This window comes from Ascidiella aspersa, chromosome 2, assembly GCF_963924565.1.
Source record: "Ascidiella aspersa chromosome 2, kaAscAspe10.2, whole genome shotgun sequence".
NCBI lineage: Eukaryota > Metazoa > Chordata > Ascidiacea > Phlebobranchia > Ascidiidae > Ascidiella > Ascidiella aspersa.
Window position 1 is genome coordinate 2,850,541 of NC_139448.1, and position 116,817 is coordinate 2,967,357.

A 116,817-nucleotide genomic window follows, 5' to 3' on the forward strand; every position below is an offset into this window, starting at 1 on the left:
ATTGAAATGAAATATAAAGTATCTGATTTTCCTGAATTAAAGTGGTCCTAGTACTAGAATTCGTCCAACCTGGAGGCCTTGAGAAGGTTATTTGGGTCATTATGACATATTTTAGAATTTAGAAACAATAAAAGGTCAATTAAAAGATACGAAGTGCTTCTTTACGATCAAGTTCAAAGAGAACCACAAAGTTTTAAAGAAGAACCATTTAAATCATGTTTCAGCAAAACTGATGGTGCCGTTTTCGGCGTAACTGCAGTATTCTGTATTTTAATAAAGTTGAAATCTTTTTAATCTTTTTAGTTCTTTTCGGATCTTACGATAGGGATAAAAGATCAATAACAGGCCGTGTTGGAAAGGCTTAGATCCCAATATAAGCAATAAAAATAACAGCATCATTATTTTTTTCAACTTACAATCAAGTTGTGGTAATTAAAAGAGTATAGAAAATGTTTTGAAAAGCACTGGTTTAGTGTTTAATATTGCAATGTGCTTATTTAAATTTCCCTTGTTTGAACAAAGTGATGTCTTCCATAATTTTAAGAATGCAGAAGCAATCCGCCAAGCGAAAAATAAGATTTTTTGAGAACTACTGCCTTAAACAGTGTATCGACCTATACAAATTTGCTACAGGAAAAGTAAAAAAAATCTTCTATTTTTTCGAAAATGGCTCAACAAACGCTTTGGCAATATTGATGGGTTTTCTGTTTGTATTGGCGATTGTAATTGTCTGCCTTCAATTTGCTTTAGTGATCTTTTTGAGAAAGTAAGTTGAATGGTATATGAAACTTGTTTGATCAGATAACGTTTTGTAATTAATTTTTGAGTAAAAAATATTTTTTTAATTACTTTTTTATATTTTTTAGAAAGTATCTAGAAGCAGTAAACACCACTCAAGCTATAATAAAATGGAATGACGGTATAAGCTTTTTTATTTACGTTTTGCTGTTCATTGTTTTCCTACAGCAATTGACATTTAACAGTTTAAATGCCGTGTAATATAACTGACTTTTTATAGGTTATTATAATGTTTTTTCATATCATAAACTACCAAAAAATAACTGGAATAGGTGACATAGACTTTATAGCATTGGCTTTCAACATTTTTAGCTTGCCGACCGGTAAAATTCCAAAACAAATATTGCGGACCGGCGGACCTTCATAAATCAAATCGATCCAAAACGCATTTACGACACAAGTATGCAACTTAAAAGCAAAGAACGAAAACAATTTGGCGAAGTTTTAAATTGGATCTTCAACATCTTGCATTTTACAATTGAGATATAAAATTATAATATATTTGACGGAAAAAAAAAAAAAAAAAAAAAACGTTGACGCGGACCGGACGGGCGGTTGAGAACCACTGCTTTATAGATTACGTTTTTTTTTATTTTAAAAACTACATGATTCCCCAAAATAACTGGAAGAGCGAGGATATATCTATTTTGAAATATATTTGCGAACGTTTTAGACTAAAAAGTCAATCATTTTCCGTTGACAGTTTAAAGTTGCTACGCGTTTTAAGTAGGAAATTCACAAAGTGCTCTTAATTGTGATTTTTGTGCCTCTGGTAAAAGAAGTTACAAATATATAGATCCGTCGTGACAAGATGGTTGCTTAGATTTTGTTTGTTGTCAACTTGAGCATTGCGTTTCAACTTTATTGCCAAACGACAACTTTAGATTTAAACAGTAAAACGTCATCACCTTGAGGGATTCCCGATACTTGGCCTATCGTTCCGATACTGATACTCGATATCTTGGACTAAAATTAGCGCGATCCGATAACGTATGACGTCATTATTTGGTTAAACTGAGCATAAAAGATAATATTAAAACATTTTAAGGTGTTTTACTCCTGGTAATTAGGCCCAAATTTGCTTTGGCGTCTGCAGATGTTAACCTACCATTATGCGATAAGTTTGATTCTAAAGTAGCTGAGTTTGATCGCAAATCTTGGTTAAAATTTTTGCAATAATTCGGTATCGGATCGGCACCGATACCGCCCTAGTATCGGACGAGTGCCGATACTAACACTTGGTATCAAGAATCGACTCCTTTCCGATATTATTGGACATCCCTGATCATTCATAAATGCTTTTTAAAATGCCAACTCTTTTTCAAGTAAACTTTTTGTTATATCAGCGGGTAAACAGAAAAAGGCAGACGACGTCAAAACATATTTGAAAAGTGATAAAAAAGCCCCAGTGAAAGTAACAGGTGAGGATTTTATAATTGCAGTTTTTCAAATATTTTCCATTTTTTACCTAAAATACCTTCATCTTCAGGTCAAGAAATAAAGGCAAAAGACGTAAAGATAAATTTGAAAATTGAAAAGAAAACTCTAGTTAAAGAAACTTGTAAAGTTACATCGTCGGCAGGTGGCGCTGTTAAGAATATAGAAGAAAATAAGGGTGTTTAAAATTTTTTTTGAAAACTAGATTTTGTAAAATGTATTTTGGTATCATAAGTTTAATGGTGAAAATAACGGCCCAAATAGACGTTAAAAGCGACACGCTATATTGTTCAAACGTTTCGGCAAATGCTCATGCCATCATCAGTGATATGAAGGCCACATCGGTTGCACCCGTTTATACACACTTTGTCGCACCAAGAAATTATAAGAATGATAAAAAAGTGCGAAACAAGCGTCGCCAAAAGATCGAAACGTTTAAACAATGAAGCATGTCGCTTTTAACGTCTATTTGGGCCGTTGATTTCACCATTAAACTTATGAACAGATCCATATATAGTGTTCCAAAATAATTTGGTATCGTGTTACAAATTAGGTGCTAGCATGCATGATATTTTTGTTTGCTTAATTTTATGTCAACAACAATGTTCGCATATCAGTGTTAAATCTTTTTTAAGTTTTTGATCGCAGACTTGTTTTTTATTAACATTAATCAATACATTTGCATTTTTTCCGAATATACCTTTAGAGCTGTTAAAATGCATTTATTTACAAAAACAGTTTTAATATACTAACGTGTTAGTTTCTTGGAGTAAGTTTTATAATTTTAACCAATCATTTATTTTGACAATTTTTATCATTGCTTTCAAAAATACGGTTTTAACATACCACTGATATTATAGTTTAGTTTTTTGTTATTGCCATATTACCAGGTAAAAAGGCAAAAGACGTCAAGACAGATTTGGAAAAGGAAACGAAAATTCAAGTCAAAGAAAATGATAAAATAAAAGGTGGCGCTGTTATGAGTATAAAATAAATTAGGTGTTTCTGTAATAATTATTGAAAAAAATGATTTTAAAATGTCTTTCATTTTCTATTAACTTTCGCATTTTGCCTTAAATGCATTTAGAACTGTTATATATTTGTTTTGCTTTAAAAAGGTTTTAACATACCAACTATTAAATAATAGTTGATTTTCTTGCCATTTCTATCTTAGAAGGTGAACAAGAGAAGGCAACAGACGCTAAGACAAAATTGGAAAGTGGAAAGAAAACTCAAGTAAAAGAAAATGAAAATGCAAAAGGTGGTGGTGTTAAGGGAATAATAGAAATAATTCTGCTTTTCTAAAATAAATATTTATTGAACTTTTATTTAAAAATGATTTGGCATCGTGTTACAGATTTTTTAAGTGTTACCATATGCCTGATTTTGTATATTTGTGATCATAATTAAAAATTAAACGATTCGAAAATAACTGTTAAACTGGTTTATCCGCCGCTGTTAACAACTGGATTCATTGAAATCTAAGACAAACTTTTGGCTTGCATATTTTTTTATTTTAACTAATACTATATTTTCCAATTATTTTTTCCTAAACAAAGACCTTTGGAGCTTACAAAATGCTTTTGTGATGGCTAACAATAATATGGTTTCAAAAGTAGTTAAGTTAATTGTTATTTATTTATCAGTGAATGAACAAGAAACGTCAAAAGACGCCAAGACAGATTTGGAAAAGGAAAAGAAAATTCAAGTTAAAGAAACTGGTAAAGCTACTTCGTCGGCAGGTGGCGCTGTCGAGAGTACACAAGAAAAAAAGTGAACTGGGAGATTCAAAGCTGCTATGTTTTTGTCATGTATTTTATAATGTTTTTCTGGAATTTTCTGAATTCTTTTTGGAAAATCTGTCAATCAGCGTGTTACAATTTACTATAGTGCAATAATAGTGTGTGTTTTTGTGTAAAACTTTTGAAGTTTTATAGTTTTAAACAATATACATAAATAGAGTTTGTATACACAAACTTGCTTACTTTATATGCCCTTTTGTATTTAAAATGTATTTAAAAACGAAAAAGAGTATTACAACTATATAATATTGCATTTATCATTTTTCGAGGTTTTCGTTTAAAATTTTCACCGTTTAGTTTCATAGATTTATATAATATGTATCATATAAATCTTTAAAACTGCTAATAAACTACTTTATATAATATAAATATATATAATATAAAAGGAGTTTGTGTACACAGACGTCCTTACTTTATATAGCCTTTTCTGGGTTAAAAAAGTTATCACTTGTTTCCTGGTACAAAAGTACAGAACTTAGTAAACCAAAAATTAGTTTGTTTTGCTGTTATATGATAAATATCCAATTCCAAACATACTGATTTTCGGTTTACTAAGTTCTGTACGTCCTTACTTTATATAGCCTTTTCTGGGTTAAAAAACTTATCACTTGTTTCCTGGTACAAAATTATTTCCTTACTGTGGGTTAGTGGTAAATTGCAAAACCAACAAAACTACAAGCTTCTAATTCTTGTTGTTTTGGTTTGCAGCTGAGCTACATGCTCAGTATAAACTTGTATTGATTGAGCACAAATTAATTTCGTATTCATTTTCTTGTGTACTCAATAAAGGCTCTGGTTTCATGTCAGAAACATATATTTACTTGTCGAAAAACATAGCCGTTAATACTGTACTTATTGTGCGTTTTCAGTCACATATAATGAACAATAAACGGCTTGAAGTTGTAAAGTGTTTCAGAATGCACAAAAAAACATTAGAAAAATGTATTTTGCCAAATTAAGTTTTTCGCATAGAAGGCAATAACTAATCAGGGATAGTTTTACGTAGATTTTAGGAAAACAATTTATTTGCCACTATTTTTTAATTTAAAATACTTTTATTATCTTATGGTACCTTCTACGTGAGCTGTAATTCTATTCTATATACATCGTTGACAATATACAACGTTCAAAACAATTTGCAACAGTTTTACATTAAATCTATAAGGTCGCTTGGCTAATTAAGGTACAGGCGCAGGATTAAAAATCACGGTATGGCAATTACCTATACAGCTATAGCCAGCTACGGCTATTTGCATTTAAGATAATATTCGAGGTCTAGATAAAAAAGAGATAAGAAATCATGAATTACATTATTTTGTCGGATTTTTAACAAATAATAATTCAAAACGCAATATATTCACCCTATACTTAAATTTCAAGGGACTGGTCGCTGTCAAAATCATATTTTTTTATGTTCTTTTAAGTCCTTATTTTGGGCGGTAGAGCAATAGCGCCGGAGTTTACATTCCAATATATTAAAATATTATGTAACATAACAAATAGCTGAACATTCGACGATGTTGAAAATAATTCAATTTTTGTTCACCATTTTTTGAAAAATATTAAACTAGGCTTTATCACTTCACCAAAATCTTAATCAATTAAACTCGTTACAGACCATATTTGCATTTTACGACATTCTCACATGTGCGTGGTTCGTAATTGTGTTTAGGGAAAGTGCAAAAACGTTTTGTATCAGCGCCAAATAAACGATTTGTAAGATCACTGGCAACACTAACAAAGAGGTTATAATACCGCCGACCAAAGTGCTTAATTACAAGCCAAGAAAGGTTAGCGTTTCACATAAAGGAGAAAGTCACAGTTAATTCAACGCCAGCGTAACTAATAGTTGTACACACACATTTGTGCGTAAAGTAACGTATTTCGACCTTACACACGTCAGGCCGTAATTGAGCAAGCCATTTGGCCACCTGCCTGATTAGAAATGCTGCTGTAAATTAGTAATTTTAAATTTACACAAAAAAATTCACTTGCTTGCCAAATAATTTTTTTTTTATGTATTGAAGTCATTATGAAAATTTCTTCGGCACCTATTTGTTATCCCATGTTTCGGCTAGGTCGCTCTTATCGCCTTTTATTCTGAACGTTTGTTTATTTTATTCGTCGCATTTTTATCTAGTTTTTTGTGTCTTTTTACTTTGCGTGGTGTTGTTACATTCACTGATGACGGCATCCTGCACAGGTAGGCGAAAGGGCAGATACTTTTTTTTTTTTGGAACATGGTATCGGTAAAAAATGTTCTTTTTAAAGGGCAACGTCACCGTCTCCTTGAATGTAATTGAAACTAGGCCTGCATTTGCATATTTGTGCACGTTCTGTGTAAGAACATTGTTCCACTTTCACCACTGGCTCAAAGTAAGATTCAAAGTTTCGCAGTTTTGACCAAAATTACCCAGAATTTTGTGAAGGTTGATTTTTCGTCTTTTGCTATATAATCAGTTCTAATTTTACACATTATGTTAAGCGCATCACGGTGCTCACATATGTGCGTTATGTAACGTATTTATGGCCTATCGACGTCAGGTGTAGTCGTAGGCTGCTTGGCCACCTGCCTAATTGTAAATGCCGATAAATAAGTAATTTGGGAATGACTTCAGTCCAAGTTAAGTCGCTAATAAAAAAAAAGACATTACCACCAACTTGGCCAGCAGGAAGAATAACCACTTTATTCAAATCGGTGCCACTTTGAAAATGACCAAACGGTTTTCAAACCATAAGAAATCCTGCTTAAAAAGTTGTCTGTTGTAAAAGGCTATAACACCACACAACTTAATCTTCTACACACGTAATTGCCTTATTTCCTATCCATTACCAAAACTGACTTTGAATCCCTAAGAAATTAAAGCTTGTTGCGGTTAAGAGTCGATTGCTATAAAATTCCACCTTATTTTGATTTCGCACTTATACAAAGGCCGTTGGTCGAATTTACAAACCGCAAAACGTTTTAATTGAACGGGGTTTTAAATCTGCGAATTAATCTGAAATATAGCGATTATGTGTTTAGCTTTAATCCGTGATTCGATTTTTGGGTAAAATGGGTAACTTTGTCGAGAAAAAGATTATTTTTGAGTCACGTTTTAAATATAATTAACCCTCTGACCATTTTTAAATGATTTGATATAAAAAGGCTCCAAAAGCGGTTAACTTTGGCTATAGCAAATTTTAGGTTAGTGCTCAAGAATTTCATCACTCATATATTTCCGTTAAAATTTGTTTTTTCGCTTCGCTTAAACCGTAATAATTCAATTTTAAACGGGCCCAACATGTCTTCTCAAAGCCCGGCATTCTGCCAGGGTTAATTTCGTGAAATTCCGAAAAAATTTAAACGTATTGTGGTAAAACACCGTATTATATTGTACGTGTTGTGTAGGCTCTTTTAATCGATCTTAATTACAATCATAGAGATGCGTACAACTGGGTGGTTTCGATAAACACTAACGATTGGCAATACCGGTGTCGCATTTCGTTAAAAACGCATAACCCACAACTCAACCATGGCTCTATTGAGGCCTTTAAATAAGGTATTTCTAGACCAAATTAGAGATGCCAATGACATAAAGCGTGGTTGAAACAGAACATTTATTATATTTTCTGAAAATTTGTCGCTTAAGGTTAACATCACACCACTTAACTTGTTGTAAACGTAATCACTTATTGCCGATCCATTACAAAAGCTGCATGACTTGAATTTCTCAAGTAAGTAAAACGTGTTGCGTTAAAAACGCCGCCAATAATAAAATTCCACCTAATCCTGACGCAAATTTCGTTCCGGAAAGAAAATCATTCTTCTTTCACCACTGGGCCAATTGAAACGTGTTGCGGTAAAAACTCGTCCTCCATAAAATTCCACCTTATTTCGATGTAAATTTCAGCTCCTTACTAAAACAAAGGCAAAGCAAGGACCTGAGTTTCCCGAACAACCACAGGAATTCATCCTAAACGTGCGCAAAGTGTCTTTTCCTTAATGGTCGCATCCAGGCGGCGTTTTGTGGCAAAATCGAGTGATTAGTGGCTCAATTACCTTGATGAAGGCTATGAGTCGCCCACCTTTCAGATCCCTTTGTGACGTAACGAAACGTGACAAGGGCCGCGCGATTATCCACGTTTGTCGGCGCGGCGATTATGCAACTTGGCGTCAACAAACGCGAGCGTAATTGTTGTCGTAACAATGCAAGGCGACGCGAGCGAGAAGCTTGGATGCTCGATTAAAATCGCAATCTCACGCCCCCTGGCTAATATACTTATATATAAAGGAGATTCGAAACGCAACCTTCACAGACGAAAGGCTTGGTACGGTTGATCGAAATCTTCGCTTGTTCAAAGGCAGTCAGTGAGGTTTTATTTAATTTATTATCATTGTCAATGGTCGTAATTGTCTAATTCTAAATAGTGTAATCTTATATAAAGACAAATACTATTGAATCCTCGACAAGCTACAAACGTGCTCCATCAAGATTTTCTACTTTGTGCGAAAGCTTGTCGAGAATTCAATACTATTTGTCTTTATAGTTCCACCTGATTCCCCCATTTAATTCATTATGTAGATGCGTATGACCAATTCCAATTTTATCGCATTTTAGGTTTCGTTTATGTTTGGTCAGTATTGATTTTGTTTATTGAAAACTGTAAAAATACAGGTTTCGTTAAATCAGGTTAGTGGCCGTATTAACATGATTTAAAAGCAGTCAATCAGATGTAACTATATTCTTGCAGTGTCATTTGATTTTGTTTCGCTAAGTCTTGTGTGTATCCGTATTTGTCAATTTAAAAAGCTATGAAAAGCAATGTACCATTTGTTTAAAATTTAGAGTATAGACAAATCAGGAAATTGTGTCAGAGGTTTAAACAAAACTTTAGAGCAATTAAAACGCTTACCTCCTGTTTAAAAGAAATAAAGCTTGATATTTCCGGCAATTAAAAAATAATAATTTTAATACCATCTTAGTCCTGCAACAGTTTGATTTCTCTTTACAAGTGGCCAACAAAAAATTATGAACTAATCAAATTAAAAAAAATAAAATAGAGAGTTGTAAACTGATCGCTGACTTTTTTGGTTAAGGTTGTGAGGTCATTTATAGAAAAAATAAATAAAAATGAATTCTGCGTCAAGGACAAGCCTGTTTATCGTTATTGTGACGTACCTACAAATTATGACGTCATCAGCTATGTCGTCGAGGGATTACGCGAAAGAGGTTGCAGAGGAAATGGACAGAGAGGTAAGATAGTCGTTACAGTTTTAGTACATTATCTTAAAATAAATTAAAACAACTATTTTTTTAAAATAATTCTTGCATATTGCTATTGGGTGATAGATTTCCTTAACAGGGAAATTTTTTTAAATATTTTTTATAGAATTTATTACAATAGTATTTACATATACACAAAAGCACTTTAATTTATGCTTGTGTTTTATTTTTGCTTTGTCACTTGTTAAGCTTACAAAATTCCAGTTAGGAGAATTGGGTTTCCAAGGCATTTCTATGTTACTTACCCCAACAATTTTGGTCGTCGCGAAAAAAGTTTAAGAACCACTACATAACTTTTTCATGTTTTTTTTTCTTTAGTATTTCGCGGTTGCAAAAATTCAGTGAATTGTTATTCATTGGCTTAGTATTTGGGTCGCAGCAAAAAGGTTGAGAAGTACTATCTCGACAGTTTTTAGTAACAAATCGTGATCAAAGTTAAATACTCCCTGAAAGCCGCATGTTCTAGTTTTCCTAACGATTTTTTTAGTAACGAACAGTGCCTAAACATTTCATCTTTTTCCATAGTACTCTCCAATCACAGCCGAAAAGTGTCGCAGCTCTTTCCGCTTTCGGAAGCTTAAGTCCTGCTCCTTGCTCCTCAAGGACCAAGCCAGGCTCCTAGCTGAGTCAAAACGATTCCTAAACCCTGAATTTAACCGTTGGGAGGGAAAGGAAGCTGCTTCCATCGACCAACCAAGAAAAAGTAAGAGACGCTAATGTTTTCATTCGGTCCGATTTTTAAGGAGTGTTAAACTCTTTCTAGTTTACCAAAATCTTAGTCAGCCAAATCAGGACTTTTCTGCAAGCAAGGCTAGGCTGGAAAAACAGCAAGTTTGAGGTTTGGACTCACGACCTCGGCCATACCGGGACCGTCGCTCTACCAACTGAGCTATAAGGCTCGCGGGGGGGCAGACTCACCGACTCTGCATCACCGTTCAAATAATTTCCACTTACGGAGAGCGCATTTTTAACATTTACAGCTAACACGGAACAGCTGGTAACGTACTACAGAAGATACCGACAATCATCATCATACAGGAGATCAAAAAGAAACACTTACTGGAACAGTAATCCCTGCGCTGAGAAGAAGGCACACAAAACGATCCTTATACATGGAATTGATGCAATAACCGACGAAGTAGTCGAAGTGTTACAAGATCCTGGTAAGCTAATACATATTTTTAAATTAATGAAAATCAATTTGCAGTCTTGCGACTGAATAGTACCTTTTGTCGTGACACCATTTACAGCTCGTAACAAAACAGTTTGAGGAAACAATATGTTAACAATATCGAGTGAGAAATTAAGAGAAATTTAAATTAGCCGTTGCTTCACAAAAGGTAATAAACTTAAAAATTACGCCCTTTGAGGGTTAGACATCATGGATTAGGTTAAAGGTATTATTTATTCAGCGCCCAATTTTGAATTTTTTCAGTAATTAAAACACAGACTGTATTAACAAGATACAAAATATGCTAATTTAGGAAATTATTGTAACTTAAAAATAAATGTTAAATTCAAGGAGGTTGGGTAAATTGACATATTCTTAAAAAGGGCGTTTCGAAACGAACTTGTATCATCATCAGGTAATGGGGCTAAAATATATTCAAGATGGTGCCAATTTGACCTATTTGGCTTTGACATTGCTTTTCAAGCTTAATTTCAGATCCGTGCACAATGTACCTTGTAAAATCGTTAATTTAGAAAGGTATTTAAAAAAAACGTTTGGTCTGACGACCAATTCGCTTTACATTTTTTAAGAGTTTTAAGTAGTTGCTTTTTAAACTTGTAGGCGTGTCTTTTTAGTGGGTAATGGTTCTAAACAAGGTTTAACAAAGAGACCATGAAGCATTAGGTGTGTCTAAAAGTGTGGCTAATTTCATTTAAAGGAGGATCGATTGTGCGATATAAAAATACTTTTAATTAGATTCAAAATGAGCCCAGAACAAAGTACATGATGTAAAATAAAATATCATGCTTTTTGGCTTGAACTAATAGCGGTTTTAGTTTATTTAAAGGAACCAAAATAACACAAATCAATAAAAAGCGCACAGAAAGGGGACTTATTTGAGTTTTTTACAACGTTATTTATAGTTGTATCGTTTAAACCCTTAATCATTATGACGTTGAAAACGTGCATTGTTATCTTTGTAATGCAATTTAGTTTTGTATTTTTGTTTTTGTTTTATCAATCTCCTACAACTCTTTAAAATGTTATTTGCCGTGTTTAATAACGAACAAATAGGGGATGAATCATTTCTAAAAATTAACAGACACATGTATTTCGCCGAACAGGGGCTAGTTTGTTTTTACTTGGCAATAGCATGTTTCTGCTACCCTAAAGTTAAAAAATCTTAATTAATTTACTCTTTTCGTCGCTTTACGTTTTTTTATTCATTTTAGGGCGAAATCTCTACCAAACTTTCTTCACGCACAAATGCAAGAAATCCAAGTTCTACAACATGAAGTGCGCAGTCCAGTACCTTGAATACCTCACAGCCGTGTTCGTGCCAGGAACCTACAAAGTCACAATAAGACCCGTCAAATTTCCTTTCAGCTGCGCCCTAGAGTATAAGCTCACTTAACTGGGAAGAAACTGATAATTTTTGCAGCAGAAACGTCTGTGAGCTTTTTTGGAAAACTCAGACGAGTTTAAGGGGAACGTCGGTTAAATTTATCCCCGGATTGTAAAATGGGGCCAGTACGCCCACAACTCCGCGATAAAAATGCAGTCTACAAAGAAAGAACTGGAAAAATAACACAAGAATTAGTGATCATCTTATTTTCCTGAATTACCATCGAAAATATCGTACATTTTTTCAGTCGCTTTGTGAAATCGTATCATCCTTTTTAAAGTATGACCGTAAAACACTAAAAACAAAAGTAAAGGCAAGAACCTACTGAAAAATTCTTCACCCCTAACTTAAAAATTGTTCACCCCTAAGTTTTTCACACGTTCAAAAGTTTTGTCCAACGCTGTAAATACAAAGCGAAACTTCAATTATTGCGTTTTGACATGAAACGAAACATATTTATAACGTCAGGCGTTTTTTACATTGTAACAGAAAAAGCGGCCACGTAAAAAAGGGTAAATATATATTTTTCAGAATTTGCAGTTTTATACCCAATTACAATTTTACTTGTGTTCAAATGAAGTAAATACCACAAGTATTAGAGACGAGCTAGGACAAAATATACCAAGCATAACAGAAAAAATAGAATAAATAACCCGTAAAGCTGGAATAACTGTGCCGACGATAAATGCTCAGCGGTAAATCACCAGGCATTATATGTTGGGTTGAACGAATAGTTGTAAGAAGCGAACTTGCATTTGAAGGTTGAACCTTTACCTAGGGATCTCCACGGCCCAAGTATCTTATCCTGGTTTAAACATTTCAACATGATGCGTTTTGCGTTAAAAAAACGCTTTCGGTTGCGGAATTGTATCTTTTCGGCTTGTATCTTCTTCCCTTAATCCTGGTTCACGCTAGACGCGTTTTGCGTTAGTAGAAAACGTCGACGCCTGATGCATAAAAAGCGTTGTCGGTTGCGGAAAGTTAAAATGTTTCAACTTCGACGCTTTCGGTTAGAAGCGAGGAAATTCGCCGTTAACGCTGGCAACGTTTTGTGTGTGAACTGACGCAAAAACGTGCTTATAGTGTAAATAAGCGTCACAAGCGTCAAATCGTTTATACGTTTTTTACTAAAACCTCTCTAAACAAATTAGCAAACAACGATAGGTGTACCACGAGTAATCTTTGGTAAACGACGCGGGGCGTTTCAAATTTCAAAACCCTTACGTGTATTGTTAATTGACCGCGTGGGCGGCTCGAATTTCTGCGGTTTGCAAGTTTTAGTTAATTCCTCAAAACATGACGTTGTAATTTATATTGGCCTATGATTGGCCGGCGGCTGAACCGCCCGTTACAAATTCAACCAATCAGCTGCAATTACGTGTCAATTAAGCGAATCGCCTCCGGATTTGCGACGACGGCAAAAAAACGTGAAAAACTTGAGCTAAATGCGATGCTAATTCATCCGACCGATATCGCCCACATGAATTAGCCACAAAAATGCAAGTGGTAAAAAAATGCCCACATATTTGGCGTTTTATAACGATAATACTATATAGATATGCTGTTGCTACCAGTCATATTAAGCTAAAAAAAAGCTCTTCCGTCAATTTTTATTTATTTTATTCAATGTTTCGGCTATCTATGCAGGATTTTCTTATAAGGGAATGCAACAAAACCACTTCTTATACGTCTAATAAAGTAACAAAAAGTAATTGAAACCTAAATAAAATCTCACGTAATCGAGAAATTATAACTTGTTCAATCATCCATTTCAATAACTTTCAAACTCTTATATTCCAAACATAAACTTTACCTGCACTTATTTGTTTTATCGAACGTTTCGGCTACCTACGCAGGATACCTTCATGCATAGCTTGCTTGTATGACAATAATGGTATATCTGGGATAAAAAAGTATAACTAAATATCTTTTTTGGGGGCTTTACTAAAATCGTATTAGGAAAATAAATGTTTGCTCTTATTTTTGACTATTTTTAGTTGTAAAAAAAATTGGGTCTTGAGAATGTATTTTCGAGAGTTATATATTGGGACTCTGAAATATCCCTTCTGTTGAACGTTTTTTAAATGCAGATGACCGACATATTTTATTGCAATTACCAGAATCGTCAATTTGTATTTTACGCTATGCTTTAACAAATTAGACGAGTTTATTAACACTTTATTTTTTATTGATTTCGCAATTTACTGCGATTTTTTTTACGGCACTTTATCGTTGTATTTCTGAGTTATCGTTTTAATATTTGCTTTTCCTTGTTATAAAATGTTTCACTTATTTACACTGTTGTAGTTATCGCAGTTGTCGTATTACATATTTACAAACAAAACGAGATGCATGTGTCAAATGTTACAAATTCATGGGATCTTTTGTCAGCAAGAAATTCTTTCAAGGTTGCGCCGATTTAAACCCTTTAATGTTGACGCTCTACCGACTTTTCGACATAAGTTACAATTTATTTTGGAGAAAAAATAGCGCAATCTAATCCGAAACCGAATGACGATCATAAAATAAGCAATAGACATGAATTTAAAAAGCGACAGTTTAATGGTTTTCAGGTTATCAGGCCGAGATATGATTTTTCGTCAGACGCCTGGTTTAATTAAACTTTTATTGTAATATTTTTCAAAAAAAACTTTCTTTGAAGGTACAAAAACTATACGTTGTTAACCTCTTAAGTACACTGTTCGCACTCCTGTTTGAATAGTTATTGCCAGGTTTGTTTGAGCATCTGCCACTAAATTATCAAGGGGTGGAAAATTATTTTTTTGCTATGTTCGGTCATTTCCGTGCAATTTATTAACAGCAAGAAATTGTTTACAGGTTTGCCCCGATTAAAACCCTTTAATGTTGACGCTCTCCAGACTTTTCGACAAAAGTCACAATTTACTTTGTAACTTTTTCTAAGGCAATGATTATTAACCTTAAAAAAAAATTGCATATCTGACTCCTTGTGATTATTTGAGTGATTTATCGTTTCATTTTATTAGAATAATTAACTAATAAAAGTCACCACCAAAATACTTAAAAAAAAATATATTGGAATAAAAATATCTAGCAAAGTTTAATAATGTACTTGCCTATAGTTTCAAAATTAAATTAACTTTGGATTAGTTTTTAGAACAAAGAATTTGTTAAAGGGCTCTCATGACATTACTTGACGGGTCCTAGATAAAAAATTGCAGAAATCCAAAATAATTGGGAAAAATACACACATGGCTTTCCGAAACTGTTTTTTTGACGCTGTTGTCAAAAAACGCAAAAAATGTTTTGCGGGGCAAACGAACCAAACACAGATACAAAAAATAGTAGCGTTCATTCTAATCACGAGGTTGTTCCGTTTAACATCAAAGTACTTCCACACTTAATTATTTTTAAATAATAATTTTCTGTTTCAGGATAATTTATAACGCTAATTGTACAATGAATACAGCTTTCCTCCATGCAAAATAAAAATATTTTTAATAGTTGGGCTGAATATTGCCTTTATGGGCTAAAAGTTATATAGTTTTGAACTAAAACAAAGTTACCAATATACTTGGGTTTGTGTACACTATGCACGGATCTGTAATGTAGCTTGACAATAAATTGCAAAGCCAAAATGGTCGAGTAGATCGACATCATCTTGATTAAGACGTTTCGATACGAGCTTGTACCATCTCCAGTTAATATCGAAACGCCTTAATAAAGATGCTTTTTGGTTTTGCAATTTATTATAAAATAAATTTGTTTGAAAAAAATGCAGGGGATAACAAGGCACTTTATTACCGCAATAGAGTTTAGATACGAAACCAAATCATTGTGCGACGATCAAACGTATGATGACGCGACGCACAGTTTGGACCTCTGAGCAAGACAAACATATAGTAGTTTAACTTTTGTTGAGTTCATCCCTTATTACGTAACGCGTATTGTATTCAAACTGTGTTGAGGTAATGTGGGCTTAAGTTACGTTAAACTGAGCGCTTAAACTTTATTCAGTGCAGTTCCCACAGAAACTTTAATCACTTTCCCGAAACGTAATTACAGCTTAAGGCCACCATTACTGCCAAAGTTTGCCAATTCGACCTGGTTAAGCCGGTAATTGGCCGTTTTAAATACTTTCAAAAGCCAAAGCGGTGATTACTGAAAAAAATACGTAAAGCGACGAATTAGCAAGGTTGGTTAAACGACGGGGGAATCCCCGTTTGACGCGTAATAGAAACATCCTGTCGTAATTACGTCAGGATTCTGGGATTTAGCGCAGACAAAATGTAGCAAATTATAGCTACCCAGAATGCTTGCCCAAGTCGTATATAAAGCGCGTTGCGTGTATTACTTCAGCAATACGAGGTTAGAATGGCACGGGAGCAGTGTAAGTTAATAATCTATACGTTTTCAATAATATATCGAAGAACAAAATATAGTTGAAACAACATTCATTGAGTCCATAATTTGTAGGCTAGCTATAGAATAGGGCGGAAAGCTATGTATATCGTTAAGAACTATATTCAGAGCATTATTTCGAATACAAGTTTGACCTTACAAGTTCGAAGCTCTATAGTGTGAGATTTAAATTTAACGTATTAGAAGAAATATTAGAACCCGTACGAAAGAAGTTTTAAAAACGACTATGGCGACCAGCTGTAATTTCTGCCATTTACCTTATTCTTGTTTTTCAGATTGGTATTAAGGCATATTACACGTTACAGGACTATATGTGATAACTGATAACGTAATAAAACGATACCAAAAATGACAACATTAAAGGTAAGCGTTTCCTTTAATGTAGCACACACGTGTTTTGCTAAGCTGTATCTTGGAATAATGCATACTACAACTTAAATTACTCTGGATATGTTGATTTATTTCAGTGGTAGATTCGTCATAAATGAAAATACATCTAGATCTGGGGTTCTTAAACTGGGGTCCGTGAACCCCTTGGGGGTCCGTAAATTAGTTTTAGGGGGTCCATGAAGGCCTAATTTAAATATTAGTGTATGGTTATAAAGAATTATTATTTCAGTTTAGTTAAAAACAAAACGGTTTTGCATTAACTGTATTTAGACTCCATTTTACTTTCACATATTTTAGACAGATATCAACAGACTTATGAAGTTTTTTTGTATTGTGACGTCAATTTTTAACGTCATTTTTTGAAAATTTTAGCCTTTTGTGGTCCACGCAACGTTCGAAAAAATTTTCAGGGTCCGCGGTAAAAAAAGTTCAAGAACCCCTGATCTAGATTCTAGAAGCTAGTTTAATCAAATACGTCGCCATATTATATGTGTGCATAGCCTTATTTTAAAGTTAATATTATGTGTTCGACCAAAGAAAAGTTGAAACAATCAGAGTAACTTCAGTTACAGTTTACAAAAATGTATTTTTTTCAGGTTTTGAGTGCACCCATTCTGCTGGTAATTTGTATTCTCCCAGCCATACAAGCATACACACCCCAACAATACGCAAATGACATATGGAATGGCCATGATCGACAAGTAAGCAGATACATGTAACTTCAAGCTATTAAAATACATAAAATTACGATACATTTTCGGTTTCAGGCGAAGTTTCGGTTTTTCGTATAAATATTTCCAAAATTGAAAAGATTTCTGACGAGTGTTTCTATAAACTTAAAGATTTATGTCAGTTTGTTTAAGACGTCCTATTGTGACGCAACTTTGTGACGTCATTCCTTAAGTTTTTATGCGTAAATAGTTCAAATTTTAAACCTGATGTAAACCTACACCGGGAGCCATTTTTTAAAAGTAGTATTCTGGACGTTTCGAAAAAATCTTTATTCATAAATATCAAAAGATTAAAAATACCTTGCATCTGTTTGGGCTTTGATATTCATTCTATGTCTAGCAACAACATCCAACCATTATATTAACATTTATTTGAAACGTTTAAAATGCTACCTACTTGTATGTGCTTTGATATTCTTTCTACGTTAAACTACTTCCAGCAATCATTTTAAGATTTATTCGAAACGTTGCAACCTACTTCTGTATGGGCTTTGGAATTCATTCATGTCTAACTACAAAAACAACCTCCAGCCATTATATAAAGATTTGTCCAAAATAATACTTACATGTACTTCTGCATGGGATTCAATATTCTTACTACACCTGAACCCAATGACTTTTTACTCTCAGTACTCGCCAGTGACCAAAGACATGTGTGAGAACAACGCCAGACTCCGCCAACTGAAGATGTGTCGCTTCCTGGCCCAAGATAAAGACAAGGTTGAGGATGAATCAGACGAGGTCTTCACTTACGACATGAACTACTGGAAGCGAGTGGAACCGGCCGAAGATACGGTCTACAACACTTGTGAGTCGATAACTGGCGTTTTGGGGGCTTACCTGAAACGTTCCTGACTATTGTTTGACAAGATTTAGCCGTAAAAATATAAGGTTTGAACAGAAAAGTACCTAAAAGGAAAAAAAGACGGGCTATACATCACTACTAATCGATAACTAGCTATTTGGTGATAGGAATATTTGGCTTAGCATTAGAATTACTTCCAATGAAAAGCCGATCAAGGAAAGTACAACCATAAGAAAATACTAGGATAACCAGGTGGCTCTATATAAAGACAAGTTGTACTGATTCTCGACAATCTTTCGCACAGCCGTGCTTCATCAGGTCCAAAGTGGAAATGAAAACTTATCAATAAATTCCACTTGATCATTCGCCTATTTATGAACATCTTAGTGAGCCACAAACTATAACGAATCTAATCAATAGGCTACTAATAACACCATCAGTAAAAACACGAAGAACCTCGACAAATGCCATCAAAATATAACTCAGGTTGTGAAAACACTGCCATAAAATTAATTCGTCAGATGTAAAAAGTCGACCTTGAGGTTAAAAAATATAAAGCCCACCGAACGATAAAAAATATAAAGACGACCGAACGAGAGCTAAAATTTTGGGGTTAAAAAAAACGAATGCCCATCCGAAAAAATAATATTACAGCACTAAAAGACCACCTTGATTTATACAAAAAAATCCGTTGAAAATATCACTAAATCTGGAAAATAACAACCTTGCACACAAAAAACGTAACAGCTGCACCAAATTACCACTCAATGAATAAGTATCTATTTTAAACTAAATTTACAAAAAAAGTGTGTTCAGACCATTATAACAATGATGGTCTCAACGCATTCTTTTTGTAAATTTAGTTTAAAATAGATACTTATAAGGTTATACTTTATTATAGTTTTTTGTAAAACAATAATAAAGTATAACCTTGGACACAAAAACTATTGATTTTCCTCTAGAAATACTGCGCACAAACTGTTAAAGCTTGATAATATATCACACTTTTGTTAATCAAACATCCTATTTTGGATTATTCCAGTGAGTGTAATGGCGACCATCGAACAGCAACTTGATTCGAACCTTTTGAGAAGCGTCGCATTCGGCCGAAAACGTCGCGCAGCCTCCAACGAAAGCCAAGAAGCTGAGGCTTTCGTGGACACCCCTAGGCACCGCAGTAAGAGGGGGATTGACCCCTGCGCCTCGTCCACGGCCAGCCGCGCGGTGGCGCTTCATGCAATCGACGCACGACGCGGAACCATTGTTGAAATATTCCACAACCCAGGTGGGTTAATACAGTAAGAGTTAAACGTAATAAGAATATCGTAGCACACAACGATGTATATGTAACATTTTGAACGTTTCGAATAAGTCTTAAATTAATGGCTGGAGTTGGTAGATATACTTATAATAAATATCAAAGCCCATACAGAAGAGCTAAATATATTTTCAAACGCAGCCGGCCGACATTATACTCCCGTGTGTTTTTCAGACAGGAAGCTCTATCAGATGTTCTTCATGCAAACCTGCACGGGGTTGTACTCTTACTGGCCCTCGCTCAGATGCGAGCAGAGGTACGTGGACGCGATTATGCCGGTGTTCAAACCTGACACAGACTCACTGGAGATTACTGTGATGCCAGTCAAGATACCGTTTGGGTGTGCTGCTGTCTTCAGATAACTCGAAGATGTCTTACTTCATCATAGCAGGAAAAAGCTTGTCAAAACAGGCTGCGGTTTTGTGGCAAAAAAATCCGTTTTTACACTCTGTACCGCTCCTCAAACCATTTTCTAAAGTGTCGCTTGGGTTTTAAAACTATGCGTTATGGGCTACTTGGTATTACACGTAACATCGTAGGCGGTGATATAAGCAGGAATCTAAAAGTTCGACATTGTATCAAGGTACACCATACATTGTTGTTACAGTGTTGGATAAAACTATGCTTTGAAAATTTGAGTTTTTCACTCTTTTCTATCATTGAATATACGCTATGTTATGTTATTTTTACTGTGTAATGTAGATAGAACACTTCTAATGTTGGAAAGTGGTAGTTCCCCTTATGAAGCTTCTTTATTGTACTTATTCGCGTTGAGCACGAATAATGACTAACCACCGCAGGACGGAAGGTTTAACGTTGTTGTTCCAGAAAGCTGTTTAAACGCCCATGCTCATAATGGTCTGGTTCGGCCAACTCGTAAATGAAAACAGTGCGACAAAAATAATAACGTATTTTGGGTGAGAGGCGAAAGGTGCGACAAACCGGCTTAATTTAAGTTGAGTTTTCTGTAAAATCACGTTTCATAAATTAAAATGCAAAACTAATGCTTGTTTTTCCTTTAAACTGCTTTGTTCTTTCCATTCGCATATTAAGTTCATTCTCCACCTGTTAAACCACGTTTCATAACTTAAAATGCAAAACCAATAATGCTTGCTTTTCTTTCAAACTGCTTTTTTTCTACGTTGTTTTTCCCATTCGCATACTTAGGTTCAACCCGTGGCTAAATGCCATACATTTTGGCAATGTCCTTCCAAACTTCGTTGCCATTAAGACAACTGCTTCTGAACAATTTCGACGTTAAATTTGGGAGACAAGTTTGATGCGCGTGTGTTTTATTTTGTGTTGCGCGCGTGTTTTATTTTGTGCGTAAGATGATAATAAAAATACTGATATGTTCAAACTGTTTTCTGCACTGTTTTTATCAATCAGGTTCAAATACCATTTGTTGCAAGTTTTAGTCAAAGTATAACGTTTTCTCCAACAATGTTGAGTTTTTTGAGTAAAGTAGCTTTTACAAAGTATTCCAGTTTTTACAAAATAAGTGTTTTTTAAGAAATCGGTGTTTTAGGGAGTATACAATTTTGTAAAAAAATATGAGCTTTTCAAACCAGTTTAGGCATAAGAAACAATTTTAAATTGAAATTAAGCTTTTGTAAACCTCTGCAAAAGCTAACATATAATACTTAGCATCAAATAAAATGCCTTTGGGTGTGAGTTTATTCACATTTTTGGCAAAAGGCTTGGGATTGCTGCAAAAATTGTGCAAGAGTTAACACAAAAACATATTTACCGAAAAATTACTTATGTTGGTGTTACAAAAGAGTGATTGTAAAACAGAAAAAAAAACGATTGAAGAAATAAAACAGACCCGTTTTTCCTAACGAGAGTTTCACGCCTTAATGGTAAAAAACATTAAAAAAAAGTTTAATGTTTGTAAATCTTTTTTTAAACCACTAAAACCGCAGTTAAAAAAAATTAATATCAGTTCGACAAATTGATAAAAAAAACCTTTGTAACAACTAAGAAAAAAGAGACAAACTATTTTATTTAAGTATGTAAAAAAAAAACGTAGCTTCTGTTACAGATTTGCTACATTTAGGAGGCCGTTGGAAAATTAAGAGAGGTGATTGAGAGACCTTAAAAAACACTAATAATGACGTCATTTTGTATCGAATTTGAATCGCGATACTTTTTGTCCAGAATATCTGGTATCGGCATCGGAACAAAACGTCAAGTATAAGACATCCCTGATACCCACCTATGTCATACACATCGTTCATACGTCATCGTTCATACGTCATGGTTGACACGTCATCGTTTATACGTCATCACGCAGGGTGAACGGCGAACTTTGAATGTGGCAGAAGTGACTTTGACTTCCCACACTCAAACACCCACTCAGGTCGAACGAACACCACAGAACTATTCTCGCTCAACGCGTCATCGAAGTTCGCGTCCCACCTTTGTTGCGTCACAACGTGCGTGACGTCATCGCCCATGTAGTCTTTGAGTCGCCTGGCGAAAGCACAATAATTGTTGTTTGTTAAAAAAATCTTAAAATTTTGATAAAAATGGTTGTAAAAAACAATTGGTAAAAATAAAGTTGTTGAAATGAGTTTGGGTAAAAAAAGATTTAAACTTTTGTAATTGTGCATTTTTAGTTTTATCCGTAAAATCTGGGTTGTTTGCTATGTGAAATATAAGGTTAATAGCTACGATTTCTAAACAAGCGTTTAAAGAATTATGGTTTCATTGAGGTTTTGAGGTTGAATCCCATACGAGCGGTGAAAGGTTCGAGAAATGAGCCCCACCTTAACAAAACATAAAACTGCTGTTAAAATGTTATAAGCTTTTAAGCAAGACAAGTTACCCGTGGCAAGTTATGATGTGTCGCCTCAGTAACCTCTCCACATCTGGAAGAAAGCTGCCGTAGAGAAGGAAAGTTTTACCCTTGAAATGTTCCGGGAGTTGGGGGATCGAATCCCGGCCTGGGGGAAAAAATGGAAAAAATATGTAAATCAAGCTGTGAAGAGACGGGATCTGAAATACAAAACGTGTTGGCTTCTAATTCAAAGAGCTCGTTCGTTGCTCAAATGCTGTTTTTGCGCACAGATCGGCCTCAAGCACTGACGCTATATTTACATGCCTGGTTGTTTCTTGGCAGTAAATGTGCATTGTGCGTACTTAAAACCTGATTGTTAGTTTATCTGTGGAGCCCTGGCCCCAAGTTTATGCAACACGAGACTCGGAATCATGGCATTTCTGTTTATTTCGGTTTCTTTGGCTGAAACCGCAAAGCAAAGTTTGAAAGTTGTCAATATGAAACCAGTGTAGTTAACTTTTGGTCACTTTACTCAAATCTACATTTCTTTCGGATAGTTTTACATAATGAGTGGTGGTAATTTCAAGAAAGTGCCATGCACCAAGGTTTTGTGAGGCTGAACGAATATCGAAAAAATGTCCGATACTTGACATTTCATACCGATACTCGATACTCGATACCCGATATTTTGGACAAAGGGTATCGCGGCCCGATCCAATACCAAATGACGTCATGACTAGGAGTAAGCAAGCAAATCAAAATAATTTATCGTAGATCCCCAATAAACATTATAAGGCTTTCATTACTTCTGCGTTTGTTATTAATTCCAACATCGTTAATTTTGCACATTTCGTAATACAGTCCAACATGTATAATTGTATAGTGTCAATTAAATCAAGACAATATTAAAAGTAGTTGGCGCTAAATCTGCATGCTTCAACGTATTTTTAACCAGAGCTATGTAGTTTATAATAGGGACGAAGAATCGGGACTTAATGAGATCGGTTTATTTGAAATCGGTGGGTCTATTTCCTGTCCGGACTCCTTCGACTCCACAGCCCTGGTTAAAAATATGCCTGAACTAACCTTGGCCCGAGGTTTGGGGTTTTTCTTCCTCTTCGTCAGTACTGACGTCATACGGGTCGATTACGTCATCAGCTGCAGTCGGTTTGACGTCATCTTTAGTTTTAAGGTTCAACCTGAACAAACGAATAAAATATGGCTGAGGATGCCATTTTAATAAAACACAAATATGAATTCCTGTCTAAAAATATTCTCTAAGTCTAAAATGATTGACTTTTAGTAAATTTGAAATAACAACAAGCCCCTCTTTTATCGAGTTAATTTTAGATTTAAAGTTGATACCAAGTGTTGTGCTGTTCAAAAAAAACAGATGCCCGATACTTAATTTATTCATTTCAGAAATGCTTTGCGATCAAGGAGTATTCATCACCTTATAAACGCTAATATCAGAATAAAGTAAGTATTATGGCCTAACACCTTGATCGACCATACCTTTGTCATTGGGGAGTTCCGTATTTATCGATTTGGTTTACTTGACCAAAGTAATTACGTCAATTGCTTTGGGTTAAATAAGCTTACGTTTGGCCTAAAATACCGGGTATCGGTGTCAAAAGTAATATTACAATCCTGGTCGCAATTAGTAACATTTCACCAGTGAAATCAGGTGGTCGTAGATTTTGTTAGTGCAGAAATTATGGAATGAGGAATTCAGCAGTTTGATTACCAACATCGCAATCTAGACTAACCTGTCCAACTCGTCGTCTGTGTCAATGACGTCATTATCTTCGTCGGTACTGACGTCATAGGGGTCGTCACGTGACGAAGGCGAGTCATCGACTGTAGGGAAAGACAGTTTGGTTAAAACGATTTACCCGACGAATTTGCATGCGCCTTTAAAAAGGTTAGTTTTCAGCTTCGTGTTGCATTTTAAAGATATTTAGTGTGATCGATTACAAATCAAAGTAAATTATGGCGCAAATAAACAATTGTGTAAAATTTTATAAAATAAGCAAAACTGTTTTATAAGTAAAATAAAGCAATGACGTCATGGTTGTTTTTCGACTTGCTACCCTCTGAGCCTGTGTAGCTCAGTTAGTAGAGGTCCCGGTATGACCGAGGTCGTGAGTTCAAACCTCACCAAAGGCTAGTTGTGTTTAGCCTGGCCTTGCACTATAATCATGATCAGACTGACTGATCGGTTAGTTCCGATCGACTTGTTATTCGTTGAAAATGACATGACTTTGAATAACAGTGTCGGCAAACTTTTGTCGTAATTAATCAGAGCGGTAAGCAAAATTTGCTTTGAAATTTTACGCCAAAAAGGTTGAGAACCACTGCTTCAGACATTTTACCTTTACCATCATCTTCATTTTCTTCTTCTGTGTCGCTTCCATCGTTCGAAATGTTCGGGTCCATGTTGTAGCGTCTCCACGGCAACCGAGTCTTCTGCGCAGCACTTTCGAGCAGCCAATCAGATCGCACGATTCGACCACGTGGGTCGCCCATCACCTGGCGGAACTTGGGCGTGTTCGCGAAGGCGCACCTGGACACGAGAGAGCGGTAGAGAGTGGTAATAAAACGCGCAGCTTACTGTTTTAAAATGGAAACTTTAAATAGGTGTTCTGTGTTTAGGTGTTTAGAGATTTTTAGTTTTGTGATCCCTGATTAGGTTATTTCAAACAAAATACCAAAGCCATAATATTTTATAAAATCGACATATTTTGCTGTTTACAAATGTTTCAGGGAGAGATCATGATATTCTTGGGTAAGCATTTAAGTATGGTATGAGCTGCACATTATGCCTTGGGAGAACTGACCGAAATCAGTCAGCCTTATCAGAACTAATGATGCAAACAAAGCCAAAATAGAAAAACAACTTGCCTACGGTGAGGTTCGAACTCACGACCTCGGCCATACCGGGACCGTCCTTGTAACCTGGCCTTGCTTGCACTACAATACGGATAAGACTGACTGATTTCGATAAGCCTTTCCGAAGGCATCTCATGACTATATATGGGTGCAGTTATCGTTGGCCAGTACGACTTCAGAAGAGCTTGATCACAGCATATATACACAATGTACGTTTTAGTTGATAATATAAGCTATTTTCTAAAAGTGCATAAGCGTAATCGAGTATTAGACAAATATATTACAGTAAACTCTTTACTGGGTAGCCGATATCTAGATTCTATAGAAATCCTTCAACTCACACGAGATGTGTGCATCCTGTGCCCCAGTCCTTCCTATATTGAGCTCCCATCGATAATCCAGCATCTCTTATTTCGGATCTCTTGGGATTCTGGAATCCACTGATCGTAAAAACAACGTCGTCCATCAGACGGTTGAATGGTCGAACTGCTGGAAATGTAGTTGGAGAACATACCGTAGTATATTGCTGCTATAAAGCGTAGTGATATTCGTATGGAATAGAAAACTTTATATTATTTAAAATGTGACATTATTGGTAAATGAAGAAAAAGCAAAAAGGTTTGTTGAAATCTAAATCTACAATAACAACCACCATTGGTTTGCTTTAATTATTTATTGAAACTGGAAAAACAATTTACAAAGGGACTTTTAAGAATATCAAAGCCCATACAGAAGTAGGTATCATTTTGGACGTTTCGACTCTTTATTCATTTTCAACAGGATGTTAAAAATGAATAAAGAGTCGAAACGTTCAAAATGATAACTTCTTCTGTATGGGCTTTGATATTCTTATTACGTCTTACTACAACCTCCGACCATTATGCTCCAAAGGGACTTTTGATACCAATTAGTCAATATTTCATTTTTTTTAAGTGACAAAAAAAGAAGCATTTACTAATAAACTATATGTTAAATCACAAACACTTTACCAAAACAGTTAATTCAATCAATCTTATTTGTCTAATTCGAAATCTGGGAAGTCAGGTGACACTGTTTATTAACAAACTGTCTTAAAATAACAAAAAAAGGGTTTAACGTTGACCTGATAAAGCACGTTTTTTAAAAGCGTGTAAAGATTTAATACAATTTGTCATTAAAAAGTGCCATCTGAATTCCATAAATACCTTTCTTAGGAGTTTTCTTGACAGGTTTTGGTTTTGGTGGACTTTTCTTTGGAGGTTTTGCTTTTGCAGCTGCGAATAAAATATATAGAGTTAAAATTATTAAAAAAAAATATTAAAAACTTGCTTTGTTAACTGTTCTTACCAGATTTCGGTTCAACTTTAGCAACTTTAGCCTTCACTGGAGTACAAGTCGCTTGCTTTCGCTTCTGTAAACACATTTAAACAGTAGTTCAGTGTTTTTTAAATTATTTCACATAAAACGTTTTGCACACTATAGGCCAATAAAACCTGGGGGCTTACTTATAATAAAAGTCTTAAAGGAGTATTCAGTCATATAAAAACGTGTTCAAACAAAAACATGTTAGGTAATTAAATCTACGATCTGAACGCATTTTAATCTTTCAGAAACAAACTGAAAAAAAAAACTATTTATGCAATAATCTTTTAAAAAAACAATATGGGTCATTAGACAAATAATACAAGGATACATCCTAACATTTGATATTCCTTTTAAAATAATTATTTTAACAATCATTTAAAGTCCAAAAATTTCTAAAAAATGAAATAGCTTGTCAATAACACTGACCAGATTCTCCAGCTTTTTCTCAATATTCTCTCGATTTGAAGTTTGACTTGCATCAATCTTTTTAGAATTTGTAGCTTCTGTTCAAAAATAGGATTTAAAAGCACAAAGTATGTTAGACATACAAAAAAATAATCAGGCTTACAAGTAAATTTATGGCTAATCCTTCTAAAACTATAATTTCTGAGGCTTAAGTACATTTTTACGGAATAAGTAAACCCACAACATAAAGTTTTTACTTGTATTTTGGGCATTAATTTATTTATACCAAAATTAATAAATGTTATGCGCATGGGCTTTGGAAAACCACGACTAATTTATAAAACTGATTTAAATACAATGAATTATTATAAAAGAATTTAATTAAAAGCAAGATAGTTTCTGCCAAATTAGTATATGATAAAATATAAAATTGTATATGACAACAATTTGTACCTGTTTTAATGTTGGCCAACTTTCCTGGTTTTAGCATTCTTGCAGTTGGAGGACTGATTTCTGAAGAAGCTGGTTTAAGTTTGAACTTTCCAAATGAAGTCCTTTCCTCTTGTGAAGCCTCCTATCATGAAAATATTATTTTTGTTTTTTTAAATAAGGCCCTGTAAAAAAATTATTTAATGCTAATATTTTTATAAATTTAACACAGCTTCTTGATATTTTTAATTTAATTTAGGTGTTTGAGTACCAAAAAGAAAAAAAAGAAAAATTTTTTGCTTATTAAATTTACATTTTTTTGCTTATTAAATTTAAATGATAATAGCAGCATTCTATTGTAATACAAATATAGAAAATAATTATTTATTTTGATAAATAAATTACATACTAAAATAGTGAATGAATATGTATACTAAATGGCAGCTCTTCAGAAACATAGGAGAAAATAAATCAGTGCAGAAAGAGATTCTTTTTAATAAAGGTAATTAAGTAAAGTTGACACATTTTTATTTAAAACATCGCATTGATTTTTACCAAACCTGTTTAATAACTGGTTTAGTATCAGATGAGGTCTTTTCCTTCTCTTTTGTGTACAAGTTGACAAAAGTCAAACCGTAAGTGGAGTGCTGAAAAAAAAACAGGTTTAAATAAAAGATGTTGAGCGATTGGCAACTAGTTAGCCGTCATTGCGACAAAAATCCGTATAAAACATTTTCTTGACAAGTAAATATAATGGTAAAACAACACAGATGTAAAAAGCCACAAATTTTTACGTAATTTTGTATAATATATAATTTTTTAACAGAACAAAAGATGTGAATGGAACATTGGCCGGTGTGTAACACATGTGATTTAGATGACCAAGTTACAAGACCACTGTTATTGTCACAACTCGTTATGTACTAGTTTAACATTGATAGAAGAAAATTAGATCGTAAAACTTTTACAGCCGTACCTTATATTTGGGGGTAAAATAGTTCTCTGTAGTGGGCCATAAAAAGCAGTTTGAGCTGATGTAAATGACTGAATTTTAGAAATAAGTAGCTCAAACAGCTTGTTAAATAGACATATACACATCTACCTTGTTAAATGGCTGGGTGCAAACTATTTTCACTCGATCCCAGAGCTGCTTTGATATTTCCTGTGACAATTGTTCTTGGTTAAACATGCGAACCTTGTTGGCGCCGTTTCCACTTCGACTTTCGTGGGGCGTCATAAAAGACGAGGCCACAAGCAACACCTATCCATACAAAAGCTATATTGTTTTGTTATGGTACATTAAACTGTGTGTTATTTGTTTGTGCCAGTCATAGGCAGTAATGTTAATGATTTTGTTAGTTGCCTGTTTTAGTTATTGGACAACACCTAGGAATTAAACTTTTTATAATTTTTTTTTTTAAAAAAACTTATAAATAATTTTACTTAGAGTGTATACTTGTCTAGAGGGCTGAAAATGTTATACCTTACCCTTATTACCTAAACAGTCATTATTAAAATCCTTTAATATTTATGTATACACAACAAGTGTTTTTAAGTGTTCTTTCTGTGTACTTGCTCGCACAAAAGTAAAATAAAAAACCTTCATATATTAAAAAACTAACCTGGTAGTCTTCTTTTTCACTTGACCTTGACACGAGAACCTCAATGAAAGCAGATCCTTCATTACCAATATCAAGACTGCTAATTCTTGTTGCTTTTTCGAGTTGAAAGACGACAGAGGCCTGTGGTTCTCCCGGTTTGCAACATTTCCATTTTCCGTGTGTATTCTCCTTTAGCAGGTTTTCTGCTTTGTGTATCTGAGAATTTAGTAACAGAAAGTGTTTTTTTTAGGTAAAGGGCGATTTAAACGCTTGTCTTGTATAATGAAGATTTGCTAGCAAAATAAATTTAGTTTCATTCTAGCGAATGTAGGTCTGTAGGTACGAGTGAGAAGGCGCTGATTTTTTATGCAAGAGCCGACAACTGCCTAAGTCACTTACACGTCCTTGTGTCTGACTCCAAAGGAGCAGGCCGATAAACTACCTGTCTTTAAACTCTAGACAAATCACTTCACTCGAATAGATCAACATCATCTTAATAAAGACGTTGCGATAAGAACTTGTATCATCATCAGTTAATGTGACTGAGAAGTAATTCAAGCGTTACTTATAAAAAAATGGAACATAATTGTTCAACCCGTATCAAAATGTCTTCAAAATGGTGTCCATTTAGTCAACCTTTTTAGGTTCGCAATTAATTATCGTGCTACATTACAGTTTCGTGCATAATGTACTGTTTAATAATCTTATATTATAGGGAATTCAAGAGATGCTATGGATAAAACGGAAAACATTTATTACAACTTCTAGGTAAAAAAACTATGTTTTAGCTACATTTTTGATTATTATGCAAAATTATTTTAAGCCAATACTATGCTTTAAAATTCTTAAATCAGTAACTGTTAAACAAATAACACAGTTTTTTAGATCCAGCAAAGTAAATTTTAGGAGCACGTGCAAGAATATAAAACAGGTAGGATTCTAGACCAGCGCCCAGCCTTTATAAAAATATCTTACATTGTCTTCGCTGCTGAATGAAACAATATGCTTGATTGGAACAGCAGGCATAATCTCAATTCACTTTAAGCGTAGAGTTCTCACAAAACTTAATGCAAAGTTACGATTTCACATTCGAAGCAAATTTTGGAATTTTGTTTTTGCAGCGCACTTAAAATTACTCGACCGTAAAGAAATTACTCAACCAAGTCTTGAACAAATAGAATACTTAAATATCGAAAAATAAGTTTTTCTTATAAACGCAAGAGCACGCTGGGTCAAGCCCACCAAAAGTCCAAACGCAAACGCTAATCTGCATCCTAACCCAAATAATGTGCGTTGCGATATGCGGTATTTCTAGGTCGTTTTTTGCGTTACTTTCTACGTACAAAATAGAAAGAGCACCCAGATTAAGACATATGTTTTAGATTGTTTGCAATAGTCTAGTGGTGATTATTCATTTCTTCCTAGAGGTCGCTATATCTACCAAACCAAATTCATATATAACTTGTCCTTATTCCCTCCGGGAAGAGACCGCCATGGTATTCCCGCCATACCAGAACTGTCATTTAAGGTATCTTCCTTCACCGCTACTCTGCGGCCTTTTGTTATGTGAAAAGCAAACAAGCAACAGCACAAACGGTAGCCGACAACCAACAAATTGTCCGGCAGTTCTATTAAATTTAACCATATTTAAATTTTCACATGCTGACACAATTTAGTTTGTACTTTTTAAGTGATTTTAAGTTGTCTTTACGGATAATACCGGTCTATATTGAAATGTCAACACAACAGGTAGGCAAGAGAGTTCCAAACAAAACCCTTTGTGTAGGCATATGACGATGTACACAACACGTGGCAATTATTTCTTTGAACCAAAGAGAAATATCAATAATTGCAAACAACAGACCATAAGCGAACGTTTAAAAATGACGAAAGCAAATGAACTGTCCCCAGTTGTTATCCCTAGGATCTTATATTCAAACAAATGGCCTGCTTCTAAGTTTGGGTCACGCGCTGTTTATTTGCCTATTCGACCACAGTGGCTTTTCATTTATTTAAAGTTCCCTTTTTCCTTTTTATGACTCAAATAGAAAAAAGTAACTTTAATTTGTCTCAAAGTTATGCGCCAAAGCACCCAGAAATACGGTTAACAGTGAGAAAAACAAACAGTACACTGAGCACGTTCTACTGAATCCTTCATAGGGACTAACCGAAAACAGTCAATCAATCCAGAATTAAAGCTCTGAAAGCTAGTGGTGTACTATGATATGTGTGTTGTTACGTTGGTTAGTACGATTTCTGAAGGGCTAGATCGCAGTGTGAGTGTCGTTATTTAGGTTCTCAACAGTTACATTGGATTAACAGTATGTTGACTTATCTTTGTAGCGTAGCGAAATCTAGTCAATGGCTATATGAGTATCTCCGACAATATGTACTTTCATCAAGGTGATATTATAGATACAGGGGTACGTAGCCTACACTTCTAAAAACATGTTTCAAAAATATTTATTCTTCGCTGGGCTACACCTACATTAGTGGTGTGGCCAACAGGGGTGAATAAAGGATTTTTGTTTCGGGAAGCGAATGAAAAATAAACCAGGAATGACGTCACAAAATTGCGCAAAACATGACGTCACAAGTTGCGTCATAAAGTTACGGCAAAACGTGATGTGTTTTCGACGGAAAACTTGCGAGCAGCGTGAAAAATGCCAACTGTAGACATTCCCCGTTACGGTGTTCTTTTAATACAGCGGTTGTAGCACGTTCAAAATCCCGGGATACTTCACTCAAATGTGGCTCACCCGCGATTGAGTTTAACAACAACAACGTGAAAGCGACTGTGTTTATTTATAGGGCGCCTGATAGAAAGGAAACTGGTCACTCAATCACTTTAACAGAGCCACGAGCGGGTCTAGTTACAGCTGACGAGCAACGGGGTTTCTGTAGCGTTAAATTGCTACAACAGTGGTTTACAAGCTGTGTACCGAGGCATACGAGCGTTCCTTGAAAGATTTCTATTCGCGTTTTTTTTTTGCAGAATAGCTTGTTCATTTTACAAACAGGCATAAAGGCAAACATGCGAGATTCCAATGAATAGAGAAGTATATGTGGCGTTTTATGAACATTTTCCATAAATCTTGAGAAAATGGATGGAGGTTGTGGTTAAACGTAGTAAGAATATCAAAGCACATACGGCACAGAAGTAGGTGGCAGTTTGTAAACGTTTATTATAGTTTATAAGTTTATAATCGTGTAAAAGGTAATGAACGTAACATAGTAAGGCGTGGAATGAATCACTAAAACACTTAAGTTAAAAATATATGAGGAACTAAGCCTAGTATGTTACCCATTTCCTTGTCGTATCGGTAAGGTTAACATTGAAATAAAATTTGCAGGAAAAAATATTTACAGCAACTTTATTTTGTAGAACAAATGGCGCTAATTTGCTTGTATAAGTACGCCACAAGACAATAAGTTTGAGGTCCACTACTACAATACTACAACCCTGGCTTAAACCTGGAGCAAGAAAGTACAGGTCAAATACCTTCGCTCAATCAGATACGAGTTGTATGGGCACTGGGCAGCCATGTCGGTGTAAGTGCCAGCCTAGCAAGTGGGTCGGCCGTTTGAAGAGATATAATTACGCCGAGAACTAATGGATGGTTCGTGGAAGGCAGGAAGGATTTGTGTATTTATTCCTAGTTATGCGGTGCCGACAATTACAATCGTATCAGCTCGTTATTCGAAGTGCTACGTGACTTTTTCGTACGTTACGAACATCTTAGCTTGGAAGTTACACATTGGAATTCTTTTGTTTTGACACCGAGGCTATTATTATGATTGCGTCTTATTTAAGCGACTTATGCGAGATCAGTTATATAATCATTTTCCAGGCATATTTTGAAGTTAAGAACCAACAATTTATTCGTTTTTTCGACAGTTTATAGAAAGTGCTTCAACAACCCATGGCTTTTAAGCGTACTTTTTAAACCATGAAATTGATATACCGCAAAACACTTTGCTGGAATTTTAGAGATTCGGTTTTTAGATGTCTTGATTTTAATTATTTCTAGTAATACAGTTTTTGTGAATATAATTCCGCCAATTACTATCGAATCGGGTTTATTCAATTATGTTTTGAAGTTAAGGACCAAAAACATATTCGTTTTTAGACAGTTTATGAAAAGTGCTTGTTTTTATCGGTCTTGAACTTAATTATTTTCGTTAAATACAGTTTTTGTTAAATAATTCACAGTTTTGGAAAATTTTCATTACTTTATAAACGTAATATTTGCCGTGTGAAAAGTTTGCTTTGCAAAATATTGCTGCAAGCTGAATTGGGCTTTAGGCAGATTTTTATAAGTTAAATGGTTTGACTTGGGTTTTAGCTGGTATGATAATGACGTTATGATTTTGGGGTGTTGTAAAGCACAAGGTGTATAACAAGAACCCCAAAACAATAAATTTGCTTTTAGACCCAAACCCTACTTTGGGTTTTAGTAGGGCAAACCCTAAAGGGTTTTACCATAAGAGGAACCGTTTGTGTTATTCAGCACGTAGATGCATTGAAACTGGATGTTGTAATAGGAGAACAATTGACACGTGGTATGAGCAGCGTGGACAATACTTCACGAGGTGGATTAATTGTTCTCAGCTGCCCTTAGTTAAAACGAAAGTGCGTAACACTACATCTGACTTTACACTTTTTTCTGTTATTCAGTTGAAAGGGTCGCTCAGCCCTAAGATTAAAGAGTAAATTACAAGAAAGTATTTAAAAAAGTTAACCAACCTAAATTAAATAAGTGCGACGTATGCAATACAGCAACCTTTGTTGAATTTGTGTGTGTTGTTTGACCAACATCCGCTTAATCTTTGATCTTTGTTTTGGTATTGGCAGTTAGTTGTACTCGTCAAATGCAAGGAGTTATATCTAGTTTTTTAGGTGACATCGTCTATATTAGTGTTTTTCTACCCATTGGTCGCGACCCAAAATAGTGTAGCAGTTTAATTTGGTTGGGTCGCCGATCGCAGTAGTTTTATATGGTTAGAGTAGTTTTATATGGTTGTAAGGCTAAAAGGGCTACAAAAAATTTGCCATGATTAAGGCTACAAAAAGTTTTGTGAAAAGAATTGAGTCGCCAAAGCTTCGTTTTATTATTACGCTTAGTATTTGAGTCGCCAAAGCTTCGTTTCATTATTACGCTTAGTATTTGGGTCGCCGTGAGGTTGAGAAAACACTGGTTCTTACAGACGAATTGCAAAAGGACCAAGAAACTCAATTTACGATTTATTTCAATATTAAAGTACAACTTGTATGCCAACAGGATCTGATATAAACTTTATTTTATTACTTCGTCGAAAAAAATTTAACAAGTTTTTCTGCTTTTTGTGAATAGTGCATTATATAGCATTTAAATAATGAACTCTTATTGCTTTACAGGCCAATTCCGGCTTAGAATGATTTACAAGTTATAACCTTAACTTTACCAGGCTTAAAAATCAAGGGTATATAAAGTGTAGTGGATGAGATTAGCCTTATGTTTCACAGCAATAATGTCAAAGGGTCAGGAATTTCGCATTGTAAGCGATTTCTTACCAGGCAAGAAAAAGTGATGATTAACGGAAAGTATATTTACATAGAACCGACGTCTATCTATAGCAGTGGTCCAGTGTGTTGAAAGTGTAAGGTCTGCTGGAGTGAGCCGTTTCATAACATAGGAGTTCTACTACGATTAAAATGTGATTTTGAGAATAAAATACTTCAGATATGCTTACCCAAGGCCGTCATTACTATTCTTAAATACAAAAAAATTGATGGAATTGGAATGTTCAAAGTAATTTTTTGCGGTTATAAAACTGCTTTAGCGTTACGAAGTTTAGTTAGCCCCAGCTGCCAACTTAATATTTTTTGATAAATTTACCTTATAAGTTATATATAAGTTACAGCGCTATTAACCTAGGTTTAGATTTCACGATTTTTTCCTAATCTTACATCTAAACAGTTTACTTAGGCAATCATTTGATGTTTGCATGTAAAAAAAAGCCAATCGTGTTTTGGTTGGTTGGTTCCACTAAAAAATTGGCGCTAAATTTATGATTTATTTAGTAAAGAGTTCGAAAACCATAATCTGAATTGAGCAAAGTTGAAGAAACTAGTCCTGCTGTTTAAGAATCTAGTGAGAAACTGTACTTTGCACCGCAGCGTAATGCCTAAATGCCATGTAAGACAAATGTCAGAGTCATGTATCACTCATTGACACCCAACTGTTGTAGCTTCGTGGTAAGTAGATTCGTTTTTAAGTTTTGTTGTAGAAGAAACGCCCCTCTGTGTGCAATGGACCGTGACCGCCACGAAACCGCATTGTGATTTATGATTTCTATGCGGGAGAAAAGTGCTTGACAAAGCGGCCGACTTTTTTTTAAGTTTGCAGCGCCTGTATGATCCCAAAGTTAGTGGTGTGTTTGTAGGATTGGTTTACCCCCGCTAAGTTGGATAAATTTGAATGCTTTGCTGTTCAAAAACAAAAAAATATTGTCAAATATTGTATTTGCAAACTTGTTTGCAGCTGCTTAGCTAGTTTCGAAATCACTTTTTACAAGCAAACTGCTTCTAAAAATAGTAAAATGTAAGTAGGCATATTTTAACGTAAATCGGTTGCCTACTGAGAAAGTTAAGCTTTGACATTTATTGCAAAATCTATTAAAAGCATGGTTTCTTGTTTAAAAATCCTTTGTGATTATCTATGCAGGAGAACGAGCTTAAAGGCATCGGCTGACTGGCCTTTTTTGTTTTTTGCCACTTTAAAGCCCTTATTCGGCCATATAAGTTATTTTGTAACCTTTCCACTATTAGATAGCAATTGTATGAACTTTACTGATTCCTAGTTAAGTGTGTGATGGTCATCATTCATTCTCAAAAATGTATTTATATAATTTGTTTTGAGTTTGCTGTGAGATTGTTGGAAAGATCTTAATTCAATTTTATGAGCGAGATATTCCTACGATTTATTGCAGTTTCAGCGTTTTTAAAGGACAGCGTTTTTAAATTTATCAAAGATCGTGTGAAATAGTTGAACAATCAAGCATACCCTTATTCATTCGAATTAAGTTTTTAGCATAACTGATAATGCCGTTTTTGGCGTAACGGTTTAGATCAGTGCTTTTCAACCCGTGGGATGGTACGCACTTGTGCGGATGACAAAAAATCGTGGTGCGGATGAATGTGCGGATGAAAATGGTGCATAATTATTTATCATTATGTGTTATACAGTAATCAAATAAGCTGGTGCGCCCACTTATGCGTTAAAGCTGCAGTAATATAGTCTCTCAGTGGTTAATTGCAGCTTAACTATCTTTTTTATATCGGTCAAACCTTAGGCACACGGTTTTAATACACGAACCCTTTCATTGTTATTTCACAAATAAAACTAAAGGTTGCAAACTTACTGAGCTTGTTTCGTGCGGATGGAAATTTTCCGAAATAAAAAAGTGCGGATGGAAATCGTAAAGGTTGAAAATCACTGGTTTAGATATTTTTTTACTTCTGTGGTTCTTATCGGATATTTGCAATAAGCATACAATGTCTGGAGGCTACAATGGCATGAATTTGTTGTTATAATATATAAAGTACCAAACTCAGGCCTAAATTAGGGGTAATGTGGCGTTGCTAGCACAATTTACGAGCAAACATTCAACAAAAATGGCCTTTAACAATTCCAAATCCAACTAAAGAGGTGGATGTTGTTTAACCTTGATGGACCCTGAAATTGTAAATAATTAATTAATTTACATATTGACGTATTGTTCCTTTTGCGAACATGGATGGTTGGCGGAAACCCTACTCAATTTTGGCAAGCACATAGTGTTTAACGTGGACCTGCTTAAACTTGTGTCTAAAGTGTATTTGTTTTGACTGCCACCAACTCAAATTCAACAGGGTTCATTTGTAATGCAAATAATGGAATGACAATGCAACTACTCTTCATTAGACGTAGAGTAATATCAAAGCCCATACAGAAGAAGGTAGCACTTTGTAAACGTTTCAAATAAATCTTAAGATAATGGCATGAGGTTGTAGTTAGACGTAGAATGAATATCAAGCCCAAATAGAATAAAGTAACATTTTGAACGTTCCGAATATATCACCACGTTGAAAATAAATAAAAAGATTATTAAAGATATATTCGAAACGTTAAAATTGTTACCTACTTCTAAACGGGCTTTGATATTCTTATTACGACTAAATTAAAACTCCAGCCTATTACGCTAAAAAACTACTCTTTTAACGACACCATTTGAAATGTTTAGCTAAACGTTATAAACTGGTGACTTGTAGAATGTTGAGTTTAAGAATCTAAGTTAACCTGGTTTATAATAAACGATATTCACCCTAAAGAAGGCGGCTTGAACAGGTCGCCTAAACGTGAGAAGAATATAAATAACAGAGGAGCTGTTTTTGATCAATATTATGCCTGGTATAGCAACAGTTTATATGATAAACCTGCTAAGGCTGGTTAAAAAGCATAGGTTAAAAAATGTTTTGACCATTGGTTTTTAAACTGTGTGCCTCGAGATATAGTCAAGTATGTCGCCAAACTTTTCATTATTTTGTATTAACAGAGCTGCGGAGTCGGTTAAAAACAACCCGAGCCCGACTCCTGCCAAATGTAAGATTTGTCGAGTCCCAAGTCTAGCTCTGACTCTACAGCCTGTATTTTACCCATTTACGCAACTAAATTAAGGCCCACTTATATTGGTGTCAAAATTGATCCACCCGCTTTACATGGTTTAAAAATATTTCAACATTTGCTATTTAACTTTTACAACATTTTACCGCCTTAACAGTTTAAAAATTTGATACTGCGCAGGCGCACGTCGGACTCGAGACTCGGGTAGTTTTACGCGGTCTCACTCGAGTCCCGAGTCCCGAGTCAGACTCCGACTCCGACTCCGCAGCCCTGTTTTGTAATACAACGAAAGCGTATTATACACCGGAATGCATGCGAAACTTGAATACAAATTATCTGTCAGATAACTGGTATTGATGTAGTATTTATCTACTACCCTGTATAGTGTATGTAAGGTTTCTTGATAAACTGTAGTTGTATGATTAAGCATAGAAAGTCTATCGCGAATTGGTTTTACTTTTTTATGAATAAAAACGTTGAAAACAAGCAAAGTAAAGGCAAACAGTTCCACAGGCGCACGTTCGCTGGTACGAGGTACGACGCAAGAGCATGCATAACAACGCGTAACTGTCCATTGGATTACGTGTTTTGAATCACAGTTTGTTATTTAATTATAAATACAAGGCTAAAAAGGTCGAGTAGATCGACATCATCTTGATTAAGACGTTTCGATACGAACTTGTATCATCTTCAGTTAATGTGACTGAGAAGTAAATCAAAGTATCACTTGTAAAAGGTGAGGCGCAATTGTAATTTCGTATCGCAACATCTGAATCAAAATGATGTCGATCTACTCGACCTTTTTGGCTTAGCAATTGATTCATTACCAAGCTACATCACAGATCTGTGCATATAGCCTGCAAAACTTGTTACAATGTGTCAAAAGTTATCATATGACGATATCTCTAAAAACGTTAGGCGATCCTGGTCCTCGCCAAATAATTATTTTTAGTGGTTTTATTCAATATAATAAGCCTTGCTATAATTACATTTTTGAGGTATACATTCGTTGGGTCAATAGGTTGCTTGTTGTAAGGTTTGTATCAGGAAGCATTAAAATGACAGTAGGCTACATCCATAGGTAGAAACCAGGCTCTTACTGTCGTAAGGTCTATTTTAATCGCCGCACGTGATTTCCTGAATATGTCGAGAGAAGCTTAAAGCAGAACCTTGAATTAACATTTAAGGGCGGATAGGTGAAATTAGAGCTATTGTATAGAGCGCTATCTCTGGGCTTCGCAGCTAAACTGGTCTTTTTGAAATAATTTAAATTCAAGTCAAGTGGTTTGCGAAAATATTTAAGTCAATTCAAGCATTTTGTCAAAAATAGTAATTCCAATACCAAGTCAAGTCATTTCTATTAAAATAATATTTTAATACTTTAAATCCGGTATTTTATAGTAAGAAAACAATTAAAACGCAGTACACAGCTTGAAAACTGTTTTAAGTGCAAAGATTGGGTAAAACTAACTAAATTGTTATTTAATGAAAACTAGTTCAAATCGGATGATTTCGCTTACAAGACTTAAGTCAGGCCAAGTAAATTAAAAACAGTGACTTAAGTGTACAAGTCATTACAACACAGATAACAATTTGAAGTGACCTAGAACTTCTGCATGAAGTTACAGTTCAATGTGATATTCCTTGAGGAATTGTTTTGAGGTTTTTATGAACTAACAACAGCAACATGAAGTATTCAAAGGGTACATTCGGCAGTATTTAAATTAATTGTTTAGTAAGTTACAACAGCAACAGTGCCTAACTCTAATGTCGCAACTTACACGTGTGTGTAAAACTGTTGCTACCCGGCATATTAATAATTCAATAAGCGTTCGTTATCATTCGCGCTGAAAAAGACGATTTGAATAAGTTGACGAAATGTTGGTTAACAATTAGAATAACCAGAGGAGCTGTTTTTGAATATTATTACTACTCTATCTCTTTATCTTTTGCAATAACTTACCAAATTGGTAAACAAATTTGATTTTTGAGCATAATGGTTTGAGGTTGAGTAAGACGCAGTAAGAATATTAAAGCCTATACAAAAGTAGGTAGCATTTTGAACGTTTCGAATAACTTCAACATAGAGAGAAGACACTGATTTTATTTTCATTTTTAAATTTCATTTTCAGGCTCAAACTCGCTAAAAACCGATAAAAAAACTGTTCTGATCGACGGCGCAAACGGCGACATCTGGCGGCTCCTTCAGCAGCCGCGCGAGCGCCACCATGCGACAGAAGCGCTTCGTCTTCAACGCCAACTTTTCGTGCGGCCATATCGCCTTTTGCACTCCAGCAATCCACTTATGGGATTATCCAGAGCACAACATATCCCTATCTGCTAACCCAGAGTGCAGTGCCTCTGCGGCGGTGGCTGTTATTGTCTTTGAAGTACTCATGGCCATTTGTATTGTGACTGGCAATTTGCTGATTCTGTATATTATGAGCACCTCGACTCATTTCGAAGGAGCTCAGGGGTTAATCAAGACCTCGCTGGCAGCTTCTGATTTTCTGGTGGGAGCTGTTATTCTTCCAACTGCTGCGGTCAATAAAATGATGATCGTGTTCAAACCACTTGGGGAAAGTTATCTAAGGTAAGGTCAAAGGTGTTGCAAAAACTGGCGTTTCATGCGCTCAAGTGTCTTTAATTTCAAAAATTGATTTGTTTTTCTAAGTGCCCTTTAGAAAGGAAAACAATTCGAGACACATTCATGACAGTTTGTATAACCATCTGTAGAGCAACAATGTACCGTACAACGACTTAAAAAACTCCTAATTTTGTCATTATACTACTTTATTTTGCAATAAGTTTAATTTTTGTAGTTTTAAATTTATTCTCCTACAAACAAAGTGGCTGTCTAAAACACAACTCTAGATCCGATGTGTTGTCGTACTTCATTCAAAATGGCTACGAGCGTATAAACACAAATCTGTTTCGATGCAGTTGAAGATGAAAATACAGAAGTAGATAGCATTTTGAACGTTTGCAATTTCTCATTATTTATTTTTAACAAGTTTGAAATATATTTTTTTTATTTTATTTTGAAAAACAACATGGTGTTGAAAAATAGTTATTTGAAGCGTCCAAAATGCTACTTTTGTCTGTGAGATTACTTTGACGTATTTAGGTGTTGTGTGGTTTAAAAGCTTATCACATCTCTGGTGGTGTGAAGCAATTAAGACTGCGACATTTACGAAAACCAAGGCGTGATTTTGCTGAGTGCGCTGAGGGGTATAATTACTGCAAAATGATAAGTAGCAGCAAGTTTAATATCAGTTTTATGGAAGTGGAATGTCATAAGAAAAAGACTCACACCCGGCAGTAATAAGACACACAAAACCCTAGATTCACTGCTGCAGACTAAATAAAAATCTATCTAATAAGATTATTTGTGCTTTTGTTTTACCTTTACCGATAACGGATGTTAAACAAACCTATGGAGGGTGCGTTTAAGAATACCTTTTACACTGCTTTCTTACGCCCAATACTAAACTTAACCAGACTCTATAATAACATATTGAACCAGTTGAAAATATGAGGTCTAATCATCTTTTATATATTCTTATCATTTTTATATATTGGTTCCACTGCTGCTAAAAAAAATCGGTTAAAAATAGCCCAAGTCCGAGTCCCGAGTTCGACTACGGCCAAATGTGCGATTTCGTCGAGTCCCGAGTCCGGCCCTGACTCTACAGCCTGTATTTCACGCATAAAATATGGATATGGAGAAATCCCTAATAGGAGTGCCATATAATTTATCCACCCACAATACATGGTTGGAAAATATTCCACCATATGCTATTTCGCCCTTACAATTTCCAGAATTTAGTACTGCGCCTGCGCATGTCGGACTCGGGACTCGGGTAGTTTTACAAGGTTACCCGGGTTCCGAGTCCCGAGTCCGACTCCACCCGGGTTCCGAGTCCCGAGTCCGACTCCAGCAAAATAAACCAACTCCTCGAGTCCGAGTCCGACTGCGCAGCCTTGGCTTCTGCCCCTGCCTGCTATCTTTTAAAACCCAAGCCATTTGCAATAGTAATTTATCATGTACTTTGTTCCCAGGTACTTAAACGGAACGAGGGACACATTTGTGAGTAGTGTCCTTGGAACCCTCTTCAGCGTTTGTATGTCCGCATCACTGTTCTCTCTTCTACTACTGGCGGTGGATAGACTACTGGCAGTCCACTGGCCGCTAAGGTATTCACAGGTGAGAGAAAAACATATATCGGCTAATGACACGCATTTTAAGGTTATTAATAATGCTAAACGTATTAAAGTGGATCTTCTTATTATTGTCCGGCGATGTCAATAAAGTATATAACTTGCCGATTTTCGTTTAACTTTTTCAATAAAAATTACTAAAAAATTTGTTTAGTTCTTTAATAAAACTAATCAACAGCTCTTTTTTCTAGAGTGCATACAATTAAGAAATAAAATTAAGAGCAATCTTCCTATCCATCTGGAATTTGCTTAGGTTTTTAGAGCTTTGTAGAGTCTGTAGGTAAAATTTTGTTCGCAAAAAGTTTTTTGGCTGAGGTATTGACTGTTAATCTCCCCCCATTTATAAGGTTTTGCTCAAACCTTCTTTTTATTTCATTTTTTTGTAATATTTTATTGTCTTTGTTAAATATTAATGTTATTTGCCACAAAATTGGGCGCAGTGAGTAACAATATCTAAAAAGTTAACAAAAAAATTTAGTTTTAAATTGATACTAACTTTTTAAATTTCGAACAAGGAAAGTTATTCGAAATGATTTTATTTTATTGATTGTGTAATATTTTATTTTTCGAATATCAACGAGAATAAGAACATTTAGCGTAACAAGTAAAGTTAAATAATGTTCTTATTTATTTTTAGGGCGACCTTATGACGCGCAAACTTGCGAAGCGGCTCGTGATCGCCACCTGGTGCCTGTCGTTAGTGCTAGGGATCCTACCACTAGGTGACAGGAAGCGCTTCTCATATAACATCGACTACATGACGATGAGTACAATGCTCGAAGTGAAACCAAACCCAAAGCACGACCCACGTAAGTAGCAGGGAAATATTTTACAGGTTTCATTAAAATAATTAAAAATACCCTCCTTTATCTATATTTCATCAAAACGAAATTATACTATGGAACGTAAATAAGACGACGATTATCAATTTGCGAAACTTTAACACGCACATGAACCGGGTAATAGATTTTTACCACTCTGTTTAGAAAGGGCCGATAACTGTATTTTGTTTCAAAAGCCGCACCTGAAAAAACAAATAACAACGCTTAGAACAAAAATATAATGAAAATACAATAGCGTTTTCTTTTCAGGACTGTCTCAGGTTGTAAGTGAAACTTAAAGCAAAAAAGTCGAATCAAAAGAGAGTAATGGATATTTATCGTTACCTAGGTTCTTTAGCAATAACCACAGACGAGGCGGTTGAATTGCCGTTCCTGGACAGCATGTTTGTGACTTAACTAAGGGGAGGATTATTATCCGGTGGACATATTACATTTTGTGGCAAACATAGACTTTAACTAAATCAGTTTGCCAAAGTCAACACAATTACATGTTCTGGGCCAATTTGGGTTTAATGTTAGTTGTGGTGAAATTGTTGTTTTCTATAGCAACAGCTGTATATCCTTGTTTCCATAGCAACAGCCTTATATTCTTGTTTCCATAGGAACAGTCTACTGTTTACTCCATGGCATGTCGTTCCCAGTTACAAGCTTATTGTTGTTTCCACAGCAACATACTATTTATGTTTGATTAGCAACAATAGTTTATTGTTGCTCCATAGCAACGTACTATTTATATTTGCATAGAAACAAGCGTTTATTGTTATTTCCATAGCGACGGTGACGCACGGAATCTTCTTCCTGGTGCTTGTTTTTCTTCTCCCGTACGCATGCGTGGTTGTCGTGACAACGGTCACGTGGGTTCAGTTCCTGATCGCTTGTAAGAGGAGTTGTTGCAAGGAGAAGCCGGTCGCAAGTGAGAGACAATATACGCATAACTTGCTTAACTGTGTGTATTCTCTAGCTCCCTTTGAACTGCTATTTTGTGAAAATTAATTTTGGGGACTTTACTTGCCAGTTGATGAAATCGACTTGTATCTGATTTACAGCATGGTTTTTGTAACAAGTAACTTGACTGGGTCTTGTTTTATTTGTTAAAACTGCTTGGAACTTATCCGATAATAGAAATTGGCTTATTAGCAATGTGGCCTTTATAAAGTGAGACCGGACCGTTGCCCTACCAACTGAGCAACAAAGACTCAGAGGGGAGCAATTGGAGAAAGAACCGTAGCACCGTTGCCTTCTGCACCCTGTTACTTGCCTGTGGTGAGATTTGAACTCCCGACCTCGGTCATACCAGGACCGTCGCTCACCAACTGAGCTACACAGGCAGAAATGGCAATACAATCGCTCATTTTTTTCGCTACTTTAAAATTTTTACTAATTTTCAGGCGCAAAGCTGAGTGCGAACGGTCGGGTGGTTCCCCCGAACAGCGACCTTGAGCGTGTGACGCGAACCATCTTCATCATGGTTGTTGTGTTTTCCATCTGCGTTGTTCCTTTCCTAGCTGTTCAGATCGAGAACCTTTGTGAATTCTCCAAGGAGGAAAACAAAGGAGTGTCCCGGAGGTTAGTTGACAAACATCAGGTTTCAATGCAAGATGCATTACACATAAGTGCACAACAACTGTATCTAGCCCTTCTGAATTTGTTGTGTAATCAACGACGGCTTACGTATCATAGTTCACCGTAAGTCTTTTTTATCATTCTACGTCTAACTACAACATCCAGCTATTATCTTAAGATTTATTCGAATTTAAAAAATGCAACCTACTTCTGTATCGGCTTTGGTATTCATTCTACGCTTAACTATACACAACCTCCAGCCATTATGCTCTAAAGATTTATGCGCATTTTGGTAGATAATACTTACAGAGCGATGTGCATGAAAGTTTCAATGTGAATATATAGTTAACATTTTCTAAAGACAAAATTGCAATTAATGTTTAAGAAAGAAATTTTACCAAATTCTACGCCCATACAGAAGTAGGTGTAATTTTGAACGTTCGAAAGGTATCTACTACGTCTAACTGCAACATCCAGCCGTTTCCTTGAGATTTATATGTGACGTTCACAAAATGCTACTTACTTCTGTATGGGCTTTGATATTCTTACTACGTATTACTGCAGCCTCCAACAATTATTCTCCTATTATCTAAACCAATTTTTTTTTAATTTTTTACCCAGGGCCGACCCCCAGAAAGGTTGCAACCCAGTGTTTTATCTCGTCGCCGTTGAACTGTTGTTCGCGAACAGCTTAAGCAACTTCATCATCTACAATCTTCGCAACGAACTTTTCCGCGAAGAACTTATGCGAATTGTGACGCGAAGGGCTCCTAAACAGGCGACGTCGGTTTGAAACAAAAAAAAAAAAAATAAATAAAATTTTAACAAAAAACTTTACCCACTAAGAAAATCCTAAAATAACCCACAACGGTTCAAAAGATCTGAAACAACTTCAGTATTGGAACGCAATGCTAGATATGCAATGAGAGGGTAACGGCCTATCATATATAAAACGTTACACAAATCAGCTGAACTAAATCACTAAAAACAATATTTACTGTTGTTGAGAGGTTAAACAAATTATCTGACTTTGGCAATTCAGTTGTTGAGAATACAATAGGAGTGTTCGAACCAACCAGACAATTTTAACGAAATTTGTTGATTAACCGCCATTTGCATTTTGTTAGCCAGCCAATCCCGCAAAAAACCTCCTATTTATTTTGTCCAACGTTTTGGATCAGGGAATGCTACAGCACCGCGCTCAACACCGTTTTCCTTCTGTGGTGTTGTTGCATTCCCCGATGAAGGCATCCTGGATAGGTTGTCAATAATTGTCGAAGGAGTTTTTTTAGTATATTATGCCTGGTAGCAACAACATATCTCCCGCCAATATTAAAGCTTTTAAGTTTTAAAAACACACAAATCGACGACGCCATTTTGGCTAAAGTTTTTTGACAAATGACTTATGTCTTAATCCAGTGGAAAACTATCGCAGACTCACCTAATCTGTTGATCAATGATGCAAGCAAGGCAGGCTAGGAAAACAACTAGCCTGTGGTGAGGTTCGAACTCACGACCTCCGGTCATAATATCGTTGTTATAAAAACAGCAGAAGAGCTAGAAAGGGGTGCGACCATGATTTTGGATTTATTACTGCCCTTATTTCTAAAACCACAACGCGGGTTTTAATAGTTATTAGGCAAGCCTAAAAAAATATCTCAGGGTGCAAGAAAATATCAATCTTAACCGACTTTACGAACTGCCTATGTAGCAAAACGGCCTGTCGGATTTTTGCGATTTATTGCTTATTTTATCGCGTTTTCTTCTCGATTTTTGCTTTTATGGCGCTTTTATCTTTCTCGTTTTCTTTTCACTGTGCAATCTCCCCGTGAGAATAAATCATCCTCCATCAAAAGACGAAGAAATGTACAAAAGTTGTATTGGGTTTTTACACAGCCTGGAAATAAGCGGGCACAATGTAACACCAGTGCGAATCACAAGCAAATACAATTCGGTGTCGGCCGTGAGGAATGAGCGACACTTTGTCCGAAACACGATACATCGGCAATCCTAGTACGTCTTAACGTTTTAAAAACAGGTATTTCGATGTCGAGCGAAACAAATAAGTTAAAGTACGTTAAATACGACAGATGCCATAATTTGTTTAGGGTTAATACAATTAACTCATGTTAAAATGAATAAAGATTAATTTGAAACTGCATGGGCTTTGATTTAATGCTACTATAACCTCAAACCATTATGCTCCAAAGTTAGCTCAGTTTCAGTTAAAAATAAAACATTTTTAACTTACAATGTACAAAGTTTTTGATTGAATCACTAAACATGGTTCAAAGGGCGCATCGATTATTACATAATATAGGACGAGGTTCGATACTTGGTATATCGGTTCCGATCCGATATTATCGGAAAAGGCTAAAAAAGTGTCATAAATTCACAGCAGAACGCTGAATTGAGGAAAACGAGCGAATACAGGCGCTATAGTAAAGTGAGGATTAAATACAAAGGCTGGACTTGGGATTTAAGGCTGCAAGCGTTGTGTAGCAAGGATTAGCGTTTAGTTTAAGCACTTAAGCTAAGCAATAGCATTATACAAAATATTCAGGATTGTACACAGATTTATTTCCATGAATTTTAAAATGGCGTGAATTTCATATTTCCGCCATTTTTTTAATCACTGTTTTTTCAAACGCTTTGCAATATAGTGGTGCATTTTTAATAAAAACTAACTGTGTTCTTTATGTCGAGCTTTCCTTGAATTAATACGGGTAAAAAAAGTATACAAAGCAATGAAATGTACAGGTAGGTGTCACACGTCAGTGCTTATGAACTTCAAAGCGACAAAATACACCAGATTTCATAAAAAAACGAACACAAACGCAATGAATAAAACTAAGGTGTTGTTTCGACTTGAGGGTAGCAAGGTTTAAACAGAAAAAAAGTGAAACTAATGGGAAAATATCAAGAAGTATAAGCTGTTGTTACCAGACAATAATATTAATTCAAAAACAAGTGCTTTTCTGTTAATTTCTTCTCCAACGTTTCTTGCATTACGAGCGTTCGGTGCCATTCACCCTTAAGAAGGTGATTTCAATAGGTTGCCGAAAGGTAGGAAAATAATATAATTGCCAATATATATAAATTTAAGGAGCTGAGTTTTTTGATAAGCGACAAAGACAATTGTAGGGTTTCTCAACGGTGCCCCACCCCACTGGGGTTAACAGATCAGTATTCTGGGGACCACATATTATATTTAATCTTAAACTAGTCGAACGATGTGTTGGTTGTAAAATGACTATTTAAGTTAATATTTATTAATATGACTTTTACATCACCCCTGGTGACGTTTCATCACAGAGTTTTTCAAATTGTGGGCAAAGGGGGGCATAAAGTGTTGGGAGCCCATGGAAAGGGGGACACCGCTCATTAAACAACAACTGGGCATTATGACGTTTGCATTCGTCAGAACCTTACGCAATAATATTGAAATAAAGACGAAAAAAAAATCAATTTTGTGTAGGAAGAGAAAACCCTAAATGGACGGATTCATGCTGAACACTTATTACGTCACACTGGATGACGTCATTACAGAATGTTGATGTCATATGGCATTACGACAAAGGATCGAAACAAAGAAAAAACGAAAACAAGTTTGTTTCCTAGATTTCGAGGCAAAAGATTTAAAACCGATCAGTTTTGTATAAAAGAGTAAAAAAAAGAAAAAATACGCTACAGCAGCGGTTCTCAACCTTTTTTCTTTCGTGGCCCATTTCCGTTGCACAAAAGTTCTATGGCCCAAAAATTTTGATGAAAAAACAAACTATAAAAAAGGTTTAGATCAAAAAATAGCGGAGCATGTATTGAAACAAATTATTTATTCAACCGTGCATTAGTGAAGTACTTGCTTCTGAACAATAAATTTACGTTTTATTTTTATAAATCTAGATTTTTTAAATTGGTTTGTGGCCCACTCAAAATGTTCCCATGGCCCTGGTTGAGAACCGCTGCGCTACAGGAATATTGTGAGCTAATCTGTTGGACACAAAAATAAAGAAAAAAAATCACGTGTAAAATAAAAAGTCCAGTTTAAAGGAAACACTGCAAAATACAAAACAAGCCACACTTATTTCGGGAGTACGTTATGTGTTGAAAATTCATTTCGGTACTTGATAAATACCACATGTGTCATAATGAGTCAAATTTTAAAGCTAAATTCACTAACTTTATATTTCGCAACCCTAACTTAATGAACCTGGCCAACCTACCAACTCCCATATTGTATTTATATGGATTTTGCGATCGACAAAATTCAAGAAGTGTGGTAAATTCAGGTAAAACATTTTTAAATTTCTTTGCAATCACCATGCTTGAAAACAATGAATTAAGTTATCCCGCTTTAAAAAATAAAAAATTCTAGCATTACTAAAACAAGAATGATATAATAGAATTGCAATTTTTTGTCCATCAGCTATGAAGTTGCCAAAAAATACCAAATAATTATCAAAATCCTCTAACAACAGAAAATAATAACCCACATATTAAAGCCAATAAATTTCAACAGAAAAAAAAATAATTATTTTACCATAAAAAAATTCATTAATCTTTATCAGTTACGAATATAATTCATGGCCAGATTCGGAAAACCAGTGCTTTACAGTAGTGACGTAGTAAATGACGTCACTTTACGCGGTATGGACACCGTTTAGGTTTGAGAGAGAACTGTCGGCACCGTTTGGTGTCACCACGGGGTGCTTTGACCTCTGGCTGACCCCGTTCGACTCAACGTCCTTTTTGGCGGGGAATTTTGGCGGGAGGGTTTTTCTGGTCGACATCAAGAAGAAGTAGAACTGAAGAAATAAAAAGTTTTAAACTAGATGTTAAAAAAGTTTGGACAAAGTTTAAACCAGTGGTGCCCAACCTTTGTTAGCCACAGAAAAAAGACTGCTAACAACTCCATAAATATCTTAAATACAAAAATGTTTACTTTTTTTTCATGTTCTTTTAAATGCAAATTATAAATTTAACGTAAAGTGACGTGCACAATAACTAGCAAAGCTCTAAAATTACTATAAGACAGGTGGCATTGTGTGACATTCCAGTAAAACAATACGCTTTTCTGACGTCACAAAGTTTAATTTTGCAGGTGGACGGAAAAAAAATATCTTTGTAAGAGTTTATGAAACTATTTTTTTTAAGCATTTCAGAAAAAAATACAGCGAACAGACAAAATGTTTTAAATCTTAAAATACTGCTAACAGACACTATAAAATCTTGTTGAGTTTACGGCAGGGGTTCTTAAACTGGGGTCCCTGGACCCCTTGGGGGCCCGTGAACTAGTTTTAGGGGTCCATGAAGGCCTAATTAAAGAACTAGTGTATACTTAAAGTAATTAATGTTTAAAAGAAAACACTTTAATTAAAAATTGAACAGTTTTGCACTGAATGAATAGTTAGACTCCATTTAACTTTCACATTTTTCGGACCGAAATAAACTGAGTTATGAAGTCTATTTGTATTGTGACGTCATATTATGACATCATTTGGGAGCATTTCTCGCCTACCGGGGTCCGTGCAAAGCAAAAAAAAATTTTAGGGGTCCGCCGTAAAAAAAGTTTAAGAACCGCTGGTTTACGGCATCATATATAAAATATATCTCATTCTAAACGTAAATTTTCAAAACTCATCACATGGTTTATCAAATGACATATTTTTTAAAAGCACTTCAGGAAAATTGTTAGAAGCCCAACAATCTCGGTTGGCGCGGAAGTGCACCCTGCTATACTCCTGATAATATCACGGAAGACAGAATGGGGGCTTTTAGCCTACCTTAGGTTGTCCACGTATCTCGGTAATATGGCGTTAAACCGGTAGACAGCAGTTAACGTATGGGCAGGTGTACAAATATATTGCCTATCTTTTGCTAAGACAGTCACGATAATGGACTGCCTGTCATTTGTTGTTTATTATTACGATATAAGGTGTTAAACATAACAAGGTGGTAGCCCCAATTTTGAACAATACATGTTAATAGCGTCAAGTTTAAAAGGGTAGCCCTGTAACTGAAAATTTTGTTTTTTCCCTAAATGCAAATTTCCGTTTGTAAAACTGTAAAACAATTGATTTTTAAACGTCTTCTAGAATTACCAATCCATTTAACTATGAACTAAAGCGTTTTATTGTTTTGCTGCATTATTTTGTTCTGTTTCAAAATATTTAAAGAACGCCACAAAAGAGTTGTTCGCTTGGATAAAAACAATTGATTTTTAAAATGTATTCCAGAATTTTATCAATCCATTTGAAACATTTAAATAAATTATGGCGTTTTTTCGTTTTACTGCAATTTAGTGTGTTATGTAAGAACGCCCAAACGAGTTGTTGTCCATTATGCGAAACAGGTGCGGAAGATTTTATCGCATAAAATGGGCGGATATTCATTCGCGATAACAGTGATGAAGGACTTCAAACTTTATGAAGGCAAATCAGACAAATTGAGTTTATATCAGTTTTTTGTAAACCAGATAAAATTTTAAGCTCACGAAATCACCACAAAATCGCGCAAATTGAATCATCAAATTGCAAAATTTTGAAATTTAGCTGAATTTCGAATTATATTTATACTTCGATAAATAAAGGGTCCTGGTTTTAACCTCACTTATTGAAGTGAGGGAAATGCCACCGCCTGTTCAGCTACAAGAATTAGTTTCAAATTACATTTTTATCGGATTTCTTAAACAAGATAAAAATTCTCAGCTAACGAAATGTTCGCAAAATCGCCACAATTTAAAATAAAAAAAAAATAAGATTAAGAAATTGCAAAATCATTTTATATTTACATTGAATTTAACAAAGAGTCCTATATTTGGCCTCACTGTTGTCGTAAAGTGCGACCTGTTTAGCTGAAAGAAATATTTTCGGCATGCAAAATCACGACAAAAGGTAAAAACTTTTTAAATCGTGTTTCTTTGGGATATCCAAGCGATGGCGCTATGGTGCAATAACTAAGGGGAAACAAACTTGATCTTTGGATCATTTTGTCGGGGAATGAATGATTTTGTGCACCAGTATGATTATGATCTGCGGCAGACGAGTCAAGGCAATGCAAGTTTCATTCTAATTTTCCCACGAAATCTCAGTTTGCCAAGTTTCCCGTTATGGATATTGTTTTCACCGGTTACCAGCAGTTAAACTGCACATTCTTTTGGTTATGTTTTTTTTAAAGCAAACTACAATGTTTATCCTACCACATTGATTTGCAAACCGTGATAACTGTCTTAGCTAGAATTTTTTTTAATTTTTACAGCTCAAGGTAATAAGTTATTTAACTGGAAAAAGTGATCAACTAAAATCTTCCTGCAAATCAGTGTTGTGGTGACTTAAGTCGGTAACTTGTTCTTCAGTCAGCCAATTTTTTAAAATGAATTGACTTGACTTAAGTCTTTTGGACAAATTACTTGACTTGAGTGCACTTAAGTCATTGTTTTATTAAGTGCACTTAAGTCACTGTTTTTAAATCACTTGAGTCAAGTAGCAGAAATGTCCGATAATGTCAGATCAGATCGCGATATTTTCTGTTAAATATCAGGAATCGGTTTCACAGGAAATGTGAAAATGGGATTATTACTTATCACTAACACAAAAAACATTTTAAAAGGCCTATCTAAAAAAGCAAAAAAAACGTGTAATAGGCGTAAACATAATGTCATACAAACACCATTAGGGCATATATAAATAGCCTTATATCAGGGGCGGGCAACTTCTCCAGTCGGCGGGCCTGATATGGTGTAATTAAGTACTTGGCGGGCCGGGTTACTAAATTGATACAATAATCGTACTGCCATAGCCCGGATCCAGCCCGCGGGCTGTATGTTGCCCGCCCCTGCCTTATATGGAAGTGGCAATATTTTGCTTTCCATAATCATTAGACGTGTTTCGTAACAAGCTAAGTGTGAAATTATCGCCTAAATCTCACGCCGCGGTTCGCCCACGCAATTTATTCTCAGGGGCTTTTGTCTTTCGGTCGAACTTTATGCGTTGGATGAAAACAAAGATTGTGTATTCTGATTAGAGATGTCTACACAGAGGTTTAGAGCGACAGATAATAATAATCCATCCGCCTACGCAATGGGGTTGTGTCTCAATTGGCGAAAACTAGACATTACGTCGTTTTGGGTGTTGTAATTGTTTTATATTGCGGTAAGAATAATAGTAGCCAAAATAATACCGTTTAAATAACTGAAAAAAATATCAATATAACGACCAAAATAATTTTCATCTTTTAGTACGCTTTATCTAATATTGATTTTTGAATATAGTTATAATAGATTTTTTAATCTAGTTTAAAATAAACAATTCGGTTACGGTAAATATTGGTCCAGCGTAAGTCGATATATAGCTTTACATTAGAACCGAACTATTTGCCACGTTAGCCGTTTGTCAGTTTACAAAAATGCAGCATCAGCAAAAAAACACTTTTCCGTGTATAACTTGTATGCAATTAACACATTTAACACCACGGAAAAAATCTGCGCAGTTCGATACAGACGATAACAAAAGATAGTTTGAACAGTGTTTTTATTCTCACTCTCGAATTTTCGTTAAGCAACTTGCTGGACTCTGCATATAATATCTAAAACATTAATGGGTCCACATTGTTATGCTTCATAGTAGTAAATAAGTTGCGTAAGACCTTTGCTGTTGCTGCGTTTATTTCAAAGATTAAAAACAGGCCTCAGCTGCTGAATAAGAGGTAATGATACAGGGGTACGGGTCAAGGGTCATGGTTTTCTTAATAAAAATACAAATTACAATAGTGCAGAAAAAAATGGTGATCTTTATAACATATTTGCGAGTTCAATAGGACAAAGAAACTGTGATCTACATGTCGTATTTTGGTTGAATGCTACGTCAAGTGTTTTTTTAGTCGTGTGACTTAGAAATATCAACCCTAAACGACAGAGCACAACATCTCAAATTTGCGGGTTCAATGGGACAAAGACAACCACAGGAGACAGGAACCAACGAGCTCATATAGCTTCCTTGTGTATATTTTGCATATTATTTTGCGGCAGATTTCACCGATGAAGCCTCAAGCAATGTTGTGTACTTTGAACTGTAATTAACTTTAGACTGCGCCGAACCTATTGTGTCTGCGAACTATTGGCCTTAGGTGCAGCATATCGAATTAATAACGAAGGGTATTTACCGAGGAAACTGCTGGCATTTTAAAGCGGTTAACTCAATTCGATTTAACCTAGAAGGCAAACAACCAAAAAATTATGCCATTCTATAAATGTCATTGACTTCAGCCATTACAACATTGTTGGATTGAATTTAACCCATGAGGCAAACTCAGTACTTCCTATAGGGTAAAGTATATGGCACATAGTGATATTGCATAACTACACTTTTTACCTTTTACTTTTTTGTTCGGTTGAAATAAAAGCGAAAAAGAAACGTCAGTACATTCAATAAACATCTTTGTCGGACTAACAACTTTATACTTGAATAATATCAAATAATTAAACTTATGGAAATAATTTATCGACGCCTCTTTTGTCTTCTATAGCAGTGGTCTCCAACCTTTTCAATAAGCGACAAAATTTAAATAAAATGTATTCAGAATTAACATTGCGACCCCATTTGGTTTTTAGATACGAATAAAAATATTATTGCGCCTGCCCAGTATCCACTATGTTTTTACATCCCCTTTGCACAAGCATAACCGAGTCGGGTTCGGTGATTGCATCGAAGTCCAAAAGTAAATATTTGCTGGAAGAGGGTTTCACTTTAAACTAGTTTTAAGAAATGCGGTTTGCTGCATCCGCTGTCATAATTAAGAATATATTGCGACATTGTTTTAATACATAAAGCCTAGTCCTTATATCTGTAAACCACGTTGCCCAAATTAGATAACAAAAAGTTGATTTTGAAAAATCAGCCCAATTATACCTTATTGAAAGAATTTCGCAATGAAACAATTTGAGGGAGTGCGACATTCGCTGGGCTAAATCAAAGAAACCTAATATTGTGAAATGTCACTTTAGCTGATTTAGCAGCTCTTAAGAGCTGAAACAGCAATTGTATGTGCACTCAGTCACGTTTATTGGTGGGACGTCATTATAAAGGAAGCGAAATGCATAAATGTAATGTACTCCCTCGTGCCATTCATTCTCAAAAATGTATTTATATAATTTGTTTTGACTTTGCTGTTAGATTGTCGGAAAGACCTTAATTCAATTTTATGAGCCAATTATCACTGAGATTTATTGCAGTTTTACATAAGGACAGCGTTTTTAAATGTTTATCAAAGATCGTGTGAAATAGTTGAACAATCAAGCATACCCTTATTCATTCGAATTAAGTTTTTAGCAGAACTGACGATGTCGTGGCGTAACTGCAGTATTCTGTCTTTTAACTTAAACTGTTTGACATATTTTTTACCTGGCTACAACGACATGAAGTTGTTGTTATATTATATAAAATACCAAATTCAGACTTAAATTAGGAGTAAATAGGCGTTGCTAGCAACAATTTACCACCAAACGTATCAAAAAGTGGCCCTTTACAATTCCAGATCCAACTAAACGAGAGGGATGTTGTTTAACCTTTACCGACCCTGAAATTGTAAATAATTAATTAATCACATATTGACGTATTGTTCCTTTTGCGAACATGGATGGCGGAAACCCTACTCAATTTTGGCAAGCGAATTGTGTTTAACGTGGACCTGCTTAAACTTGTGTCTAAAGTGTATTTTTTTGACTGCCACCAACTCAAATTCAATAGGGTTCATTTGTAATGCAAATAATTAATGGAATGACTGTCAACAGCACAATAGAAAAAAGGTCTCTTATCTCGTGTGTGGATATAGAATGTGGACAAAAGATGTAATGTATAATCTTCTCTTTAGATTAGCGGAAGAATGAATATCAAAGCCCATACAGAAGTAGGCTAGGTAGCACTTTGTAAATGTTACGAATAAATGTTAAGATAATGGCTGGAGGTTATAGTTAGACGTAGAATAAATATCAAAGCCCATACAGAAAAAAGTAACATTTTGAACGTTCCGAATATATCACCACATTGAAAATAAATAAAAAGAATATTAAAGATATATTCGAAACGTTAAAATTGTTACCTATTTCTAAACGGGCTTTGATATTATTATTACGACTAACTTAAAACTCCAGCCTATTACGCTAAAAAACTACTCTTTATAACAAGACCATTTGAAATGTTTAGCTAAACGTTATAAACTGGTGACTTGCAGAATGTTGAGTTTAAGAATCTAAGTTAACCTGGTTTATAATCAACGACATTCACCCTAAAGAAGGCGGCTTGAACAGGTCGCCTAAACGTGAGAAGAATATAAATAACAGAGGAGCTGTTTTTCATCAATATTATGCCTGGTATAGCAACAGTTTATATGATAAACCTGCTAAGGCTGGTTAAAAAGCATAGGTTAAAAAATGTTTTGACCATTGGTTTTTAAACTGTGTGCCTCGAGATATAGTCAAGTATGTCGCCAAACTTTTCATTATTTTGTATTAACAGAGCTGCGGAGTCGGTTAAAAACAACCCGAGCCCGACTCCGGCCAAATGTAAGATTTGTCGAGTCCCAAGTCTAGCTCTGACTCTACAGCCTGTATTTTACCCATTTACGCAACTAAATTAAGGCCCACTTATATTGGTGTCAAAATTGATCCACCCGCTTTACATGGTTTAAAAATATTTCAACATTTGCTATTTAACTTTTACAACATTTTACCGCCTTAACAGTTTAAAAATTTGATACTGCGCAGGCGCACGTCGGACTCGAGACTCGGGTAGTTTTACGCGGTCTCACTCGAGTCCCGAGTCCCGAGTCAGACTCCGACTCCGACTCCGCAGCCCTGTTTTGTGATACAACGAAAGCGTATTATACACCGGAATGCATGCGAAACTTGAATACAAATTATCTGTCAGATAACTGGTATTGATGTAGTATTTATCTACTACCCTGTATAGTGTAGTAAGGTTTCTTGATAAACTGTAGTTGTATGATTAAGCATAGAAAGTCTATCGCGAATTGGTTTTACTTTTTTATGAATAAAAACGTTGAAAACAAGCAAAGTAAAGGCAAACAGTTCCACAGACGCACGTTCGCTGGTACGAGGTACGACGCAAGAGCATGCATAACAACGCGTAACTGTCCATTGGATTACGTGTTTTGAATCACAGTTTGTTATTTAATTATAAATACAAGGCTAAAAAGGTCGAGTAGATCGACATCATCTTGATTAAGACGTTTCGATACGAACTTGTATCATCTTCAGTTAATGTGACTGAGAAGTAAATCAAAGTATCACTTGTAAAAGGTGAGGCGCAATTGTAATTTCGTATCGCAACTTCTTAACCAAAATGATGTCGATCTACTCGACCTTTTTGGCTTAGCAATTGATTCATTACCAAGCTACAGTACAGATCTGTGCATATAGCCTGCAAAATTTGTTACAATTTGTCAAAAGTTATCATATGACGATATCTCTAAAAACGTTATGCGATCCTGGTCCTCGCCAAATAATTATTTTTAGTGGTTTTATTCAATATAATAAGCCTTGCTATAATTACATTTTTGAGGTATACATTCGTTGGGTCAATAGGTTGCTTGTTGTAAGGTTTGTGGCAGGCAGCAGTAAAATGACAGTAGGCTACATTCATATGTAGAAACCAGGCTCTTACTGTCGTAAGGTCTATTTTAATCGCCGCACGTGATTTCCTGAATATGTCGAGAGAAGCTTAAAGCAGAACCTTGAATTAACATTTAAGGGCGGATAGGTGAAATTAGAGCTATTGTATAGAGCGCTATCTCTGGGCTTCGCAGCTAAACTGGCCTTTTTGAAATAATTTAAGTTCAAGTCAAGTGGTTTGCGAAAATATTTAAGTCAATTCAAGCATTTTGTCAAAAATAGTAATTCCAATACAAAGTCAAGTCATTTCTATTAAAATAATATTTTAATACTTTAAATCCGATATTTTATAGTAAGAAAACAATTAAAACGCAGTACACAGCTTGAAAACTGTTTTAAGTGCAAAGATTGGGTAAAACTAACTAAATTGTTATTTAATGAAAACTAGTTCAAATCGGATGATTTCGCTTACAAGACTTAAGTCAGGCCAAGTAAATTAAAAACAGTGACTTAAGTGTACAAGTCATTACAACACAGATAACAATTTGAAGTGACCTAGAACTTCTGCATGAAGTTACAGTTCAATGTGATATTCCTTGAGGAATTGTTTTGAGGTTTTTATGAACTAACAACAGCAACATCAAGTATTCAAAGGGTACATTCGGCAGTATTTAAATTAATTGTTTAGTAAGTTACAACAGCAACAGTGCCTAACTCTAATGTCGCAACTTACACGTGTGTGTAAAACTGTTGCTACCCGGCATATTAATAATTCAATAAGCGTTCGTTATCATTCGCCCTGAAAAAGACGATTTGAATAAGTTGACGAAATGTTGGTTAACAATTAGAATAACCAGAGGAGCTGTTTTTGAATATTATTACTACTCTATCTCTTTATCTTTTGCAATAACTTAACAAATTGGTAAACAAATTTGATTTTTGAGCATAATGGTTTGAGGTTGAGTAAGACGCAGTAAGAATATTAAAGCCTATACAAAAAAAGTAGGTAGCATTTTGAACGTTTCGAATAACTCTTCATTCATATTCAACATAGAGAGAAGACACTGATTTTATTTTCATTTTTAAATTTCATTTTCAGGCTCAAACTCGCTAAAAACCGATAAAAAAACTGTTCTGATCGACGGCGCAAACGGCGACATCTGGCGGCTCCTTAAGCGGCCGCGTGAGCGCCACCATGCGACAGAAGCGCTTCGTCTTTAACGCCAACTTTTCGTGCGGCCATATCGCCTTTTGCACTCCAGCAATCCACTTATGGGATTATCCAGAGCACAACATATCCCTATCTGCTAACCCAGAGTGCAGTGCCTCTGCGGCGGTGGCTGTGATTGTCTTTGAAGTGCTCATGGCCATTTGTATTGTGACTGGCAATTTGCTGATTCTGTATATTATGAGCACCTCGACTCATTTCGAAGGAGCCCAGGGGTTAATCAAGACCTCGCTAGCAGCTTCTGATTTTCTGGTGGGAGCTGTTATTCTTCCAACTGCTGCGGTCAATAAAATGATGATCGTGTTCAAACCACTTGGGGAAAGTTATCTAAGGTAAGGTCAAAGGTGTTGCAAAAACTGGCGTTTCATGCGCTAAAGTGTCTTTAATTTCAAAAATTGATTTGTCTTGCTAAGTGCCCTTTAGAAAGGACAAAAATTCTAGACACATGACAGTTTGGATAACCATCTGTAGAGCAACAATGTACCGTACAATTACAATTACCAGAGGAGCTGTTTTTGATTTATATTACCATGCCTGGTAGCAACAGTTTATATAATGTACCGTACAACGACTTAAAAAACTCCTAATTTTGTCATTTTACTACTTTATTTTGCATTACTTTTGATTTTTGTAGTTTTAAATTTATTCTCCTACATAAAAAGTGGCTGTCTAAAACACAACTCTAGATCCGATGTGTTGTCGTACTTCATTAAAAATGGCTACGAGCGTATAAACACAAATCTGTTTCGATCCAGTTGAAGGTGAAAATACAGAAGTAGATAGCATTTTAAACGTTTACAATTTCTCATTATTTATTTTTAACAAGTTTGAAATATATTTTTTTATTTTATTTTCAAAAACAACATGGTGTTGAAAAAGAGTTATTTGAAGCGTCCAAAATGCTACTTTTGTCTGTGAGATTATTTTGACGTATTTAGGTGTTGTGTGGTTTAAAAGCTTATCACATCTCTGGTGGTGTGAAGCAATTAAGACTGCGACATTTACGAAAACCAAGGCGTGATTTTGCTGAGTGCGCTGAGGGGTATAATTACTGCAAAATGATAAGTAGCAGCAAGTTTAATATCAGTTTTATGGCAGTGGAATGTCATAAGAAAAAGACTCACACCCGGTAGTAATAAGACACACAACACCCTAGATTCACTGCTGCAGACTAAATAAAAATCTATCTAATAAGATTATTTGTGCTTTTGTTTTACCGTTACCGATAACGGATTTTAAACAAACCTATGGAGGGTGCGTTTAAGAATACCTTTTACACTGCTTTCTTACGCCCGATACTAAACTTAACCAGACTCTATAATAACATATTGAACCAGTTGAAAATATGAGGTCTAATCATCTTTTATATATTCTTATCATTTTTATATATTGGTTCTGCTGCTGCCAAGTCTGCTAAGTCGGTTAAAAGTAGTAAGTCCGAGCCCCGAGTTCGACTCCGGCCAAATGTGAGATTTCGTCGAGTCCCGAGTCCGGCCCGGACTCTACAGCCTGTATTTCACGCATAAAATATGGATATAGAGAAATCCCTAATAGGAATGCCATATAATTTATCCACCCACAATACATGGTTGGAAAATATTCCACCATATGCTATCCATCTTTGCAATTTACAGATTGTGGCCTTATCGGTTTAGAATTTAGTACTGCGCCTGCACATGTCGGACTCGGGACTCGGGTAGTTTTACAAGGTCTTACCCGGGTTCCGAGTCCCGAGTCCGACTCCAGCAAAATAAACCAACTCCTCGAGTCCGACTCCGACTGCGCATCCCTGCCTGCTGCCTTTAATCTCTTAAAACCCAAGCCATTTGCAATAGTAATTTATCATGTACTTTGTTCCCAGGTACTTGAACGAAACGAGGGACACATTTGTGAGTAGTGTTCTTGGAACCCTCTTCAGCGTTTGTATGTCCGCATCACTGTTCTCTCTTCTACTACTGGCGGTGGATAGACTACTGGCAGTCCACTGGCCGCTAAGGTATTCACAGGTGAGAAAAAATGGCTGTTACTAATAGTACGTGAGTTTTAGACGATTTTCAAACATTTACGTAAGGCGTTCACAGGTGACAAAGTGAAATGATAATAATAATCATAAGCAACGTTTTGACAGTGCTCATACATTTACGTACGTTAATAATAAACACGTTTATCGAATATTGAACAGCGCTCAGTTAAAAATGCCGTGTGTGCTGAGTTTTGCGTCAGTTTTTGTTCCTTTATATTGTTAAAACATATATCGGCTAATGACCCGCATTTTAAGGTTATTAATAATGCTAAACGTATTAAAGTGGATCTTCTTATTATTGTCCGGCGATGTCAATAAAGTATATAACTTGCCGATTTTCGTTTAACTTTTTCAATAAAAATTACTAAAAAATTTGTTTAGTTCTTTAATAAAACTAATCAACAGCTCTTTTTTCTAGAGTGCATACAATTAAGAAATAAAATTAAGAGCAATCTTCCTATCCATCTGGAATTTTCTTAGGTTTTTAAAGCTTTGTAGAGTCTGTAGGTAAAATTTTGTTCGTAAAAAAGTTTTTTGGCTGAAGTATTGACTGTTAATCACCCCCCATTTATAAGGTTTTGCTCAAACCTTCTTTTTATTTCATTTTTTTTGTAATATTTTATTGTTTTTGTTAAATATTAATGTTATTTGCCACAAAATTGGGTGCAGTGAGTAACAATATCTAGAAAGTTAAAAAAATAAATTTAGTTTTAAACTGATAATATAACTTTTTAAATTTCGAACAAGGAAAGTTATTCGAAATGATTTTATTTTATTGATTGTGTAATATATTTTTTTTCGAATATCAACGAGAATAATCACATTTGGCGTAACAAGTAAAGTTAAATAATGTTCTTATTTATTTTTAGGGCGACCTTATGACGCGCAAACTTGCGAAGCGGCTCGTGATCGCCACCTGGTGCCTGTCGTTAGTGCTAGGAATCCTACCACTAGGTGACAGGAAGCGCTTCTCATATAACATCGACTACATGACGATGAGTACAATGCTCGAAGTGAAACCAAAGCACGACCCACGTAAGTAGCAGGGAAATATTTTACAGGTTTCATTAAAATAATTAAAAATACCCTCCTTTATCTATATTTCATCAAAACGAAATTATACTATGGAACGTAAATAAGACGACGATTATCAATTTGCGAAACTTTAACACGCACATGAACCGGGTAATAGGTTTTTACCACTCTGTTTGTAAAAGGGCCGATAACTGTATTTTGTTGCAAAAGCCGCACCTGAAAAAACAAATAACAACGCTTAGAACAAAAATATAATGAAAATACAATAACGTTTTCTTTTCAGGACTGTCTTAGGTTGTAAGTGAAACTTAAAGCAAAAAAGTCGAATCAAAAGAGTATTGGATAATTATCGTTACCTAGGTTTTTAGCAATAACCACAGACAAGGCGGTTGAATTGCCGTTCCTGGACAGCATGTTTGTGACTTAACTAAGGGGAGGATTATTATCCGATGGACATATTACATTTTGTGGCAAACATAGACTTTAACTAAATCAGTTTGCCAAAGTCAACACAATTACATGTTCTGGGCCAATTTGGGTTTAATGTTAGTTGTGGTGAAATTGTTGTTTTCCATAGCAACAGCTGTATATCCTTGTTTCCATAGCAACAGCCTTACATTCTTGTTTCCATAGGAACAGTCTACTGTTTAATCCATGGCATGTCGTTTCCTTAGTTACAAGCTTATTGTTGCTTCCATTGCAACAGCGCATTGTGGTTTCCATAGCAACATATTATTTATGTTTGCTTAGCAACAGTAGTTTATTGTTGCTCCATAGCAACGTACTATGTATATTTTCATAGCAACAAGCGTTTATTGTTCTTTCAATAGCGACGGTGACGCACGGAATCTTCTTCCTGGTGCTTGTCTTTCTTCTCCCGTACGCATGCGTGGTTGTCGTGACAACGGTCACGTGGGTTCAGTTCCTGATCGCTCGCAAGAGGAGTTGTTGCAAGGAATTGCCGGTCGCAAATGAGAAACAATATACGCATAACTTGCTCAACTGTGTGTATTCTGTAGCTACCTTTGAACTGCTATTTTGTGAAAATGAATTTTGTGGACTTTACTTGCCAGTTGATGAAATCGACTTGTATCTCATTCACAGCATGGTATTTGTAACAAGTAACTTGACTGGGTCTTGCTTTATTTGTTAAAACTGCTTGGAACTTATCCGATAACCATAGAAATTGGCTTATTAGCAATGTGGCCTTTATAAAGTGAGACCGGACCGTTGCCCTACCAACTGAACAACAAAGACTCAGAGGGGAGCAATTGGAGAAAGAACCGTAGCACCGTTGCCTTCTGCATCCTGTTACTTGCCTGTGGTGAGATTTGAACTCACGACCTCGGTCATACCGGGACCGTCGCTCACCAACTGAGCTACACAGGCAGAAATGGCAATACAATCGCTCATTTTTTTCGCTACTTTAAAATTTTTACTAATTTTCAGGCGCAAAGCTGAGTGCGATCGGTCGGGTGGTTTCCCCGAACAGCGACCTTGAGCGTGTGACGCGAACCATCTTCATCATGGTTGTTGTATTTTCCATCTGCGTTGTTCCTTTCCTAGCTGTTCAGATCGAGAACCTTTGTGAATTCTCCAAGGAGGAAAACAAAGGAGTGTTCCGGAGGTTAGTTGACAAATGTCAGGTTTCAATGCAAGATGCATAATACATAAGTGTACAACAGCCGTGATCAGACCTTCTCTAAGTGGTTGTTTGGTCAACGATAACCGTTTACGTATTGTAGTACACCGAAAGTCTTCAACAGACTAACATTAGTCGATAATTTAAGGATTATCGTGAAAGCCAGCCTAGAAAAACAACTAACCTGTGAGAGGTTCGAACCCACGACCTCGGTTATACTGGGACCGTCGCGATACCAACTGAGCTACACAGGCTCAGAGGGGAGCAAGTCGAGAAACAACCATAGTACCGTTGCATCCTTTTCGTAAAACTAACCTGTGAGAGGTTCGAACCCACGACCTCGGTCATACCGGGAGCGTGGCCTTACCAACTGAGCTACAAAGGGGCAGAGGGAACAATTATAGCACCTGTTCCCGCTCAATCCCGTTTTGAAGTAAATTATTAATATGTATGCCGTTACCAATGGTCATATCAACTTCAAAGGTGGTTAGATTATAGTTAGAGCTATTTGTGTAAGAGTTTTAATGTCAATATACGATTAACGTATTCCAAAGAAAAAAATTACGATTGACGTTTAAAGAATAAAATTTTACTCAAAGAAACCAAATTCTACGCCCATACATAAGTAAGTGTAATTTTGAACGTTCGAAATCTTACTACGTCTAACTGGAACATCCAGCCATTATCTTGAGATTTATATGTGACGTTCACAAAATTCTACTTACTTCTGTATGGGCTTTGATATTCTTACTACGTATTACTGCAACCTCCAACAATTATTCTCCTATTATCTAACCAATTTTTTTTTAATTTTTTCCCCAGGGCCGACCCCCAGAAAGGTTGCAACCCAGTGTTTTATCTCGTCGCCGTTGAACTGTTGTTCGCGAACAGCTTAAGCAACTTCATCATCTACAATCTTCGCAACGAACTTTTCCGCGAAGAACTTATGCGAATTGTGACGCGAAGGGCTCCTAAACAGGCGACGTCGGTTTGAAACAAAAAAAAAAAAATTTTAAACAAAAAACTTTACCCACTAAGAAAATCCTAAAATAACCCACAACGGTTCAAAAGATCTGAAACAACTTCAGTATTGGAACGCAATGCTAGATATGCAATGAGACGGTAACTGCCTATCATATATAAAACGTTACACAAATCAGCTGAACTAAATCACAAAAAACAATATTTTCTGTTATTTAAACTAATTATCTGACTTTGGCAATCCAGTTGTTGAGAATACAATAGGAGTGTTCGAACCAACCAGACAATTTTAACGAAGTTTAAATTTGTTGATTAACCGCATTTGCATTTTGTTAGCCAGCCAATCCCGCAAAAAACCTCCCATTTATTTTCTCCAACGTTTTGGCTGCAAAGGCAGAATGCCTTCATCAGGGAATGCCACAGCACCGCGCTCAACACCGTTTTCCTTCTGTGGTGTTGTTGCATTCCCCGATGAAGGCATCCTGGATAGGTTGTCGAAATCAATAAGTTTCGAAGGAGCATTTTTTAGTATACTATGCCTGGTAGCAACAACATATCTCCCGCCAATATTAAAGCTTTTAAGTTTAAATCAGCAATCTACTTAACACAGAAATCGACGACGCCATTTTGGCTAAAGTTTTTTGACAAATGACTTATGTCTTAATCCAGTGGAAAACTATCGCAGACTTACCGAATCTGTTGATCAATGATGCAAGCAAGGCAGGCTAGAAAAACAACTAGCCTGTGGTGAGGTTCGAACTCACGACCTCCGGCCACAATATCGCTGTTATAAAAACAGCAGAAGAGCTAGAAAGGGGTGCGACCACGATTTTGGATTTATTACTGCCCTTATTTCTAAAACCACAACGCGGGTTTTAATAGTTATTAGGCAAGCCTAAAAAAATATCTCAGGGTGCAAGAAAATATCAATCTTAACCGACTTTACGAACTGCCTATGTAGCAAAACGGCCTGTCGGATTTTTGCGATTTATTGCTTATTTTATCGCGTTTTCTTCTCGATTTTTGCTTTTATGGCGCTTTTATCTTTCTCGTTTTCTTTTCACTGTGCAATCTCCCCGTGAGAATAAATCATCTTCCATCAAAAGACGAGGAAATGTACAAAAGTTTTATTGGGTTTTTACACAGCCTGGAAATAAGCGGGCACAATGTAACACCAGTGCGAGTCACAAGCAAATACAATTCGGTGTCGACCGTGAGGAATGAGCGACACTTTGTCCGAAACACGATATATCGGCAATCCTAGTACGTCTTAACGTATATCGGCAATCCTAATACGTCTTAATAAAAACAGGTATTTCGATGTCGAGCGAAACAAATAAGTTAAAGTACGTTAAATACGACAGATGCCATAATTTGGTTAGGGTTAATACAATTAACTCATGTTAAAATGAATAAAGATTAATTTGAAACTGCATGGGCTTTGATTTAATACTACTATAACCTCAAACCATTATGCTCCAAAGTTAACTCAGTTTCAGTTAAAAATAAAACATTTTTAACTTACAATGTACAAAGTTTTTGATTGAATCACTAAACATGGTTCAAAGGGGCGCATCGATTATTACATAATATAGGACGAGGTTCGATACTTGGTATATCGGTCCCGATCCGATATTATCGGAAAAGGCTAAAAAAGTGTCATAAATTCACAGCAGAACGCTGAATTGAGTAAAACGAGCGAATACAGGCGATATGTTAAAGTGAGGATTAAATAAAAGGCTGGACTTGGGATTTAAGGCTGCAAGCGGTGTGTAGCAAGGATTAGCGTTTAGTTTAAGCATTTAAGCTAGGCAATAGCATTATACAAAATATTCAGGATTGTCCACAGATTTATTTCCATGAATTTAAAAATTTTAAAATGGCTTGAATTTCATATATCCGCCATTTTTTAATCACTGTTTTTTCAAACGCTTTGCAATATAGTGGCGCATTTTTAATAAAATAATTTTAATAAAAACCAACTGTGTTCTTTATGTCGAGCTTTCCGTGAATTTATACGGGTAAAAAAAGTATACAAAGCAATGAAATGTACAGGTAGGGGTCACACGTCAGTGCTTATGAACTTCAGCACAACAAAATACACCAGATTCCATAAAAAAACGAACACAAACGCAATGAATAAAACTAAGGTGTTGTTTCGACTTGAGGGTAGCAAGGTTTAAACAGAAAAAAGTGAAACTAATGGGAAAATATCAAGAAGTATAAGCTGTTGTTACCAGACAATAATATTAATTCAAAACAAGTGCTTTTCTGTTGCTTATTTTTCTTCTCCAACGTTTTTTGCATTACGAGCGTTCGGTGTCACTCACCCTTAAGAAGGTGATTTCAATAGGTTGCCGAAAGGTAGGAAAATAATATAATTGCCAATATATATAAATTTAAGGAGCTGAGTTTTTTGATAAGCGACAAAGACAATTGTAGGGTTTCTCAACGGTGCCCCACCCCACTGGGGTTAACAGATCAGTATTCTGGGGACCACATACGTATTATATTTAATCTTAAACTAGTCGAACGATGTGTTGGTTGTAAAATGACTATTTAAGTTAATATTTATTAATATGACTTTTACATCACCCCTGGTGACGTTTCATCACAGAGTTTTTCAAATTGTGGGCAAAGGGGGGCATAAAGTGTTGGAAGCCCATGGAAAGGGGGACACCGCTCATTAAACAACAACTGAGAACTATGACGTTTGCATTCGACAGAACCTTACGCAATAATATTGAAATAAAGACGAAAAAAAAATCAATTTTGTGTAGGAAGAGAAAACCCTGAATGGACGGATTCATGCTGAACGCTTATTACGTCACACTGGATGACGTCATTACAGAATGTTGATGTCATATGGCATTACGACAAAGGATCGAAATAAAGAAAAAACGAAAACAAGTTTGTTTCCTAGATTTCGAGGCAAAAGATTTAAAACCGATCAGTTTTGTATAAAAAAGTAAAAAAAAGAAAAAATACACGCTACAGCAGCGGTTCTCAACCTTTTTTCTATCGTGGCCCATTTTCGTTGCACAAAAGTTCTATGGCCCAAAAATTTTGATGAAAAAACAAACTATAAAAAAGGTTTAGATCAAAAAATAGCGGAGCATGTATTGAAACAAATTATTTATTCAACCGTGCATTAGTGAAGTACTTGCTTCTGAACAATAAATTTACGTTTTATTTTTATAAATCTAGATTTTTTAAATTGGTTTGTGGCCCACTCAAAATGTTCCCATGGCCCTGGTTGAGAACCGCTGCGCTACAGGAATATTGTGAGCTAATCTGTTGGACACAAAAATAAAGAAAAAAAATCACGTGTAAAATAAAATGTCCAGTTTAAAGGAAACACTGCAAAATACAAAACAAGCCACACTTATTTCGGGAGTAGGTTATGTGTTGAAAATTCATTTCGGTACTTGATAAATACCACATGTGTCATAATGAGTCCAATTTTAAAGCTAAATTCACTTACGTTATATTTCGCAACCCTAACTTAATGAACCTGGCCAACCTAACAACTCCCATATTGTATTTTGTGGATTTTGCGATCGACAAAATTCAAGAAGTGTGGTAAATTCAGGTAAAACATTTTTAAATTTCTTTGCAATCACCATGCTTGAAAACAATGAATTAAGTTATCCCGCTTTAAAAAATAAAGAATTCTAGCATTACTAAAACAAGAATGATATAATAGAATTGCAATTTTTTGTCCATCAGCTATGAAGTTGCCAAAAAATACCAAATAATTATCAAAATCCTTTAACCACAGAAAATAATAACCCACATATTAAAGCCAATAAATTTCAACAGAAAAAAAAATAATTATTTTACCATAAAAAAATTCATTAATCTTTATCAGTTACGAATATAATTCATGGCCAGATTCGGAAAACCAGTGCTTTACAGTAGTGACGTAGTAAATGACATCACTTTACGCGGTATGGACACCGTTTAGGTTTGAGAGTGAACTGTCGGCACCGTTTGGTGTCACCACGGGGTGCTTTGACCTCTGGCTGACCCCGTTCGACTCAACGTCCTTTTTGGCGGGGAATTTTGGCGGGAGGGTTTTTCTGGTCGACATCAAGAAGAAGTAGAACTGAAGAAATAAAAAGTTTTAAACTAGATGTTAAAAAAGTTTGGACAAAGTTTAAACCAGTGGTGCCCAACCTTTGTTAGCCACAGAAAAAAGACTGCTAACAACTCCATAAATATCTTAAATACAAAAATGTTTACTTTTTTTTTCATGTTCTTTTAAATGCAAATTATAAATTTAACGTAAAGTGACGTGCACAATAACCAGCAAAGCTCTAAAATTACTATAAGTCAGGTGGCATTGTGTGAAATTCCAGTAAAACAATACGCTTTTCTGACGTCACAAAGTTTAATTTTGCAGGTGGACGGAAATAAAATATCTTTGTAAGAGTTTATGAAACTATTTTTTTAAGCATTTCAGAAAAAAATACAGCGAACAGACAAAATGTTTTAAATCTTAAAATACTGCTAACAGACACTATAAAATCTTGTTGAGTTTACGGCAGGGGTTCTTAAACTGGGGTCCATGGACCCCTTGGGGGCCCGTGAACTAGTTTTAGGGGGTCCATGAAGGCTTAATTAAAGAACTAGTGTATACTTAAAGTAATTAATGTTTAAAAGAAAACACTTTAATTAAAAATTGAACAGTTTTGCACTGAATGAATAGTTAGACTCCATTTAACTTTCACATTTTTCGGACCGAAATAAACTGAGTTATGAAGTCTATTTGTATTGTGACGTCATATTATGACATCATTTGGGAGCATTTCTGGCCTACCGGGGTCCGTGCAAAGCAAAAAAAAATTTTAGGGGTCCGCCGTAAAAAAAGTTTAAGAACCCCTGGTTTACGGCATCATATATAAAATATATCTCATTCTAAACGTAAATATTCAAAACTCATCACATGGTTTATCAAATGACATATTTTTTAAAAGCACTTCAGGAAAATTGTTAGAAGCCCAACAATCTCGGTTGGCGCGGAAGTGCACCCTGCTATACTCCTGATAATATCACGGAAGACAGAATGGGGGCTTTTAGCCTACCTTAGGTTGTCCACGTATCTCGGTAATATGGCGTTAAACCGGTAGACAGCAGTTAACGTATGGGGCAGGTGCACAAATATATTGCCTATCTTTTGCTAAGACAGTCACGATAATGGACTGCCTGTCATTTGTTGTTTATTATTACGATATAAGATGTTAAACATAACAAGGTGGTAGCCCCAATTTTGAACAATACATGTTAATAGCGTCAAGTTTAAAAGGGTAGCCCTGTAACTGAAAATTTTGTTTTTTCCCTAAATGCAAATTTCCGTTTGTAAAACTGTAAAACAATTGATTTTTAAAACGTCTTTCAGAATTACCAATCCATTTAACTATGGACTAAAGCGTTTTATTGTTTTGCTGCATTATTTTGTTCTGTTTCAAAATATTTAAAGAACGCCACAAAAGAGTTGTTCGCTTGGGTAAACACAATTGATTTTTAAAATGTATTCCAGAATTTTATCAATCCATTTGAAACATTTAAATAAATTATGGCGTTTTTTCGTTTTACTGCAATTTAGTGTGTTATGTAAGAACGCCCAAACGAGTTGTTGTCCATTATGCGAAACAGGTGCGGAAGATTTTATCGCATAAAATGGGCGGATATTCATTCGCGATAACAGTGATGAAGGACTTCAAACTTTATGAAGGCAAATCAGACAAATTGAGTTTATATCAGTTTTTTGTAAACCAGATAAAATTTTAAGCTCACGAAATCACCACAAAATCGCGCAAATTGAATCATCAAATTGCAAAATTTTGAAATTTAGCTGAATTTCGAATTATATTTATACTTCGATAAATAAAGGGTCCTGGTTTTAACCTCACTTATTGAAGTGAGGGAAATGCCACCGCCTGTTCAGCTACAAGAATTAGTTTCAAATTACATTTTTATCAGATTTCTTAAACAAGATAAAAATTCTCAGCTAACGAAATGTTCGCAAAATCGCCACAATTTAAAATTAAAAAAAAAGAAGATTAGGAAATTGCAAAATCATTTTATATTTACATTGAATTTAACAAAGAGTCCTATATTTGGCCTCACTGTTGTCGTAAAGTGCGACCTGTTTAGCTGAAAGAAATATTTTCGGAATGCAAAATCACGACAAAGGGTAAAAACTTTTTAAATCGTGTTTCTTTGGGATATCCAAGCGATGGCGCTATGGTGCAGTAACTAAGGGGAAACAAACTTTATCTTTGGATCATTTTGTCGGAGAATGAATCATTTTGTGCACCAGTATGATTATGATCTGCGGTAGAGGAGTCAAGGCGATGCAAGTTTCATTCTAATTTTCCCACGAAATCTCAGTTTGCCAAGTTTCCCGTTATGGATATTGTTTTCACCGGTTACCAGCAGTTAAACTGCACATTCTTTTGGTTATGTTTTTTTTAAAGCAAACTACAATATTGATCCTACCACATTAATTTGCAAACCGTCATAACTGTCTGAGCTAGAATTTTTTTTAATTTTTACAGCTCAAGGTAATAAGGTATTTAACTGGAAAAAGTGATCAACTAAAATCTTCCTGCAAATCAGTGTTGTGGTGACTTAAGTCAATAACTTGTACTTCAGTCAGCCTATGTTTTAAAATGAATTGACTTGACTTAAGTCTTTTGGACAAATTACTTGACTTGAGTGCACTTAAGTCACTGTTTTTAAATCACTTGAGTCAAGTAGCAGAAATGTCCGATAATGTCAGATCAGATCGCGATATTTTCTGTTAAAATATCAGGAATCGGTTTCCACAGGAAATGTGAATATGGGATTATTACTTATCACTAGCACCAAAAAACATTTTAAAAGGCTTATGTAAAAAGCAAAAAAAACGTGTAATAGGCATAAACATAATTTCATACAAACACCATTAGGGCATATATAAATAGCCTTATATCAGGGGCGGGCAACTTCTCCAGTCGGCGGGCCTGATACGGTATAATTAAGTACTTGGCGGGCCGGGTTACTAAATTGATACAATAATCGTACTGCCATAGCCCGGATCCGGCCCGCGGGCTGCATGTTGCCCGCCCCTGCCTTATATGGAAGTGGCAAGATTTTGCTTTCCGTACTCATTAGACGTGTTTCGTAACAAGCTAAGTGTGAAATTATCGACTTAATCTCACGCCGCGGTTCGCCCACGCAATTTATTCTCAGGGGCTTTTGTCTTTCGGTCGAACTTTATGCGTTGGATGAAAACAAAGATTGTGTATTCTGATTTGAGATGTCTACACAGAGGTTTAGAGCGACAGATAATAATAATCCATCCGCCTACGCAATGGGGTTGTGTCTCAATTGGCGAAAACTAGACATTACGTCGTTTTGGGTGTTGTAATTGTTTTATATTGTGGTAAGAATAATAGTAGCCAAAATAATACCGTTTAAATAACTGAAAAAAAAATATCATCAAATCGACTAAAAATTGTCATCTTTTTGTATTTTAACATCACTTACAGAAATATCTGTTACGAAAAAAATCTGCGCAGTTCGATACAGACGATAACAAAAGATAGTTTGAACAGTGTTTTTATTCTCACTCTCGAATTTTCGTTAAGCAACTTGCTGGACTCTGCATATAATATCTAAAACATTAATGGGTCCACATTGTTATGCTTCATAGTAGTAAATAAGTTGCGTAAGACCTTTGCTGTTGCTGCGTTTATTTCAAAGATTAAAAATAGGCCTCAACTGCTGAATAAGAGGTAATGATACAGGGGTACGGGTCAAGGGTCATGGTTTTCTTAATAAAAATACAAATTACAATAGTGCAGAAAAAAATGGTGATCTTTATAACATATTTGCGAGTTCAATAGGACAAAGAAACTGTGATCTACATGTCGTATTTTGGTTGAATGCTAGGTCAAGTGTTTTTTTAGTCGTGTGACTTAGAAATATCAACCCTAAACGACAGAGCACAACATCTCAAATTTGCGGGTTCAATGGGACAAAGACAACCACAGGAGACAGGAACCAACGAGCTCATATAGCTTCCTTGTGTATATTTTGCATATTATTTTGCGGCAGATTTCACCGATGAATCCTCAAGCAATGTTGTGTACTTTGAACTGTAATTAACTTTAGACTGCGCCGAACCTATTGTGTCTGCGAACTATTGGCCTTAGGTGCAGCATATCGAATTAATAACGAAGGGTATTTACCGAGGAAACTGCTGGCCTTTTAAAGCGGTTAACTCAATTGGATTTAACCTAGAAGGAAAACAACCAAAAAATTATGTCATTCTATAAATGTCATTGACTTCAGCCATTACAACATTGTTGGATTGAATTTAACCCATGAGGCCAACTCAGTACTTCCTATAGGGTAAAGTATATGGCACATAGTGATATTGCATAACTACACTTTTTACCTTTTACTTTTTTGTTCGGTTGAAATAAAAGCGAAAAAGAAACACCAGTACATTCAATAAATAATCTTTGTCGGACAAAGACAAAGAACTTGAATAATATATATAATTAAATTTATGGGAAATAATTTATCGGCGCCGTTTTTGTCTTCTACAGTATAATTAGAATTGCGTTCCACTTATGTAAGTGAGGTTTGAATATATTTTAGTCAGATTAACTGATCGTGATACAAGTGCGTATTGAAACGTTGTATCAAGAGAATAAAATAATAATATTATTTTTAGTGTGTATATTGGTAATCTAAGCCCGTTCCAACACTTCTAGTTGTTGCGAAATGGCATAAAACAGATTTAAAACAACTTTATTCAAAAAGACCAGAATGCTATAGTTACGCAAAAGAAATCACCAGTTCGGCATAAAAACTTATTCAAATAGAATCTCTATTTGATTCTTTTGTGGTTTCGTTAGGATTTTATCAAGATGATGTCGACCAGCTCGACCAATTTGTCTTTGGCATTTATTATCGACTGAAAGATATCAAATCGTTAATGTGCGTTAATGAAACAGAAAAAAAAACATTGCGGGGATTACCTGAATGGGTTATCGAAAAGTATAACAAAAAATCTTAGTCGGACGAACATTTTTAGAATTGAAGATTACCACATTGTGTAAGTGCGCGGAACAACGTTTTTCACGACGATTGCAAAATGTCGGGTAAAATCGTTTCGTTAACCGATAATGATCTTCCGTTTATGCATCCGCCATCTCTGATCTTAACTCGGGAAATCCCGCAAAAAATATCTCGTTGCTTTGCGTCGGAAAAGATTGGCAAGTAAGATAGCGAAGCAAGTAAGACAGGAATAATAGAGAAACGCAGCCAACTGCATTATTTACTTTCTAGGCTGCATCTTTCCAAAAGTGACTTTTCTTTATACGTCTGCTAGACGTTTTATAGCACATTTATTACCGTTACGGTTTAAAAAAGGCCAAGCCAAGTGCGAGTTTGAGACAATTTGAAGATAAATTTATTGGCGTTTTTAGCGCACGTTTGTTACCGTAACGATTTTAGACTTTTCCAAAGACCTTAATAAGATCAAGACGAGTGCGCGTTTAGACGCAAAAAAAAATAAAAACTTGAAAACGTTTTGCGTTTAATGGTTTAAGTTCAACTATAGTGAGATACGAACCACAGGGTGTTGACGCATAATAAAGTTATACAACCCCACAAAGTTAAACTCGGTGCGCTGCGTCGAAAAAGATTAGCGAGTGAGATACCGACGCGAGACAAGGAAAATTAATAACTTTGAAACTAAGCCAATTGCATTGGGCAACCTTCTAGGCTGCAACAAGTGACCGCAGGCAAAGTGACTCTCCAACAAGGGCGTGGTTTCAATGACATTATAATCGAACGCTTTTTCTAGATTCGTTCTTGTTAAGTTTTAAGCTTCTAAACTCGTATTTTCGTGTGGGTTCAGTTAGTATATATATATATCGCCAAAATAAACAACTGTTTTTTGTTGTTGTATTGTTCTTTAAAGTGTTTGTAACAAATACAAGTCATTTATGAAACCTTTTAGCATTCTAAAAAAATGCCCGGCTTAGCATCGATTGGTGGGACTCCTTAATCTAAGGTTGCCGCACATTTTTAGTAAATAAATTCAAGAGTGTTCAAAAAAAATGTAGGTTTTTAAAGACTAAGGCCTGCAATTTCACAGGATGTTGACGCAAAATGAAAGTTCTATAACCCCGCAAAGTTCAAGTCTTTGCGTTGAAAGAAATCAGTAAGTAAGATAACAACGCGAGACAAGAAAAATAGTCCTGAAACTGAACCAACTGCATTGGTTGACCTTCTAGACCGCAATTTTGCGGAAGTGAACAGTAGAACAAGGGCGTGGCCCGCTAAACCGCTCGTGGTTTCAATGACATCATAATCTAACGCTTTTTCTCGCTTCACTCTCCACAAGCCAACCTTGTATTTTTAAAGATACTGAATTCTTATGTTTTTAGTTGTAATTTAAAATTAGTTAGCGTTAATGGACTAAACAACTGTTGGTTTTTGTTTTTCTTCGTTTGGGGTAACAAACATATATCTTTTTTAAAGACCTTTTTGCGTTCTAGGTTTGGATTCAATTTATGAGACGCTTGAATCTAGGGTTGCCTCATAATTTTATGATGTAAATCGAAGAAAAATTAGCGACTTAGGGATTTTCAAAACGTTTCAACGCGCAAAAAATTCAGAGACAACTATTGCTATTTTAAAATTGCAAGATTTATAACTCAATCGCTTGGTAAATAAAAATCGATTATTTTAACGACATAGCAAAAACTTTTAACGACATAGCAAAAACCTTTTGAAGCTGCTTTTTCTAATGTTGCCACACATTTTTAGTAAATAAATTCAAGAGTGTTCAAAAAAATGTGGGTTTTTAAAGACTAAGGCCTGCAACTATTTAACAGGATGTTCCGCAAAATGAAAGTTCTGCAACCCCGCAAAAGAGTAACTCGGGGCTTTCCGTCGAAGGAGATCAGTAAGTAAGATAACAACGCGAGACAAGAAAAAATAGTCCTGAAACTAAGCCAACTGCATTGGTGACCTTCTAGACCGTAATTTTGCAGAAGTGACCTGTGAAACAAGGGCGTGGTCCGCTAAACCGCTCGTGGTTTCAATGACATCATAATCTAACGCTTTTTCTCGCTTCACTCTCCACAAGCCAACCTTGTGTTTTTAAAGATACTGAATTATTATGTTTTTGTTGTAATTTAAAATCAGTTAGCGTTAATGGACTAAGCAACTGATGATTTATGTTTTTCTTCGTTTATTGTAACAAACATAGTGACCTGTAGAACAAGGGCTTGGTCCGCTCTCTGCACGTCAATTTTGCACTGTTAGAGCTATTTAATTCGTATTTTTAGTTGTAATTTAAAATGAGTATATATCAGCGTTAATGGACAAAACAACTGCTGTAACAAACATACATCTTTTCAAAGATGTTTTAGCGTTCGCTCGGAGTCAATTTGAGAGACGCTTGAATCCAGGGCTGTCTCATAATTTAAATCAAAGAAAAAGTGGCGACTTGGGGACTTTTAAAACGTTTTACCGCGCAAAAAAAATCAAAGACAACCATTGATATTTAAAAATTGAAAAATGTTGTGAAAAAAAATTTTTGTTATTTTGTAGATAAAGTAAATTTGTGACAAATGTCGCCAAAAATACCGTTTTACCGCGGCACAAGTTGCAGCACCACCATGGTTGGAAAGAATTTCTAACAACGTTTAAAAAATACCCGAGAAAGAATAAATGTAATTTTAGCTTTAAAAGAGGAAATTCCAACATGGTTTAATCCTTTATGACATCCGCATAAATGCATTAACAAAATACAGGGCGTGTGATTTCAACTCTTTAAAGTATAAGGCGTGAAAGTAATCTTAAGCCTCAAAACACGACAGAAGGTGATCCTGTTGGGCAAAAGACAGCGCAACAGCGTCGGTACGCTATGATGTCATAATAGATAACGCGCGACGTCTTGCGCAAGACGTGGAATTTGCGTAGGCGATAATGCGGCCATTTGTTGCTGCTAACTTTTTGCAAAGTTTGTAGCAATCAGCCGAATAAAGTAATTGAAGTTTTTTTGGCAGCGTTAAAGCAGTTGAAATGACCTTTTTACCAATGACTTGACTTGTTAATTTGTTGACTTGATTTGACTTCAGTTATTATATAAATGACTTGACTTAAAGTTGACTTGCTTACATAATAACTTGGCTGGGACTAGACTTGACTTCAGTTATTTTACAAATGACTTGACTTGGAATTAACTGAAGTCATTACCTTAAGTCACAACAGTAATTTTCGGATGAAAGTTGTTGGTAGGAAAACAGATTCGCAAAAGAATCAAGATATTTTAGTCCATAAATACTTAAAACGTGACACTCAAAACAAAGGTCTGTTCAGTTTAGAGATACCCAAAATTAAACAGTTTTAATAAAAGAACTGCCGCAAGAGCATTTCTTTTTACATTTTAACATGTCAGACTCTATAGTTAGACCTTTTTCGAACTATCATAATGTTTCGGCATTTTTGCTTTAATAGATAACCACAATGGCTCGTTTAGGGGAGATACGAGCTCCAAAGAAACAGGTTTTCTTCCAAAAACAACAAGGTCATGGTGACAAGCTGAGCTGTGTGAACACGTGTAACGCGATCACGACCTGTTACAAGTTTCCAGGAAAATTCAACAAAAACAAGCAACACGATCGTAACCTCCAAGCATAACATTATATAAAGCTTGTCTGACTGTGGGCATTATAAGTGATGTTAAAATACAAGATAAAGCCAAATTCGTAAAGGAATCTTGTTTGGTGGCTGTATTTGTCTTAATTATTCGAAAACGGAAAACAAGTGACATTTAACATAAAAAAGTAACACGATCGCAAAACTCCAAGCATAACATTATGTGAAGGTTGTATGTCTGTGGACATTATGGGTGATGTGGAAAATTACAGATTAAAGGCAAATTCTAAAAGGAATATTGATTGGTAGTCGTGTTTGTCTTAATTATCCAAATCTGAAAACAAGTTGCAATGTTGGCAAATTGTATTTTTAAGTTGACCAACTTTCGCACAGCCGTGATTCATCAGGTTAAGGAATTGTACCCGTTTTACTTACAAGCGCTATAGGTTAGTAATACAGCCCGCAATAAGTTTATACGTAAAAAAATGTTGCTGTTGCACTGAATGTTTGATATTTAAAATCACTTTTACCCTTGAAAATGTTTTTTCACATGTAACGTTTCACAATTGATAAGATTCATCAGGGTCTTCACATTCATCACATTGGCATTTTTATCAGATTCATGAAATTGTTCAACTTTACGCATTTTGTAAATTAGCGTTGTGGTGACATTTGTGTAATTGCATGCGAGTAATGCCCAATGAAATATATGTTGCACTGAATAAGTGATATTGGAAATCACCTAAACCCTTGAAAGATAAATGTTGACCTTAATTCCTGATTAGTAAAATAATCCAGAAAAGCTAGCAATTCAGGTCAGACACTGATAAAATATCTTAATATATACATACATATATATCGTTAGTATATCTTATTTCGAATGGATTAGCTTTGCTATAGAGTATTCTGCTGCTAACGAAATGTATGTCATGTTTATTTGCATTGGTTTTGCGTGGGTGGTGAATGCAAGCGAACTTTAACTCTTGTCGAGTCCGCAATGCCTTATTTGGTGATGCTTTACGTGCTTTAAGAACTAACAGCAAGTAACATTAGTGAGTATGAATTGTGGTCGGGATTACAATAGGATAAAACACGTCAAAATGCAGTGAAATCACGGTGTGGTTTGGGTTTTATCCTAATCCTGCGAAAATGCAGATTCAAGAAATATTTTTTGTGTTGTGTTAAAGTGAAATCATCACGCGGTGAATTTGAAGGTCTTCAAGGTTTTGTGAAACATGGTTTCTGGATAACTTAAGTTCAAAGAGGCAAAAATAATTCATACAAAGCCCAAACCCAAACTATCCATTTCCCCGAAAAAATAATAATATTTTTATTGTTTATATTGGGATCTATAGGCCTGTTCCAACACTGCTAGTTAATCGTTTATTCATATCCTAAGATCCGAACAGAGCCACAAAGGGTATAAAAAAGATCTAAAACACATTTGTTTGAAAAAAGCAGAAAACTAATTCCACACAATGCATCATCCGTTCTCCTTAAAAACTTATTCAAATAGAAGGGAAATCATATTTATAAGTTTTCAAGCATAATTGATGATGTATTTTGCGTAACAATAGTGTTCTGCTCTTTTCAAATAGAGAGTTGGGATTACAATAGGATAAAACACCGCCAAAAAGTCAGTGAAATCACGGTGTGGTTTGGGTTTTATCATAATCCTGCGAAAATGCAGATCCAAGAAAGATTTTTTGTGTTGTGTTAAAGTTCAATCATCACGCGGTGAATTTGAAGGTCTTCAAGGTTTTGTGAAACATGGTTTCTGGGTAACTTTAGTTCAAAGAGGCAAAAATATTTCGTACAAATCCTATGCGAAGTTATCCGGTTGCCTAGTTGAAAAATCGTAATGATATTTTATGGTTGAAATTTGGATTAAAAGCCTGTTCCAACACTGCCAGTTGCTTTTTGCTTAACTGCATAGAATTCTTCTCTTTTTAAATAACCAGTTACTTAGTTGCCCAGTAAAAGTGAATACCATGTTATGGACTAAAGTTCTGGCATTGCGCGACTACTTCATCAATTTGCTCAGATGTTGCGGTGGTTTTATGAAACATTATAACAACATTGACTGTCGTATTTCTTCTTCGTTAACTATAACCTGCTAAGAGTTTTGATGATGGAAATATGTTTATTGCACATTTAGATTGCCACCTACTGAATTTCCGCCGAGACTTGGGTATTGCGTCGGACTATTCACTATACATTACACTTCCTTAATTAAATTGCAATTTGGTATCAGAATTTGACAGTTAGGTTAAGCACGCTTAATTAAAAAAAGTCTTTACTTCCACGATTAGTGTTAAAAACGTGCAATTTTTACGCAAGCAATTTTTAAACCTTTTTTTTTCAAGGTTGCATTTCTTATTTTCTCAGTATGGGCAAAAACACCAAAACGATATTTTCTCTGTTTATTCTCTCTTTGTTATTAAAAATTGCTCCCAAGATACAAAAAACGTTATTTCCACGTAGTTTATTGAAAAACACGCGAGCTACTTGGACACAAGAGACAATCGGGCACCGTTAAAAGCAAAAAGACGCAAGATTTGAGTGAAACACCGAGGTGAGAATGGCGACAAGCTAAATTTACATAAATGACAGCAATTCCTAACGATTGGCTTAACATTTCAGTTTATTTATGCCAAAAATTATAGAATATTTGCGCCCAAAATGAATGAGGTTACAATAATAAAAATTGAAACACGAATATAACACTCAATAACTTGGATTTTAATCGCAAAAACTGAGCTAAATATTGAATAATTGCGTTTATGTGCAACACTAAAATTGTATATGCTGTTGAAAATATACTGCATCGTTAAATACAGTGGCATATAAATATTCCAGTGCTAAATTAGGAAAACTATACTGTGAAGTCGAAACAAAAAATGCTTATGTATTCTTTAAATTTTCTTAAAAAGCAAAACTGTCAATCAAAAGAATTACGAAAACGCCACGTCGAGTAAGTGAGTAATCAATGAGTAGTTAAGTGTTACTGGTTACTCGTACGTTGAGTTAAGCCAGTGTTTCTTAACCTTTTTCGCGGTGACGCAAATACTAAGAGTAAGTATAACAATGAAGCATTGGCGACCTAACTTTATCTACTGAATGTTTTGTAAGCTTAATGTGAACACAACATAATGAAGAAAAAAGCACTAATGAAAGTCTAATTAAACTAAAATGAGTCACGTTTTCGCATTGCTTCTGAAATCTTCTCTAATTTTGAAGAATCTTATTCAGAACCAATCCGATAAAAAATTCTAACCATACAAAACTAATGACCAAATCATCACAACTAAATACAATAGCCACAAAATTTAAATAAAATAGCCACAACATTTTTTTGGGTCGCGAAACACGCGGGTTGAGAAGCACTTACTTAGCAAGTAAGTAGCCTAACCTTAGTAACCACTTGTAATAAACGCGTTGAAATAAGCAGCCAGTGACACCTCAGCAAAACAGCGGATTTGAATTTACAAAGCGCAAGAAAGAAGTAACTAAGATATAAATGGCCACCGAATGAGAAAACATGACTGGTTATAAAAAAACTAACAATTTTTAGCGAACAATTATTTCAAAACAAGGATCACCAAAATATGGGTTTTATTCATAATTCATTATATAAAAACAATTGTCCTAAAAATATTTACCGAAAAATGGCCTTTTTTCTTTGTTTGCAACCGCTATTTTTTTCTAGCTTATTTGAGTGATTCTTTTAACTTAATAAACACTTTAAAAATATTTTTTTTGTCTAACCTGAGATTAGAAAACAATAACAATTTTTTTGTCAAGGAACAAAAAATGACACTTTTTTAAAACATTTTGACAAAACTTCATGTTTCAATCAGTTAGAAGTGACAATTTTTTTTGCTTTTTTATACAAATTAACGCATCGCTTTTCTCCTACTCAATTATCTGACTCAAACGTCAAAAAATACAAGTTCAGTGACTCCTGTGAGCATTGGAGCGTGTTAATTACGATTAAGACGTGATTCGCAACGAAAAAAAAACGTTTTTACGGGGTCGTCCGCTCATCCGACGTAAACAGGTTAATTCTCTCGTGCGGGAAATTATCCGGGTCTGCAGGGTCGCGCGCCTTCTCTCGGCTTCTAGCACAGGAACGGACAAAGAGAAACACCTACACAACACATATACCGGGTTTAGACTAGAGCGGGTTTAAATTTAATTTAGTTTTAAATTGTCTTTATAAGTTGATTGATTTGAAGAGCAATGGCCACAATTCTCGTTTTTAACTTCGCATTTATAGCGAATTCCCTAAGATTTAATTTAATTTTAGAATCAAGAAAACACCGACACAACACATACACCGGGTTAGACCTAGGGACGGTTTAATAGACGGATGGTTATTGTTTAAGTCTGAAAGGACAGCCTTGACAAATCTGACAAATACTTCTGCTTTTATGTAGGTTTTTGTCGCTTTTGCGATTTCACTATAAAACAACTAAGCGGAGACTAAGAAAATCTATTGGAAAACGTTTAACTAATGCTTAAGACATCACGATAAACTTTAAATCGTATTTGCTACGTCCTTACATTTTACAGTTATGCAGTCGAATTTTAAAACGCAAAACGCGCCAATCTTAGCTCACGAATTTTGCTCAATTACATTTTAAAGGAAAAAAAGGTAAACTTGACAATTTTAGTCGTTTATTTGTGAATTACAGTTTTCCAGAAAATGCCAATTTTTCGTACAATGCCGATATACATTAATATAAAATAAAATGCGATTATATATTTATATTAATTTCAAATGAAACCTGTTTTGAATGATTGACACAAATTAAGATTTAAGCGCAACTTGACCTTGAAGCACGTTGTCAAGGTCAATTCGCCCACGTGGCGCCCATATCAAATGCGGTCGGCGTGAGAACAAGTGATTTCAATCTAAAAGCGTTCGAGCAATAGCTGAAGCAATAGAAGACCCAAGTACATCGAACAACATTTGACCTTGCGGGCGGCGAAGGTCACGCACGTCGTCTTGGCGCCGAGAATAGAGAACACGTGGCTTTTTTTGAAAATTAACAACAACGACCTTTGGCCAATTGGGAGGTTTGGACTGGAGAATAGAGGTCGTTGGGAAAATGCTAGCAGACTATTTGGCAGCGCTGTCAGAATTGATCCTAAATGTCCCAATCACATTGGAGCCAAATTGTGGGTTTCGTAACATAAAACGGTTTAAAAAAGAAATAAATGGAGTCAGTTGTCAGAAATGACCTTAAAGGTGCCAATTGCATTGGAGACAAATATCGGGTTTTGGGGTATTTTGAATTCAAGCGGTTAAAAAAAAAGTTAAAATTGGGCCAGAATTGATTTTAAAGGTTTCCAATCGAAGTGAAGCCAAACGCTGTTTTGTGGAATCATTTCGAAGAAGTTTTAAAATAAAGTATAGATAATAAGGTCACTCGTTTTTTAAAGAAATTATTTTTCGCGCTCAAGTCTTCGTTTATTCAAAGGCTCTAACGTTTTTTAAGGAATATATTTTTTATTTTAATGATATTTATTTTTTTATTTTAGTAAACGGCATTACCAGTTCCTTCCATTAAACTATAGATCCGTGGTTGTCAAACTGTGTGCTGGGATACACAAGGCTTTTAGACAAAATACAAAATGTGCTTCGCTTATAAAATTCTAACTGATCGCTCAAAAAAAATATTTCGTTTGAAAAAGTTAAATCGCACAAAAAATTAGTGTTTTGAGCAAAATATTAAGGTTGGTGGTATAAGAGGAACACTTTCCAGAGTGGTTTGTTTGTATCGTAACTATAGATTGCAACATTTGCGCGAGACGTTTGTATGTGGACAAATGAACCGACACAATATTTGGGCACAACGTGGATCAAGCCAGTTTGGTGGGTTTTCTACGAACAAGTTGAAATTTCCACCGTTAACGTTCTACGAGTAACCGCGATAACGAAGTTGTGTTTATTTCTACGTTGGGAGTCTTTCGAAATATCCAAGTTTTTTTAAGATAAAACATTCAAAACAGTGTACATGTGTTTTCATTAATAATAATAAAGTCATTATATTGGATAAAATCGACATTTTGTTTAAAATGGACATTTTGTTTGTTTACAGACGTTTTGATAATACCCCATGTCATCACCAGTGTCCGACAACGTTTGTAAAAAACGCAATGTTTATTTTATCGAACATGAACGTTTGAGTATTTGTTACGTGTTTATTAACACTTAAACACCCAAATTGATTAACTGCCATAAGCCAAATCTTAGAGTTCATTAAGTGATTTTACGATGTGATAAATAGGGTTTTAGATTTCGCGTTTCAGCTTTCGTTTGCCAAATATGTTCTTCAGTTACATAATATCATATTTGATGATGTAAAGTTTTTCGTATTGTTGTGTGAAAAATTCCTGTGTTTTCCTGCTTCAGTTCGCCTCGTTTCAAATTGACAGTATTATTACTAAAATTCAAACACAGACGTTACAAAGCCATACGGCATAACTTCCCATAACATGCAAAAAACAGATATTTGTTCCACTTCCAAATTACTCGACTTGAATTGAAGTTCCAAAAAGCCACCAACCAACATTCAAGGACATTTCAGGGACAAATATCCGACCAATTAGCAATTAGCTCGTTTAGGAAACAAGGGAATGGGTTTGATTTGGCGCCAAACCCAAACTAATATTAGTCGCGTCTACGTGCTTCGTCAACCGTGACCGGAAACAATCACCCGCCCGCGCGTCATCTAACGCCACACTATGACGTCACAAACATCGGAAGGAAACAAAGGGAATAGAACGCGGGCAACAATGGTGGCTTTGGCGTGTTTTGGAACTTGAAGAAACCGCCAACAGGCAAAACGCGGGTCGCGCGTCGGCCATCTGTGACGTAACAATGGAGGCCTTGCGGTAAATTCGATTTAAACTTGAATGAATTAAGTTTGAACAATCGGACAACTAAGTATCGTTGAAAATAAATTATTAACCTTACAAAAGCCTTGATGTGAGCCAAACCTTTAGTTTTGTACTTTTGTTTGATCCATTTAAAAAAGGTTGGTGGAGCCAGTGAGTTAAAAGCATGAATTTCTTATAACTTCAAATCATTCGATTATGTCATAAACTTTTTGAATAGTTGTTAAGTCAATTAACATTGTAAAACCGCGAAGTAACTTGTCATATGGTTCCAAATCATTTGAACATGATCAAGTTATTTCATAAGGAAAATGCCAAACCAATGAGTATCTTCTCGTGTTAAAAATCCATGGTGTACTATAATAACAAGGAGTTAGAATTTAGGTATTTTTTCACCATAAAAGGGTTTCGAATTTTATCGACATTAACGTCTAACTCGCAAGCCAAACTAACATGTCCAACACTACAACACCAAGAAGGATCGGTTATGAAATTTTTACATGCGTGGGTTCCAAGTTGTGGCAGACTCCATATAAGGCAACGTCCTTTACAGTGATCCCATAACGGTTTCCGATTGTAGGGAAAGAAAGTTTAATCAAGAGTTCAATGTTAAAATTGGGTGCTCATTTTGGGTTGTGCATAAGTTGACCCCCAAAACGGCAAACTACTTTGGGAACCTTGAAAAACACCCAAGTAGAATTGGGTAGAGGGTTTATCTTGTAAAAACTCGATTTTTCGGCAAAAAATACGCTATTCAATTGGAGAAAAATATATTTCTGGGTAGTAAGTTTTATACCCAAATACATTTGTATTTGTAGGCCAGGGCAACGACCTGTACATTCCGTACCGGTTTCTGATTGTAGGGAAAGAAGTTTAATCAAGAGTTGCTGATAAGGCTTTCAACCACGAAGAAATGCATAGGACCTTTGTGCATTAATATGCAAAGTGCAAGACATACTGTGTATTTGTGTGGGCGGATGGGCGTGTTTCAGCAACAAACACAAATAAATTTATCGTTATCGCGGGTGCGTACACTTTGACGGGTAGGATCGGTTCTCAAACGCTTCCACCATGCGGATTTACGGTATAAAATTTTTCCTAACAAGCAACAAAGCACTACATTGCTTGTGATTTTGCAGGTGTTTTTTTAATGACAACACTAGTGTATAACCAAAACATGCACTGAGGCTAATTTATACATACAACCAACCAAAGCGTGCATTTAAGTTTAAATTTTCCAAAACATGTTTACAGGAGACGTGTAATCAACAAAGTACGGAAGTCTATCATAGCAGCGAAATTAGTAGGGCAAGTGGAAAAATTGCAATCAGCGTTATTAAAAAAAAAAACTAAATGTAATATTAAAAACTCGATCTGCGCTGGTCATTTTTCATTGAAAGAAAACGCAATCTCTCCAGGCAAATTTTCTTGTCAGTTACGGATTAGTAGTAAGAGCATAAAACAGCATCTACGCTCGCACTTGGCCTTTACTAAACAACAGTGTTATGGAAGATGATGAGATTAAGGTCTTGCGATTTACCGTGATAACTCGGCTCTCCCACGCAAAAAGTTTGGAATGAACAGGGCGTTTCTGCGGGATTTTGAAGCCGCAAAGCCCGCCGAAGATTTGTTGGGTCCCAAAATATGCGATTGCCGCAGAACATTTTGCTTTGCGTGGGTGGGATGCAGTATAGCAGGGGTGGCCAACAAGCAACTCTTAAACCGGTTTTATGCGGCTTTTTAGTTCATGTTGTTGTTCCTGTTTTTTAGGTTGTAGGTCAACTTCGGTCAAGTCTTCAATTAACTCTGTCATTGTTTCTGCCCATGTATGTGGCTCTTTGCGGTTAACACAGCAGAAATGTGTCTCTAATAGTCGTATTGTCAAAAGCCAAAAAGGTCGAGTTAATCGACATCATTTTAAAATAACTTTTTGATACGTACTTATAGCGTAATCATGAAAAAAATTTCCGTCCCAAACATCTGCTTTTTAAATGCCCCCCTTGTTCCCCCAAAAAAACGTTTTTAGGAACTGTCCTGAAGCGCGCCACCTCGTTGATTCGATTCTGAATCTTCTTCCCACAACCTGCTTCACGGACCCTAACGGTCAAAAGCCAACTTTCAGGATGCACCTGTTGAAAATCAAGACTTTTCCGAGATATTGCCAGCCGCCGCCTTACTACTTAGGCTTCCGCGATACAAGGCAGTTAAACAACCACCAGAGGCAATTTCGAGCTAAGTCGTGCAGCCATTTTGGATGTTCGTGTGTCAAAAACACATGAACTTGAAAAGTGAGCCTGGGCAGCCATTTTTATCAGTTTTAAACCAATCACTGACAGTTGGCAATCCTTGAAAATTAACAGCCTTAACCAAGTGGTATTGTCTAGCAACTTTGTAATTACTATAAACTGCTTTTAATCAGGCTCCAATAAAGTAAGCACTTTCCGTTTTGAAGCAGTTTTTTATTCCACTTTGTAGTAGTAGGTTACACCCGCACACCGGATATTTTCCAGCAGAAATCTCTGAGTGACCAAGAGAATACGGCAGCAGATCAATTTGCCCAAGTTGAATACTTGGTCTTATGTAAGCCAATCCATCAGCACACTTCCACCTGTGCGCTCCTAAACCACCAAGTGCAACAACAGAATGCGTTTCCACTTGAATTTAATGAGGTCTTGGTCTCATAATTGGCAAGGTTAACTACGGACAAATCCAAAGGTTAACTACGGGCAAAGATGCAGTGATGACTCACGACATATGAGTTTACGAGCATAATGGCTGGGGTTATAGTTTTACGTAATAAGAATATCAAAGCCCATACAGAAGTGGGAAGCATTTTTTGAACGTTTCGAATAAATCTTAATTCATTTTCAACATCTACGACCTCCATTATCTTAAGAAGCCATTATCTTACGAAGTTATAACCTCCAGCCGTTATGGAAACATCAACGAAGTGCTACCTATACCTATGTATGAACTTTAATTTTTATTCTAAGACAAACGACTTAGGTCTTAATCAACAAACCGCTGACATTTTTGAGGCAAGGAATCACTGCAAGCATTTACGCCCACGCTAAAACTCTGCTGCTGAATATTTGGTGAAATATGTGAAGGAATCGGTGAGGTTTCAAACCTCATAACGCAACAACAATCCCGTAAATGTTTGAACGCACGTTTATGAAGCGACAAGAACTTCAAAATCTACCACATTTTTTGTTTTACGAAAAAAACGTAAAAAACGGTATTTTATGTAAAGTTTCTAAAAATACTACGGAATCATAAACTACCTACGAGCTAAAATAATGGCTTTCAATCAAGTAAAAAGGTAATATTTTAATCAGCCAGTTTGTATGGTTTTGTTAAAGAAAGCAAGGCATTTACCATGGCCAGAAGTAGAAATAAATCAATATAACGACTGAAAGTTTCAGTTAGGCGTAGAAGGAATATCAAAACCCATACTGTACAGACATTTTGTAGTTAGACGGCAAAAGCTTAGGTAAAATATTGTCAACGCTTTAAATAACGTTTTATTCACTTTTAACATCAATTTAATCGTCTACAAGTCAAACACAGGGTGCTGGGATATGCATTAATGTGAGGAAGTGTCAACCTATCAATAAAAGGCCTTCGGTGCAGCTAATAAACGCAGCTTCAGCAACGTTTGGTCGTGTCAAGTGCCATCTGTCAAAACGAGGGAATCGTGCAAGGTGTTACGATGACAGCTTCCGCTAATATTAACGCTGGGAAGAAAACATGCAGCGCTAGCATTTAAACGGGACACCTATAATTGTTGCAAGTGTGTGATTAAGTATTTGCATTTATGTGGGCAAAATAGTGTTAGATTTGTAGGGTTTATCTTGTTTAACTATGAACGACATTTGAACGTTGGTTTAAGGGAGGTTCTTTCATATTTTCTAGCAGCTGATCCGCCATGTCGAGAAACAATAAGCATTTTTTTTAAACAGTATCAACTAAAAATAAGGCCAAAAAAAAAAAAAAAAAAACAGTATATAAAAACAACCAAAGTGTTTTTTTGGAAATCAAAACAACTTATAAACATATTCGTCAAAAAATCTTTTATGTAACATAGCAACAACACCGGTACATATTTGGTAGTGCAAATTATATTTTCAACGTAAGACCAATACAGCAAACCCAGCTGAAAGGCAAGTGCAAAAGGCTAACCCCAACATGTCCTCATGTAACCTGGACAATAAGCCAAAATGCACATATTAAGGCAAGACGCCAGGATATTGGAGTTGTACAACCACAAGGAGTGGCAACCCAGCAGAGCCAATGTGCCAAACTACTTGTATGCATAATTCATTATCCTGTTAGCCACTTAGCGTCATATGGACCACATAATAATGTGGGTGGTGTCTACGTGATCAAAACCGCTGTATTTAACAAAGAATTTAGGCTGTTTTTCTCCTGGGGTTTTTACAATAGTGCGTATCTTGCCTTGATTAAGGTCATTTTCGCACTTTAGAAATATTTTTCCGTAATTTTGGTTTCTATACTCCTATTGGTAAGTTTCCAACTACTTTAAGTAGGCGCTATGCATAGAGCTGGGTTATGTAGTTGTACAGATACGCCATTATTCAACAACGACTAAAAAAAACTTTGAAATCAAAACCTATATATATAGATCTCTTAGCAGTCTGTGAATCAATTTTCGTTTCAACCCTATTTAGGTGACATTTCCACACCTTAAGGTAAACCGCCACATGGATGGAATGCATTTACGTCATTGCGGCATGAAAAGCACCGCCGGGAAATATGCCAAGGTCTCTACCTGTGTGTGCGGGATGTGCGTGTCTATATGTGCGCAAGCAACTATATGTGTTTGTGTGTGCACGCGTGCATGCGTATGTGTGTGTGTGTGTGCGCACGTGCATGCGTATGTGTGTGTGTGTGTGCAAGTGCATGCGTATGTGCGTGTGTGTGTACGAAGTACAATGTGTGTACTTGAGCGTATGAATATGTGGCAGCAACAAATGAAATGATATTCATTATCTCCCGTTTAAAAACTCTCAACAAAAGTTTCTTTATTTTCTTTATAAACCTTTCAATGATTTGCGACGGTTAAAAAACAAGGTCTGCAAAGCTGTTTTCAATAAATCTGTAAGTAATGTTACCAGCAATGGCATAGTACAGCACTTCCAGATTAAGCCAACGCCCACTTTTTCAAGCTGAGATCAAAACATGGCCTACGTCTTAAGCACCATTAATCGTAACACTTCCAAAAGCACATTTCCCCTCTCAAATGGCTACTGGAGTCTTGGTGCTTCGTTATAACTTACAAGGCTAGGCTCTTAAGGAATGTAACTGGAGATCTGGTAGTGAGCCGGCGAAACCACATCCCTTACCATTTGCGTCGCTGCTTTATATAGTTTGGTCGCGGCTTGATATTAATATGATGAAAGGGCTTTAAGCGATATAACCGCATAACAACCTCAGCATTTTAACATTAGGGCAGTAATTACCACAAGTTTTCAGCTGACAAATAAGTTAGGAATGTAAAAACAAAATTTTACCAAGCTATCAATAAAACAGAGACCAACGCACAATTTAAATTTACTTTTAAAACCAAAAAACAAAAAAAAAACTGCTTTAAACGCAAAAATAAAAACAGCAGTAAGAGCCACTGCCTAGCAAAAGGAATATGACGCTTTATTAAAGCAAAAAAACCCACAATAATATTAATAAACATCTCAGTTGTAAAAAACAAATATGTAAAGTGTAAACCGCTTCAATCGCACAAAACTGTGGGAATCGGGTGCAAAAAGATTTAGCATGTCTGGGGAAAACATTAGTGCTAACAAATATACCTAGGGAAGCATGAGATTGTGATATGAACAGGCTTTAAGGCGCAAATAAAACACTTAAAGCAGCGCTTTTTCGAAAATGGACGGAAGCGAAGCAGTCGTTTAGGCTTAACGGGGATCAAGTAAGACAGGCGATCACTCTACACACATATAGCTGGAAGGATAAAAGTGGCGCCACATTGGCGGAAAAACGTGCCTCAAAACTAGGCGGAATTATCGAGAAGCCGCAATTCGCTCGATAGGGGTGGACATTGAGTTTGAGGAGCTCAGTCCCTTAAAACAATGATAAATCTTTCCGTACTGTGTATTTTGTTTAATACGTGCGACTTTAGACTCAATTTCCGCATAAATTTTGACGTTGGTTAAGCAGTATTTCGAATGGCTAGTATTTCAGCAAATTATCACCTGACTTGCTTGTAAAAAATGCCCAAAATAGTTTAATTTATTAATTACAAACGTTTACAGTTATATTATAAAGACGTTATTTTTTAAAACGAAACCAACTGAACCATTATGGAGCGTTCCCTAAAAGACGGGCCGCATTTTTTCGCATTTATCAAGGAATAAAAGTATTGAACATAAAAATATAAATATATCTTACTCAACATAACGTCATATTTAGCGGAATTTTTTTAGCACCCCTAATAAAAAGACTGCCTTTATAGGGGTAGGCGCTAATAGCTGAGACGGTCGCAATTAATCAATGGGCCTAAAAGGTCGCATTGGCTGTCATTGGAAAAAGTGCCTGGTCGAAAGCTTTCAACAGGGCTTGCTTATCAGCATGGGAAAGCGGCTGCCTTTCTTCAGATTTAACTGAATGCGACCCTTGTTAAGTGTACGACGACAGTTTGAGATCTGGCCACACAGGGCTTCGGGGACAGACATGGCGGCTGCTAGAAATTCAATTGCTGGTTAAATCGCGCGAACAAGCCCAACAAGCGACATTGGTGGTTTTCTTTGAAATATTTAACATTTTTCAAAACATTTCAAGACTTGAGCATAATGGTTGGAGGTTTTTTAGCTAGACGTTGTAGGAATACTAAATGCCATTTCGAGGTAGGTAGCATTTGGAACGGTTCGAGAGCCCTCGAAAATGCATTTTCAACATCAAGATGTTACCCATTCCCAAACTAAAAAGAGTAAAAGAGTAACGATACAAAACTACAAAAATACAGCTGCAGTGATTAATGGGATCCGGAACAAAAATGCAAATCGCAAATGGAAATTCAAATTTCTTTAATGTTCCATTCAGGTTTAATCTCTTTCAATCGATAACCGTAATTTATCCAGCACGGCGACTTATACTAGCTCCAGTATAAATGATAAATACTTCAAATCAGCGACACGATCACACTACCATTTTTAACTATCTTTGTGTGCATGTTTCCTACCCTTGGTATTTCTGCGGAAAAACTAGGAGCTAACGATTTGGCTTTTACTACTTGTAATTTTATAAATGGCGAATAAGGGCTTCCTAACTCTTAGTGGTAGAAGCAGTCTTTAATTGCTAAAAACAAAAGTCGGCAAAACGTCTTGGTGTCAAAAGTCGAGGAACAAAACCAGACGAATCGACCATCCAGGTGTTGCGGAAATCACAGGCCAGACAATAGACATGCTTAAGCCGCCTTAAAATAGAGACACAAGTCGGGAAAAATGGACGTCTAGCCGTCTAAACTGATAAAGGCTTCTCGCCATCGGCAAAACAAAAGATCAGTTCGCCGCCAGAACCAGTTATTCTCGGCCGAAAATCTGATCAGCGCGGTTTTTGTGCTTTTTGTTGGAGCAAAAAGTTACAGAATCGCTTTGCTTGTGTTCACAGCGAATCTTTTAAAGTTGCGAGTCTAGTTTTCCGCGATCTTTCAGGCTGATTGCGTGGTTACGAAACAATGGTGCTTGTTTCGTGAGAAATCTCCGCTTTTTAGGTAATTAGGAGAGTACACAAAATAATTTCTGCCCGCGCCAGAACGTTTAGAATTGCGGTTAATACAGACTTAGTTCAGGTAGCTCTGTAACAAACAGAAACAGCCTTGTCTATCACAACACATGAGAATGAACTGAACAGACCAATATGCTTAAACTTACATATAACAGTTAGAACTTTCAATAAACTTCAATCAATCCTAGAAAAATCGATAAAATCGACCTTTATATTTTTAGACATTTTCAGCAATCAATCAATAAACCATGACATCGTCAGTACAACATATTTTTATAAAAAATGCTTCGAAAACTTTACGGGTTCCACAGTTCAAACTTTACGGGTTCCACAGTTCAAACTTTTTAAATAAAATATTCAGCTTTAGTGCGAATGGTGATTACTAGGGATGTCTGATACCCGATGTTTTGGGGAAAAGTGTTTGACCGATCCGATACTAAACGACGTTTGCAGCTTATGCTCTTTTTTCGGTATATTCAAATTCCAAATAAGTTAAAATAATAAAAAAAAATTTTAAATGTATATACGCTTTTATCTGGATAAACCTACTAACGTTTTAAACGGAGTAAATTTGTTTCAATTTCCAATCAGAGGCCAATTTAGGTTTCAAGGTTTTGCAATTTGATCTCTTTTAAGAAAGAGGGTTACATAACAGCGGTCAAAAAGGGACATTCCCCCGCGCAAAGCACTGCTGATTGATGTGGGTAAATGAAAATAGGAAATTGTGGTTTGGGGAAATGGCCCAGACTGTACATTCCGCAAATGCTTAGGGTGAAGGAGCGAGTGATTTTCACACTTAAGTCTTTCCTGTGAAGTCTGAAACAATCTGGTTGAACAAATAAGCTTGTCTGCACTTAAATTTTAGAATCTGAAAAATTGTCACTAAGTTCCGGTATTAGAATATTTATCTATTTTGCGTTCTCTGTGGTGTAGCGGTAATTTGAAATCGAACGCTTGCCCGGGAAAAACCGATTCAGTAAATCACGAAGTATGGTAGATTTTATGACTCGGAGTAAATTTTATTAACTGAAGGGTATATAGCTTAACTAATACGTTACTTGATACGATTCAAACCTAAATTAATTCAAGAAATAACCCAGATCATATCTCAAATTAATCATTCTTATTCGTTTTAAGGCAAAACTTAATTTACAAATTTAATAACCGTTAAAAAAATGACTTATAATTTATGATTCTATTATACTTCGTATATTAGTTGGTTAAAAACTTATTTAAGATTTTTGATTTATTTAATTTCCAGATTGCAAAGTTTGATCAAGTTCACATTGAGTGATAAAGTATTTAGCTCTAGCTACAAAATTTACGCAAAACCTTAAAATGGCGTCGCTCTAATACAAAACGGCTTTGCAAGACGGAGTTGGCGTTGAAAATTAAAGATTTGTTTCGGTCGTTGTATTACTGAGCCTCTTGAAACTTTGTGGCACGCTTCTACCTGGTTATAAAGTGTTTTTCGAGGTAATTATACTGCAAAACACGAATTCTTTATCTCAACCAAAGGTAAAAAAATCATGCTATTTTTAAGTATAAATAGATAAACGGAGATGTTTTTTGGATTTTTCATTTTAATTAATTAAAATTTTAGGCATATTTTAGAAATATAGAAAAACTCGACACATAAAAAATCAATATCGTATCGCAAAAAAAATCAACATCATATTGGTTGGCAAAAACGTAAAAAAACAGGTTATACAGGATTAGCACAACGTGATTGGTCTCGATTACTTCGTGGAAATTAAAGTTTTTTTAATTATTAACTTTGATAAAAAGCGATTTTCGAAGGTTAAATACGTTTGCTACAGCGTCTAACCTGCAATTTAACTTAAATTTAGCATTTAATCTTTCTATTACCTATTTTTTAGACAGAATTTGTGTTATAATAGGGATTTCTGTTCACATAACTTATGTTAAACGAAACCTGCAGTTACAGAAACTTACACAGTTTCTTCAATTTATAAATTACAATTTCTTTTATTAAAGAAAAATATTATTATACCTAAAAATTTTAAACACGCCATGTAAATTTGCTTTAAATTTGTGTGGGCGGCGAACAGTGACTAATTAAAACGCGTTGCCGATGACTTTTCTCGTTATAATCACCGAATTCCGAAAGTAATTTTACACGTGTTCCGTTGTTCACCGGTAAATCATCACACCTAGACAAAAACCCCGCCAAAATCGCGTAATCTTGGCTTGACACGCGAAGATCTACAGCGCGACATTTGCTAACGTCACACGTTTCGCCTCTACATCCAGTTCCGGCCAAAATCGCGCCAATTTTTTCGTCTCCGTGTTCCTTTTGCATCAGAGCGCTCGTGACAAGTTGAAATCGTGAATCGGAACGAAATATCAAAAATGAAGTTAGGAAATCGATTCGAAGAAAAAAGTTTAAAAGGTGATTAAGAATTACAACGAATTCAAATCGTTTAAAATAACTACCAATGCAAGCGATCTACTAGGGTCCTTTTGGAGGTTTAAGGTGTTCTTTCAACACCTTATAAATTCATTTTATATAATCTTTTATTCGTTGCATTTTGTCTGACTCATTGGTTGTTAGTTATTACCTTACAGTTATTGATTATATTTTTAAAAAGCAAAAAGAGACCGGTGAAATGTAAATGTTATCTTCACTTGATTATTTAAACCAACGATAACATAGGATATTGCCAAAACGTTTTGTACACTGGCTAAATGCGATTTCATCAAATATTATCAATCATTATTAACATTGTGGTAAAAGGTCGCTGAGAGTAAGTCGGTGTATTGCAGTGATGGCCACAGTCCAAATAATATCCTGCTAATTATTGCAACTTGCACGAAAATGCCAGACGCCTTACATTTGCTGAACCGGGACCCAGTTTGAATGTCAAAACGTCGCATGGCCTTAACACGAAACACGAATTATTATTAATCACATCGGTTTCTTGCGAAGGAACAAAAATAAGTTTCGGCAGCGAACCTTAAAAGCACTTATTAACCACAAAAAATAAAGGTCTTTACTGCTTTCATCAATTTGCGCAAATCTCGTCAATGCTGGATAAAATAGCTGAACCTTTACAATAAAACGCCGAAAGAAATAAAAAATAAACATAATTTTTAAGCTTTTAGGTACTAATATTTATTCATGAAAAGGGCCAAGATTAAAAAAAAAATGCAAATGCCAATGTTTTGCCGAATGATAAAGTTAAAAGAAATATATCCAGTTGTTAAAATTAGTTGTCACTAAATCGTAATTGATTTTGATGGATTACCTGAAAAAAATGTTAAATCCTACAGGAGTTACGCTGTTGGGCATATAGGTCAAATAAGAACGAAACGTTTTAAAAAAGCTTCTTCCCTTTATAGGTATAGTAATAAATGTTTGCACTGAACTTCAAATCCAAAGAAAAGGCAATTAGGTTTTGCAATTACAAATGCGAGCAATCGACAAACTAATAGGAATCTGGGCAAGGTTTTAGGCAAGCAATGCACAAAATTTGCTGTCGTGTGTTGGAGAGACTAATTAACAGGGCGCGCCATTAGAGTAAAATGTTTAAAAACCCTTCTTAGCTATGTTACTGTAGGTGTATGTAAAGGATTTTTTGCACTGAACTTCAAAGCCAATGAAAAGGCAATCAAGTTTTGCAATTACACATGCACAATCGACAAACTAATAGGAATCTGGGCAAGATTCCATTTAAAGCAATGCAGAGAGTCGCCAAGGTTGTGTTGTACCAGCTAATTAACAGGGCACATCCGGTGCGTGCAAAGTAAAACGGCCCAATACCTCGGCAATCACCAGCGCTTGCCACCACCCACTTATTTCTACGTTTTGACCTTATGTTTAAGGACTACGCCAGGGCTACTCAACTATTATGAGCAAAGGTCCAGTTACAAAAATTTAAAAGTTGCTTAGGTCCATTATAACTCCCACGAAATAATTTACAGTCGTACAAAATGTAATACTGTATAATTCGCATATGTCCTTCGCCCCAACTGACAATTCTGTAATATCCGTTACTATAGAAAGCGGTTTTCAATGAACAGCAGCAATTTTTCACCAAGAAAAAAATAAATCGCATTGCTAAGTGAATACTGAGACAGTTAAGGTCGGGATTCAACACTAAAAAGGTCCGCATTTGGACCGCGGTCCGCCAATTGAGTAGCCCTGGTCTACATCTTGGAAAGTTATTGTTCTTTTCTGTAAGAACGTGACATAGGTCCTTATTTTGGCCGATTTTTACGGACGATTGTTTTCTTATTCAAGTTGGTTGTTAAAAACTTCTGACTTCTATTTGTTAAAGCTAGCGAGTTGATGCAATGCACTGCTTTGCAAAGACATCGTTTTAGATTTTATTTTGTAAATTTAAAAAAACTAAAAAAAAAAGAATATTATTTTCATTTCATTTGATACATTTAAAGGATTTTTGTGGCGAAATTAGGTTAAGCTTATAATATCCATGTCAAAAAGCAAGGTACAACATGTTATACTGTACATTTTCACTTTGTTGAGTGTTATTTTACGTATAGATCAAAATTAGGGGTTCAAGATATCGAAGTCTACAGGCGCAATCTAGTTAAATTTGAGCAATGTGCAAATACGAATGTTAAAGAAGACGGAAGAAAGGACAGCATAGCTCTAGCCACAATTGCTGGACATAGCTCGGTCGCTTATATATCAACAAAGGTGTATCCGTTCCGTGGCAATTATTCGTGACTAGTTCTCATAAAAGTAAATCCTGTGCCTTCTCCAGAACTTGAAGATCGTAGATACGCGAATCACGCTTTACCATTTAAAGTATTTTCGAATTTTGTGCCTACTGTTTGCTACTTCGGCCCGATTATCTCTCAAAGGGTAAAACGCGAAGTCAGTACAGTGACAGTACAGTTTGCTTAAAATTAAAGTTTTTGCTCATTTCAACAAAAAATAAATAGCACTTAGCTTTCAGCCAAGACAAAAACCTTTCGCTTCAGACTTAAACTTTATTTGCAATCAGTTACTTAATACGACTCTCCAGCTAAGATAGAAACCTCTATATAAATAAGAGCTATCCCGGGGAAAATAAAGTCAAATCTGCCCTGAAAACCCTTTAGAGCAGGTTCCCAACCGGGCTGTAGCGGCACACTAGGGTGACATTTATGATTCTCAAGAGTGCCCAGAGATTTTGGGGAACCATAAGAACCTGATTTTTGCTCTATTGGCAAGCCTCTCGATACAACTGTTTCTGTACGATTAGAATACAAGAAATCGAACTATTTTTCCACATATATGTGAAGTTGATTGCTTTGTTCCGGTTCCGTTTTTTTGTAACAAAGTAAACCACTTAAGGAATATTCCAGTAAGGGGTGTCGCAATCTGCTTATTATTTCCAGGGGGAGTAGTAAGAAGCCATAAAACTTAAAAAACCACAGCTTCAGTGGCAATCCACCCAATGGTTAAAACAAATGCAAGCTTACCGATGCCGAGGCGACCATGATTCCGAGCAGAATTCCAGCAGCTACATCCGAGAACCTGTGTTTGAAGTCGAACACTCTGGAGCAGCAAATCCACACAGCCCACGCCGCTATGCCGGTTTCCGCAAGGTGGCGTACGAGACGGGTTCTCTGCGCAGTCAAGCGGAACTCGAGGTAGGCCTGGAAATGAACAGAATGATGTTGTTATTTTTTTATTGTTTAAATTAGTGGTGCCCAACCTTTTTGTTCTCGCGAACCCTCATCCAGTTTTCGAAACTTACACGACCCCTAAATTTTAGTGTATGAATTATTGGTACATAGACCAAAGTAAACTAGAGTCACATTTAAATTGGTAAAACGATCACATTTTTTTAACTTTTATTCAATGGTTTAAAGTTTAAACATTCGCTTATATCATTACAGTCATAATTGGCATTCTCGTAATAGTGATTTGTATTCAATTGTCGTCTTTGCGGCACCCAGGTTTAAACCATTGGTTTAAATACTAAAATACGACGTAACCTTGAAATATTTTACTGTCATTTGTTTTGATTTGACCGCTTTTGACTACAGACTAGGTAAGCCTCAAAAAGAACTTTGATCTGTATTTATTTATTCGGGTTTTTCTAGTAAAAAAACGTGCTGAATTTAAATCCTTTAAAAAGAGTTTTACAAGTTTTAACGGTGTTAAAAAAATAGTTTTTTGACTGTTTTTCAACGGTTTTTAGCAGTTCTGCACATTTGAACCGTTGTTAAATAGCCTTTGCCAAGTTTCAGTCAACAACTTTTCGACAGGTTTCAAAGTTTATATAAAAGTTCAACAACAAACAGTTGTAGAAAGCTTTACCAAGTGCGAATACTGCGATTAAATCAGTCACATTACAAATCGCGTCAAAAATATCCAGCAAACGATTCCAAGAATGACGACATTTCGAAAAGCGTTTCGAAAATTTGTCAGACGCCAATTCTAGTAAGAGCCCAAGGCAATTGCATTGCTTATGACGCATAAATAATTCCCTTTGATGTCAAGTGCGTTTATGACGTCATATAAGGACGCGCGAGCAAAAAACGGTCGGATTTTAAAATTTAATTTCAATAGGAGCGGACAGCAATGCGGAGGATTAGATTGTCAAGTAAGGAAATCTTGCTTTGGAAGGCTGCGTTTGGCATATGGAGAGCATATGGAGAGCGGTTCTCGTATTTATGACTTCAGCCAGCTTAATGGAACAAAAGTGACGGATTTTAAATGATGTCAATCGTAATGTACGAACAATTATCGACATTTCGTTATTTACTGCAAAAAGTAAACCTATGTATAATTACGAGTTACTTTATAGATTTTGAAACCTTGGACAGCAGGTTTTTGCACGTCGGTCACTACTCCGTTGACGTGTATATAAACAAATTAAAAATTGGCAGGACTTAATGTTGACTTATACAGCTAAATGTTGACTTATAAAGTACACAAATCATCTTAGCGGCACGGTATTTTTTGTAAAAGTTATAAGAGCGTAGACGACGCTTTTAAATATTATAAGGGTGCATTTGTAAACAACAATACCTCCCACCCCCTTAATGTGTCAAATTGGAAGGAAAACGCATATTTTTTATTCAAACTCAACCGAGCTGTATGCTCCAAATTCATTTGTTTCTTATTTTATTAAATACTCCACTTTTTTAATCATTGAATTCTGCAAGTGATAAAAAGCTAACGCAAAAAGCCACGAAGAAACGATCACAAATCGTTGACCATTTTTATTCTTATCAAAATTATTATAACCTGATAACGGCACTAACTTTTGAGATTACGAATTGTTGGTTTCAGCAAGTGTATTCTGTGTTTTGGTATTACAACTCAGCTTGGACTACTAAATTTCGCAAAAAAAGAAGTTATAGCTATTTATACGGGAACGGAACACAGCAATCAACTAACGAGGTTGTACTACATTCGACACCCGGTAGTTATTTACCATCGTTCGACTTCGCTACAAAAACAAAACCTAGATCAAAGCTATATAGGTCGACGAATGACGTTGAAACGATTCGAAATGACGCCATAAACGTGACTGTAGGTTCGGATTATAACAAGTGTTTTGTGTACTCATGTGTACTCATACGGCCAGTGATGTATGAACGTTTTAAACGTGCATATTTAGCGCTCGGTAAATACGGGTGGTGTAAAACCGACTGAAAAAGGGTGTTAGACAATTAAGCATATAGACCTGTGTTTCTAAATATTTTCAGCTGGAGGCACATTTGAAAAGTTACATAAATGTATGCGGAATGCTTCTGCAAAACAATAATACCGAAACTTTACAAACGCTCTTAGCTTTAGTAGTCTAGGAATCTTGAAAGTTTAAAGTTCAATGCTTTGAACGTGAATAACGTAGCACACAAACAAATTAAATAACGAACATCCCGGGTGGTAAATGTTTAGTCCCACAAAAATCAATGTTAAAATATTATGGAAAATCAGGCGCCACTGTTTAAGGTCAAATTATATTAACAAGCTTTCGCACAACCGTACTTCGTAAGGTCAAAGTAGAATGCCTATAGTAGAAATTCAACTTTAACCTGATGAAGTAGGGTTGTGCGAAAGCTTGTCGAGAATTCAATACATTTTGTCGTTTAAACAGCGCCAAATGATTTCCAGATTTCGAATTAATACAAATACGGCTACCAATAATTTTTTTAAATATATCTAATTGGCAATTGTTTCGGTTTTTAGAAGTTAAAAGACTTAAAAAATCGAGTCGATGATACATCAGTGCTTTAGCTAATGTTACGTGCCATCCATCAGCCAGTCTATGCCAACTAACCGTCACTTGCGCAAAACGACACTAAATCACGTTTTTCAAGTGTAGACAGGTGCAGTTAGGCAAAGCACCAGAACCTGGTCGCCAAAAGCTTGGCACGAACGTGTCATTTTGGGGTCTCGCCTGATTGAATCATTTTTCGGCATCTCTCCAGCAAAATGCACGATTGTCGATTGTGCACGAAGACAAGCCAAGAAACATGTGCATAATATGCAAGCTATTGCGACAATACAGACGCTACACCACACTGGTTACGTTGGTTACTAAAAAAGGCCGGACACTTCTAAACGAAAAGCCATCTGCCAAGTAAAGCGATTACATTTTTCCTGATTTTCGTAATTCTGCTTTTTATAAGCTGCCTAATGATTTACAACTAAATTACACGTGGGTGTGTAACTAAGGAAATGGTTCATAATTTGGCAATTTGTGAGCTTTAATGCTACTAAATTTCATAGTTCTCAGGGTTTAGACTATTATTCGCTACGATAATTATTTTCACTATAATAACTATTTACTATCAAAGGGGGACACAAGGCTGACGACAATTACCAAATGGGGGCGCGGCACAAAAAAGGTTAAGAACCACTGTTCTTTTTCGATAAGTAAAATTTTATCACGGCAACCCAACTAAGCATTAGTGTAACAGCATAGAACAGGCGAATTGCCAAACAGTGAAGGCAATTTAAATCAAAACACACAAAAATACGTCACAATACTCACTATGACGTAGATGGCCATGAAGAAGGCAAATGAAGCGTGACCAGAGGGGAAGGATTTCCTAGACAGAACAAAAACAAGAATATAATACATATACCAATATATTGGCATTTTTTTTTATAGGTAGGCAATTATATAGTGCACAAAAAATGGGGTAGGATATTTGATAACAGCTAAAATCCACTGAATTAGAATTTACTCCACGAGGCAACATATTAAAAGATAAAAATCGTAGAAACCGACGTTTCGGCAGCAGATACCAGCTGACCTCATCAGGGTTAATATTTAATTAAAATACTACGGATAATAATAACAATAAATCAACTTTTTTAGTTTTTAACCCTGATGAGGCCAGCTGGTATCTGCTGCCGAAACGTCACTTTCTATTTCGTTTGCATTAGAAAAGCGACTTTTATCGAACCACTAAATTAGTTTGAATAATAATTTAGAGTAGAGTATAGCCACGTTTGTACATAACGAAGTAAAAAAAAAATTAAAAAGCGCTGCACTAAAGTATCTTAATCGCCACGGCCCATATTGCTTACGTGGTACAATGCACATCCTTTTAAAGTTCGGCGTAAAGCGTCGTGATGCTAATAACGCTAATCTCGTCAATCATCATCAAGAGGTTATATTTAAAACACCTCGGAAATAACCGAACGCCCTTGTGCGAAGCCAAACCTTTTTATAGATTGAAACAGGAATTACGCACTACACACCGTTGTGACGCCACTTGCAATTAAAAGCTGAGTTAGGCGGAAGAACCAATACTAGTCCGAAGGTCGCGGGTTCGATTCTCGCCGTGGCCTGTTCGTTTTGAAGGGTATGTTATGCGCGTTGAAATCATACAAAGTTATCCAGATATTTTTGGTCTTTTCCTTCTAAAATAATTTTGCGAAAATAGTTGATCTCAAATAAAAAGGTGTACAAAAAAGATATACAACGGAGTTTTAAATTGTAATTCGGATTTAGTTGGTGGTAAATTTACAACTCTTGAATAAATGGTCACCAAGTTGAACAATTGTGTAGGAAGAAGAAAAGTTAAAAACATATAAAATAAAAAGTAAAATGCAGCATCGTCTTTTACAAGTTTAAGGCTTAACATTATTTATTAATCTGCAACCAGCAAAACACGAATTAAACTAAATAGGCGTCCTAAATATAGCACCACAATAACATTGGCGCCTTTGAACATCAAGTACTAAAAATAGCCAGGGGCTGTTTGCAGAAAAATCCCCTTTTCGCCAAGCGATTAAATTTGGCGATAACTAAAACATTTCGCGCGAGACATCGGCGCCCAGTCAACTGCAGATGCACGCATAAGCGAAAACTGCAGACGTAATGAGATTAGCGCGTTAAAGTGCCACAAGGCATACGAATTTGCCGCGCTCGGTGCGTCTCTAGACTAAAGCATGAGACCGATTTTTTTAACCTACTTCCACTAGCGCGTTGCTACTTATGCGTGTCATTGAACTCTGTGTATTTGGCCCAGTTGAACGTACGTTATTATAACGCTATAAAGGACGTATCTTTATGGAATCTAAAACCATTGGCAGCAGGTTTCTGCTTGCCGATCACTGTCCCGTTGACGCGTTTCTATTAACAATAAAACTCTAAAGCTTAAAAACCCAAGTAAACCAGAATGAGATTAAAGAAATATAAATTTCGACTATACTCAATGTTCGTTCAAAAAACGTCTGATCCTGGTTTTATTCGGGTTTTTAAACTTTGAGTGCTATTTATGTGTGGGAATCTGTGAACTATGTGTATTTGGCCAAGTTAGACGTACGTATTACTTATAACCTGGAAAAAATCCTTCGCTACATATTCATCTATTTTACTAGTTTGAGCATAGTGATAACGTTATTTGGTATCCGGTTGGATCGCGCAACTTTTTGTTTATAATATCGGAAATAAAATATCGGAAATCCTTAGTAGCAAGTTAAATGAAAATTGATATGCGAGCCACGTCATGTTTCTATGTAATAGCTTCCGCATTTAGAGGAGAACATTTTAGCGTGACTTGTTGTTTTGGACTGAAGGACAAACTCAACAAACTCGAGAACAACATTGGATCAAATTTCACCGAAACCTAATTCACACCAGAATGGAGAAACGGCCACTTTAACGTCCAACCAAGCATTAAAATCACACGCTATAAACGTGATGCGCAAGGTACGGACGTTTCTAAAAACAGCCTGATCTGCTATCGTAGCTTATTTCGTTCCGTTTTACTTTCGATAAGGCATCACGCTTTTTATAAAGACTTTTTTATTTAACTGAATTTTTTCGGGCGTTTAGAAAATATTTCATCGAGTTTTTTTGGTACGTTCATTATAGGGCAATACAGACAAAAAAAAAGACGCCTTAAAACCTAGTTAACGCTTAACATTCCTTCTATACTGATAAATGCTCCAGTATAGAAGTCAACAACCTGCTATGCAAAACACGGAGTAACCGATTCTTAACCTTTTTCAGAGCTGCCTTTGAAAATAACTTTTTGTGTTTCTAATTCTAACTTCCCTTTTCAAAAACAAAAGTGCAAACTGCTTTCCAATTATGAATAAACACCGATAGAATGACATAATAATTTACATCAAAACAAAAAAAATGCACGAACAACTTTTTTTGTTTTTTAGCAGTGAAAATTCAATGCCCTTTTTTAATGTTAAACTAAGAGTAATAACACACAGATTAGGAACTACTGGACTAAACGATTGGCGCAAACAGCAGACCAAACATGGTGGTCAAAAACACCTGCTTACCTTGAGTCGAGCATTCGTTCGTGAAAGTTGTGTGGTGGTATGAGCGGATGAGAGGTACGTGTGCACGTGTAGTTTGTGATGTAGATGTACTGGTTGTCAGCTGTACAGGCGACACTTGGCTGACACAAATCGTAGAAGTGAGGCCTCAGTCTGCCAACGCATTGCTTGCCGATGTCAGTGAGAAACTGGTTCACACAACCTCCGATAACTGCGTAACCTGGAGGGGTAAAAAACACAGGTTAGCTTTAGAGCGTAATGGATGGATGTTTTAGTTCGACGTAGAATGAACATCAAAGCCCATACAGAAGTAAGTAGTATTTTGTGAACTTTTTGAATAAATCTTAAGACAATGGCTGAAGGTTGTAGTTAGACGTAGACTAAATATCAAAGTTCATACAGAAGTACTTATTTTTGTATAAGAGGTTAGCTTCTAGGAGTCTTTATTTCAGTATCAAAGTCAAACCGCCTTTTAGCGGGAGACTTCTGTATACAAACGCGATTTAGGTAAAAAGGTGAAAGTCAATGAAGACTTTCTAAAAGGTGAAAGTCAATGAAGGGCTAAGCCATTGGGCTTCTTCGGCAGTGTTTTCTCATACAGTAAATTCGCATGGTCCCTAAAGCAATGCCTAGTTAAGTAAGGTACAATATTGTTTTCAAGACAATAGTAACTTGGCCACTTTAAGACATTGTATAGAGAGCTTTTTTTAATGAACTAGCCGATCTTAGAAAACAAAAGTCACTCTGCTTTGAAAATGACCACATTTATCCGGATTTACCATCAGAACACAGCGATCCTATATAAATAAACAAATTGGGTGGGTGAGTCAAAATGTTTCCAATACAACACTTTTAAAGTAGCCTATGGGGATCGCAAGATAAAATCGTTATGTGATCATCAAATAAAACGCAGAAATACCGCTGATAACATCGTATGCCGTCTGGAGAAATTTGGCCGGCCAAAATAAAGAGGACACCTTATATTTCGCTTTCAAGTAGTAGTTCTTGGCGCATGTTCAAAAAGGAGTACTTGACCGAACAGTTCCAGCCAAAAGTTTCTCCTCAGTAGAGTAAGGATAATGTTTGGTGAAGTAAGGAAACGACCCCGCTCTATCCAAGGACGCCAGCTCACAGCTGCACAGGAAACACTAGAGCTGGATCTTGCCACTGGCAGACCTTTTCACTGATTCAGCCCTAACGCCACAATCTTTGCTTCATATTTCGGCGCTGGTCTAGAATCCTACCACTTTTTTTACGGTAACGAAACGAGTTTTTAAAATTAAAATTGCAAGGACGAAATAAATACTGGACATTAGATATATCAATAATATTTGACGCAACCAAAACGCTAACTAAATAATGTTAGCAATATAAACCCCTGACAAAAATGTGGTAGAATTCTGACCAGCGACCAAAGCGACCAACATTTTGCTTATTTCAAAACCTACAGTCCTGCTATCTTGAAAGAAACAAGTCCACTGAAGAAAAAGCGGTGCTAATAATACACAATACTGCTTTATATCTCTTTGCTTTGATATTTCTTTCACCTCCAAACATTATGACGTCGATAATACGTATTGTTTTTCTGGAATACCCAGACAATGCTTTCTAATTTATGTTGTTTCTTTTCCTATAAACTTTTACCTTTATAATTTTTTAATAATGACTTTTTTGTATTTTAAAAGTGTCGCAAAAAATATTTACTCGCTTGATTGGCGTATAGCTTTTTTGTATTTTAAAGGGGTCGCAAAATATTACAATTTCTTTTAACCAATACCGTTTGTGTGTCAGGTATAAAACTTTTGAAGTTAGAAAATCAAAAAAATATGATTGATTGGCGTATAGCTGGAGCTATACCCGTCATTTAAAGCTTTCAAGCAACACTACTTTGGCAGCATGTTTCGACGGGAAGCGAATACTTGACCCAGATTTGTGACGATAAAACTTTCAGCAATTTAAACGAATGCCAATATCACTCATTTGTATCGTTCTACAATGTTAGATTGGACCCGGAAGCTATTCCAAATGTCTTAACATCGTTTCAAGTGTCATTATTGTATTCACTATTTCGCAGATAAATGAATTAGAAAACATATTAAACACAATCAAGTTTCTTTTGAAATTCGGATTAGACTGTTCTAAAAAACATGTCATTTCAAAACACAGAAATGTTGCTGTTTGTAGATATGCATCGACTGTTATAATAATCTTCAAAATTATAAGCATAAGGGATATGGTTAAACGATACCAGATATACTTTCTAAAAACGATTACATTGTAAAATAATAAGGTTTATCGTGTGTATTTGTGGTCTCATATTAAAGATTAAACGCAGACTATTTTTCTAAACAAAAGGAATTTAAAAATTTCTTAGACATCGAAATGTAAGATTTAACCATTTAAAAGTAAACGATATCAAATATAATCACCCCCTTTTAAATATAATTAATTATTCTCGAAGAATTTTTATAAAATAAACGTTGACAACATACGAATAAAAGCAAGTTATAACATCATACCAAAATCTTATTTAAAATTGGTATTTTTTCTACTAATTTTATTACTTATTAAAACTTTAAGAATGCCTTCCTGTGTCGTGGAAAAGTGGTTTACCAAAGCATTGAGTTGCCTTGAGGCGCGAAAAGCGATTAACGACCGCACGAAATTGTCGCTTCACTCGCGTCCGAACTGTAACCTGATGACGAAACCGCCCGGTTATTTATGGGCACCGGATAACATGAGTGTGTAGCTGGCCAAGAGTAATCGGCCCAGTTTATTTGCATTGAAACCACGTCTTTAAAGGCTTTTTGTATGGAATGTACAAAAAAGCGCACTAAGGTATGCAAAAACTGGATCTAGCTAGATTTATTAGCGGGGAAACTGGCAAATGGGTTATCCTGATAAAAATCCTAAACTGTATATAATCGGCCTTATAAGGCGCTACCGATTTGCAAACTTTAAATAACGCCTGTTAAGGGCAAACAAGTCCAGTGAAGATCAAATAACGCTCGGAAATACCGCTTTTGGAGCTGTGATGTTAAAATTGGTTGGAAAAAAAGACTTACAGCCAAAGGCCGGCTACTTTTTTGCAATTTATCCTGACAAAGGTTTAAAGTCTTGACGAAGATAAACTACGGGGCCCTAGGCTTCTTTAAAGTGGTCGTGTAAGGTCAAATAGCGCCTTTCAAGGTCAAAACTAACGCCCGTCAAGGTCAAATAACGCCTATCAAGGTCGCATTTTGGCGCTGGGTTGTGAAAAACGAGTATTTAAGTGCACCTCTCAACGTTATCCAAGTGGTAAATTGGTCGAGGCGAGAAATGTGCCTTACAAACTGCGGCAAAGCGGTTCACTTTTACCGGGTGAACGCCAAACTGTGTCAGATTTTTACGAGTTAGGCATTCCGAGTATGCACAGCACCATTAAGCCTGTAAACCGCTGTATGCAATGGCGATCCTAACACTAGTAAGTACACAACAAAACGACCTAATGGCATGTTTGCAAGAGTGCTAGAGCGCAAAAAGACGGACATTTGAACATACGAGTGAAGTTTTTTTGTGGATATAACGAATTCCTTGCGAAACGACCGAATGCCATGTTTAAAAGGGGGTTAAAGCTGATATAGCGCAAAAATGCCAGACATTTGAAACTACAGGGTGGAATTTTTGTGTATATAACAAAATCCTCTCCTAAACTTAGGCCATGGTCTTGGATAACGCTTTATAACTCAGCATAGTACAACATTGAGCTACACCCAAACCATCACAAAAGGTTGTTTAAATACAAGGAAAAATAAGGAGTGGTATGCCGGATATTACAATTCTTTGGGTATCCTCCTATTGCTGGCATAATACAATGTAATTTTGCATGAGAATGTGTTTTTAAGGCGGCACTATTTGCATTTAATTATTTACATAGGTATAATTTGAAAGAACAGCAACGGCTCAATCTGTTTATTCAGCAGCTTACACAGACAGTTGAATAACTGGGAACTGTTTTCTTGTAACACTCCTATATCAACTTACGTGCGACAAGATTGCAGTTTTAAACACTTGTACGTAGTGGGAATATCAAAGCCCGTATAAAAATAGGTAACACAAACGTTTTGAATATATTTTTATTCATTTTCAAACTGTGTAATAAGAGATATTTGAAACGTTTGAAATGGTACCCACTTCTGTATGGGCTTTGATATTACCAACGTGCAACTAAAACCTCCTACTATTATGCTTCATAACACCTACACATATACCTGTCTGCTATTTGTTAAAGAGGTTAGAAGTGACTTTATTTTAACTTGGGTATTTTAAAAACTTGTGTGTTTTTAACATAGCATAGATCAATCAAAAAGTCACTCACCAATAGCTCTATAAACATTGCAGAGGAGGGGATGAAATGTTGATTTGGAAGGAACTGGTTGTTGCCTACGATATAAAAGCGTTTCCACAACCAGAACCTGAAACATAACGTCAAATTACAACATTGCTAGCTAGTTCATTCATGACAAAATTATCGTGACACAGGATAGCCAAGCTTACTATAAATTACTGACTCTACCTGTGTCAAAATTATGCAATCCTGAAGGTTATGAGGACATGCCATAGATCAATAAATTAGGTACTTTTTGACACTGCTTTAGTCGATTGATTTAGTAGGCAGAATTTGGAGAGTCACAACATAATTTTGTATATAGTTACATGTACACCACAACCATGCTTAATAACTATATTTGTCCAGTAGTTATTTCCTGTTTATGTATTATAAATGACAGACTAACAGCATTGTAAATCTTAACTTTTTTTCAAGAATTTTAACATGTAAACTCAAAAAAGTAACACAGTTTATCTACAGTGCAACTTTATTATATATCACCAATATAGCAATCAATCAAGATTATTATGAGTATACACAACATCATAGTGGCAGCTATCTATAAGTACTTACCGCTGCAAATAAAATAGCAAATCCAGATACAAATAGAACTGCCGAAGATAAAGTGCTGCTGTGGTAAGGATATCTGATGCTTAGATCGCTGCAGAAGAATCCATTCCTTGTTAACGGCACAACGTTTAGAAGATTGTAAACCCACAGCGGAATAGCAACTGTAAAATTTAAAAGTAATTTTCATAAAAATGCAGTTTTTAGTCAATAAGGCCTTGTTTCAATATCTTAAACAATCAACAAGTATACTATAAATACCAGACTATACTGTACCATACAATTTTAGCAAATATATTATATTTTAAATAAGAACACTGTTTTTAGGAACTTACAATATTAAATTATGTTATAAATTTACAAATAGTTTAATATATCACTAAAAGGAAACATTAAATAATTGAATTTAGAACATAACATTCCCATTTTTTCTTACTTCGGCACACCAACTTTTAGCAATTATTACTATTTAAAAACACTGTTGTTAGGGTTACAATATGACATAGTGTTTTAAATATATTCATGCAAATAGTTTATTATTTCCTTATTTCCACTAAAAGCAACCTTTAAATGGTTAAATTTAGAACATAACATTCCTTTATTTTCATAACATTCCTATATTTTAAGGTAACCTAGGTAAATGTAAACAAAACTAATAATACTAACAGCAAAATATGTGAAAAAACATCAATAAAAACACATTAGAGCAATTACAGCAAAAACTTACAGATTAGGAAGCATAGAACATCTAAGCCAACTTTTAAAACATCATTCCTTGTTGAACCCATTTCATTCAAGTGCAAAAAGTAAAACTACAAAACTATTAACTATTGTTTATAAAAAATCCCTAAAACTTTAAAGAAACAAAATTATATTTAAACAAAAAAGTAACACTTAAAAAACAACAAAAATGAAACAAGAATATGATGGACTTATTATAAGTCTAGTTCATAGTATTACTAGAAAACTATTAACCTACATTTATAAAAAAAGCACGAAAACTTTAAAAATTAAATAAAATTTAAACTATATTATAGGTTTACTAACTGTAAGTCTAGTCCAGTGTATAACCACACAATTTTAAGCCTATCTTTATCAAGAAAGACTTTGAAACTTAAAATAATCATATTTTTTTAATTTGTGATTTAATATTAATATATTGATTAAACTGTTCTGGGTACAACTACAAAACTTTTTTATTATAAAAACCTACAACTAAAAAAAACGTCCGACTGTTTTGATTATAGCCGAGTACAAAGTACAATGAATTGTCTGGGTCCATTCAACACTATGGTCATACGCCAAAACAAATTCCACATGACGTGTGGTGTGTTACTTGCAATTAGTCATAGGATACAAGCTTGTCTTACACACACCAATGGTCAACAACGTAGCACATATTCCCAGTAAAAAGTCGTAAAATATAATGGTAGGCGTTAAGGTTAGGCTATATTTATTAGCTTACTAACAGGAAATAAAACGTCACGGGTAAATACGTTACGTTTTGATTGATAAACAAACAAAGGTATTAAGGCCCAGGTGCGCCTAATTACTTTGGCCTGACGCTGTACTATTAGGCCGATTTGCACTAAATTGACCCTAAAGACAGTTTGATCATTAAATTCTTGTGCCGTTCATTATTTTTCTTATCACATGTCCATAGCCGCTTTTAATGCTAACAAAACGAAGGTTTGAAATAACTATAATTTGTTAGTTTTTTTCAGAAAACATTTCAATTTTGCAAACCACACGAATAACACCCTTTGTATTAACTTTTTCATTAGCACAATTAACTTTTGGGAATATTGTGCCAAAATTAATTCCAGAATTAAATCCTATTTGATTAAATATAAGTTTTGTTAGCACACATAACGAATCTTCTAAAAAGTTTCATGTGAGTACAAAACGTTCTTTAGGGCTTTCAATGTCAATGCAGCAGAAAAAATTTAAAAATATGCGCTTCATTTTCTAAAAGCTTTGCAAAATATAGCAACCAAAACCCTGCAATGCTCTTACAACAAGCGTTCCACTTGTCTACCCAGTTACCACGGCGAACCGCTACTGTACAGCTGCTGAGAGGTTAACGCCGCTTATATAACGCGACTCGACCTTTTTTCCAGCCTGTTTTGAGTGGGCGATTTACGATTTGTATTTGGGCTTCAGTGTAGGAGCTAGTAAGGCTGTCTGGCTGGCAGCGTATCGACGCAAAAGTTTGCGTAGGCGGTATACGCGTGCTGCTAGAGCCGCAAGGGCGACGCTTTTTTGCGCCATCTTAACCGCGATCAGTTTGGGCGGCGGCCTAAAATAGAAACGGACTTTGCTGCAGTAAAAATGCGGCAGTTGTTTGGTTGCAAAAGCGGCTTTTTCCAGACAGATTTCTGCAAACTGTGGTTCTAAAGAGTTGGTGGCTGTGTGGGCTGCTCCAACCCTGTCTGAGAATGTTGTCAGATTATCACATTAAACGCACAAATAAATGTCAAAAGTGGTTACATAACTAAAATATATCGACGGCATTTGCTGCATTTCTGTGGAATGCATTGCACGCTAATGTTAACTTTGTATGGGACGATTTGCAAAAGCTGAACATGGTTTTGCAAAACTCTTCATTCTATTGCACATCGATCATTGCTTTTTAGTTTTACTAAAATATGAGGCTGTAGTTCATTCAGGCCAAACCATAACCCCCTAAACTATATGTTTTGGCAACTTTTAACATAAAATGCCAATATTTTTGCATTTTGCGCGAACTTATTTTTCTAGTAAGTAGGCTATGCTTTGTTCGTTTTAGGAAAATTCATTCATCCAAAGGCGCAATATGCATATTATGGCCAGATATGCTATTTAAACTCTAAAAAAATAAAACGTTTTCTCTGCTTTCAAATTGCTTACACTGAAGTCATACCAGGGCCAATGAACGATACCAAGTATTAGTATCGGTACTCGTCCGATACTATTAGGGTGGTATTAGTGCCAATTCTCGTTATCAAACTGATTTAAACATTTTTGCCTGGGTTTGCGATCCAAGTGAGCGTTTCAGACTTTAAACAGCAACTGTTTGCAGCAAACATATAGTAATTGCCATTTTGTTTACAAGTTTAAATTTGATTAATTTTGTTTATTTTAATATAATGACGTTATTTGGTATGGGATCGCGTGATTTTGGCCAAAATTTTGGTATCGACATCTCTGGTTACAACCAGTGGTGAAAGTCAGCCGTAACGGTCAAGAACAGCGTTAAAAAAGTTACGGCGTTCTGTTTAAAGGTGTTTTGCGGGTACGCTACGTTTGTATAACAATTTTTTTTACAGAGTCATTCTGTTATCTTCTTGAATGTATTTAAACTCAGATTTCTGTTGCTTATGTTCACTACATCGAACATAACTTTAGATTTTGGAAGGTTGTCCTTTTTAGACATCCTGTTATGACGTAACTTTGTGTGTTATGACGTAACTGTGAAAATTTTCATGCGTTTTGGTGAGAAAATTCTTTGACTTTCGTCTATGGCTGTAATATAAAATCATTGCAAACTTTACGGGGACTATTTATAAAATGATAGCCCCGTCACTCGTCAATAATAAACAAAACTCCATGTGACTTCACAAGTGTCACTGCACCAAGGACTAGGTCAAACAAACCCTATTTTAAACATCTGTTAAACTCTGGAATAACCTCTGTCTCGTTTTGGTTTATTTAAACACACGATAAAAACGTATTTCGCCATGTTCAAACATTCTTTAACTTAACGACACGGTATTTCACGAGGGGAAATACGCTATTTTTTCCAATGTGTTGACCAAGGCTAAAACAGGGAACATCATAAATGAGTCATTTCACAAACTGGCGTTTTATAAGCACCAAGCAGGTTGCGAAAACTAAAGAGAGCTCATAATCCTGGTGTCAAAACCTTGTTGGCAAAACCTATTCTTCTCACTAACACGGCAACCCCCGTTTTCTGCAGCCAAGTCAAACATCGTGAACTTACTCAACGTTCAGTGATTTTGGGGTGACTTGCCTTAATGAATGATGAGTTTCTATTGTTGGGAAATTTGGCGCAAACTAACAGACCGTAACGAATAAAATTCGCCAAAGCCGCATAGAATAGAAACAACACCAAAAATTCGAACTATTTTACAGCCTGAATCGCTGGATTTAGTAAAATTCACAAAAAAAAAATGAATGTAGTAACAACTACGGGAAATATCAAGAACTATACTCTTCAAAAAAATTCTTTGGGGTACCGTAAGTCATAAAAGGTTAAGAACCAGTGGCTTAAGACAGAGCCGAAACCTCAAGGATTTGTAAAAACAGCAGAAAATAATCCTTTATTTACTTTGTTGTTTAGGCTTAGCATTTTTTATGTAAACATGCAGAGATAGATGAGACAAAAGCGGGGAAAATGCAACCAGAGCTGTAAGTATAGGCGATTAGGGGTGGGTGAGGAATTAGGACCCCCAACAAAGGAGCGTTTGAGTTTATTTTTTGACATAATCCCTTTTTGTAGTACTAGGGCGTATTCACTTAATGCACTAAATAAAGCAGGCCTAGACCTAAAAAACTTCTGATTTCGGTTCAAACAATATGAAATTAAATTTGGAAATGAAGTGAATAGCCTACATTCATTTGAAAATGAAAGTGAATACATTCAAGGATAAAGCGCCAATCCGCTTTTTTAAATAATAAATTTGTTTACAAAGTTTTTTAATTTATCAATTAACACCCTAATATTCTCTTGCTGCGCAACTTCAAGAATCAACTTGCTTTAGGAAGTTCAGTTTTCGCAACGTTATTCGAAATTAAACTTGGACGACGTTTCAATTCCTCTTCGTTTTTATATAAAACGAAAATGACATAATTTGATGACGTCATTCGAATACGCTCTGATTGGTTCCGGTTCACTGAGCAATGACAATGACCCCACAATCGGCAGGAAATAATTAAAAACGTATTTTTGTGGCATGACTAAATAACAATTTCGCAAAAATGTTGCGATCTAGATGATTTACTTTATCATACTTTATCAGAATAATAATCAAACTGAAAGATAATTCGATCTATTTTCGCAAAACAACAACAGAGTTTCTCAACGTTTAATGGTTAACGGCGCCCCTCAGAATAATAATAAATAGAATGCGGCAAATAATAAATAGATTGCGGCATCCCCAAAAGATATTTCCGTAGGTAATTCACTAGAATGTTACAATAAACGGAACTGGAACAACACACATCAACTCAACACAACGCGGAACTTATATTTTGATTTATTCCACTCTAATCTTTACAAAAAAAGTTCTAAGTGCTCAGAAAAAATCAGATTCTGAAAGATTGTCAAATATCTCTCGGCACCATTGAGCATAGAAATGGCACCCCAGGGTGCCGCGGAAACCCGGTTGAGAACCACTGGACTAGTCGGAAATAAATTTAAGCTAAGTCATTTTAAAAATGAACAAATTACTGGCTCTATAACGCCCTCAAGTGGAAGTAATTCTACGCTGTTAAAATACAAACAGTAATTTAGCTGCTAAAAGCAAAGCTACATATATATTACGGAAAACTATGTAAATGTCCGATACTTGATATTTTATTCCCATACCAAAACCCGATATCTGATTTAAAATACTTACCTGACGGGGGTCTTTAACCGGATCAATGTGTAGTTTGTGTCCTGGCATTTTTTTTCCCGGGTAAAACCGGGTTTTTTTTTGGCCAGAATAAAAAATAAAATTATTACTAATACTGACACTATATATATATTTATATATATATAATGTAATATTGACTCAAATGAACCTTTTAGGTCGTAAAATTCGTAACTAGCAAAACATTAAGAAAATGCTAAAATGAACTTGGTATCAGTTGGGAGACGATATTATCGGACGAGAACCGATACTACCACTTGGCATCGGGTATCGGCTCCGATCCGATATTATTTGACAACCCTACTGGTAATATACATTTATTGGTACTGTGCAAATCATCTGTGATTGTCAATTTAGCGCAAACAAACGAATAAAAAATCATTGCTATAATGAATCATAGCTTCCTTTCACAGTGTATGGCCAATTGGCGTAATAATGTAGTGCCTGTTAGTTGTATCAGTGCAGATAAAGTATGCATACTTTTTGTAACTTGTTAAGGTTTCTAGTTTGCCTGATTTTCGTTTTGAAATGTAGAGGACAGGCCTGCGCGAAATCTGGACCTTGCAAGTAGGTTTTAAAGTATTTAACATAAATCGTATAGATTTTGAACAAAGTTAAACCTTAAATGCATGAACTTTGAACGGTATAAAACACAAATAATACAGATTTGAAACTCTTTCGGACTTCAATCGTATAAAACAGAAATTTCAACATTGTTTAGTTTAGGGTCTGTGCCTGTTACAACACTGCGGGTTGTTGAACTCCATATGTCAATAAGATTTAAAAATAAATAAAAAACAACCATTCTTTAAATTTTAAATAACAAAATACAGCAATTCATTCCTTGTATTCTTCTTACAGAAATACAGAATCCTGTATGGGCGTTAATAAACCTTGTCGTTTTTTCCTAAACTTATATATGGTTTAGTTTGAAATTGAGTTTAGTTTTGATTTTGATTTATACGAAAGGTCATCAATCTTTTTCAAGGGCTGGATAACTGTAAGCCCTGACGATCGCTGTAGCGAGCAAACCTTAAATGCCCAACTTCATTGACTCGTTAAATATTAACAAAGGAAAAAATAAAATATATTTGTCAAAACATAAAGTGAGATATATAAAATTTTTTCTTGCATTATGGATTTTTTCTTGTTAGGTCTTATTGTGTGTTCTTTATTGATTTGCAAATCACCAGTTTTAGATTTAAAACCGCAATTTTTCACCAAATTTTGCTTTCCTCAGGTGCGAAATGGCTGACGATTCGGGGACGATCAACCTGAACTCTCTGGCGTCATCTAACGACGGACCGCGTTGGACACTGGAGGGCGCTGATGGTTTCATCTACTCTTACAATCCTTGCGTGGGCTTCCAGAAAAGCAACCTGAACGTCTCGGTAAATTAATTTAGCTTAATTTGGCGCAACTTTTTCCTGGTTTGCAAAGTTATTTTGTAACTCGTTTGCTTTCAATTGCTAAAACCTTTACCGTTTCCCATAAATCAGGAGTTCTTAAACTGAGGCCTGTGGGCTCCTTGGGGTACATGGATCCTTAAAGGTCTTGTTTAAACATTAAATTGGTGAATAGTTTGCAAAGTGGAAATATTTAAGAGAAAAATCGCTTTGGCTCCTTATTCTTGAATGTGTAGTTAGACTTTCTGTCCGTTTCGCTTTTGTTAAACCAAAAACACAGGGTTTCTAAAGTCTCCTAGGTTTATGGCATCAATATATGACGCCATCTTTAAATTGTGGTATAGTTAGACGTATAATAGATACTGAAGCCCTTGAACCCCAGAAACAGGTCACATTTTCTGAAACCTTTAATGATAAATAAGGTTTATTCAAGATGTCCGAAAAATGCCACCTATAGTTCTGTGTGGCATTTGATATTCATGCTAAATCATAGTTTTATTCTATATAACCATTCCAAACGCACTTAACCTTACCAGGTTTACCGCGAGAGTGTGGTTGGGGGTGCAAATAGCGACCTTGGAATGCAAAACACCGAGGGTTTCGAGTATTCTGTTGCAAAAGGAAACTCACTCACTTACGCTTCGGGTGACGGACTCAGGTAAAAAGTACATTAAGCTATCATGACTATGTTGAAAATCAATAAAAAAAACTGTATTTAACGCCTAAAAAACTACACACGCATAAAAAAGTTAGTGAACTACAAACAGTTTTTTTTTTTCAACTATTAACAACTACAGAGTAATAAAGGGCGTAGGAATGCATACACGATATCACAGTAAAGATTAAAAATCACCCTACGCCAACATGCAAAAGTCGATTTGAAATACAGAAAACTAGATTTTGAAGGAAGACTTGGGCACACTAGTGTGCTTCAAAAGATTCTCAAGTGTGCCGCGCGAGTGTTTGCAATTCTGATACCCAATTTGTACGGCGAATAGGTATACAAGCAAGCTAGCCAGACTTGGATGCACACTACCCTTGGGACGTTGCCTGGTATTGTTGGAGTATTATTCTTTTTATTCATACTTCTGTATGGGCTTTAATATTCTTACTACCTCTTGCTACAACCTCCACCATTATGCTACCAAGCTGCCATATATTTACCGGTAATGATTGGGCAGAATAAAAAACTAGAGATACGTTACCGACAGTAACAAAAATCCTTTGCCAACTTTTCAGCGAATTAACAGAGACTTTTGACCTTACTTAAATTAAATTTTATGTGAAAACTTAAATTAAACATTATGTGAAAATTTTGGACATTTATTTAGTTGTTAGTAAAATAAATATCACAGAAATATTCCTGACACGACATAGTTTGACGCTTAAAGTTTAAGGGATGTAACCTACTGTAGAATTTCGAATCATAAAAACGGCTTTTTTCAAAAAAGTCATACAAGTCGCCAAACGCAATTTCTCTCTCAACTGCATGGCCTTCCAATTCCACAATTGTTTTAACACTGCTGATTAATGATGCAAGCAAGGCAGGCTAGAAAAACAAGAGCTTGCAGTGAGGTTCGAACTTATGACCTCTGCTATACCGGGACCGTCACTCTTCCAACCGACTTAAAAGGGCTAGTTGGCAGTTGTTGAACAAATATGTCTTTTTGTCTTTCACTCATGCGAAAGGATTTACAATTCCTTTTAATTACAGGAGTTCTGTTGTGACATTAATTTGTTCTCGGTTTGAGGAAAACGAGTTGCGGTTCATCGGAGAAGTTACCGGGGAGAAATTTGTGAGTTGACTTTAAAACATATATTTTAAGAAATCAGGAACAAATCTTAATACTGAAAGGTAACTGTCTAAATTAGAGCTCGACAATTTTTACAGTTTTTACTATAGTTATGTTAAATACTTACATTATTTTTTTCACACTCTTATGCAGTGTTTTTTTAAGGTGTTTTGGG

The 116,817-nt window shown here is 35.6% G+C and overlaps 5 protein-coding genes and 1 non-coding gene across 7 annotated transcripts; 3 read left to right on the forward strand and 3 right to left on the reverse strand.

Annotated features, from left to right (window-relative positions):
• Nucleotides 1-9,208: 9,208 nt before the first annotated feature.
• LOC146163136 (uncharacterized) lies at nt 9,209-11,889 on the forward strand. Its single transcript, XM_083382918.1, has 4 exons — nt 9,209-9,274; nt 9,830-10,007; nt 10,285-10,467; nt 11,708-11,889. The coding sequence occupies exons 1-4, from the start codon at nt 9,209-9,211 to the stop codon at nt 11,887-11,889; spliced, it is 609 nt and encodes a 202-aa protein (XP_083239044.1).
• Nucleotides 11,890-21,184: 9,295 nt separating this feature from the next.
• LOC146163137 (DNA repair protein XRCC1-like) lies at nt 21,185-30,086 on the reverse strand. The gene is made up of 14 exons (XM_083382037.1): nt 29,954-30,086; nt 29,000-29,194; nt 28,480-28,638; nt 27,938-28,024; nt 27,402-27,522; nt 26,970-27,046; nt 26,526-26,589; nt 26,384-26,452; nt 25,541-25,688; nt 24,683-24,873; nt 24,077-24,167; nt 23,394-23,506; nt 22,356-22,473; nt 21,185-22,000 (listed from the first exon to the last, which is right to left on the reverse strand). The coding sequence occupies exons 1-14, from the start codon at nt 30,002-30,004 to the stop codon at nt 21,814-21,816; spliced, it is 1,671 nt and encodes a 556-aa protein (XP_083238163.1). The 5' UTR covers nt 30,005-30,086; the 3' UTR covers nt 21,185-21,813.
• Nucleotides 30,087-39,762: 9,676 nt separating this feature from the next.
• LOC146163138 (adenosine receptor A2b-like) lies at nt 39,763-45,042 on the forward strand. The gene is made up of 6 exons (XM_083382921.1): nt 39,763-40,216; nt 41,686-41,830; nt 42,482-42,653; nt 43,459-43,599; nt 44,075-44,252; nt 44,871-45,042. Exons 1-6 carry the CDS (start codon nt 39,852-39,854, stop codon nt 45,040-45,042), a joined length of 1,173 nt encoding a protein of 390 aa, XP_083239047.1. The 5' UTR covers nt 39,763-39,851.
• Nucleotides 45,043-58,240: 13,198 nt separating this feature from the next.
• Nucleotides 58,241-63,890, forward strand: LOC146163139 (adenosine receptor A2b-like). Its single transcript, XM_083382923.1, has 6 exons — nt 58,241-58,434; nt 59,964-60,108; nt 60,995-61,160; nt 61,991-62,147; nt 62,623-62,787; nt 63,625-63,890. The coding sequence occupies exons 1-6, from the start codon at nt 58,283-58,285 to the stop codon at nt 63,794-63,796; spliced, it is 957 nt and encodes a 318-aa protein (XP_083239049.1). The 5' UTR covers nt 58,241-58,282; the 3' UTR covers nt 63,797-63,890.
• On the reverse strand, nt 62,477-62,549 carry Trnat-ggu (transfer RNA threonine (anticodon GGU)). The gene has a single exon. It is a non-coding gene; the product is annotated as a tRNA-Thr (tRNA).
• A 1,226-nt stretch (nt 63,891-65,116) lies between the features above and the next one.
• LOC146163141 (phospholipid phosphatase 1-like) lies at nt 65,117-108,636 on the reverse strand. 2 transcript variants are annotated; one of them, XM_083381986.1, is made up of 7 exons: nt 108,535-108,636; nt 107,814-107,971; nt 107,229-107,325; nt 102,875-103,091; nt 100,113-100,170; nt 96,580-96,756; nt 65,117-67,891 (listed from the first exon to the last, which is right to left on the reverse strand). In XM_083381986.1, exons 1-7 carry the CDS (start codon nt 108,593-108,595, stop codon nt 67,727-67,729), a joined length of 933 nt encoding a protein of 310 aa, XP_083238112.1. In that variant the 5' UTR covers nt 108,596-108,636; the 3' UTR covers nt 65,117-67,726. The 2 variants fall into 2 exon arrangements, with proteins under 2 accessions (XP_083238112.1, XP_083238113.1); XM_083381987.1 differs by lacking the exon at nt 65,117-67,891 and adding an exon at nt 78,925-80,608.
• Between the last annotated feature and the right edge of the window lie 8,181 nt (nt 108,637-116,817).

What these genes read in the sequence shown, in the direction of transcription:
- LOC146163139 (XM_083382923.1), top strand. Translation starts at nt 58,283, where the DNA reads ATGAGCACCTCGACTCATTTCGAAGGAGCCCAGGGGTTAATCAAGACC. An exon ending in CTTGGGGAAAGTTATCTAAG is followed by an intron (nt 58,435 to 59,963) that starts GTAAGGTCAAAG and finishes CTTTGTTCCCAG; the next exon opens with GTACTTGAACGAAACGAGGG. An exon ending in GAAACCAAAGCACGACCCAC is followed by an intron (nt 61,161 to 61,990) that starts GTAAGTAGCAGG and finishes TTCTTTCAATAG; the next exon opens with CGACGGTGACGCACGGAATC.
- LOC146163137 (XM_083382037.1), bottom strand. Translation starts at nt 30,004, where the DNA reads ATGCCTGCTGTTCCAATCAAGCATATTGTTTCATTCAGCAGCGAAGAC. An exon ending in GTTGGCCAACATTAAAACAG is followed by an intron (nt 27,047 to 27,401) that starts GTACAAATTGTT and finishes ATTTTTGAACAG; the next exon opens with AAGCTACAAATTCTAAAAAG. An exon ending in TAAAGTTGAACCGAAATCTG is followed by an intron (nt 26,453 to 26,525) that starts GTAAGAACAGTT and finishes TTTTATTCGCAG; the next exon opens with CTGCAAAAGCAAAACCTCCA.
- LOC146163141 (XM_083381986.1), bottom strand. Translation starts at nt 108,595, where the DNA reads ATGGGTTCAACAAGGAATGATGTTTTAAAAGTTGGCTTAGATGTTCTA. An exon ending in GAACGAATGCTCGACTCAAG is followed by an intron (nt 100,171 to 102,874) that starts GTAAGCAGGTGT and finishes TGTTCTGTCTAG; the next exon opens with GAAATCCTTCCCCTCTGGTC. An exon ending in TCATGGCCATCTACGTCATA is followed by an intron (nt 96,757 to 100,112) that starts GTGAGTATTGTG and finishes GTTCATTTCCAG; the next exon opens with GCCTACCTCGAGTTCCGCTT.
- LOC146163138 (XM_083382921.1), top strand. Translation starts at nt 39,852, where the DNA reads ATGCGACAGAAGCGCTTCGTCTTCAACGCCAACTTTTCGTGCGGCCAT. An exon ending in CTTGGGGAAAGTTATCTAAG is followed by an intron (nt 40,217 to 41,685) that starts GTAAGGTCAAAG and finishes CTTTGTTCCCAG; the next exon opens with GTACTTAAACGGAACGAGGG. An exon ending in GGCCGCTAAGGTATTCACAG is followed by an intron (nt 41,831 to 42,481) that starts GTGAGAGAAAAA and finishes ATTTATTTTTAG; the next exon opens with GGCGACCTTATGACGCGCAA.
- LOC146163136 (XM_083382918.1), top strand. Translation starts at nt 9,209, where the DNA reads ATGACGTCATCAGCTATGTCGTCGAGGGATTACGCGAAAGAGGTTGCA. An exon ending in CAGAGGAAATGGACAGAGAG is followed by an intron (nt 9,275 to 9,829) that starts GTAAGATAGTCG and finishes CTTTTTCCATAG; the next exon opens with TACTCTCCAATCACAGCCGA. An exon ending in CATCGACCAACCAAGAAAAA is followed by an intron (nt 10,008 to 10,284) that starts GTAAGAGACGCT and finishes TAACATTTACAG; the next exon opens with CTAACACGGAACAGCTGGTA.